Raw genomic sequence first — 144179 nt, forward strand, 5'->3', positions numbered from 1 at the left:
TCGCACAGCACCACGTAGGCGATTGAGGACATCCCTGTTGTACTTTAGTCATTCTTTGACCCTGTGGGGTGCGTACTCGTGGTGTGCCACACAGAGGGAGTCAAAAAAGCAGTCAGCATCACTTTGACATTGCTGCGCACTTGGCGGGCCTTCTTTGGTCTTCGTGACGTGGAATGCGTCCTCTGTGACGACTGGGATTTGGTTTCCAGGTAGTACCCGTACACCCAAGACTCGTCACTAGTGATTACGGCGTCGGTGAAGTCAGGGTAACTGTTTGTGGAATCCAGCATCTCCTGTGAGACTTCAACACGAAGCTGCTTTTTCTCCACCGTCAGCAGCTTCGGCTCGAATTTCGACGCAACTCTCTCCATGGCCAAATCTTCGGGGATAATGGAATGTGCAGAAATATTGCTAATGTCCACCTCTTCCGCAATTTCTCGGATAGTCACACAGCAGTCCCGCATCACCACAGCGTTCACTTCGGCAATTACCTGGTCATTTAGGCATGTTGATGGCCGACCGGAGCGTGACTCTCTCTTCATGGATGTGCGGCCGTCATTAAATCAGTTGCACCACTGCTTAATCTGTGTGCTGCTCATAGCATCATCACCGAAAGTCGTCTGAACATTTCGAATGGTTTCCACTTGGCTATCGCCAAGTTTCTGGCAAAATTTGAGGTAGTAGCTCTGCTCCTCTCGCTCCGCCATTTTCCTTGCAACAAAAAACCGACGAGAGCACTGCGCACTGCCTCACTCAAACGCTGCTTCCCAGCGACTGACGCTATCGGCAGGCGGGAAAAAATTCGTACATGCGCACGAGGGTTCAAGGTCAGCTTCTGTAAGCGCGCTTGTTTCATATCCGTCAGGTGTTTGCAAAAAAAAATAAACTCGGATACTTTTCTAACAGACCTCGTATCTGTCTCTCATATCTCGGTGGACATCTAAACCTCGCCGTAACGAGAAGGGAGGAGGATGGCAGTGAGCGAAGACGCCGTATTCACTAGACGCGCCTTTGTTCATTCCAAACCATCGAGCTGGCATGGCGGACGCCATGCCAGAAGAAGACGTTGTTCGAAGCGGACGCGTTCCTCGATGTTCTCCGCACAAAAGGTTCAATCGGCCTCTGGCCGAGGTACTGCTCAGGCTTTTGCTGGCAGTAATGACTACCGTATCGTTCTGCCCCGACTCCCAACCGGTAAGCTTGTGACCGACTCCGTTTTCCTTCATGCAGATCTTGCCGGACGCCCGTACAGGGCACAGGATTTCAGAGACTCGCTGCGAAACGTCATAGACCTCAAAGAAATTAGCTCCATCGGACAATTCCAGATGTCTCACATATGGATGGTGACTTGCAAATCTGCGCAATCAAAAGAAAAGCTCGTGTCGTGCGGCGATCTCTTGGTGAAGAGCCGCCGTTGCGTTGTTGTTGACCCGGAACCGAAGGAGGTGAAGCTTAAGCTTTTGTGGCTTCCCGAGCGCTTGGAAGATTGCTTCATCCGTGAGGCACTTCAGGCGTACGGGAAGGTGACATCTATCTCGGCGGAAAATTGGAAAGTTTCAGACATGGAGCAGATGAGAACTCTAAGCTGTGATGTCGTCCCGTCTCTTGCTGATGGAGTCGGGGTTAGTGATGTTCCGCATCAGCTGACTGTGTGCGGCGTTCAGAGCCTTGTTCTAATTCCGGGCAGACCACTTCTGTGTTTACGTTGCAACCGTGTTGGCCACATTCGTCGGCACTGTCGTACGCCGTGGTGTGACGACTGCCGGCGTTTCGGCCACACAACGGAGGAGTGCGTCGTGACGTATGCTGACAAGCTGCGGCATCGTGTGCGGCCCCCCGACGACGCCCTACAGGAGCACATCATGGACGCTACAGAAGTACTTGACGCGACTGGGGACTTGCCAGCCGCCGTTGTAGCTGAGCCTTCGAGTGTCAGTGCACCGGTTGTTCCCCAAAGTGCTGCCGCGGAGTGTAAAGAGCCGGCGGATGACCATGCAGCGCCACCTCGGTGTGAGGCGCCGGATTCTGCTGCTGGTGGAGAACCAGTGGCCGTCCTTGAGGCCACTACAGATACCACAGCGGACACTTCGCTTCCTCCTGTCAATGCTGGCCAGCAGCTTTCGGATAAGGGCCTTCTTCCAGCGGACGCTGAACCTGGTTCCGCAGACGAGCCGCTTCAGAAGCGCCGTGCGTCCTGCGCTTCCGAAACGAGTGGCGATGAGGACCCGGTGCGCAGCACTCATCGCCGTCGGCGTCGCGCGTCAAGGCCCAAGGAGCAGTGCCGACGTTCGCGGTCCAGGAGGCCTGGCGGTGGTTCTCAGGCGGCATCGCCGTCTACCGACAAGAGCAGGGAACTGTAGGCATAATTAGTTGCCAGAGGTAGGTGCAACTCCGCCGACTCTTCTGCAGCAGGCACCTTGATTTATCGCCGTCCAGGAGACGAAAATTGAAAGTGAGGAGGATACTGAGGTGGCCTTGCAGCCCTTTTTATCAGAATATAATGTTCTCGTAACGCATGCTGTGGGCTTGTCGGCGGGTTGCTGGTTGTTTCTGCGCAAGACACTCCCCTGTTCGGGCTTGACCTATAATGTCGATAATGAGGGCCGTTTGATATGCTGCGATTTTCTTCTCTATGGAAAGCCATGGCGACTAATGAATGTCTATGCATTTAATACTGTACCTCAGCGCATTACTTTTTTTGAATGCATTGCCAGCTTACTGGACTGTGACCGGCACGTTGTGCTAATGGGTGACTTTAATTGTGTGTGCGACCCAGCTGATCGTGCCGGTCCTGATACACCCAGGGATAGGAGCGGTGAATTTTTGTCTGTTGTTACGGAAGATGCAGGGCTCATTGATACCGGAAGTTCATGTCCTGGTTTCCGCTTATTCACACGCATTCAGGGCCATTCTCACGCTCGCCTAGATCGAATTTATGCATCTTTTTCACTTGTCTCCAGAGGATTGGTCTGTGAGACTGTACCAGTTTCGTTCTCTGATCACTGCGTGGTGGTTGCTCGCCTCGGAGGCAGTGTTTGTTCAAAATTTAGGCCGAAATGGGCGCTTTGGAAGCTGAACTCTTCAGTAATTAATGATGAAGAGTTTGTCATTCGTGTCCGCTCGCAACTGGAATCCTGTCTCTCGAGCAAGATGCCGTTGTTCGCCGCTTGGGAAATGTTTAAGCAAGACGTGCGTGCTACAGCTATAGAAATTGGTTCCGTGCGGTCCTTTCACAGGAAACATCAGGAGCAGACACACCGGAAAAATTTGTACAATCTGTATGAAATGGAATGCGAAGCACCTGGTTTATATACGGATGAATTAGCTAGTATCAAAAGTGAGTTACAACGATTTGATGCAGAACGTTACCGGGGTGCCCGTGCTCGACCTCGTACCAAGCGTGATCTGCAATGTGAGCACCCGACACGACAGGCTTTGCTTGATGAGCGCCGTCATGCGACTGCAAAGTTTATTTCGGGGATGATGTCCAATGGCACACTAGTGTCCAGTACAAATGAGGTGATGACCGTATTTGTAGATTATTACACAGACTTGTTTATTGCTTCACCTGATGTGCATAATTCGGAAATTTTGGCGTATTTCAGCACTTTAGTGAGCCCTTTATCAGAAGATGATTGTTCTGTTATTAGCGGCTCTTTCACGCAGGAAGAGGTGGAACATGCAATTGATCAGTTACCTGTCTCAAAAACGCCTGGTCCTGACGGCATTTCAAGCGAATTTTACAAGGCTTAATTTTAAATCTATTCTCACTCCTGTCCTGCTGCGGGTCTTCACAGTGGGGCTCGATATAGGAGCCCTTCCTCAGTCTTTTACAAAAAGCCACACAGTCCTAATTCCGAAAACTACTAATGAAGGAAAACTGCGCTCCGTAGATGGTTATCGGCCCATTACATTGGCAAATGTGGATTACAAAATTTTTGCTAAAGTCTTGTCAAATCGCCTGCAATTTGCAATGTCTGTACTCATTGGATCTCACCAGACTTGCGGTTTGAGAGGCCGCTCCATTCAAAGTAATGTTCACATTGCGCGGACAATACTTGAATATTCCTCCAGCTGTCATGAGCAGCTTGCCCTCCTTCAGATTGACCTTGCGAAAGCATTTGACCGCGTTCGCCATTCATTTCTGTTTTCACTTCTAGAGCGAGCAAACGTGGGTTCTACTGTACTTAAAGGGGTGCAACTTTGCTACAGCAACAGTTCAACACGATTGATCATTAATGGCCAGCTCTCGAACCCTGTGCCAATCCGCTCTTCTGTGAAGCAAGGCTGCACGATGTCTCCTCTGCTTTTTGCTCTTTACCTGGAACGGCTTTGTTTGAGTGTTTTGCGTAACAGTAATATCTATGGGTTCCCTATTTTGGGTAATGAAGTCAAATTGCTGGCATATGCTGACGACCTTGCATTTTTCTGCATTGACAAGCCCAGCATTGATGACGTGTTGTCCACAATACATCAATTCGGCATCGTTTCTGGTGCTCAAATGAATCGCTCCAAAAGTTCTGGCCTATGGTTTGGTTCATGGGGCACAACTCCACCTCTGTACGCTGGCATAGAATGGTCTTGTGTGCCTCCTAAATATCTTGGCGTTCCACTTCATGCCTACAAATCCAGTGCCCATTACTGGAGAGAGCGAGTTCCGGCTGTTGAGCGTTATGCTCAGACGTTTGTACCGCATCGCCTCTCAATTTTTGGTCGAGCCCAGGCTTGCAACACCTTTCTGGCAACAAGGATTTATTACGTACTCCAGGTCCTTCACTGCGCCAGACATTACATACAGCGTTTCCATCGTATATTTGCGACGTTTATTTGGTCCTCCAAATTTGAGCCCATGCGGCGTGATAACCTTTTCAGGCCTGTTTGTGCAGGAGGCCTGGGTCTAGAGCACCTGTATGTGAGACAGTTGGTTGCCCGTTTCTTCTTTTTTCGTGCTTGTTCCCTTCCGATTATTAGAGCATTCTTGCAGGTTAACTTCATGACTCTACTTCCGAACTTAGTAGTTTCTTCCAATTTTACTGAACGACCCCGTTTACTAGGCTTTATGCAGGAAGTTTATGCCTCCGTGCGTTTTTTGACAGTTCTGTTTTCAAATGAGTACTTATATTCTGTTTCGCGCAAAAATCTGTACAGGGATTTGATATCCATGCTCTTCCCGCCCCCACTGTATCGTTCCGTCTACGTTGGGCTCATGGGTCATGATGTTTTAAAGCGAGTGCGTAAAATGCCAATTTCTCCTTGCACCAAAACATTTATCTATAAATTACATGCTGAAACTCTACCTGTCAAGACGTGGCTCGATAGGAAAAACATTTTTGTGTCTTCTGTAAACTGTCGCTTGTGCAATGTGCCTGAAACAATTGAACATTGTTTTATAGACTGCAAAGACGCGATTTTGTTTTGGGATGTGTTCCAAAGGACGCTACAGAAAGATTTTCTCCTAAATTCCTACAGTGTGCGCTACCTTGTTGTTTCCCAACCTGACTCGAATCCTTATGATATGATTCTTCTGATTGGACTTCATAGTCTTTGGAAAACGCGCATGCAAGATCGCAACGTTGAACCTGTTGTTTCGCTCAGAATTCACTTTAGCCGAATGTTGCTGCAGGTAACGGACATTTACAAAAAATTAGACTTTGTACCGGATTGGTTTCCTCTCCTGATGCGCTGTATATCCTTACCGGCCTTTTAGTTATAATATGTTACTATTATGTTTCTGTCACGTAGCGCCTACCTAGGTGCTCTGTAAATAGTTGTTTTCGTGTGTGTATATACACACACACATATGTATTTATATGCTTTGTATACAAAACCATGTAAATAAATACCATGAAAGAAAAAGAAAGAGCTGGCATGGCGGAGTGATAGCATGCTCGTCTCGCACTCCGAAGACCGGGGTTCGATTCCCGAGCTCGACCAATTTCCTACTGAGTTTTATTTATTTTTATGGCCTGACTAGAAAAGTTAATTAGGCTAATTGGGTAATTAAGCAATTAACTAAGCTCAGTCCCACTTACCTGGAGCAGCACTATATGATCCCTTCAATTGGTTGCATGGTTACTAGCCAAAGTACAATTGGCCCCGTTTGAAATTGGCGCACTGTGACGTGACGACCGTTTCGACCAACTGAAAAGCGCGACATTTCTGTCGACAACTTCTGCTTACAACGATGAGAGATTAAAGCCTTTCGCCTTAAAAACTAAACGCTGATTTCTGAGGCTGGCGCATACTCTCCGCACACTTGCAAACTGCGATCACTGAGTTTTCTTTTTGACATCACGCGTTTGAATTTAGGGGCCCAAAAAAATGTTGTTTCTTAATAAATCAAACTGTTTAACCAATATAGACGTCTTTTGCTATTGCCGCCACCGGCTCCTAAGGTTACGTGTTTAAAGAAGTTGTTTAAATTCAAGTGCAGGCTTTATTTACTCATAGTTCACTTCATAAGGGAAGGAAATGAAACAAGCACGTCAATGATTACCAAGAACTGCTATGTTGTTTGGGCCGTTTCCCTTTAGGCACACATTTACACTGCAAAGCACCTTGAAAAAGTGAGAATGTACAACGAATGAACCATCAGTCGGGGACAGCTGCGTGAGGGCCCTCTCATGCTACACCTGTCAAGACAGGTGCCAATACTATCAGAATCGAGAGCCTAAAAGTGCTAGTGAGCAGAAATGATTAGGGAAACAAGGAACTGGTCACATCGCACATATGGTAGCCAAAAGTCATACAAACCAAGGAAAGCATAGGGGAATTTGTTTTTGTTTTTTTTTTCGCTTTTGGTGTAATACTGGTGGTTGCGATTAATACGGGACTTACGGAGGCCTTGTGTTCGGAAGCCACAGCCAGCCTGTGGTTGGATTTACGTGTACTTTCTGTAAAATTATTGAAATGTTTGCAGAGTTATTTTGTCACTGTGACCAACACGGAAAAAAAAAGGAAAAAATGCGGCATGACCCGTCATATGATGCGACAATTATAAAGCTGCTGGATTTTCCGTGGATGGTTACTTTGATGCTTTTACTCTTATCAATGCTTACTCTAAGCCGAGGCTTGACACACACGAGAGAATTGTTCTGCAGAGCGAAAATGGGCGGAAGCGGTTATATGAGTGGCGGGTGGAGCTTTTGGAGGGCGCAGAGGGGTAGGAAGGTGGATCGAGGGTGGCGATGAGTGGGTGGGCAGATCAAATACAACATCTAAACACAATCGGCCTGATCTCTTACCTACTAAGAATTAAATCGCTGGTAACTTTACTTCTACTGTGTGGACTTCATGATGCATAATTACCACACTTTCTTGCAATGCACATAACAAATAAATTAATATTGCATCATTATATTTCTTGGGTAATTGTGGTGTTCTCGTTGTAACAAGCACACACTATCACAATTCCAGCCTTCTTGCGATACATCAACACAGGTGCAGCAAAAATTGGAGCAGCATCAAGTGTAGTCATGGTATTTATGAGAAGCAATGGACAAAGAGTTGCGGATTAGCTCCTCCCGTGAAATTATCCTGCAACCAATAGCCAAATCAAATTGTCAAGTTCATGCATTCACCACTCACCAATAAAAATGGATTTACAGCTCAAAGGGCATCAGGCCTGATGATGTTTGACGTAAAATGATGTTATTTAGCCAATGTTGCTTTGTAAGCAGCAGCATTGCGTTTCTCGCCAGTCACTATCATTAGATGGCACAGTCATAAGACACGACTGTGAACACAGGAACATGAGTCGCCCTACAAACAGCGCCGCCTAGAGTGCGATGCGAGTGAAGTCAAGCGCATGGTTCCCGCGGCTACGATTGTTAGACAAGCTTATGCATTCCATGCTGGCGATTACGTGTCGCCTGCTCCACCTGCTGTTCCCGGCACACTGCGACCACTGATAGGAGCGGCGGGGGCATGAAGGGCTGCCTGAACACGTTGGCATGCATCGCGAGGGCATATGCTGTTTAGAGTAGAATGCCAGAATCTCGGACGGCCATTTTCGTGGATGACCGGAGCGAGATTTAAAAAATCAGGGCGCGTTGGATTTCCCGCCTGCTTACGTATATGCACAGCACAAAACAAAAGACAAAACGCACAACACTCATTTTTGATGACACGAGGCAACAAGCACAGCTGTAAGTGCGCCTCTTTATTTATCTCCTATGGTCACGTGCATAGACAGCGGCCATGCCGTGTTACGAAACGAAACGAAGCAACGAACGACGACACGGCGGGAGCGCGCGCTCAAAGAACAGCCGCAGAAGCGCGAGTGGGAAATGAAACCAGGGCGCCGCGTCATTCGGCATTAAAGTCCACACTGAGCACGGATGGACACGATACTTCAAAAAAGTATGTTCAGTACCGACATCCAATAGCCTGACAATGCAATGCAGGCAAGACACATTTCAGGAACTGATTTTGATACACATACTAGACACTCTATATTCGATACTTCGAAACATTGTTGAAATCAGTGTTGTGATCGGAAGGGAGCAGACATCTGTCACTGTAAACGCGCTTGAAAAAAATAAATAAAAACTAGTTTCGGACGAGCCCACAATCGCCTCACCAGCAACACGGATCGTATGGGCCCTGAGGTACCGAGGGACGTGTCCACCGGCTGAGTTCACAACCTCCGATACAGTTCGCTGGTTAGTCCTGGCAACTTCCCAAAACTGCTGCCCCGGGTTTCCGGATAGGAGGCGCGCCCTCTCCAAGGCTTGAGCTCCCCTTTCCCCGAGGGTTGAATCTTATTCGCGGTTCTATTTCATGTAAATCGTCATTAGTTTATTACGGATGTTTCATTTCGGTTAAAAAATTTTTTCGAGCTGCCGCGATTTTTGGCCGGCCGACACGATTTTCAGTATGGCGTCTCTCATGCGGACGAAACATACTACCTCTTGCGATGCATTTGCTTGCCACATTTTTGATTCGAGCGTGACGTCGGACGTTGAACTCGACGTGTACTGTGTTGGTCACTTTTTTGAGCTGCTCTGGAGGCACACCCTTAAAAAGACATCTAATGACTGTTTTTAGAAACTCAACTGACTTTCGATATTAGGCTAATATCCCTTTCTCATGACTTTCTGGTGGACTTTCCTTATGCATTCCTAGTGGCTTTCTGAAACAAATTTGCCAGCGTGGTTCTTGTGTGTTTTCTGTGTCCTTGTGTGAATGTTTTTTTTTTTTTGACGAGAGTTCTTGACTCTGTGATGTGGCACTGCCCGTTGCAAAAACCAACGCAAATATTGGAATCAGTAGTGCCTAGTAAGAGCCCAAATAAATAAAGTAAAGCAAAAGCAAAAAAAAACATAATTTCCCAGACGCCAGACGATTCGACCCGCTCACCTTCAACTCCCCAACTCACCGCGCCAACCATTACACAACGCCAACACTTTTCTTTCGTTATTGCAACGGAAACCAACCCCTTTTTTTCTTTATTGCAACGGAAACCATTCACGCCGAGCTAGCAAATGCTTTAAGAACGCACATACTATTCCACAATGCAGACGCACATTCACATGTCAGCGCACACTGCACTCCATCTGCACATCAAAACTGTGGGAAACATACACTTGCGTCAAGAGCCACCAACCATTCAGGCGGCCGGCCATGCGCCGCATAAACTCCCCGCACCAGGGCGCATTGTTCAGTGAACAGAGACGTAGATGAACGAGGTGGTTCTTGAGTCTAGTCAGCATTAACAGATCACACTTAATCCCGGAGTCTCTCAGGACAGCCAAGAACCTTGTAGTGTAAGGCGATATCTCAATGTCCCTCTAGATTGTCCGTTGAAGTATGTCCCGGAGTAACACTCCATAACGCCACCACGCAAAGCAACGATAGTTCGTCTCTGGTTGGCCGCACAGGCGGCAGTTCCTCGACCACGGCACAAAAGTCCCCTTGGCGCGAAGCGAGGACTTGACGGGTAGAGTCGAAGTATGGTGTTTAAGAAAAAAAAAAAGGTTTTTGCAACTGACTCAATATGCATTCGCTGAACTTGCTTCAATGCACAGGAATCCATAAAGCCAAGGTAGGCTTCCGATATACGAGCACAGAGAAGAGAGATTCAATTAGCACTTTTGTCATCTGCCTTCTTGACTGGTGGAATAAATATTGCAACGGGTAGCGAACAGTCAGGAAATCAAAGGTATCAGCAACCACCCACGGGAAACTCCACAGAGCTGCCTCACGGCCGTGACCAGTCGAATCAAACAGATAAGGCAGACGACAACTGAGTCGCCTTCTAAGCATAGCAGAAAGGGTTGGCTTGAAGCTTTGAAGAAGGAAAACTGTGAAACGAGCTGCTGTACAAACAAGTCAACAAGGTCAACTCCTCCAGACTCGAAAGACACGAATTGCCTCCACGCATAGGCTCCTATTGAGAGCGAAAAGCAAAGGTCGCGAAAAGTCTGTGCAGCGCTTGTAGCTTGTTCCTCGCACAGTGCATCTCTTGCAAAGCACAGACATGCTTTGCAACCAATATGTTGCAAACTTGTGCCCGAGCAAAACTCGAGAGCTCCCGACCCATTCACCCCTGCGTTTGGCGGCCCACACAGAGAATTTGTGACTCCCAGTAAAACCCATAAATCCGGTCCTGATAAAAGTAACCCCAAGATACTGCAGGGAATCAGAGTCACAGCTTCTGCCACTAAAACAATGAGTGCAGGTCGGCGATTATCGCCCGACGTTCGCACTCGATGCATGGCGGTGAAAAAATGCGCTCGCTGCCGCCTAATGGGCCCCAAAAAGATATTGACTTGTGGAACCTGGTGAGACTGGTAGAGCAACTAACGAAAGCTAATAGCAGCGCAGAAAGTCCGCTTTGCCGATTTCACTGCTAGCGCCTGCTGCCGCTATAGAGTTTCGCCTTCATCGAAATTCGACCGACTCGGCCGGGGTCTAACCCGCGTCTTTCGGGTCAGAAGCCGAGTACCGGGGCTCATCCCCTCGCTGGTGCAGCTGTGTTCCAAGGTGGGGTAAAGATTGAGTGTTTGGCTGCTTGCCGCCTTGACAGGATTGCTGGCCACAGCAACCGCAGGTGAATGCACTGCCGTCGTCGCCGCGCCGGCGCTACGGCAATACAACGGTGGGAGCACGGCAGGACCTCGATACCTCGACAATACGAACCAGTAGAACGTAGAATTGTACAAAAAAGATGTGATATAAGACAGCCGCTAACACGGCGAACGTACAAAGTAGGGGACTACTTGAAGCATCACAGACGAAAAAGCTTTCCAGTTCTGGCAGACACGGACGCGCGCGCGCACACACACGCACGCACGCACGCGCGCACACACACGCACGCACGCACGCGCGCACACACACACACAGACACACACAACACACACACACACACAGACACACACACAATTCTAGAGGCCCGCGTACTGTGCGATGTCAGTGCCCGTTAAAGATCCCCAGGTGATCAAAATTTGCGGAGCCCCCCACTACGGCGTCCCTCATAGCCCGAGTCGCTTTGGGACGTTAAACCCCCATAAACCAAACCAAGCACACGCACGCAGAGGCGCGCACGAATATTAGGCTGTTTTAGTTTCACGACTTCACGTCCGCAAACGTGAGAAGTCTACCTAGCCAACGCGCATCTCGTTTGGAACCTTTATAGTTACACGTACGCGACGCACGCCGCGCGTTGTTCCCTAGCGACGCCTACCAACAGATACAGACGCTGCTTTAGCCACTCTAATACAAGACGAGTCAGAACGAAGCCAGTCGGACGGTGTCAGCGCATCTTTAGGCACTATAATGCAGTGTTGTAGGCGTTACCAAAAAAAAAGTAACTGAATACGTTACTCGTTACGCTAAGAAAAAAAGAACGCGTTACCGCCCTACGTTACCTACAAAAAAAGGTAACACGTTACCGTTACCGATACCGAAAAACAGTATCGCACGTTACTTTGCCGTTACTCCATGGCCATAAATTTTAATCAGTGCGTCTTCGCTGTAACTTGTAGGGTCTGCTCGCGGGCAAGTCAAATCCCGCGCCGCTCACCGCGGGTAGTCTGGAACCCTTCTTCCCGAGTGGTGGGGCGGGGGGAGAGAGGCGAGGAGAAAGCCTTTATAAGGCGAGACCGGAGAGGCTCGCGGCCTCTTGCTCTTGGACCAGCCCTCCGGAAGGACCACCTGACCCAGCTGCCACGACGACGACCGGCCCCCCTGATGTGAGAATAAACCGTTTGTACGAAGTCCTGCCTCGAGTGACTGAAAAGGGTACGCAACCGTAGGCGTCAGTGAGTTGAGCTTACGATAATCAACACACAGCCTGACCGATCCATCTTTCTTCGGCGCTAGAACCACTGGGGACGCCCAGGGACTTTGTGAGGGTCTCACCGCACCGGTATCAATCATCTCGTCAAGGGCACAGTCGAGAAGCTGCCTCTTATGCGCACTTAACGGCCTCGGGTTACACCTGAAAGGGCGCGTATCACCCGTCTGAATCTCGTGCTGAAGCAGGTCGGTTCTGCCCGGTTTCTCCGTGAAGCAATCCGAAAACGGGAGTAAAGTTTCCGCGAGCCTTCGGCGCTGACTACTGGGTCCTGAGAAAGACGCAATAATCGCTTCTAACGGGCCACCGTCTCTCAGCATCTCGAGGGAGCTCACCTGCCTTTCTGTCGCACAGGTGTGGACAACCACCTTTTGTGCAGGACAGCCGGGCAAGGATGCGCTTTCGAAGGGAATGAGGGGGGCGAGCTGGCTGTAACGATAGCCATTCTCCCCCATGTCGAGCACAATGCCTTCGCTCGAGAGAAAATCCCTTCCCAGAATTACTGGTATCGACAAGCCAGGCAGATAGACGAAGCGATGTCTCCGCTTTCTGCCGTCAAAACGCATCGTAAGACGCACTGCTCCCTTTGCCCTTGCCGCCCCAGCTGCTAAGCTTAACGGGGTTTCGGCCGGTCTGACACGGATGTTACCTTTCCGGCAGGCCTCGTACACCTCGTCACCGACCAGTGACAGCGTTGAGCCCGTGTCTACGAGTGCAGAGTAGCATCGACCCGCTAACTGCACTAGCATAAAAGGGCTTGAGCGCGGAACGACTCCCTGAGTTCTACAGGCGAGCGGGACAAAGGCCTCCCCGTCGCCGGCGCGGGAGTTCTTTTCCTGACTAGCGCCTTGACAACCATGAAATTCTCCCGCTGACGGTGAAAGGCCGCTGCCACCAGACATCACCGCCAGCGCCTGGCGTTTCCCTGCATACGCCTAGCTTGGCATTCGCGTGCCACGTGGCCGGGCTGGTTGCAATTCCAGCAAAGCCGGTCATTCACCCGCCGCGTAGACGGAGGACCCCTCGTTCCACGAAGCGGTTGGGGACGGCTCTCCCCTTTCTCCGCGCATTCCTGACGCTCGCTCCGCGCGTGGCCTGTGAGACCCGCACGACGCCGCTGCTCGAATGCGTACGGGTCAAGCGCGCGAGGGACAACAGGGGGTTCCGCCTGATTTTCCACGGCCATTACCTCGGCGCGCCGAGCCCTCAACTCGCATTCTCGGCCTCCATCCCATGCGCATCCCGGTTCTAGTGATTCGGCCGGCCTGGGGGGCGGCCGGTAGCGCAGTTCGGCGAGTAAATCCGCCTGCACGGTCTTGGCCTCCTGCGCTAGGGCCTCGAGGTTTGTAAAACTGCGGCCCCGCAGATACGGCTTGAAGCGTGGATGGCACTGCCTGATCACACGCGCAACCTGATCTCGGTCGGTTGCCATCGGATCTGCCCTCTTGTACAGCTCCTGCATTGCGCGTACGTATTCGAGGAGGCTTTCCTCTGGGTGTTGGGTGCGCAACGCGAGCTCATCCAGCATCCGGCGCTCATAATCAGGCGGCAAGAACTCGGCGCGGAAACGATCTTTGAAGTCCGCCATCGACTGGAAAGTCGGCTGGCAGCGCCTCCATCGCGCCGCGCTCTCGACGAGTGCTACAGGCAGGACCTGCCCTAGCATTACGTCATCTGGGGCTCCCAGAGCCGTCTGGTAGTCCTCGAGTTGTTGTAGAAACTCGTGGACTGATTTCGCGTCCGTGTACCCGGAAAAGGAGGGGACCTCCATATTTATCCGCGGGCGCGATGCTGTCGCCGATGCTACCGATGCTGCGGCCTGGTTGGCGCCAGCCACCGAACCGAGCTGACGGGCTAATGCGGCAAACATCTCAGTCACCTGCCCTATTACGGCCGCCGCGTCGGCCGTCTCACTACCGGCTGCCCCGCCATCCAAAGCCGTGGCTGAAACATCCTTTCTGGGAGGCATAGTTCGCGCTAACTGTCCGGCCGCACCGGCTAACTGCTCATGGCAACAAGAACATTCACATACACAACAATCTATCTACAAACACGCGGAAATACACAACACAAAACGCCCGAAAACTACATAAATAACACAAAACCCCTAACAAATTTACAAGACTACAAAAGTCGCTACCCCGCGAACATTCCGCCTGACCCGCTCCTTAACCCTATCGGTCCGGCGTGGCCCTGAACAAAGAGGGCCTGCCACGAGTCTGGCTGCACGTCCCAAAATCGGCAGAGAAATCGTCCACAAGGTGTTAATTAAAGCCGCACGCTGGGCGCCATTATTTGTGGGCAATTCCTCTGCGCGGGGACGCACAGGCAGTCACTCGAGGCAGGACTTCGTACAAACGGTTTATTCTCACATCAGGGGGGCCGGTCGTCGTCGTGGCAGCTGGGTCAGGTGGTCCTTCCGGAGGGCTGGTCCAAGAGCAAGAGGCCGCGAGCCTCTCCGGTCTCGCCTTATAAAGGCTTTCTCCTCGCCTCTCTCTGCTTGCAACAGTCTAGGCAGGAAAAGGAGGGAGGCCGTCCTTAGTCCCAGTGCTGTGGGGCGTGCGTTGTTCCTTGTTCTGGCTAGGGCAGAAAGGGGGGGGGGGGGTATTACTATGACGGGAGAAAGTTGGAGCGACAGTGTTGTTCAGCAGAATATTTTTAGAAAGTTTAGTTTGAGGTAGCTCACTGCTGCCGGCACAGAAATTAACAATGGCCCATTTCCTTTTTTCCTCTACTTCCGTGCTACAGCCGATCGACTGCAATCCCTTTTTCTGTGCTGTACCATTGTACTCTTTCGACGGCTCTCTTGGGGCCATCTTGAAGTAAAGTGACGACATTCCTGAGTTTACACAGAAGAGGGAACTTCTTCCACAAAGAATGCGAGAGTGTCGCCTGGGAACGAGACCTTTTGGCTGGAAAACAAGCTTACCGAGAAACTGACTTACAGATTTCTGCAAATGGTCCATTGGTGGCTGGGAAAGCGTCCACTGATTAGAGAGTTGTGTGTGTGTGTGGTTTGGGGGTGAAGACAAGTGTGTGAATGCGTGATCGTGCTTTTTTTTTTAGTTGAGTGCGTCGTCAAGGGCAGGTGTTTTCTGGCATTCATGCGAGCCGCAACAAGGGTCGTCGAGAGCACCCGTAGGTTTCGTTTATTTTCAACATCAGTGTCGGCATTTTTTTTTTCTGAAAAAGAGGCGAAGGGGGACAATTGAAATAAAAAGTAACTAGTAGCGTGACACCTCACGTTACCGGAAAATGTTAACGCAAGTACGTTACGCGTTACAATTCCGAAAAGGTAACGAGTACGTTACTAAGTTACCGAAAAAAGTAACGCGTTACCGGTAACGCCGTTATTGGTAACGCGTTACCGACAACACTGATATACTTGCACAAAACGCTACTTCGTCAGGCTTAACAGCTGGAATATCGCCCTTCTATCTGAAAACAAAATATATTTGTCACTTGAAACTTTATGCGAGGGCAAGAATGGGCAAAATGAAGGCGAATACAACAGTTTAAAGGGCGATATCGCATCGAGGGATTAGAGACGAAGCTATTATCGCTGTGAAGCGGGCGGGCAGGGCGCCGCCATGTTGTCAGCGTCAGCGCTACGTACTATCGCGCTCGAAAGGGCTTGCAACCCGCGAGCGTGTGGCCGCAGGGTTTTCGGAAGCATGATGGGGCCGACAAGCGGCGCGCCTGAAAGCTAAGTGGAAAGGATTCTGCTGTTCCAGCAGCCAGGCGCATCCCCCGCGTCGTCTGCTCATCGAACTCTGAGCTGCTTAATACTCACAGGCGCCTTTGCGTGTAGCCTTGCGCAGGCGTTGTTTCATGCTGGGGCCGACGTCTTTATGCTAAGGCCGGGGCGTAAATATGAGCTGAAGCACCGAGTTTTGCAACTGCAATGTGCACTGATCCTCCAACGCGGGCAGAAATCGTCAAAACCGCTCCAGACGTACTGTGATTGAAGCGCGATTTGGGCCACGGTTTTATCGGGCATGACAGGTGAAGGCAAAATGAATGAAACAAAATCAATACGGCCAAGACCAGACGGCACAGAGGAGAAGCCTAAGTCGTGGAACAGCAAAATTATTTTCGTTTTGTTTTCAAGCACGTCGCTTGTCGGCTTCACCATGATTCCGGTGAGCGTTCCGGCCACGCTGCTTAAGGTTGCAAGTCATATTGAGCGCGATAGTACGCAAGCAGCGCAAAGACCGCAACGTGAAAATCCGAATCTCACGCACAGGGGCGATGGAAAGAAAGGTGAACAGAGCGGAGCCTAGGCGCACCGCTGTGCGCATTTCTTTTCGTCACACTTTTACTTCGGTCGAAGGAAAAACACGCGAGAGTCGCCCGTGAAACATCATAGGACGACACTAGAGTTTCCCTTACCACTCCGGTAAAAGCGCGATGAAAAGGAATTCGAACAGCAGAAGCTACAAGAGGGCCGTAACGCTGTCTGGGATTACACCCGGCGCCCCGTAGACCGCGAGCATAGCCCGATGGGAGACGCGGCCCTCACACGCATGGAGAAAAAAAAAACTGAAGAAGCGCCCGCGAGAACCTTGAAGCCTAGTCATAAAAAGTAAAAAGCATGTAAAAAGAAGACAGTCCCCCCCCCGCCCCCCTCGTGACCATATCACGTGATGGCGTGCTGTGATAATTATCAGCACCGCGCGCGCGCATGCGCGGACCAGCGCTTGTAAACAAACCATCTCTCGAAACGCTGAACGCGCTCAGGCGTGCGCCGCATTATGAAGTGCTGTGTGCCCGGGTGCAGGAGACGCACAGAAATCATTTCTTCGGAGGTTTCGTTCCACCGGTGAGTGAATATTTGTTCAATAGTGCCAGCGGTGACAGCATGCGCTGATAGAAAAGAGCCGAATGGGTTTTTTTTTTTTTTCAATATTGCCCGGCAGGTTTTTGAATGGCCCTGCAGCCAGAAAACGGTGGACTGGCGCTCTGCAACGTTCGGATAATTGGTTACCGACGAAATGGAGCGTTGTATGCTCCCTGCATTTTCGTGCAGAGGACTTCAAGGCTTCGACACGCGACCTTCGCCGGATGACAGAAAGTGCTGCGCCATCGCTGTCGCTTACTTCAGTAGGCCACATGCGTGTATACCATTATTAATTAACAACTGGGGTTTTTAGCTACTTTCTGACTGTCGGCATAACTGCATGACGGAATCTTTGCGTGCTAAGTCGCCCTAATATTTCAGTGAGAGTGAATGCTTCTACAACATGCGCGACTGCAATGCATTAGCACAATTTCATTGCACTGTGTACAGCACGTTCCGAACTATCGCGATACCACCTGACACCAGCCGGGACGAGTTCTGCCAACTACCGTTCGTGGCAATGCCATGACATATTGCGCACTACGAGCTGTCATTCCCATTTATAGCGCCCAGCTTAAAATCTATACAACACCATCTATCCGCTCTGTCAGTGCACGAATACGCTAGTTCCCAGACACTCTTGTTTGCAAAGGACATGGTGTCATATCGTTGCGAAACCAGTTTTATCTATCATAATCATTTTACTACACTGAGCATGAGCGAGCAGCGTACGTCTGCCTCCTCTGCATGTCGGCAACTGCACTGAATGACGCGTCAATGAAAGCCACCAAGCTCTCAAACGAACGCTCTTTCCTGTGGTGCTCTGTAAAACAATTCCTTTAGTTGCGTCGTTTCCGGAGAGCGTAGTCGCTTTTCGTTTATGTATAGCCGATGATTTCGAAGGCCAATGGGCTGATAAGGCGTCCGCGTCTATATGGGCTGCGACCCATAATCCTTCCGTTGCGGCTTAAGCCCCACTCTTGGTTTTCACCGCGAAAAGCGACGCTATCTCTTCAAACGGCCGACCTTTTGGCGGGCAAAGTCAGCCCGCTATAATTCGTTTCCTCGCATTTTTTTGTGTGTGCGTGCACGCTTGGGGACGAGGCGAGTTTTGAAACGGAACCCTCGCCTCCCAAAGCTGTCGGCAGCGTTCATGAGGTCAGCGACTGCGCCGGCCTGCGAGGATGGTTATTGCCTACGCAGTAGCAGTGGCGCGCTCCCCCACCCATTCTTTTGTTTTCAGGCGTTATCTGGCTCTGTTACTTGAATTTCCCTCCTCCCCCCCCACCCCCACGCCGCTTCTTGTTATCAGGTGTTCCCTGCTGAAAAAAGTTGTATGATGCAATAACATCATAGAGGCTTCATCACACAAAGATCTTATAATTTTACTGATATTCTATGACATCTGTAGGATGGCTGTATGATATTGCAGAAATGTGTGACATTTGTATGATAATTGCGTATTATTTGTATAATAACTGTATGATACCTATACGACAAACTGAGTTTATTGCATCATACAACTTTTTTTCAGCAGGGTTATCTTACTTCTTCGGCCCTGATACAGCTGTCGTTTAGACCTAGCCTATACGTTAGTCAAAGATTGTATTTAAGTATGATGGCAATAATTGTTTGTAGACCTCACATGTACTATCGGCCGGAAAATAAAATGGACCACCGCTCAGGGTAGCGGAGCGGCTGCGGGGCAGCACAGGGGCGCTGTTATCTCGCGCCGCTCGCTCGCAGTCATTGTGCCCCGAGCGATGACAAACTTCGCCCACGCGTGGAGGCATGTCGCGCTTGATAAATATCTAGTGTTGCGTTCAGTGCTCTGCTGTTGACGGTCCCGACGAAGGGGAGCGCGCATCGCCTATTCATCGAGCACATCGGGCTGTGGCAGATCAATTGGACAGCCGCAGTCCGTCAAACCGCGGCTTGGTGAAGAAACGAGTCGGGAGTTTTGTTTTTGGTTGTCCTTTTATATTGCCCTCATGTTAGATGTTACTGCTAATTCCCTGCATCCACCATAGCCGGATTTTAGGCAACGCGGTCCAAGACGCCGCATCAGCAGCCACCGTGACGGGCGCTTTTTCACGCCAGTGAGATAACAGACTGCGAACTTCTCTACGGGTGCTGCTTCTCTTTCGAAGCTGTCGTATTGGCACTGTCCTCGCAATAAGCTTGATATTCTGTTCAGCAAAACATCTGCAATTTTTTTTTTAATTGGGGTCGACAATACGTAGTCTTTCACGATAATTTCTTTACAATAGTTCAGTCCCGAACAGTTTCTTAGGAAGACGAATCACAAAAGTTATTGTCAGTGATGAAATTTATTTGCGAAAGCAGATTAAATGGTCTATGGGTCCAAACAACAGTTTGTGTACTGTTTCTGAGAAAAAAAATATCTCACTGGCATTCTTCAGAGTGACCTTAGTGAGACGAAAAGTTGCCGTCTGCCGCGATGACTTGACTTAGTCGTCTTGGTATAGAGTCATATAGTGCCGCCACTAGATCTGGACGTCGGCGCAGGGTTTCCCATTCCTCTTTGACGGCATGCCAGAGCTGCATGGTCAGCTTTGCCACCACAAAGGCGCCTTGAGGAAAGTTCCTTTTTCATGACTCCCCAGATGTTTTCGATGGGGTTGAGGTCAGCCCCGTTAGGCGGCCACGGGAGCTGACGCACGGCGCCGCGCTCAAGAAGGTCGCTTACAGCACGCGCCTTGTGTACGGGTCTGCGGTCGTGCTGGAACACGCAGCAGCCATCCGGGAACAGTCCGTCCAGGACGTAGGGAATCATGTGACCGCTAAGGATCTCGCAGTACCTCGGCCCGGTGAAAGAGCCCTCGATCCGCACGAGTGCGCCGAGGCCGAACCTACTGATGGCGCCCCAGACGCTGACTGAACACCGGCCACTGCTGAGCACGTTGTGGGTGTAGTCAGGGAGATACCTGTGCATAGGACAGCAAAGATGTTCCAACAAACATTAGCATATGTCGGCTCCCAAACTTAAATCAAGTAGCGCTAACATAACAAATCCAACACTCTGCTGAAGCTTCTGTTCCGCAGGAGAGAATAACCTACTTCGTATTCGATACTGAATCTACGCCAAATCGGACAAAAGGAAAAAACGAGGCTGCGCTATATTCTCAATACTACGATGTGTTGCAAAGCATATTTCATTAGCTGTAAGAATGGCAGGTCATACCTGCTGTTGAGCGGGCGCCACGCACGTTGCTGCTGGTCCCAGCGCGTGCAGAATGTGGACTCATCCGAGAAAATCACTTCCCGCAACTCCTCTGGAGACCACTGCTGGAAGGCTCTGGCGCAGCTGAGTCTCTCCTCTCTGGTTTCTTGTGAGTTGCGGCTTTTGAGCTGCAACGCAGTTCATTAGACCTGCTTCTCGCCACCTGGATCTAATGTTGTCGCAGGAGCAGCTCATCCCAAGTTCGTCACGAACCTCCCTGGCGTTCAAGAAGGGGTCTACAACTACTGCAGCAACGATTAACTGATCTTCAAGCGTAGTACTCCTTGGGCGTCCACTGTGTTCGTCCCTGCATGCTCTAATAATACGGCTCACCGCTGTTCTTGTCCTTCCGGTACGGCGACAGAATTCATGCTGAGGGACGCCTTCTATGCCCAGTCGCACGATCCGTCCTCAGATGGTGCGGCGTTGTCCTCTGGCCTTCCCCGGTTCACAAGTGATGGACCCCTGACTTCAGACGCGGCGGCGCTCTCTGGGACGCCTGCCGATCTTGCGGCGACTGCCGAGGACCAGGCTCAGCACCTGGGTCTCGGCTTTGACCCTTTACCTGATCCCAGCGACGCGCTGTTTATCCAGCAGCGACTCTCGCTGATGATTAACGACACATCGAACAATCTCGCGGCCCACACGCGGCCCGAGGTCGTCAACCTCGTGGCTGTTCTGGCAAAGTACTTCGCGGACTTCCGCGCCTTGGCTGCCGACGCCAGGGGTCGTGCGGAGGTCCTCCGTGACGGTATCCATCCGGTATCCAATGTGACGGTATCCATCCGGATGTCGATGCAGGCGCAGTCACTCTTCCTGAGGCCCTAGGGTTTAAAGATAACAATGGTCATGTAAATAAATCTGCACTGGAAGTCAGCAAAAAGCGATTGGAGGATTGGTGGCTGAAAAGCAGAGCTGTGGCATAGGGTTAGAATTGTAGGAAACCGTAGGTAAAGATGGTGGCCATTCTTAATGAGAATTGCCAACACAGTAAACAAAGAAAAAATAAAGAATAAAAGCTGAGCATGGTGTCAATTGTCACCACCCCGTTTCAAAGGGGGCGCCCCTATCCATCCATCCATCCGTCCATCCGTCCATCCGTCCATCCGTCCATCCGTCCATCCATCCGTCCATCCGTCCGTCCGTCCGTCCGTCCATGACATGTGGGCCGCCAGCCAACGGGAGAACGCGGTCATGCGCGAGCGGCTGGCGCGGGCCGAGGCCCGCCTCGAGCTGTCGCCCCGGGCTCCCGCTTATTTCTTCGCGGACGTCTTGCGCGGGCGGGCGCCTCCTTCTGCGCCACTGGACGCCGCGGAGGTGTAGTCGCCTGCGGCCGCAAACCAACATTCACGGCAAGTCCCAAACCACGTCGCCTTTCTGACCTCATCGGCGCAGTCGCAGGTCGCGCCAAGCGACCTCGTAACCTCCTTAAAAGAAAATATAAATCCGGAGGAAGCGGGCATCGGCCCGGTCGTTTTGCGGCCCACCGCGACGGGCGTAACTGTTTTTGCGCGGGATGGGGCGACAGTGGAAAACCTGCGCAGCGCGGTCCAGACCAACGAGGTCACTTGCGCGGTCATGACTGTGCGAGTGGCCGAGCGCCGCATGCCGCACGTTAGGATTTTTGGTGTACATCCTGACGTCGCGGACGGAGCCGTAATCGACCAGCTGAACGCGAAGAACCCGGGGCTGGACGTGGACCCGCGCGAGACGACGCGGCGATATACCTTTAGACAGCGCGACGGAGCCAAAACACGTTTTGTCAGTCGCTCCGCAGTTGGGTGGTCCTTCGCGCCGCGGCTGTAGGCAGTCGGCGCACACCGAGCGAGCTGTTTGAACGAAATGTGCTGGAAGCCACGTCGCTGTGACGTGCTCGGTTCGCGCGGGTGACGCGGCGGTGGCCTGCGCTGAGTGTCGCAGGGCGGGTCGCGAGGGTCCGCCGCATCCTGCGGGAGCGCTGTCTTGCCCCATTCTTATGGAACGGGTGGCGATCGAGACTGAGCTCTCGCACTGATTATGGCGCGCCTTGTTGTTGTTGTTGTTGTCCTCTAAATAATGGCGCGTACCCACTGCGGGGGATTGGCCAAGACACAGGCCAAACGCGATCTTTGGCGCTGAGCGGGCGGGGAGCCGCGCTTTTTCTTTTTCTTTCAAGTCGCGGCCGGCGTTGCGCCTCAGGGCGCCGCCGCTCAGGCCGCGATGCGATCGTACTTCTTATTCTTCACTGCGCCTGTCTTTTCGATGGCGGCGAAATTTTCCATCAACTCTTCATCTTCTTTTGGTCCTCGCGCTGCGCTTCTTCGGAGCGCCGGCGATCGTCTGTTCTTTGCGTTTCTCGTCTTTGTTTACCGCTTTCAAATCTGCCGCCAATTCTAGCTTTTTTCGGCTGCGGTTCCCCGGCCTGCTCGTTTTGACCGCTTGGGAGGTCTTGAGATCTTCTTTTAGTCACCGCGATAATACCGGACCGTCCGCTAGTCTTCGCCCAGGGTCCGTGCTTGATTCCGTCGCGTTCCCGCACGTTCCGGGCCGCGTATTCGCCAACTGCAGCCTGTACAGCCACAAGGCTTGAAACCACGGTGAATTGATCACGGTGACTGAAGATTGTCACAAAGGCTTACCTAAAAGGGATAATAAATCCTCTTAAATGGCGTTATATGCCACTAAGCATGACGATTTGCGACCTAAAAGGGAAAAAATGGAAAAAAATGAAATTAAAAAAACAATAAAATTACAGTACAGAGAGCGGAGTCGAACGGCCGACCTTCCATACGCAACACGTGCCTCTAATCGACTGCGCCATAGCGGCTTTTTTTTTTTTTTTTATTTATTGCCTGACTTCGGCAAGAACCACAGTACACAAATACACTTACAGAGCGCAATGAGCAATAATTAACAACACATCATATTAAAACTCCTTAAGCGTCACCAAAGGCTCGACTCTTTCGAGCCACTCGGGAGCTTCAGGAGCAAGTTTCTGAACTTCAATATACTTATGCATGCACTCCCGAAAATAGATCCGTGCAGGCCTTGCATCAGGATCGCAATGATATCCTGCCATTCTGGAGCGCCAAATACAATGGAGGCCCATTAGCATAATGAGGTCGAATGGTGTCCCATCCTCACTCTCCACAGGCAAGTACCGAATACCATGAGCGTCGAGCGGAAATTCCTTTTTTAAAGTCCGTTGCAAAATGTCCCAAAAGTATACCCCCTCCCAACAGTGCAAAAAAACGTGGTCTATTGTTTCTGGTTGTTTACAAATTAAACAATGTGATCCCCAAGGTAGAAATAACTGCTTCCTTTCCAAGAATTCCTTTACTGGTAGTGTTCCGGTATGTAATTTAAAGAAAAAAGTTTTTGCACTTGGCGGCACCTGCATCGCCTTCACACGCTTAAGTACGTCGCGTCCCTGGCCTCCATTGTATAAGGCCCTGTACATAGGTTGTGGAAGAACTACATCGCACAAATCTTTATACAACTTCTTCCTGCTAACAGAAGATAAATATTCATACGAAAATCGAACAGACAGGAATCGAACACTCACGACAACCTCTCTAAAGTAACCAAAAATACGTCCCGAGAACCTTTCGGTTGTGACAACAAAGTCCGGCAGTGCATTTCCGAGCCTTAATTGGCACACAGTGCGCAAAAACGGATCGCTTACATCGCGCACAAAACAAAATCTGCTTACAATCTGCCGCAGAAATAAGTGACCCAGACTCAGGCCGCCATTCTTCACCCGCCTAAACAAATTGGTCCGGCTACAGCGTTCCCAGTCCGCAGCCCACACAAAAACGGCAAAGATCCGGTGCAGTCTCTGTACGTGCATCCTTGCACAATGCAACACTTGCATCACGTACCACAGCCTAGACATAAAAAACAGATTGCACACTGTGGCCCTTGCGAAAATTGAAAGGTGTCGCCCTTTCCACCTTTCCACCTTTTCACGCGTGGCTTGCGTCTGTGCTTTCCAGTACGAATCGCTATCGCGATAACCATCCAGTGGAACGCCTAAGTACTTTACTGGGGTCGTCACCCAGGACACGTTTGCAAAATTGCCGGGCTTCGTTGGCCATTCTCCGTGCCAAAGCCCCAGGGACTTTGACCAATTCACTTTACTACCGGTGATCTTGGTGAATTCTTTTACGCATGCCACGGCCTCGGTTATACCTTCCCGGTTCACTGTGAACACCGCGACATCATCCGCATAAGCCAGCAGCTTAACTTCTGCTGCCTGTAGCTGGAATCCTCGAATTTTTTCACTTTCCATGATATTCAAACACAACGCTTCAATGTAAATGCAGAATAGAAGAGGGCTGAGGGGACAACCCTGGCGCACCGAACGCTGCAGGCTAATGGGGGCCCCCAAACTCTTATTTACAATTAATCTTGTCGTGCAGCTCCGGTACACCAAGGCCACTCCCTCACAAATAATGGACCCTAAATTCACATGGTCGAGTATGCAGAACAGGATATCGTGCGAAACACAATCGAATGCCTTCTCAAGATCTAGCTGAAGGATGGCTACAGAGCTATTTGTGTAATCACAACATTCCAGCACACACCTCGCTTTATGAATATTGGAAACAATAGAGCGTCCCTTGATCCCACACGTCTGGTGGGGACCGACTATATCCTGAATTACTGACTGTAGTCTACAGGCTAAAATCTTCATGAAAACTTTATAATCCACGTTTGTGAGGGCGATAGGACGATATGCTGTGACCTGCTTTAACTTTTCTGCGTCATCGGATTTAGGGATTAGCACTGTATGGGATTTACCATAAGACGGGGGCAATTCATTTTCTTTATAGGCTTCGTTAAAAACTGCTGTCAGTACTGGCACTAGTTCGCGTTTATATGCTTTGTAAAAAGCGGCGCTTAACCCATCAGGTCCAGGAGATTTTCCCAGGTTCAAATTTTCTATCGCTTGCTCGACCTCCGACGCAGTTATCGACAGCTGCAGCCTTTCTTTCTGTTCGTCATCTAATCGCGGCAAAGCGCCAAGAAACTTTTCCTTGAATGCGCTCACATCCACTTCTTGCTTTGCAAACAGCGCCTGATAATATTCAAGAAATGCCTGCTGGATATGCCCGCTTTCTCCAGATAACGCCCCGCCCCATTCAATCTGTTCAATGTGGTTTCGTTGAGCATGCGTTTTTTCCATTCCTAGCGCTCGTTTTGAAGGTGTCTCCCCATCAGCTATATCTTGCGCCCTAGCCCGCACCAGTGCGCCACGATAGCGTTCTGCTTCAAAGAGTTTAATCTTATTTTTTATTTTCCTAATGTCATCCATCCATTTGCCAGGCTCTTCGCTTTCTCTTTCGAGAAGTCTAGCTAGTAAAGATCTTAAATTGTCCTCCTCACGCTTCTCCTCTTGTCGTATGCAGCTTGACCTTTCGATTGCTGCTATTTTTATTTGTTGTTTGCAAAGTTCCCACTGCTGCCATACTTTCAGTTCCCCGCTCGGCTTTAATTTACTGATTTCTTCGTTTACTTTCCTGCTAAAGATGTCGTCTGTAATGAGCTTATTATTTAATTTCCACATTTCCCAAGAAAACTGATTTCCTCGTTTCTTTGTCCCTATCCCACACTTCACTAAACAATGATCCGAAAATGATACCGGTACTACATTGTAGCTATTGCATTTTGAAATAACGTTCGGTGACACATAAATGCGATCTAGCCGTGCATGGCTTGACCGTTGAAAATGAGTGAGTCTCACACAACGCTCGCCTTCTAAACATTCGGCCACATCATCGAGGTTGCACGTGTCTATAATTTCTGAGAGTACTTCAGTGCTTCTGTCCCTAAATGCCCTTGCACTGGTTTTGTCACAGCCCCTCAGGACGCAATTGAAGTCACCCATTACGATCAGGCATTTCTCGCAACTGAAGTGCTTTTGTACGCTTTGAAAAAACGCTGTCCTCTCATCCACCGCATTTGGGGCGTACACACAAATGATGCGCCAATAAGTTTTGTCGTACAGGAGGTCAACCAAAACAAATCGACCCGAAGGACACGCCGTATATGCCTGAACCTCAAGTCCCGGTACATTCTTTACAAAGATGACACAACCCGCAGACGTTCCTACAGCGTGGGCGACAACTGCAAAAAACCTAGACGTGAAACGTCTCACCATGCTCCCGGTCTCCTCTTCCCCGTCAATTTTCGTTTCCTGCACTGCCAGGACGTCAATGTCGTGCTCAGTTAAAAGGCGGTACACCTGGCTCTGCTTCTTCTTACTTGCCAGTCCCCTGACATTAAGTGTACCGACTTTCATGGGGAACGCAGGAGCCATTTTAAAGCAGAAGAAAGAGGCCGGGAACATGGTGCTTACCCTTCACGTCTAGCGCTTGGCTAGACGACATAGTTGACACCGGAGCCATCCGGTGCTGGTGCCAGGCCTGGCAGCGGGGGCGGCTTGTCAAGGGCTCTCCTCTCCGTCGACACAGTTGATCGTGTCCGGATGGACGACCGCCATAGCGGCGATGTCAAGCTGTCGTTCTGAATGAATATTTATAACCAGCCTTAATGTGGCTGCTACCTGCCGGTGGGCGGCGCTGTCATCGCTGGCTGTACCGGCTGCATTTGGCGAACACGCGGACCGCCTGGGCGGTAGGTAATGCGCCGAACGAATGTTCAACCTGAGAGTACTTGTGTGCGGGTTCGGCGCGCAGGTACCACACACGACATCGCGATGCAAATCATTGCAGGAAGAGAGGCCAGGAGCTTTTCTAATTTTATGTTTCGTTTTCTTTTGTTGCCTTCTATTGGTAGTTTTACAACAAAATTTTTCCAGTGTGCCTCTGACTGTCTACCTTTTATCTTTTTCTTTTTCGTCCCATACCTGTTATTTTCGTTTCCTTTCTAACCGTTTCTTGAACTTTATTGTTTCAACACTTCATCTGGCCTCTCTTCTTTGCGGTTTGCAGACACCGCCGCACATCCAAACAGGTTGACCTGTTTTCCGCGCACTGTATTTGAGTCGTGGTGTTTGGTTGTCGGCTCATATCGTGTTTGACGCATGTAATGCGGCAAGGACATTATCATGAAGGTTTTATTTTCACCCAATCAAACCTTTCTAACCACCATCTTCGTGTCCGCCCCTTCGGCAGGCGCGCGCTGTGGCTTGTGTGTGTGAATGAGTGTGTTTGGTTCTTTTTCTTTTGTGTGTTTTCTTTTTTCTCTTTTTATTTTATTTTTATACAGAAACATGTTTATTGTACATACCCTTTTTCAGTACATACTCAAGCATTACCTTCTTTATTTATTCTTTTATCTCTTTAATACATGTTTACTTTTTATTACTAATTTCCCCTTTTCTACCATTTTTTATATGTATATATAACGGTCCCTTACTGTTCTTTTTTCCATCGTTTGTTTGTAAATATAAATTTTCTTTTTCTAGTAACTTAAGGAAAGGGATCTCATTCACACTTTTTATATTACTGCTCTGCTTCTGTTTCTGCTTTCTTTTTCGTTTCAGATCTGCTTCGTCCTCCTGCCCTTCCCTGTTCCTTCTCCCAACCACCAGATTAATCACATCATGCACTTTTTTACACTTCTCTTTCTGTGTTTATCTTTCTTATTTTTAGGCACCCTCGTACTATAATAAAATGTGCCATTCATCAATAAATCAGCTCATGCAGAACAGCAATGCAGGAACCCCGACCGCCCGTAAGAAGCTGCCAACACGTCATATCCGTCAACCGCCAATTTTATTCAATGTAGTTCATCAATTTGCGCAGGACTCTGACTTACTTGCGTTCGAAGAATCGCGCAGAAGCAAAGGACATATTAAGGGATTGCGTGTGTGTAGACCTTTTAGTAACATCCAAATATAAACCCTATATATCGCCGCTAAAGCTAGCTGCAGTGCTTGGAGGTCCTGATGCCTCCATAGGGAAGTCTGTGGCTGGGATGCAGTAGGTCCCCGTTGAATCTGGAATTGCAACAGGCGCCACCTGCATCTGGTATTGCAACTGGTTCCAGTCTTAACTGGTTTAAGACTGGAAATGTGTTCCTTAAACCAGTTAGAAATTTTAACCCGGGTATTGGTCTATGTGTAGTCATATTCTCTTTATACAGACGTCTAGACTGCGTGGACTGGGCGTACTTACACCGTCCACAATGAAATATCTCGTAAATGTCCAGCTGGATGTCTGCAAAACGTACTATACCTCGGTCTGGATTCTAATTTTGGTGTTGCAGGTACGTAGGTTTTGATAAACAGTACTAAAATATGTGGTTTACTGGGGTAGGTAACAAAAGCGGCATTGAAGCGTAAGGTAAGCATTTGCCTCTGGCGTTTGGTGAAATTAGCACACGCTTGAGCAGTCGTGGCGTTCTTCTTGAATGTCCTTTTTTTTTATTCAGTTATGCCAAGGCTCCTGCAATCGTACGAGGCTATGCCCACCGGCCGCCAGAATGTTCGACTGGGTCGACCGGCGACCACAGCTTCGCACGAAAGCGGGAGCCATAGAGCGCCCGTCAGCCGCTGCCAACACGGCATATCCTTCAACCACCAATTGTGCACAACGTAGTTCATCAATTTGTGCAAGATTGTGACTTATTTACTTGAGAAGGATGGCGCAGAAGCAAAGGACATATTAAGGGATTGCGTGTGTGTAGACCTTTTAGTAACGTCTAAATATAAACGCTATATATCGCCGCTGAAGCCGTTGCACAGATTTAGAACTTGATATTGGTTCTTGAGACAGGAAATGGCGCATGAACGGTGGCGGTGCCTGGGAGTGGCGCCAAATTAGTGTGTACACTCTAACCAAATGATGGCTTACCTTGCTCACACTCCTAGGCCAGCTCGAGACGAGCTGAAACAAGCCAATCCAAAAATCCAAAATGGCTGTACACATGGAGGAAGGAAAACTAAGGAGAGGCCCTTCGTATTCCCAATGCATTGGCAAGATTGTGGCGGAAGTGACGTCAAAATTTAGGCTTAAAAAGTCTGGCCACTAGCAACGTTGTTGTTGTTGCTAAGAAAACTCGGGCCACTAGCAACGGCGTACGGCGTCGTTAGCGTCGTTGTTGCTAGGGGCCCGAGTGTTTCTCGGTGGCGGTGGACGGGCTTTCGGCACGGTGTGTTCGGCCTTGCGTGTTAAAGTCTACATGCCTGGCGTCGTGACGATACGCACGCATCTAGGATTGCTTTTAAATGCGGCAAATAACCGCTCATCTGATATTTTGTTCGTCAAACGTGGTGTCGTTACGCGGAGCGATCGATGCATTGAAATGAATCTCTCGAAAAGGTGGCACTCCGGAACCGCGCTTCGACACGCGAAGAAGCGTTGATTGTTTTGATCAGCGAACTTTCGCACCTCACCAAACAGCACAGAAACATGAAGCCGCTCTCGGCGATGCTGAGCTGCGTTTCGAAGGCTACACGGCGGGTGTACGGTAGCCCGAGGAGGATGGTGAGCTGAGCTATAAGCGGCGCGCAATGTCGTCTTTCTTCGCCTGGCGTCGGAAAAGGTTCACCGCACCTGTGCGCCGTTCTGTGTCTAGGTGTGTGTTTGCGGGGAGGGAGGTGTAGGAGTGTAGCGGCGAGCGGCGCGGTTTTTTTTATACCTTTCTTTTACGGAGCGCTTGCGAGCCGCGCGCGAAACCCGCCCCGTAGCTCGGTGGAGAAGGAAGATAGTGAGGAAAGCCGAGCCAACTTCCGGTTGCGGGCGGCTTCACAAAATGTGACGTCAGGGCCTCTCCTCAGTTCTTTCCTTCCTCCATGGCTGTACACGTTCCGGTGCGGCGGCCGCTAGCTCCATTCAAGCTTCGTACATACTGGTAACTACCTGCTCCCGCGCTGCTTTCCCGCATGACTTTCTGAGTACTTACGGAATGTGCTTATTCACTCCTGTATTTCGACGAGTCTGTTGAGGTATACATAGCTTGCACCGACGTCACATCCGGTGGCCGTTGGTTGCGAGTCGGCCATGCTGCCGAACCACCGCCAGACCGCCTCTAGCTTTCCGCTGCCTATGTTAGCTCGCAACGTGTCGATTCTCGTCCATCATTAGATTCGGTATGGTTTTGTGTGCCACCCTTGGCTGCTACGATCGTAGCGACTGCTCCAGGTGAAAGAAGAAGCCATTTAACACGAACTTCATCTGCATTCGTAAGATAATCGTAGGCATGCAAGTGCGAGCGCTCCATGACTGAGTACGAATCTGCGCGAGCTGCGGCTGGCTCGCATTGAGCGCGACGATGTGGAACCCGTCAACCCAAATTTACTTGTGCGCGGACTGCACTTTGTGACAAGTAAGAGGCTTGTGTCGTCGACTAAATGTTTACGAAAACGTGGGAAGCAATGGCTACACTCTTGAATGTTGCTGTTTTGATTGACGCCATCGAATTTGTCTGAACACAAACCCAGACTGGGTCCCGTGTCGCTGCATCTTAGCTACAGCACTAGGCAAGCCCGCTCAGATCGCCACGACCGTAGCGAGCAATGACGGCAGAGAAAGCGGCGTGCCGAGGCCAAGCTTCTCGTCTCGTTGCTTGCGCATCGCAGACAGGCTTCTCACCCACCTGCTGTAGAAATCATTGTGTGCCTCCATTGATTCGAAGGCTTTCATTTCTTCCAACTTCCCAAAGCTGGCAAGAGTACACGACATCCCCCGTGGGCCACTTCAAGGAACACATCAACGCCCGTCTTCGCGTCGACTCCCGGTTGCAGCGTGTGCGGATCTGTATCATCGCAAATTTTCACTTTGTCTGCGTAGCGTACGCGCGCCGATCGAATAAATTCAGACTAGTAGCCTGCACTGAATGGTTCATTCCTCTGTGGAGTAGGCATCGCGCCTGAAAGATAAGAAAATAATCCAAAATGTCCGAGGAGTGGCCAGGCATCGCAGGGCGGACGGGCGGGGACGGCCGATCCGTGGGAGATCCGTGGGAGATCCGTGGGAGATCCGCCGACGTCCAACGGCTCTCGCACGGACCTCCGACGGAGGTACAAATATAGTTATTTAGACTGCCGACAGATATCCATCTCGGATATCCGCCGGCGGATCTTTTGAGGATATTTGCAGGTAATGCATTCTTCACCATTATGAGGCAAGCCAGAACTACAACCACCAATCAGTGTACCTCGCAGGGCCACTGGGCTTATTAAAAGCCCGCAGAGTGTCTGAAATCGGACATACACCTTGCTGTATGTAATATGCATGAATCTGTAAAGCAATCGACCAAAATGACAAAGCATATCAAAGTCTGGATGATTTTATTATGACATAAATGCCGTCTTCAGTCTTCATGAGGAATTCATCAAGCTGGCCATACATTTAGTTAACGCAGCAGGAAGGATACTGTACAGACCATGATGAATTTGTAGCCAAGCCGGGGACGTCTTCTGCAGAAAACAGTAAACACTAAGTTCAGAATATGTCATTAAAGCAAGCGAATTTGACAGACACCATTCAGTTCTATGCAGTAACTCCACCGTGCCAAGTAAATTAGTCATCTGTAGCTCCGAAAGCATGTTTACATCTTGAACAACTAGTAAGTTGTAACAACAGAGGTGAGAATATTTCTTGCAATACAAAATATTTTGCTTTTCCAAAAAAACTGCAAAAACAAATGCCCCACTGCAGAGCTTTGTACCAGTTCATGAAAATGCGTTTACATTGCAAGACACCACAGCTACTCCCACAGGCAGTCACTTCCACACTGATGGTCAAAAAAATTCAAGTGTAAGAGTAGGGATCCTTACCACACCGTTGCAAGCTAGCTAATGACTTAGGTTGGGCACAAGGTACACTCATAGAGAAAAGTTTGCTGGATGTAGATTTTCTGAAAATATTTACTTTTGCATTGCCTCGCCAGGCAGTCAGCTGAAATTTGTTCAATACAATTGAGTATCCATGTCCTCTCATGATTCTAGGCTTTTGATTAAATTGCTCTGGCTAACAGCACAGAGAAATTATTTTACAAAGAACTCTCATCCCACAAATTTTTATCCATTACTGTACAAGAACACTGCAATATAGCTAGATACCCTCCGCTGCACAGAGCAAACAGAAGGAAACTATCCATTATCTGACAGGGTGAAACTTGCACTGTAGTTCAAACTTACCTGAAGGTTCCTGCTGTACGCTGCAGGTACTATATAGCTGCTAGCTTAGGTCAGTCACATCCACACTGTATAGGCAAGAAAATAAAGTATGAGAGAGCAACTTATACAGCACATTGTCAACGATGCAGCAAGACACAATCTCTGTCGAAACTACAATGCCCACAGGGTTCACTGATGAATCACGCATCAGGGCACTGACAGCATATTTGATGATCCACAGCTGCACAGAAGTAAGGAAGAGAGGTCTGGTCACAATCCAGGAACATGTAGCTCTAGGATTGCCATACATGGTCCTGCTATCTGGCTCAGCATTGAGCCCTGTGGGCATAACATGTTTGGCAAAGTTATACCAAAGCACTGCAAGAGCTCATTGATTGGGAAGTGAAAAATGTGTGACTGAAGCTCGCAAACTTAACACAACAGTTAAGCTGTCCTAAACAATGCTACTGCACAGTGCAAAGTATTGTGTAGTGGATGGTTGGAGACTTCCATTTGGCAAGCCTAATGAACAAATTTATAAGCTGTGGAAGTATGAACAACTTTTATATGACATTTTCAACCTACCTGTGCTTTCCATGGCTTGTAGGCACCAATACACTCGGTAGCCGGGCCACATCCACACTGCAAAGGCAACAGAAAAATAAGAAAAACTCAGTCGCGAAGCACTGAAAAACTAACACCGCTCTGGCACTATGCTTTTCCTGCGCTCTGTTTTATCGCAGTTATGAACATACGCGCAATTGCCTTAAGATTCACACCATGTAACTGCACACCGTCTCAACTTTTTTTCACAAACACGAGAAACGTTTGCGGCAGCTAATGCATAGTGCATGTAACTTCCACTCCGTGGCAAACAAGTTGCGCAACAGAGTACAACTGCGTTAATGCGCTTCACTCATCCCACAGCAACATCCTGAAAGTAATTTTCAAGCACAGTTACTTACCTCGCAAGTGGCCGCTTCTTTCACACCATGGCCGCTTCTTTCATCCAAAGCAACAAAGCATGTCTCGGCAAGGGGTAAGGTGCAATACGACGCCGGAGCTTTTTCACGAGAGCTTCAGAGGCAAACGAAGGTCTTTTCGAGCGCGTAGGTGACACATCACATTTGTAGCACAGCCAAGCAACCACAGAGCGAACAAACCGCACATTGCAGCAAAAGTAAAGGTCGAAAGGAGCACCACGCGACGAAAACCAACGAGACCATCGCACCACAAACATTGGCTTGGATTGGATTGACTTTTAGGCTTACCGCTCTGCCGCGGCCCCTAGTAGGAGTTTATTCGGGTTTGTTTTCATGGCAGGCAGCATGCATGGCTACATGCCTCGGTTACCTTGAAGGATTGCTGCAGGATAAAAGGGCGTTAATTATGAGCACTGGCGCCAGAAAGCCAAGCAATTAGTTTAATTCTGGTTCTTTTACATCAACACCATAGTTGAGTGATCTTAATCAATCTGAATATTAAACTATAGTTGGTGGTAGAAATGTGATTGTGTGAATTTTCTCATTTCCAAAATAGAATTTCTTTTAAAATGTTCGTCTGAGGGTAAACAAAATATATATGCCAGGTAAGCTCACATCCCAAGAGGGATGTTTACGGATACTCCTCGGACATCCGCCGGCGGATGTCCGCCAGCCATCCGATAACGAACGTCCCTCGGACATACACAGAATCTCCGATGCGTATATCCGAATATGGATATACGTAGGCATGCCCTACGGACATCCCAGCCTGGCACTGGAGATTCGGACCTTACTCGGGCCTCCCACGGATATCCGTGGTTCACTGGGATATGTATAAAGGCTATAGATAGTTGAGGTAGCATGGTGCATAGTGGTGAGCGGTGCGACTGATTAGCAGCCGCTTACGGCGCTCACTCGAGAAGCAGAAGCGTAAATAATTTTGTGCAAATTGCTGTTCATTAAAGAAAACATCAGTATTGACAATGGATCGACAAAAATGATAAATCTAAGTGTCAGTTGTATGGCAGTATCAGTGACAGCCACCCTAAAAAAATCAAGATTAAAAAATGCAGCGTGCTGCATAAAGGTGCAGTACTGTCAAGGGAAGTGTGGTGTACATAAGCAAATGCTATATCAATAACTATGTGTATATACTGTATTGTGTGTTTTTATCGTGAAGACTTTCAAAAATTTTCCCGCCTCAACCGCTAGCTCGCTTGCAATGAAACTGCACACAGAGCTTGCGCAATATGGTAACTTTAAACAAAACTTCGTGCTGGGCTAGTTGGTGGGACATAGTTAAAACTTCGTTCAGCGCAAAAGACGAACACAAAGAAAGGAAACGACAAACCCAGAGTGCTACTAACAACTGATTTATTGATATATGCAAGAAACACATTTATATCTTCACACGCATGCGCACAATCCGGCGGCTCCGGGCTACTTTAACAGTTTCAGATGGCTAACACTTATCTAAGCTCACATTATGTCACTGAAGAAAGCGCGGGAACCAGATAAGGTAGATAACTCTGAAAATGACAATGACAAAAGGAAAATAAATGGATGGGATCCCAGACAACACTGAAATGTCCTGAGGACATACTGAGGATGTTTTTCTGAGGACATTCTTTATCCTCAGGACGTCCTCAAATGATCCTCAAAATGTACTGAAAAGGTCCGCGTGTCCGGCCTCAGGACATCCTCAGAACAGCCTCAGAAGGTTATTATATGATGTTTTGAGTACATTCTGAGGAGGTTATAGCTGGTCAAGCTGCATTGAAAAAATGCGAAAAATTCATGAAAATCATTTATTTGCTGAGCTCTTCAGTTGCTTCACTGCTGTTTGCCGCCATCCCCGTGCGCTGTGCCGGTCTTTTTTACGTCTCTTCTGAGCTGCTGTCTTCTGTGCTGCCTAAAGAAATATAAATGGAAAGTCAGCAGTTGATTATGTGCAATTCAGTTCAAGCATTCAAGCACGGAAGCAAAAAGTTCTTAATGCTACTAGTACAATAATGTGCTGCAAATATGACTTGTAATATTTGAACACACAAGTTACAACTTACAGTGCAACAGTGCCCTTCAGCATGAGCAACTGCCATAAAAGTTAATCACTGCAACATGTATCCCTGCTTCTACACCTAAACGACGGTACTGTTCTCCCGACATTTCGGAAAGGTCACTCGACTTTTTCGGAGTTTAGAGAGCTCGGAGAGAGTTCGGAGTTTAGAGTCGGAGAGCTTAGCTAAACCACTAAGCTCTCGCCGATGAAGGAAGTGAAGAAAAACACCTGTGGCTGCGGAGCACTTTCAAAAGCGACGTGGCAGCGGCATGCGACGACCCAGATTCTACTGCCACATTTCAAGCTTACGTCGAAAGAAATGAACGGCGGCGCAACAAGAAGAACACAACAAGAGAGGGGACACCACATGCGCACCACATGCGCACTTTCCCCTCTCTTGTTGTGTTCTTCTTGTTGCGCCGCCGTTCATTTCATCATGCACCAACTCGCCCCTCAGGCCATTCTTCTTACGTCGAAAGTCGCTACGCCCTCGTCATCGCGTTCGTGATCCGCTTCAGAACCAACCTAGCCATCAACCTGAGAAAAATGGTCTTGACTGCAATCAGCGCTTGCATCTACAAAATCAATACTGCCCCAGGTTCAATGCCTTCGCTTCTGAAACGAGGCCTCGACACGTCCTGTCTGGCAAAGAATGTTTGCTTACACATAGAATTCACACTCAAACTGGTTGCACTGTTGTGGCAATTGATCAGGATCAGCTTCGGCACACGCAGCGAGCACAGGCTAGCGTCAACGCTTCGTTCAATGCGGCAACATTGCCGCGCATGACTATCGGCACATATCGTGAAAATATACAAAGGCATCACTCACTTTTTCTTTGCGTGTATCCATGATTTGCGCACAACAACGCGCACGTGCGAGTCACTTGCGTCTTGCGTGAGTCGATGTTGTGGATGCAGGCTTAGGCTTGGCTTGAATTCAAACTGGCCGTTCACAATAATGATGATGATGACTTTGCGGTCGGCGTGTGATTTTATGAGGCACGGAACGATTGATTCTATGAAAAACAATTTTTTATTGCGAAAATGCAAACTATTTATCGAAATTTGTCTACAAGCAATACACAGATGGGCCCCAAGCACACCAGAATTCAAGCCTGTGGCTCGGGCTCTTTCGCCAAAGGAAAAGCTAGCGGCATGGCTAGCGGCACTGTTTACATCATGGAGGGCTGGAAACGATTAGCAGAAATGTTAAGCACGATAACATCATCGCATAAAAGAACGGCATTCGTAACTGCGAGACACCAGAACCCAACGATTTTCACAGGGCATCAACCAGCAGCGATGCGGGTTGTACGACGTTGCATTACCCGTGCCCGAATCGGAGCAGCCCAAACTTTTTTCTGTGTCGTTTGCACTTCGTGCGCAGCAAGAACGTCTTTACATTAAAAAGCCTGCATGAATGCGCAGCATTCTGAATGCGGTTACTCTTGTTTCCGCGCGCAGAAATTTGCGGACGAGGCTTGCTGTCGTTAACCAAACAAACCTTTTCTATATGAGGTTGTCAAAGGGAGAGAAATTGTTCAGACTAAAGACTAGCGCCGCGCAGTAATGCATCTGGAAAACTAGGACAGCATAGAGCTATATATTAGAATTCAAATTACATGCATTATTTTGCTGGTGATTTTCATGCATGCGTGTTCGCAGATATGTCCTCGAGAGGACATTTTGAGGACCACGAACCCACCCGTATGACCTGAGGACATCGTTCTGAGGACGTTTCCAGGACAATCCATCCTAGGACATTATGAGGACATATTGAGGATGTTTTAGAAGCCTTGAGGACATTTGTACCATTTGAGGACGTCCTCAGGATGTTTGGTGTTGTCTGGGATATGACCGAAACATTTCGAGAATCGACAGACGAAAAAGAAACGGGCCAGGATGTTACATGACATTATATGACGTCGTCCAGAACATACGCTCAGCCGAGTACAAACTTCTGGAAGGGTCGCTGATGCACTGGCTAGACTATTTATGAATATGAAAAGCCTCCAAAATAACTCTTGATTTTGTGCTTTTACTTCTGCCTAAAAGCCGCCGCGGTGGCTGAGTGGTTATGGTGCTCGGCTGCTGGCCCGAAAGACGCGGGTTCGATCCCGGCCGCGGCGGCTAGAATTTCTTTGGAGGAGAAATTCTAGAGGCCCGTGTACTGTGCGATGTCAGTGCACGTTAAAGAACCCCAGGTGGTCGAAATTTCCGGAGCCCTTCACTACGGCGTCTCTCATAGCCTTAGTCGCTTTGGGACGTTAAACCCCATAAACCAAACCAAACCAAACCAACTTCTGCCTAAAACTTTGATTCTTTGAACCGTGGCGCGCAGCTGCACCCCATTACCTGCGAAACTAGATTCGCAAGCTTATCTTGATTTATCAAATTTTGAGCATGCTCCCTTAAACGGTCATTGATGCAACGCCCTGTCTGCCCAATATAGCACTTTCCACAGGACAGGAGGATCTTGTAAACAACTCCTAAAGCACATTTGACAAAGGCTTCTTCATGTTGCTTTTTGCAACCGCGCTCACCATCACCGCAGATGCGGGGGCACAGCTTCGCCAACTTATTTGGCGTGGAGAATACAAGAGGCACTTAGTGCCTGCTGGCCACTTTTTTGAGATTATGTGACACCTTATGAATATAAGGCATCACCTCAGGTTTGGGCTTTGCGCGTTCAGTTGCAGCCACGTTTCGTCGAGGGCAAAACTTCTTCAGGAGGGTTTCGGCTACTGCCGTAAGGACCGAGCAAGGGAAGCCTGCGGCCAAAAGCCTGCGCACCTGATGGTCGAAACTGCCGTGCATCTCGTGTGGACACGATTTCCGAAGCGTGGATTCAAGGCAGAGCATTGCTACTCCTCTCTTAATGGTCTTAGAGTGAGACGAATCATAGGGCAAGAGTTCCTTTTTCGCGCGTGGGAAATACGCCCAACAGGTGTGTCCCGCACCAAACCTCAACCTCAGGTCTAAAAAGCGTATCTCACCGTTCTGGGGAAGTTCATGTCTAAAGGTCAGACCTTTACCGTGCTTGTTAAAAGCTCTTAAGACATCACCAATGGAATCCTCAATGGTTGAGTTAAAAGGGGCTTTTAAAAAGATTAAAAATCATCGACATATCTAAAAACCTTTAAAATCGGGCCTCCGATAAAAGCGTGCTGCAAAAGGCGATCAACATAAGCTAAAAAAATATCACATAAAATAGGAGCCACACAGGACCCTATGCAAATTTCGTTGCGCAGCAGAAACGGCTGTTTGTCAAAAAGGATAAAAGTGGTTTGGTTTGGTTTATGGGGTTTAACGTCCCCCCCCAAAAAGGATAAAAATAACACTCAAATAAAATTCTAAAAGCTTTAAAAAATCGTCAAGAGACACACCTGCTGAGGACCGAAAAGAAAGTTCCCCGGACTATTCAATAGATTCCTTCACGGCGACCAGCAGTTCCCAGTCAAAAAAAAAATGGAACCAATAAGAAATTTCCAATTGGAACCAACTGTAGCCATTTGGACTTCCCAATTGTGTTTTTAGCCCTCCACCAATTGGAGCCAGTAGGTGAGACCCATTACACACAATGTGTCCAATGGGACATACCAACTGGATTCAATGTGTCTGACCCACTGCATACGTTGGGTCCAGTGGGACACACCAATTGGACCCAATGGGTCGGACCAACAGTATACAATGGGTCCAGTGGGACATACCAATTGGACCCAATGGGTCAGACCCACAGTGTACAATGGGTCTAGTGGGACACACCAGCTGGATTTAGTGGGTCGAACCCACAGTATGCAGTGGTAAGTGGGACACACAGTTGGACCCAATAGGGCAGACATGAGTGCAATTGCACTGAATTAGCTTCAGTGAGAGAATTTAACTGGTGAGACACTGTGATCAATAGGTCTGACCGATTCAGTTTAACTGGTCTGTCCTACTAACCAATTTGTGTCCAGTGAGCCTGACTAGCAGAATACAGTAGGTTCTGGAATGGAGGGTGTACTGTTTACATTTGCATTCAATATAAACACAAGAAAACAGTCTGAAACAATCTATTCATGGCAGCATACAAATATACAAAAGCAGTGGGGGTGGAGTGGGTTAGGGAACAAACGCGAGTTAATGACATCCTAGTTGAAATCAAGAGGAAGAAATGGGATTGGACAGGGCATGTATGCGAAGGCAAGATAACCGGTGGTCCTTAAGGGTAACGGAGTGGATTCCAAGAGAAGGCAAACATAGCAGGGGGCGGCAGAAAGTTAGGTGGGCGGATGAGATTAAGAAGTTTGCGGAGATACGGTGGCTACAATTGGCAAAGGACAGGGTTAATTGAAGAGACATGGGAGATGCCTCTGCCAAGCAGTGGGCGTAGTCAGGCTGCTGCTCATGATGAGTGCGAAGCAATCTTCATGGCAGAAAAAAAAAGCCGTGATGCCTTCACTGCTCTCCTCTATGTTCCTGCCTGCAAAATGAAACCAAAACAAGATTACGGTAAGAAAAAGCAAAAAAATTAATTAAAGCACCAGTTTCACTTGGCACAAAAGCGAGACTACCAAACCTGACCAATACTCATAATAGAAAATTACAGACTTAATTATAAGCCTTCTACTTACAGTCACCCTCCAGGTGGGCAGACTGTTGTGATACTCATGAAAAGCATGCTAGCACCATTAATGACAAAACTGGACGTCTAGGTACAAAGCCACGCAAAGTACAACATGAATTATACGCACTTGTTGGCCACCTTCTCAATGTTGGCAAGTTTCTCAACGACATAATGGTTCATCTGCTTCGTAGCCAGGAAAAGCATATGTGCCGGTATTCCCTGTTTGGCCAGGTGCTCCCTGTAGCATTCTGTTTCCATAAAGAGAAACTGCACATTATGAACAATACAAGCAACAGGAGACTCAAGAGTTTGGCAATGCAAGTATGCTGCCTTGCTTCTACAGCGCTGTATGTAAACTTCCAAACTGTCATAGTAGAATGCACTGTACATTTTTGAAGAAGCAGTTTGATTGCATATTGGCCATACACTTGTGCTTATCCTTTGTACATAACCTCACATTGATGAATGCACTGTACATTTTTGAAGAAGCAGTTTGATTGCATATTGGCCATACACTTGTGCTTATCCTTTGTACATAACCTCACAATGATATTTCCAACAAATACAAGCACTTATTCTATCCAATTCTTTCAACCACCTTTTCAATTGTAGGGGTGTGCGAAAAGTGGTTTTTTGATTCGAAGCGAATTCGAAGCGAATAGCAGTTTTCTTCGAATAATTTCGAAGCGAATAGCTCGAATAGTACTTCTGGCACTAAAAAAGGCTGAATGACAGTAGGCATTTCCAAAACCATTTATTTTCTTAACACACGGTGCCATTACATACTGCACTGAGGCTTTATTTAAAACCGTGCTTCAAAATTTTAAGAGAGCACCTAAAGTGAGTTAAGAACAATTTTTACCGGTTTGGTAATAAAAAGTTGTAACACATAAAAATACTGCCTGCTTTCTAATAAGGAACTACAGATAAAATACAAAAAATGACAGTATAACAGAACGGTGCCAGTAGTACAACCAATAACTGAAACCATAGGAGTAACTGCACTACACTGCAGCAAGAGCACTGAGAACAATAATGAATTCTGCACTACCGGTGACCAGTGGTCGAACGGGTCGAATGTCCAACACTGAGCTAGGCAATCACGTTCGGTGCACCGACTTGCCACTTGCGTTGCTTGCGTTTCTATAGTTTAGGATCCTCACTTCTTGGCTTGGATTGCGCCTTCTTTTCGGTTACGCCGATGGGACTGCTGCGTCCAAAGATGCTAAAATGGAACATAAGCTGACCGGACCTCCTAGCAGCACTGGCAGCATCGCACCATCGCGTATCCACAGCTCCCACAGCACCGATAGGTTGGCCGTACTGTCGGGGACAGAGCGTTCAGGACGCGCCGCCCATGGCTCAAATGCATCGCCATGCACCTTGCGGCCGGAGATTGGCGCGTCTATTTCGCTATCCGAGGGGTGCTCGCATGGAAACGTCGGCTCTGCTCTGTCTCCCTCGGGTTTAGTGCGGAAAACTGGCGCTCTTCCCGGCCTATGCCGTCACTCTGACAAGGCCTGTCGCACGATGCATTTTATTTTTTTTGCATTTCACTAGCAGCTCGCGGCTGCTGTTTGCCGGAGCGTTGCTTCGCTTATCAAGCTGAAGGATCAGAACATCCTGTTTATCTTGGCTGCGTGTTTATCTTCGTATCTATCAGATAATCTTTTCCGCATCTCTATTGGGAAAAAAAGAGGGGGGGGGGATGAACGCGGCCAAGCGATGCCCGCGTTCGAATACTTGCGGCGTCCGAGCTCATCGATAGCGTCACCGCCAGCCAGAATATATAAAGGGTTCGCTGACAATAAACTGAGGTTTCTTGTTTTGAAGCTTAGACGACTGTCGGCTGTGTTCTTCCTTCATTGCGTCTGCCTCGACCCGGTGGCAGCGACGCGGCTTATGGCAGCCTTAGTGCGGAGGTTCGAAAACGGCCAGAACGCAGGATCTTTCGCAAGAGCGCGTCGCCCTCACATTTCTTTCGTTTGTCGCTGGGTTCGGAACCCGGCCTGATCGTGATTTGCGTATTGACTGACCCCCGAGCGTTGAAAGCGCGATAAAAAAAAGCCATCTATGTGGCAACACTCGTAACCGAAACCACATAAAGCAAGCGGGCAAGCGTCCCAGTAACACTATTCGCGCGAGACGAATACTTCGAAATTTCGAATACCGAGAACTCGGTGCGAAGCGAATATCGAATACTGTGCTATTCGATCGAATATTGGAAATTATCGAATATTCGCACACCCCTAAATTTAAGTGCAGTAACAATGCTGGCCTCATTTTGCATTTTGAAATATCGAATCTGGCCAACTGAAAAATCTGCTTCAGCACTTGTGCTTCAATTTCTGCCACAATAAGCAGAAAAACACAAGCTTTGAGGAAGGCAATGTTCAAAGGATTCTCACGTACCGCTCATAACAAGCGCAAGCAGTGCAGCAAGAAAGAGAACAGATTAAAACTGCCCTAGACAGCTGTAAGTACTCACCGTGCATTACTGTCACTTTTAGTAGCGTTTACAGGCACTTCCTCTCACAGTCCGGGTACTTAGGGCTATGTTTGCCTGTGAAAATGACATATTGCAGAGTGTGTATATATATATATATAAAAAAAACAGGAAAGGGCTTCTTAAAAGCATCATCTTTCCAATAGTCAAATAGTGACATTGCTACCTTGAAGGGAACGACCCCTCAGTGCTGCTGTGCCCCAAATTGCCACCAGGAGCTCCTATACAAACATGCTGTCTTTCTCCAACTGTTTGATTCTAATCCAAGTGTTTTTAGTGATGAGGATCCCCTCCCCGATGTCAACCTGCAGATATAAAACAGCAGATTTGTATGCATTCTATGCACATCATTAATTATACTCTATCATCCAAAGTGCTTGAAAAGGAGTATTTATGTTAACTTTTGCAGTCTTAAATGCAAAATAAATTTGCAAAACAAATTATGCCAGTTATTTTCAAAAATGAACGAAGATGTCAGTAGTTTGCAATTGCTTTGCAGAAGTAAATGAAAAGTGCATTATTTCAGCACACACAACACCACCTCCAAGCAATGAGATACAGCTATTCATGCCTATTTTCCAAGTCGACAACTGCATTAAACTTTGCCCAGCTATTATTATTCATTAATCCATTATTTAAGGCTTTTGAGAAAGCATCCAGGTATACCATGTCATCTTGAGTTTCAAACAGAGGAGAGTCCTCTGTATTGTAGATGGCAGCAGTCTCTGTAGCTGGAGTGGCGACTGCTGCTGATACTGCTGAGGTCTTCCTCTCAGGAGCTGGAGTTAGATTTTTCAGGGCTGGGATATTATAGAAAAGTATTGAAACAAGCACAGGGATACACATTAGTCACTATAGTGCACACATATGAATATATCACATGCATGAAGTAGCAAATGTAAGCTTTCACAGTGAAACAGCTCTGATGTCACACTGCCAGTGACTTAATATCGTGCACTATCAAGCCACACCCTTGTGTCTTCATATGCCCACTTCCTATCTTCAATAAATACTGCTTGTCATCGACAACCAGCCGCACACAAGGTTTAAAATATCTATAGATATTTCTGCTGCCCAGTATACACATCAGTGGTGGCCACTGCTTTTCAGCTTCATTATACGAATCCAGGGAGTAAAACTTGAGCATTATTTGTTGACCTCACATTCAGACAGAAATCAGACGAGACTGTGCAGTTTTTTTTTCGGACATGTTTTCACTGCAGGAACAACTGACTAAGAGTATCGCTTTGTCTTCAAAATTTTATTCGCTTTTTATAAAAACTCTAGGAAGGGCAGCTTGCACAAAGATACTAATCACTAAGTCGGGCATCAGTTACTTTTGTGCCATATATTACGATTTCATTGCATACATTACAGTCTCCACATCGAAAATAGGTTTTTTTAGGAAAGGAAGTGACACAGTAACTGTCTCACTTATGCAGATGGACACCCGCACCACGCTGTAAGGCAAGGGATATAAAGGAGGAAGTGAAAACGAAAGAGATGCCACAGGGGAGGTCTCCGGAATGATTTCGATCACCTGGGGATCTTCAATGTGCACTGACATCGCACAGCACATGGGCACCTTCTGTGTTTCTCCATCTAAACGCGGCCGCTGCGGTCGGGTTCGAACCTCGGCACTCCAGTTCAGCAGACGAGCGCCTTAACCGCTGAGCCACCACATGCACCATTTCCAAATTTGTGCCAGATATGTCTGCCTTTGTTTTTACACTCGTAAAGCATTCAGTACCACAGCTGCAGTGCCAAACCCCATGGAATAGCTTCGTCTGTGTGGGTAACACTTGTTGCAATCATGTTACCAAAGCATCCCAACAGTAACTCTTTTGTAGCCACTCATTTCTAAAATGTATTGGAATGAAGTTACATCTAGACAACAAGAACCAATGAAACTAATTAGTACTAAAAAATCAAGACAACCTACCAAGCTCATCTATTCTCGAAATCACTTTCTCCTGAAGTCGCTCATTGAGGCATCTCAGCTTTTGAACTTCTGCATCTTTCTCTTCAAGCTGCTGTTTCAGGCTTTCAATTTTCATTAATGCATCCGAGAGTGCCCTCTGCTGACTTGTTTCTGAATGTGTTTCGTTAAGTTTTTTTTTCAATAGCCTGCAAAACACTGTCTTTGCTGGTGTGTTTCCTCTTCTTAGGTTGCTATAAATGGACAAAACAGAAAAAGGTTACTCAGTCTCACCGACCAGAATATGAGTCCAATGGTTTCTGTAAAAAAAAGGAGGATGCATATCACCTCACGTTCTTCTTCACTCGCACTGGAATCCACAATTCGCATGAAACGGACACGCTGTTTTTTACTTTTTTCTCCACATCTGCTTCAGAGTCTGAAATGTTTTCACAGGGGCAAAAATAAATTGCAGGCAAAAATATTTACGGCTCTTAGATACTGCAACATGTAAAAATGCACAAAGTCTCATTTGGATTGTGGGACTGAATGGCCTCCCGGACATCTGGTGTTCTCTAGCTCCACTGACACTACAAAATACAGCACCAGATAGATGCACTTGCTAGTAGTACAGTTATTGGAGAAAGAGCACACATGCATTACTTGCTTCGCATACTAAAACGAAATTACCGTATTTTCTGGTGTAGAAGACACGGCTTTTCTTCAACAATCTTGCTGGTGCGCCCCATACAAGGGTGCGTCTTATACGCAAATTTTTCGGGGTTTTTTTGCGAATTCAGAAATTACTCACGTTCATGCTGAAGCTTTTTTCACTGAAAAAATATCGCTGCCAATAACGCGGTTGTAACACGGTCAATACTTCAATACGAGGGGCCGCCGTGCGCAACTTCTATTTAGGTGAACTTTATCATGAAACAGCGGGGATAACGACTTCTGGAATCACAAACTGGTGGCCATTTCGGAGGCTCCAAGCAAACGTAATGTGAAATGCCAAAAGATGGCGACAATTGTGCTTCTCGCCATTATCAAGACAAGCCGACAACTGTGTTTCCTCTGAGTACGTAGTGCGAAGAGAATGTTTCAGCCACGTCGCCTCCAGAAATGGGCGAACCTTTTTATAGCGCATCTGAAGATGAAGACTTTGAAGGTTTTAAGTAGAAATAAAATGTTGTTGCGGACAAAGTTTCTTCTCTGCAGTCTTTTATTGTGTACTTTTTCATGCATATGTGCACCCAATCCTGTTACGGCCTCAAAGAGAGGCCAACAGTATGTAATAAATAAAATAAAAAATAAATATGGGAGAGCTCTTTCGTTTTTCTTTCTTTTTTGCTAAAGCCTGGGTGGGTATGGCGTGAGTGTTGCCTTTTTCTATCACTTAGCGTTGCTTAAGAATTTCTCACAGGTACGGTGCATTCGCGATGGTCGCACCAGCGTGTTTAATTAAGCCTCACTAGCCTAACTGGGGTGCGTCTTATGTACCAACTTTTTCAGTGACAGCCTGCATATATGGCGGGTGCGTCTTATACAAGTGTGCATCTTATGCACCGGAAAATACGGTATGCATCGCATTGTTAACGACACAAAATTCCTCTAATATTCACTTCTGAAGGGGTGAACCTTGATTTGGACATGCTTAGTAAACTATAAAAATTTCAGTTAAGAACCGATTCTTAAAAGTGTACCCGCGGTTCGTCTCACAACTCTATATACTCAATGAATTCAACTTTTGACCAAGGTTTAACCTTTTTTCTTAATTCATCAAGTGCATCTAGGCCTAGGAGGCTCGGGATGAAATTGTGGATACAAGGATTCCTTCCTCAGTATGGCCCATTTTTCTTGTATTACCTTAGCAAGCAGAAAAAAAATGAAGTTATTTGACCCAATTTTCACTGCATATGTGGTTATCAAACAGACAGGCAAATACGGCTTATGCACGCAACAAAAGCAGCTCCATGACATCTTAATTTTACAATTAAGGCCTGTTATTGCCCTCGCGGTCGGCCGCCTGTGTTTTCATACAGTTCTAGGGCAAAAGTTCTGCATTGTCTCGGTAGCTAGCAGATTGGTATAACAGTGGATGGGGGCTTCAACTGTTTTCATTGACCTGCTTTGCCTGACAGAAATTTTTTTTTTAGTGAACACAAATCCCACAAACTTTTATCCATGACCGCACGTGCAGCATAGCTTTTCACGCAGCTTAATCAGTTGCCAAACACAGACAGATGTCGACACCGTTGAGTTTTGTGGCGACGTGTGCACAATGTTTGAATTATCAACGTATTCACTCATTCACACTACGCTATCTGAGACTCTAGCTGGTCGATCGTGCGACCACTGCACATTGAAATATAGATAGTTGCAACGCTAAAACTTTAAACGCCCACCGTAAATGCTTCTCTCGGCTGAACTGCTTACTTATTCGTGCTGAAATTGTCGCAGAGATTGTGCACTACTGTCCTGGTTTTTCAATACCAAGTTTGAATGATGTACTTTCCTGATTTGATCAGAATTATAACCGTCTGTAGCATTGGCGGCAGATAAGCAACTTTCGCATAGTGCGCGTTTAACGTTGAAACAGTCACTGTTTATATTTGTTTCTCTGCGGAGATGCAGTTGAAACCCCCCATGTGGATGACAAAAGTGATAGTTCGAACTTACCTCCCAGCAACAGTACTCTTGCACGATAATCGTAGCTCCCGTCATATTCAATCCATTTCACAGGATAGTAGGCTGGCCTGAAGTCACCATCATCACTGGCCTTATATCCCCTGATATAGTCAATGGGGACTATAGCGCAACGCTTATCATCTTCATAGCGTACGTACGCGTGCGTACCCATGGTTCTGCCGGCCTAAACGATGGGCACGAGACTGCACTAACATTTTTCGACAAAGCGACCGCCATGGCTGGCCCCTGTTACGGTGGCGGTGGCGATGTGGATAATTCCAAATCGAAGCGCCAAACCGGCCAAACTTGCTAAAGTGTTGTTGCTACACAAATTTGAATTAAACCATGGCTTTATTTTTATTCCACGTAAAAAATTTAGCTTCTAAAATTTGCACTTAGTATGTTTTTGAATGGCTAGTTTGGTTGGTTTGTTTATGGGATTTAATGTCCCAAAGCAACCCAGGCTATGAGAGACGCCGTAGTCAAGGCCAGCCGTAGCCGTACCTGTGGCTTGCGGCATGTTTGCGGTAATTTTCTGGAAGATACACGCGTTGTTCCTATAAAGAAAGTTCGGAAGTGCAATGGAGTGCCCAAAAAAGAGGCAGAAGCGAGGACAATATAAAAAGTATTTAAATCCCGATGAAACCTTCAAGCTGCCGAAACTGATGCGCTCCTGGTACAACCGCGAACTTGCAAACAAACAAGGCGTGAGTATTGAATGCATACCACATGTGTCTATCATGTGTGCTTGTGACCGCCGCGCTTCTGCCCACTGATCCTTTAAACGTTGTTACAGGAATCTTCTACAGTGGACAGCGGCGGTACTGCAAGAAACAAGCCTGTCAGTTCACAAGCTGCTTCAGGCAGGTCTTCGACGCTGTGCGGCTCATATCATAACGTTGCAAATGTCGACCTTCATGACTCTAGGTCGCAATCACCACAAGGATTCATCAGTATAAATGAGGGAGAAAACATCCAACCATGCTCCTCCAGTGGCAGGGAACACTCCGCGGTTGGAGCAGCGCGCAGTCCGGAGGATGAGCAGAATAAAGCTGTGAGAACACCATATATATATTCTTTACGCGCCATGCATGAAGTGGCATCGGTCTGAAAAAAAAAAGTAATAATAATGAGCTCTTTCTTCGTTGGCGTTGCATAATTCTCCTCGCAGCGCCGCCCCTCCTCCTCCGCTCTAAGGGTGTGTTCCTCGTATTTCCTCGTTTTCGGTTGTTTACTGGATGTTTCTATTGCACTGATCGGTGCACCTTGTTTGAATTATTCGTACCAGAGGAAAATAAAATTGTGTACAGTTGACCTACTGCTTGCCACTGTCCTAGAAGGAATGAATCCAGCTCTCAAAAAGTCTACAGAGAGAATAATGATGCTGCATCTAGTTAGTTTCATTCCCGCTGCCTTTGCTCAAAGCATAAATTAATTTCTTGCCTTTGCCCTCGAATGCAAAATACAACACTTATCCGGCAGTTCCTGAACATGGTAACGTTTTCGCGGTATGAGTGCAAGTTCAATGCGGGAACCCCAAGTCGCCGCTACGAATAATTCAAACAAGGTGCACAGATCAGTGCAATAGAAACATCCGGTAAACAATGGAAAATGGAAAAATACGACGAACACACTCTTAGAGCGGAAGAGGAGGGATGGCGCTGCGAGGAAGGTTATGCAATGCCATCGAGAAAAGAGCCTAATAATGCGTATCTTGCCAAATTTTTTTAAAGGCACTTTTTGATGTTTTTATTTGTTTTTTATTTTTTCCCCCACCTGTATGCAAAATGTGAGAATGAGAATCCTTGTCTACAGCAATTGAGCGTGTGCTTGAAGCGAAAGTTTAATGCAGCTGCTTTGCTATATCGGTGGCAGGGTGCTTGTGCCTGCATGGTTTATGTGCATGTCGATCTGGCTGCACTCAAGCTGAAGTATTATCTCTAAAATTGAGATTTCGCTGCCCTTCATCAGCACAGCACCGCTCGAGCATTTGAGACATAGTAGACCTCTGTGGTATTTCTTTTAGCTTGCGCCTGTTTAAATGTTATTGTTTTGTTAGCACTGGTTGCTATTGCCAAGATGGATGTGAAGGTCCAAGGTCCATCAACCTGCCATTCTTGTGTATCATACAGTTTGCACAGGTGTCATCGGCCGCCATGTTTCAGACTACGTTATATAACCTACATGTCACAACCCGCTCTGGTCTAGACTGTGAAAGCTAGAATTAGCGCTGAGAGGTGGTGCTCGTAATGTCCGTGAGTGCACCACATATAAACTTGTATTGCTGGAAGAGTGCATCCTGAATATTGATAGTGAATTCCTTATGTATGCAGAAACGTCATGCCACCAGTGAGAGCACAAGCCAATATGCAACTGGTGCATTTGTCTCTCTCTTCAAGGACATGCTGTCGTTAGTGCTAACTGTGGCAGCAGGTGATATGCTGTTAATGGTTCTGAGGTATGCACTTAGGGCAAAGTTAACATATAGTGCTCCGCTGCGCCTCATTGATATGATAAATGGTTTTTTAACCACCCTGTCCTTCCCCAGTCGAAGCACACGATGAGCAAGCTTTTGCAAAGCACTGGGACAAGTATGAGCTTCCATTATTATTGCCCACACTGCACAGTATATGTTGGCGAGGCAGTAGCAGACATTCCCCTGGAATGCTCTGTATGTGGTCATTCTTGTGGGTCATCTGCCATGGCAGATGCACCCTTTTTTGTGCTATTAGACCTTCCCTCACAGTTGTGCAAGGTGTTACAAAATCGCAGCTTTCTCGACCTGACACAGCCACTGCAGTCAAATGGCACGTTGTGTGATATTTACGATGGTATCATGTACCAGAACTTTGTTGCTAAGCTACAAGTCAAGCTGGGCACAGAATCAGCTTCACATTGAATGCAGATGGGAGCCCTGTATTCAAGTCGAGTGGTACATCAATTTGGCCTATTCAACTTATCATTAACGAGCTGCCACCGACAGAAAGAATGAAAAATTTGGTATTGGCAGGTCTCTGGTTTGGAAGAGACAAACCGCATATGGGCATCTTTCAGGGTGCCTTTGTGGAGGTTTTGAACAAATTATCACAGGAAGGATTTGAACTTGAACATAAAGGCAAAAAACAAAACTTCAAGGCCTTCTGCATTTGTTGTGCAGTTCATTCTGTGGCCAGGGCCCCCATGCAGGGTTTGACACAGTTTAATGGATACTACGGCTGTAATTGGTGCCTGCATAGAGGGGAGAGGGTTGGGAGGTCAACAAAGTACCCTGTAGAAGAAGTAGACACTGCTGAAAGGAGCGAGGAGCAGATGGTTTCAGACATGGAGAGGGCAGTTGTAGAGGAGAGACCTATTAATGGCGTAAAATCTTTCTCCACACTCATCAACTTGCAGCAGTTCAATATAGTGTGGAGCTTCGTTCCTGACTATATGCACTGTGTGCTGTTGGGAGTGGGGCACCAGTTTCTGAACATGTGGCTTTAGTCAGCAGGCTCTCCATTCTACTTAGGTCGCTGTCAGGCTGCAGTAGATGAATTGATGAGCATCGCACCTCCCAGAGATGTCAAGCGCACACCAAGGTCCACAAAAGAGAGGCGATGGTGGAAGGCAAAGGAATTCGAGAACTGGGTGCTCTTCTATAGTGTGCCTGTGCTGGATGGCATTTTGGACAGGAAGTACCTGCAGCACTGGGCATATCTGGTGGAGGCTTTGCATATCCTGCTGGAGCACAAGATGTCATTTCCTGCTCATGCAGAGAGTCTCCTCCTGGACTTCCATGGCCGCACTCAAATCCTTTATAGAAAAGCAAGTATGACTTATAATGTGCACCAGCTTCTCCACATTGGCAAGAGTGTACGGCATTGGGGTCCATTATGGGCTCACTCTGCATATCCCTTCGAGGCAGGGAATGGCATCTTGAAGGAGGTTGTCAAGGCTGCCAATGGTATTCCTCATCAGCTGTGTCGTGTGCTGCAGATTGAGGGAGTAGTTGATACATGCATGAAATTTTCTACCCATGAAGGTGCTATTCAGTACTGTGCTTCACTAGATGCAGTACAAACCAATAAAAGTGTGTTCATCTCTGAGGGGTTGCGCTTCTTTGGCCGAGGAAGGCCTTACGTGCCCTCTGCCAGCAGTAGCACCTTAACTGAAGAGCTACAGGTAAAAAACAGTGTTGAATATGCTCACTTATGTCAAAATGGTCGCATATTCACTGGCGAAAGCTATGCCAGAAACAAAACGACAAATAACTCCGTGGTGCAGTTGCTGAATGGCACTTTTGCTGTTATTGTAAGCATCATTAGCTGTGGTCCCACGTATGCTCTTGTGCGCCCAATAAAATGCAGTGCCGTGAAGTATGGCACTGTTGAGTTGAACCACCTGTTCAAAGTTCTTTCATTCACAAGGGACCTAAAACTTGTGCCATTTTCTTTAGTGAGCAACATTTGTGTATTTATGGATGTAGGAAGTGTGTTTCTTTCTCCTATACCTAGCTTTTACAGTTGATTGCTTATTGCTGGTTTGGTTTGATTTTTGTGGTTTAATGTCCCAAAGCGACTCAGTCTATGAGGGAAGCCGTATTGAAGGGCTTTGGACAATTTCAACTACCTGGAGTTGTTTAACGTGCACTAACATCACACAGCACATTGGTGCCTAGCGTTTCGCCTCCTTAATTATTGAGCTACTTTGGCAGGGGCTTATTGCTGGAATTTAACATCCTGCAACTGAGCGATGATAGAGGCCTTAGTGTAGGCTTCTAGATTTCAAATAATTTTTCATTTGGGAATTTTATTTTGTTGTAGCATTGTACAGATTGCGGGCTATGTGTCCCCACTGCAGTCAAAAAATGACCTGAAATGTCATGCTCAAGAAGAAAATGCTTTAGGCACCATGCTGCCCTGTAGGATCTAGTGTCTGTATAATGGAACAGTGTACCATAAGACAATTACAATATCGGTGGTAGTAAAATGGGCAACGAAAAGGTGGAATTTGAGGCATGCAATGAAAGACCAAGGGTTCTGCAGAACCCATTGTGAGAACCGCTAAGATTAATACAGTTCCATTGTACAAGAGTTGAAATCAGGCTGAAATGTGATCCATTTAGCAGAGCATCACAGTTTATTCTGTATTGTGTAACATGTTGCACACTGATTAGGTTAGGTGTAATTGTGAAGTGTCTTATATTTTAACTGATAGATATTTACATGCTGAAACCTATTCTCTGAGCTGTAAGGTACAAGTGTTTTGGAATAATTTTCAAACACTTTGCATTTTTTAATTTGAACTGGTATCGCAACACAAACGCAGTTTTGTGTTTCATCTCCACTGAAATGGTGCCACTGCTGCTAGTGTTTGAGTCCATGACTTCGTGTTGAACAGCCATATACTGTGGCCATTGAGGCACTGCTGCAGATGTGAGAGTTTGCAACCCAACACAGTGTTGCTAGTGTACTGTGACGGCATATGGTAGTAATATTGTCCCAAAGCAATGCTGGGTTTGATATATGCTATGACTAATGACTGCCTCATATTACTTCAGAGCAAGGGCTCTGTAATGTGCACAAATAGCAATCCTAGCAGACTCACAAGAAATACACATTGCGTTTTTCAGATATGTGTTGTCGCATTGTAAGCTCTGTCGAATGATTCCTACCAACTTTCTGTCCTCTCAGGCATATTTTTTCATCATTTAAAGTGAGTGTGCTTGTTAAGTACTGCAGTGGGATGCCTCAGGGACTACACTACTGCAGGAAGGAAAAGCATGTTACATAACTTCTGGAAAATATTTTTGATTACTTTCACACACAGGTTGTCATTGGACTCTAGGAACTGTTGGCTTTCATCTCAGTGAGACTGAGTTGCATAATTTGAACTGAAATGCACATGAACTTTTTGGTACTCGGCCTCTATGTGATTGGATGTCCATGTACTAGATTAATATTCAGTAGGCACATATCAAAGTTCGTATTACGACTTGCAGGTATATTTTTCATTGGGGTAGAATTCTTATGCCAGTAAGGAAGCATTATTGCGATTGTATTCGAATGTTTGTGTTCTAAGTGCATATCTCAGACCATTTTGACCTTCATGCCTTTCATCAGAATGTGTGGTTTGCTTGTAGCCTTCCTCTGTGTGCAGTGCACTTCACCTATACTTTGCCCTCCTTATGAAGTAAATAGCCAGAGACAGATTTATGAGGCATGTCCAGAAATTAAACATACAAAGGCCAAATACCATAACCGAAGTGAAACCTAATTGCTAGTGCACCTGATTTGCATTTGGCCGAACTATGAGTTTGACACATAATGTCCTGAGTTGCCTATGTGCCACAAAAGCCAGCACAATACATTTGGCTGAACTATGTAGATCGACAGTCATTTTTTTTTTCATGAACTTCTGTTTTGACGAGAATTCACGGCACCACTTTGCCACATTCTCCTGGCTCGTTCAAACAACCACACAAACTTCTGTGAATGTCCACTGGTGGTTTGCCCCTTGTGTGCAGAAAGCATATCATGGATTGCAACTCATATTTTTAAGGATCAATGCAGGCATTCTGAATTCTTGCTACTTGACCAGACACTGGCAAACCACTGAAAACTGGCGGGCAGTAGAAATCGTGTGGTCCAAGGTGTAGGGGCAGTGCTGGCACCCCTCAGCTGTTTTTGTAACTTGGTGGCTAGCACGCAGGGTATTGTCACTTTCCAGACACTCCTCGTATAGTCTTATAAAGCTCACTGCAGTGGCAATGGAGGCTGTCCACCCAATGGCATCTGCTGCTTGGTGATATTCCAGTTCATCCCACTACACTGAGACACCTGGCAGCCACATAAAATTTCACACTAGGGGGTTTCATGATGGCATTGGTTGGTAGGCCTTTTTTTGAAAGGCATTTGCAGCTTTGTTGTCGAGTTGTGCTTGGCTCTAGCAACTCTTACAGCATATGTGTGTAAAGGGAGGCAAGGGGGTAGTACGTCTGCCATGAGTCTTGAAACATTTACAAAAAGAATGGGGGCCATTGCAGCTCTCTCATGGCAATCTCACTTTAGGAGGGGGCTTGCCTTCCCCCTTCCCCCTGCCCCATTGCCTTAATTTGTCCCTGATGTCTTCATGAAAACGGTAGACATAGTGTTGATAAATCCAGCTGTAATTTTCATTATTTCAATGTGGGCAATTTTTGGGGTGCTGTATGTTTTTTATCTTGATGCTGTATGTATGTTTTGCATCTCTGAAAGTCTTGAGTAGTGTTTTTGTTTCATAATTTTTTATGCTTTGTCGTGATGTTTTTTGCTTTGTCATTTTTCTGTTTTGTGAAAATGTATGAATATGTGAAACTGAGCTGCATGACCTTTGTGGACACCATTTTTCAGTTTTTCTTTAAAGGGACTATGCAATAAATTAATTGCGATTGCGTAAAGCAGACGAGAGATAGGCATTCCACCACTCGTCACCCCAGCGCAAGAATTTTTGAGCTAGCATCACTAACAGTGAAATTATAGACAATTAAAAATCGCACTCCTCCTCTCCCCCCCTTAACTCGTACCTGCAGAGCATCAAGAAAAAAATAAAGAAAACAGCTCTGGGACTGGGCCCCGCCCATGAATACGTCATTCGCTGACGTTCGGTTTGCAACTTCAGGTTGTCGCACCCAGAACCCCAGCAGCAGCATTGGCAGCATCTCTCCGACCTCGATCTCTTTCTTCGCCTTACTGGATCGCGGTGCATGTCAGATTTCTTTTCTTGTCACTGCGACAAAGGCACTGCAAGTGGTTCCCGAACTCCCGACAGAATGAGGCGGCAGGGGTAAATTGAAAACATGTGTGAAGGCAATGCCCTGACTTGCGCTTGCCTGAGGGGGTCATGCGGCAGCTCAAGCAGATGATTTTCACAGCTGTTTGAAGCATGCCCGTGACGTCGTGGCTGCTGTGGCTCCAGCGAATGACGTGTGGTGGCCTGCAGACGTCACGAGTCTAGTGACGTCTATTTTCGCGATTTTAGCTTCAAAGTCGGTCACTATGAAGACACCAATTAGCCCGCGAATTTTAAAAAGCGAACTTTTTAAAAATTTATAATAAAATGCCGGCTCAGTTTCGAAGCCTCATACTTGGTGTGAATGATTCTTAGCATCATTTCTAAGTATTGAAAACATTTACAAGTGAATTTTAATTCATTGCATAGTCCCTTTAATGTGCAAGTATGTCCATCATTTTTGTAAATGCAGTTCTGTCTTACGGAGCCAAGCATGATTAAATAAATTCATGCTTTGGTCACATACATGGTTTGTGAAAACTGGAAAATAAACAAATGTATAATCCTTCTAGAGTACTTACTGTGATTGTGCTTTATAGTTTATTTTAAAGATTGCATGAACATTTAGCTGATATAAGAGGTAAATCAAAATCATGTTGGTAACATACAGTTCGAAGACAGGACGAAAGAACAGATACAACACAAGCACGTCTGTGCGGTTACCAACATGATCTCGAACAAGCAAGCCCAATTCCCCAATCTTATAAATCAAATCCTGTAACTGATGTGCCTTGCATCACCAACAAGTACACTTATTCTGGAAAAAAAATTCATTGTTGCTTCATGTGATATGGGGCTTAAGTACTAAAATCAGATATCAATTTTAGGAAAATGAATTTTGATGTAACATCCATTTGAAATATTTAGCCTTTTTAACCTCAGAGGAACTGCAAATGGCCAACTGTCTCGAATTCATTCAAGACTGTTTGCTTCAAAAAATTTGCTGAAGGAAAAAAATGCTGTACTAGCAAAATTGACAAAAAAACAAAGGAAATTGAATGATAAATTTGAAAATGAAATGGCTTGCACTGCTGGGTGTGCAGTTGGAATGTGGCAAATAAATTAGCAATGACTAATAAACACTGTCTAAATGCAATGATAATTCTAACTGGAACCAATTGGGACATCCAAGTAAAGTGAAATGAGCATTCCAATTGGGTTGTCCACTTGGACCGCCTAATTGGGATTTGAATTCCAATTGTAACCAATTGGACCACTGCTGTGTCCATTTGGGATGACCATTTGGAAAGGGCATTCCAATTGGAACCACTTGGACTGACCATTTGGCCTGGCCAGTTGGAATGAGATTTCCAATTGGAACCCATTGAGATCAATTGGAACCAATTGGAATCCCAATGGGTCAACTGAGAATGCATATACGGCCCGGTGGTCAGTCTGGAGGAACCCTGACACATCTTGCGACTTTTTTGTTAGGAAGGGGTCGTCAACCTTAATCATTTTAATGTTTCAGTCATATATGTTTCGGTCATATCCCATCCATATCTTTTCCTTTTGTCATTTTCATGTTCAGAGTTATTTACCTTATCTGGTTCCCATGCTTTCTTCAGTGACATAATGTGAGCTTAGATAAGTGTGAGCCATCTAAAACTGTTAAAGTTGCCTGGAGCCGCCCGATTGTGCGCATGCGTGTGAAGACTGTAAATGTGTTTCTTGCATTTATCAATAAATCAGTTGTTAGTAGCGCTCCGTGTGTGTCGTTTCCTTTCTTTGTGTTCGTCTTTTGCACTGAGCCAAGTGGTAACTTGTATCGTAGCAAGTTTTACAATGGTACTTACTTAGTTGAGCCGTGCATGATGCGAAAACGTAATCGTCTGCGTAGAGAGCGTTGAATCAAAACCTGCAAACGCCGTTTTTTCGCTGAAGGGCGGCAGTGGCGCCATCTGTTTTCTGCAGTGAAAAGTGTCACAGGCGCCGAGGCAAGTGTTGCATGAAGTGCGGGCCCTTTGAAATATGCCGTTCCGGCATTTGCGTCTGTTTCAACTGAAGTGCTTCCAGCATTTTCGGCTAACTGAGCGTAAAAAAATATCTGAACAACTGGTTTAACGAGGCTCTACCTTTCACAGGATATTATTTGCAACGCTCGCCTCGGCACCTTGTCATGACGCTTTCCACTGCAGAAAACAGAAGGTGCCACTGCTGCCCTTCAGCGAAAAAACGGCGTTTGCAGGTTTTGATTCAACGATCTCTACGCAGGCGATTACATTTTCTTATCATGCACGGCCCAACTAAGTAAGTACCATTGTAAAACTTGCTACGATACAAAAGTTACCATATTGTGCAAGCTCTATGTGCAGTTTCACCACAAACGAACAAACGGTTGAGGCGGGAAAATTTTTGAAAGTCTTCACGATAAAAATGCACAGTACTGTATACAATAACTACGTATTCAGCTAGCAATAAATTAAAGCGTTTCAGTTGTAATTAAAATATATCAGTATGTGGTATGAGTATGCACAGACGTAAATTAGTTAGGACAGACGAAAAAGAAATGAAAATAATGTGTCCCTATACACATGCAGAGAGAGCCAACCAGAAGTTCCAGCCTATGACTCGTGCAGAAGAATCCAGTGCACAAGCATAACAAGCAGGACGTAACATGCTGCAGTGCTGTAGCTTAATGTACAGACACCAAGACGAAGTTCACCGCCTGACTCGGCTAACCTTTGGCATGTTTGCGTCTTGCATCTTTTATGGCATGGAATGTGTGCCATGCCATTTTCTAGTTACTTGATTTTTTTTAGATAACAATTGGGGGAATGGGACCAAGATAGGTTGAGTGTCAGGCGGAGAGACAAAAAAAATTTGCAGAACAGTTGTGGCCATTGTCGGCACACAACAGCAATAATCTGAGGTCATTAATTCAGTTTTCTGCGATCTGTGTAATCTAAAATAAGCATGTGTATAACTAGCTCCTAAGACAAATAACCAAGATAATGCACAGTGTGTGTATAAGAAACCACAAGTGCTTTTCTCTGTGGCATTATATTGTACCTACCACAGTGTCGGGCAATTTACTGAATGATAAATTGCAAGCAGTTCCTGTACTGTTGCATGTGTCGGCAAGCGTTAAGGAACCCCACATAGCGCAATATCATCTGCCGGCCACTAATGTGTTTTTCATAGCTCATGTGTTGCTTTGAAGCTTGAAACTCAACACTTTACAACTTCCAGAAGGAAACATTGCTAACACGGCTACTATTAATAACACATTGTCATAATTTTAGAACGCTTGTATTCCACACTCTTACACTTTAACCAAGTCCCATCTTATGTGAACTGATTTACACGTGTCATTTTTCTTAGTCTTAGAGAGGCGTCTTTTTTGCGAGCTCGAAGCCATGTATTGGATTTAAAAAATTTGAGGAATGAATGAATGAATAAAACACTCTTCTTAATTTTTACAGAGCCATGCACCTGAGCTAGCCTGTTTTCCTGGCCATAGATTCCAGACATTACTATTTTTCCGAAGACCACAACAGTGTGCAACAGTTATTACCATGGGTTAGTAAGCCTAAAACCATGCATGCCTCAACATTTGCTTAAGTTTCATAACTTTAATTTTGCACTAACAACAACTGTTCATGGACTGTTTCCAGCAGACAGGCAGTCATTAATTATTGATTTCTATGATTTCTTGAGTGGCTGTGTGGCCATATGCTTGTCAGAAGGGAAGAAACTAGCCAAAACAAGGGGTTCGCTGTCTCCTTTTGTAAGCTGCTGGAGTTCATGAGTACCGGGAAAACTCTTTAACCATGATAAACTGAGAACACCTGGTCATAATGATGCTCAGACAAACAAGTGTCACAATACTTCCAGAAAGGAAACTTGCATTTCGTAAAAGAAGAAATGACGCAGGAGCAAACGCAATCAGTGCAGTACATGTGCAATCGGAGTATAATTATAAATAAGCAGATACGTAAATACTTATATCTATAAAAAATGTATACTGCTACAAAAGTTCAAAAGAGGGCACCTAAGCAGTAGGCAGCAATACAAAATCAAATGTTTAAATCATCTACTAATACGATTCATCATGAATATAAACAGTGAATTTATGCGTATTTTTTACAGGAGCACAGTGTTTCGACTTTGTTTCTGTGCTTTTGTTGACAAATGAGATCTACTATCGAGATGGAAAAAAACGTGAACAACGCAGCGCCTACACTCTGTGCTGTTCGAATTTCTTTTTGTTGCACTTTTACCTGAGTGGTAAGAAAAAGACGTCAGAGTCATCCTCCTGTAAGAAAAGAACAGTAGCGCAACCAAGACGAACACAAGAGAGGACCACACAGGACTAGCGCTAGTCCTGTGTGGTCCTCTCTTGTGTTCGTCTTGGTTGCGCTACTGTTATTTTCTTACAACATGCACCATCTGGCCCAACAAAAAGTTCTTCTAGAGTCATCCTAGAATGTGTTACAGACAACCCTAGCATCTTTTTGCTTTGAACGAAGTAAAAGCGAACAGCACCTGGGCTCCAACCTGTTTGCGTTTCTTTCCATTGCCCCTGTAGCAATGTAGCTATGTGTGGCAGAATAATTTAAGAAATTTAAGACTGCAGCCTAATGAACAGAAAAATAGCCTGCTGGTGTGGCATCCTTTTAACCAGATTCTTACATACATTCGATAAGTGGGCATAGTACATGATTTCTTGTCTGAAGGTGGAATATAGTTCCGTTATGTAATTTAGACATTCTTCAGAGGTTGCAGCAGTTGACTTGTATGGTTCTCAGGAATACCATTCTCCTTGAGTAGTGTGAAAAATTGGTGTTGCACATAGAGAGAGCTACCGTATGCTTCAAGGAGTGTCGTCTCACAGGTGCACTCTGTAGTCCTCAGGTGAAGAAAGCTCTTCACAAGAGTGCCAGCAACATGGTACACAACATTTCCGTATACAATGCAGGGGGATCTCATGAAGACACATGCACATCGCATGAATTGGAGCCTTGCTGCCTGCTGTGGCTTGTGATTGATGTGTTGCTTGGTGACAACAATGCGGAAACACTCTCCCATTTGGTAAGCAATGCATATGTTGTTAGTTCACTGTTTCGTTGACAAAGTTTGAAAAGTTTCCCAATCCAGATATCTTTTTGAGAGCGGCCATGGATTGGTACACATTAGATGTCTCATTCTAGCCATCTTTCTGATGCAATATTGCAAAAAAGGTTTGCAAAGGGCCTTGCTGCAATTGATGGTTGAAAAGATGAGTGAATTAAAAGTCTTGTTCTTGATCATTCCACAGCACGAGCAAGGCTTTCATTCCAATCTGCCAACGTTTGATGGAGTGCAGTTGCTTGTCCTGAGGGCAACCAAAACGCTATTGGGCAATCTTATTTGTGTATTTGTGCATTTGTGCACGTCTTAAGGATGACATGGTGTTCCGAGCCCTCAGTTATTGTGTACCCCGACTTGTTCTGCTTTTTTGGGGCTGAACTGTCCATGCTGTCAAAAGCTTATCCACCTTTCCGCGAACTCTGCTGCCAATTTGGCATCGACAGGAAGCTCCTGGATGGCGATGAGTGAGGAGTGACACAGACATGGATTCACTGAACACTTGCATGGCATACTCAACTCTCATGTACACAAAGGGCATCCTGAAGATGTGTTGTTCTTTTAGTTTGCCAATCTTCTTTTGAAATGTTGCCCCGCCGCGGTGGCCCAGTGGTTACGGCGCTCGGCTGCTGACCTGAAAGACGCGGGTTCGATCCTGGCTGCAGCAGATGAATTTCGATGGAGGCGAAAGTCTAGAGGCCCGTGTACTGTGCAATGTCAGTGCACGCTGAATAACCCCAGGTGGTTGAAATTTCCAGAGCCCGTCACTATGGCGTCCCTCATAGCTTGAGTTGCTTTGGGACGTTAAACCCCAATAAACCAATCTTTTGAGGGGGCGTGGAACCGGCGAGATGGCGGTGACACTCACAAGTTTTCTACTTCTCACGCAGGTGTTTTCGGCGAACATTTCGGCGGCGGTCCTTCCTGAAGGATTTCTGTTCGACGACGTAGGCCCGGAATTGGTCGACAGTGGTTCTTCGTGTACGACTGCGTTGAGAACTTCGAATTGCAACAGTGCCTAGCCAGTGACGAATTTGAACATGTGTTGATTCCGAGCTGGCAACATTGCCAAGTGGGCATCAACGCTGCCAAGTGTCGGCTACAAAAGCATCGGATCAGCACTGTAACGATGGGGCGTGGAACCGGCGAGATGGTGGTGACACTCACAAGTTTTCTACTGCTCATGCAGGTTGGTCTTTTTCACCCTTTGAAACCATCGAGCTACATTTTGCCGGTTCCAACCCAAATGCTTTATCTTACTTTTTCCCGTAAGCCATGTGGTTTTGTGTTGTCAAATCGTCTTTATGTTAAGAGGCATTTTTCAGTTTTTCGTAGCCCAGCGTTTTATCTGCTGATATTGTTGCTTTGTGGCGGGGATATTGAGAGTAACCCTGGCCCAGCAACAGCTGAAGAAATTCAAGAGCTGCTGAATGGTCAAACCACAATTCTTTCCAAGTTATCGCAGCTTACCAGGGATGTGACTGACGCAAAAGCCCGGCTTGTTGCATTGGAAACTAAGCTAGGAAAAATTGACGCAATTGAAATAGCCCTAGCCAATGTTGAAGATCAGCAACGAAAAGATCATGAAGTTCTGAGAAGCGTGATTGCAAAAATAGACGACTTGGAAAATCGTGGCAGGCGTAATAATTTGATTTTTTACAGCTTAACTGATTCTGATGCCAGTGAGACGGCAGCCAAGTCTGAGGAGCTCATAAGTCAGTGCACTGAAAAGCTGGAATTGTCTTCCTTGTCTATTGAATGGGCTCATAGGCTGGGTAAATTCTCCGAAGGAAAAAATCGGCCTATCAATGTGCGCTTCAATTCCTCTAAATACCGCCAGGCTGTGCTCGCAAAGGCATTCAAGCTCAAGGGATCCAGTGTTGCTATATCTGAAGACTTTTCCCGTACTCTCCGTGATAAGAGAAAGAAATTATGGGATTATGCCAAACAAAATGGCGAAAAAGGCACGAAAGCAGTTCTGAAATATGATACGCTTCATTTGGGTAGTAGCTGTTTCCAATGGGACAGTGAAGCCGGCACCGTACGGGAACAATGACCAACTACTGTTCATTCTGCGATGTGCCCAGTCAGCATTTTGTCAATCAATTGCCGCAATATAAAAAATAAAGTTGATGACTTTCACTTTCTTCTTCGTACCGTCCAACCGGCCTTTGTTTTGGGAACAGAATCGTAGCTCGATCTGACTATCTCAAGCGTTGAAATATTTCCTGACACGTACGAGTGTTTTCGTCGTGACCGTTGTGCACGTGGCAGAGGAGTGTTTATTCTGGCCCATAAAAGTGTCCCATGCGCTCAAATGGAATTCTCTGATAGTGAAACCAAATTGATTGTGTGCAAAGTAAGACTGCCGAACGGGAAAGCAATGGTTCTTGGGTCATTTTATAGGCCTCCTGGTCCTTCTGTAAAGCCGCTAGTTGGCTTATCTAATTTTCTTGAAACTATTAACAATGAATGCCTTGTTTTAGGGGGGGACTTTAACCTTCCGGACATTGACTGGTCAGCTGACGAACCAATAGATATAGCTCGAGGGAATCTATACTCACCTTTTTTTGACATTTTAGATTCGAACATCTTTTGTCTGTATGTGCATGAGCCATCACAAACGGATGGAACTGGTCACGTACTCGACCTCTCGCTGTGTAACGTGCCTGATGTTGTATGCAATGTGCAAGTGTTGCCTGGTTTGAGCGACCACAATATTATTGTAGCAGATTTATTAGTTCACTATGTGAAGGTTGCAAAACCACCTAGGCGAAAGATTTATGTCTACAGTAGGGCCAACTACGAGGCGATTAGCGATGCTTTTCATTCATTTTTTCCAACTTTTGATGAACTCGGGGATAACTTAAATATAGAACAGCTATGGAATACTTTCAAACAGAAACTGTTTGAATTACATGAAGCTTTTATTCCATCAAGCATTATATCAAGTAGGAGAGCTAGAGATAAACCCTGGTTTAACATGGAGTTACGTGCCCTTGTTCGCAGACAGCAACAAATGTATCGAAGATACAAGTCGTCTAATTAGCCAGAGTGTTTGGCCTTGCTGAAAACAATAAAAAATGAATTCAGACAGAAGTCTCACATCGCTAAGGACTTGTATTTTTCGAATCTAGGAGAAAAACTTGTCAGAGATGCCAAAGAATTTTGGAGATATGTGAAGCGTAATGGTAAGGATGACAGCTCAGTACCTGCTCTGGAAAATGATGAGATAATCATCCATGATGATGAGTCTAAAGTTGAAATGTTTAGCCGTTATTTTTCATCTGTGTTTTTGCCACCTAGTTCACATTGTCTGTTTTGCATTACCTCTTGAAATAGATTGCATGCCGGAAGTTAATTTTTGTGTTGACGGTGTGCATAAATTATTGAAGGATTTGAACCAGGCTAAGGCTTGTGGCCCTGATGACATTCCTGCCGCAATTTTAAGGAATTGTGCGGATACATTATGTCTGTATTTCACCCGGCTGTTCCAGAACTTCCTTAATGAAACCGACTTGCCTGCTGACTGGAAGGTAGCGCATGTCGTGCCCATACACAAGAGTGGTACGCGAAACTCCATTCAGAACAACATACCCGTTTCTTTAAACAGCATAACCTGTAAAATTATGGAGCATGTAATATATAGTTGCGTTATGGCCCATCTCACCAAACACAGTCTCCTATGCACTAGTCAACATGGTTTCAGGCGTGGATTTTCCTGCAGTACGCAGTTGGTAGAGTTTGCTCATGATTTAGCATCGGCGATTGATAAGCAACAAGTTGTGGACTGCGTTTTCTTGGATTTCCGTAAAGCATTTGATGTTGTCGCGCACAGTGTTCTTCTCTCAAATTGAAAGCGTATAATTTGGATTGTAAAGTAATTGCGTGGATTGCAGAATACTATCTGTCGTTACGAAAACAGGCTGTTGTTCTGAACGGTATTTCTTCGCAGTATGCACCAGTTACGTCGGGAGTTCCCCAAGGCTCAGTATTGGGACCACTTTTGTTTTTGCTGTATATTAATGATATTTCAATTGGCATACAGTCTTCATTCAGGATGTTTGCCGATGATTGTGCTGTTTACAGAGTAGTAAATTCCACTTCTGATTCGCAAATCCTCCAAACTGATTTAGATACTGTAGCAGACTGGTGTGTACGCTGGGACATGGCCTTAAATATAAACAAAACTGTTCACGTCATCTTCACAAGAAAACGTGCTAATCATCCGTATAGGTATAGAATTCATGATTTTACTCTAAACATAAGCAAGTCATTTAAATATCTAGGTGTCTTTTTTACATCGGACTTATGATGGAATAAGCACATTAATTATATTGCGAATAAGGCAGCATCACGTTTGGGTTTCCTACGGCGGAATTTTAGCCATTTACCAAGTAACTTAAAAACACAGCTGTATTTCAGTCATGTACGCTCTATACTTGAATATGGATGTGTTTGCTGGGACCCACACACATCTGAGTGTGTAGGCAAATTAGAGAAAATTCAGAATAAGGCTGTTAGATTTGTTCTCGGTAATTATAACCGGCAAGTTAGTATGACAGAAAGCAAACAAAAACTTAACCGGCAAGAGTTGCAGGACCGTAGTAGGTACATCAAACTGAAATTTTTCCATGAGATTTATTATTCCAAAACTGGCATAAACCACGAACAATATATCCAGGCACCTCATTATATCTCAAAGTGACTGGACCACTGTTTTAAGGTCAGGGAATTTTCTTGCAAGGGTGACGTCTTGCGTTGTTCTTTTTTTGTTAGAACTGTTCGGGACTGGAACAGTTTGCCATCAAACATTGTATGTATCTCATGTAATGATGCATTTTTCCATGCACTGCAATAATTGTTTTATACCTATAATGAAGTATGTACCCCCCCCTGCTGTAATGCCCTGCAGGGTGATGCAGGTAACTAACAAATAAATAAAATAAATGTTCAGTTGGTGTGTTCTGATCTGGCTCATGGATAGAATAGATGAGCACTTTTCACAGGCTGACAGTGTTTGCCTCTTGATCACAGATGACGGCTTCCACCAAATGACCGTTTGTTTAAAGCTGCTTAAATGCAACAAGCTTGCACATTGCAAAGCCTGATGGTGCTTTGCTGGAACTCCTGAACTTTTTTGATTGAAAGGAAGGCTTCAAGTTCATTTTGTTGTTTAATTATTTCATGTTATACTTGCACATACAATTTAAAATTTTAATCATATTTTAAGGCGATAGCCTTTAATGCCTCATCGTTGTAAGCAGGAGTTGTCGACAGAAATGTCATGCTTTTCAAATGGTCGAAACGGTCGTGACTTCACAGTGCGCGAATTTCAAACGGGGCCAATTGTACTTTGGCTAGTAACCATGCAACCAATTAAAGGGATCGTATAGTGATGCTCCAAGAAAGTGGGACTGAGTTTAGTTAATTGCTTAATTACCCAATTAGCCTAATTAACCCTTCTAGTCTGGCCAGATAAAGAAATAAAACCGAGTAGCAAATTGGTCAAGTTTGGGAATCGAACCCCGGTCTTCGGAGTGCGAGACTAGCATGCTAACCATTCCACCATGCCAGCTCGATGTTTTGGAATGAACAAAGGCGCATATAGTGAATACAGTGTCTTCATTCACTCCCATCTTCCTCCCTTCCCATTACGGCGAGGTTTAGGTGTCCACCCAGATATGCGAGACAGGTACATTTCCTTTCCGCAAAAGCCAATTTACCGACGAGCAAGGCATAGAACCGAATGGGCGATGGCATCCTATGGACTCCCTGGCAGCGCTGCAAGACGCTGTCGCATTTCACTTTTAGAGGTGAAGCCTAACATCTTAGCAATGCGTCAGTGACACAAGTAGCAACACCGCGCTTAAGGCTTTCGCCTCACTGCACTTTAGATCAACAAACTGCCCCCCTGAATTTTTTTAAATTATGTACCAGTCAAATGCTGTTATGCATACAAAAGTTTAATTGAAATGGTCAGCGCTTGCGAACAAACAAAATATTTTACCTGTGTACTTTCAGCTGCAGTATGCAACTAACCTGATGCATGTTTCTGGGTATATGCCAGTCTACCTAAGTATATATTCATAAACCAGGGGTTAAGGAATCATCATCACCCTGACTGTGCCCAATGTAGGGCAAAGGCCTCTCCCAGTTCTTGTAAATATTGAGGGACAGCCTTCTGCTCCACACTTCCACTCCACGGATGCAACGTTCCCGCTCGCTAACTGCGGAGGTGTTTGTGCTCGAGGGAACCAAGGGGAGGATGACAAAGCGTGAACACTCATATGCTATTTATTACACTTGTAAATAATACACAGAGCAGGCCAGCTAGCTACGGTACATCAACGATGCATTCCGCGTAAATAGAAGGCTACGTAAGAAGGGCTTTGGACTTACTGGCTGGGGCATTGGCGCGACTTCGGACTTACCGTCTGGGGCACTGGCGCGACTTTGGGGGTATCGGCGGCGAAGATTTGTGTGCGCCAACAAAGGCGGCCGGGTTTTTCCGTGCGCGCCGCATTGATAGGGCAAAGCTATCCCCAAGCATTTGCTGGGGAAGGTGACGAGAGCGCATTTGCTGCACTAGTTTTGCTGCCTGGAACCGTAAGTCCAGCGTCAGAGCTCAACAGATCTCCGTGTGCCTGCTGCGGAAGGTGACAAGAGTGTGCGGCTGCTACCGCTCGTGACGCTGGCCGGATACCGAAAAGACTCTCACCAGCTCCGTCGAGTTCCACGTAGCCTTCGAGGTGGCGCTTCCGTTGCTGCTTCCACTCCCCTCATGTGGAAGATTTCCTCCTTGCCCAGCTGGCACTGTCCTCCTTCCTTAAATGTTGGCCTAGGGTTGAACTCATCCATGGAGGCCATCGATGTGTCCATGAGCGCTGCAGTAACGACTGCAGGACCGCTCATACAGGTGGGTTGCCAGCGTCATTTGATGAGCAGCAAGGTCACCTGGTACCCCTCCTTGTCCAACGGGTGTTGTTCATGCAGACCCACCTTTGTTGGAAGGCTGGGGGATTGCCTCCCCTCTCGTAGTCACCGCAAACTGCTTGCCCGAGACTCCGCAGCTTACGATGACTCACAGCCGCAGGGCAGCAGGTAGGGATGCAGACAAAGGACAGCAGGTCAGGGCAGCTTCTCTTGAACTCTGCATATGGCTCCCACGATCTCCAAAAGTTTGAATCAAAGGCCATGGAGACCACACAAACTGACCATTTGGTAAAATGTGGAGCAGTGCGAGTGCCAAACAATTTTATCCGGCGCCGCCCAAATGCTTGGCTTATTTGAACGTAGCTGGCTCTCTTCGGTCGAAGCGCATCCGCAGTTCACTTTCCGACATGGTGATGCTAAGCTCACTTGAACTGCATTAGTGTCTCTAGTTCTGCAAAATTATCAATTCGATCCGCAGCCAAAAATAAAATACCTTTTGAACAAAGTCAGCTTTCTGTAGTTGAATGAGGTTTCTTGGCTCTAGTGAGGTTGATATAAAACAAGCAAACAGATTTGTGCATGCCTGCACTGCAGTACAACTGTGTATTCTCGAAAGCAACAGGCAGCTCCCAAAGAGCCTTTGGCCTACTCGCTTTGACACCTGCCGGTGCCAGTAAAGGGCCAATGACAATAGCTACGAGGAGATACGTTTCTCCCATGGTGAGCCTACTCGCTCGCTGTCCTGCCCGCAACTTCCGAGCGAAAGACACCCACCGCTTCCCGCAGTGTCGGAGCACCCCACTGCTTTTCCTGCAATTCTGATTGCAATACAAGCCAGCAGGATATGGGACCCGGCTCCCAGAGCCAAATATACAGAATGGAGAATATTTACATTTATGTACAAGAAAAAACGGGCCACCCTTAAAAAGGCTTCCACAATCACTCGCTTCTGGCTTGCTGTTCTCAGTGGACAGCTCGGTCTCTATGTGCAGACCTTGTACGTTCACCTTCCAAATGTATATTGGCAAAGTGCTCATCCAAAGCGTAACATGCACGGCAATTTCCTCATGCTGCTATTCCACTCATCTCGCTGTGAAGAAAGCGTATTAGCCTTGCTAGTAACTCCGAATTTCGGTCAGGCCTAACACAGTCCTGGTGGGCATTGCATGAAATAACCTCCCTCGTCCCAAGAGCTTGCCACACATTGAGGAAATATTGGGGTACAGCCTTCCGCCCCGCACTTCCACTCCACAGTGCGGAGCGCAGATGCAGACGCAGATGCAGCATTGACGCTCGCTAGCTGCAGAGGCGTTCGTGCTCGAGAGAACCACGGGAGGTACGACAGAGTGCGAACCCTCATATGCTATTTATTACACTTGTAAGTAATACACAGAGCCAGCTAGCTAGCTTCCAGAACATAAACGAGGCATTCCTCAGAAATAGAAGGCTACGTAAGAAGGGCTTCCGACTTACTGGCTGGGGCAGGGGCACGACTTGGAGGGTATCGGCGGTGAACGTTTCTACGTGCTGACAGAGGCGGCGGGGTTTTCTTGTGCGCATCGCATTCTTGGGGCAAAGCCATCCCCAAGCATTTGCTGGGGAAGTTGATGCGAGCACGTGTTTGCTGTGCTAGTTTTGCTGCCTGGAACCAGAAGTCCAGCATCTAGGCGCAACCGATCTCCATGCGCCTGTGGCAGAAAGTGAGGAGGGCATGTGGCTGCATCCGCTTGTGAAGCTGGTTGGATCTTGTAAAGGCTCTCATTGACTCCCCGGAGTTCCATAGCCTTCGAGGTGGCGCTCCCGTCGCTGCTTCCGCTTCCCCCATCAGGGAGATTTCCTCCTTTCCCAGCCGGTGCTGTCCTGATGCACGATGATAAAGATGGTCGGTCACTTCGAAACGAAGTGGGGGAAACAGGTTTCAATAGTCTCTACAATTAAGCTTTCCTTTGCCAGCTGTGGCCACGTATCTCTGCAAAGTTCTTAATCTCATGCGCCCACCTAAATTTCTGCCGCTCCCTGCTACACTTGCCTTTTCTTTGAATCCACCGTCACCATTAAGGACCAGTGATTATTTTGCCTTCACATTACATATGCTGACCAAGCCCATATCTTCCTCTGTAAAGGAATATCTCACTGTGAAGTACAAAAGTATGGCATATGCGTGTTCGTGCTTCATTCCGGCCTGACTGTACACACAAGGAGTGATCGACTGGATTAAAAAGTTTGTGCGTGTCTGAGAACACGAGAATGTTGCTGGTGAGCAAGGCTCAGACAGTCAGTTACTTTTGTTGTGACCTGAATAAGTTACTTGAAAATGCTTTACAACTGGCTACAAAGCTAGCTTGCTCAACCCCTTTATGCTTTGCATTCATAACATTCTAGAATTCAAGCATTTGTCAAAAATGTCATCAGATTGCAAGCAGTTGTAGACGGAGAGGTCAGGGTGCAGTGCTGTCCCCTCTGGAGAAATGGGGGGGGGGGTAACCGCCTCCCTTTGCCACCACTGAGCTGGGGTCCCTGATGCTTTGTGGGCTGCTACAAAAGCTACTGGATGAATCCAATTTCTTGATGCATTGAAACTGCCATATCAGGGGCTGTGGCACCCCATATGAGATTTCCTTTCAATCCCGCAATCCATGAAGCCAGTTACTATATCTTTTGATTCATCAATTTGCAATTTCTTTTCAAGGCAATTTCAATGAATAAAAGACAGCATTCTTTCTTTTGCAGGGCCAATCTTTTGTTATTGATTCTACTGCATCCATAGCACCTGGCATGAAACCTGGTGTCACTGGGATGTCTGCCAGCCAGTGCTTCAGTGCCTTTACATGCAGCAAGTGAAGCATTTCTCTAAAGGAAGCAGTAAGCTTTTGGGTTTTGAAAGAAGCAATTGAGAGCAAATTGTTTCATTTGTTTTTATCATTGCTTTTTATATTTTGGAAAAGGAGAGGCTTGATCTAAGCTTTAACCAATTCGAAAAGGTTTTGTAACAAATGCGATTCAAGCTTGTTTAGAGCCTCCTGCTGTGTCGCTCACCTTTTCTCAAGCCTAATCAGACCCAATGCTTTGCTGTATTTGCTGCTTCAAGAATGCATTTTCTGAGTCCACTTTTTGGTGCAGGGGTTGTGCGCAGATGTGCGTTTCCTTCCTCTAATTTGGTGTTTCCATCATGTGTCACCGCTGTTCGTTCCACGCTGGCCACACTGGGGCCAGCTTGAGCTCAAATATATATGAAAGAAGACAGAGAAATAAATGTCTTCTTGACAGCCTCGTAAAAAAACCTAGATGCCACGAAAATTACTATTAGAGTGCAACCAGAGGGCTAATAACTGGCCACCATGTAGTGCCATGCCATTTTTTGTTTGAAGTGATGAATATACTGTTGCTCAGACAGAAATGCCCATTCATAGGCAAATTTTATCGTGTAGTGGTCAGAGGATTTTACTATCAGGGGACCACAAATTCACTACCGCAGAAATTCAACGTGGCAAGAAAGCATTCCAACAAAGAACGTGCAAAATTTCATGAAACATTGAAAGAAAGCAACTGCCTTTACAAAGTAATGGTTTCTGTGTTATTATTAGAGTTTTCTGAGGGATTTTGCTGCGCTAGATAAGCCACATTTACACAAATTTGACTGTGGCTAATTGAATTTTCTTGTTTGTCCTGTTCAGCTGTTGCACCATCGTTTACATGCACCACATCAAGCCTGGTGGTGCCATGCCCAGCGCAGGCCGTGGTGGGGCAAGCTGCACCCCCCTTCTGCTGGGCTGCTTTTATGATCAGCAGCTGGGAGGTGGTGTATTCAGAGCAGGTGGCAGGGAGGGGTGTCTTTCCACAATTCAACTGGCTATGCTTCACCTTTTTCTGTTCACTGCTGAGCTCTAGCTGCTTGCCTTTCTAGACCTACCCCCGTCTGGCAGATTTATGCGATACCTATTCTGTCCTGGTGCTATTCTCTTGTGCAACAGACCAGAAAATTGAGACAAGTCGCATTCATGTCAATGCGGCTGTGATGCAACTGGCATCACCAGTGCTCTATATATGTTGTAGTATCAGCAAATTAAAAACTTTGTGAAAAAGGTGAATTTTCTGAACAAGCCTAGAGCCATATGTTTTGTTCTGACAATACACAGCTTAAGTATTTACATGCCTGTGCCTGAAAAATGCAAATATTTTCACGAAAAAAAAAAATTTGGTAGCAGTGGCAGTTACTTAATGGCCACTGCCACCACTAACACTGCAGGGGACCACCATGGCATGAGAAGCTTGCAGTAGTCGTAAAATAGTCTGGTAGAGCGCAATTTTTTTCACGAGTTTCCTGTGACTGTCGTGCCCAACCGGTGGCCTAATAGCATATTTTGAGAAGCAGACAACGAGCCATTAACAAAACATCCGTGAGGCATGATGCTCGCATGAGGGTCACTCAAAGTCACAGGATTTGAAGACACAGGCTACCTTCCAAAGCTGTGCACCAAGGAAAACCTAGTGCCAGTCTGGGCCATAACTTGTACCCATCGGAAGAACAGGATGGATACGGGGGCCACGGGAGTGTTGAAACGATGGTTTAGTAGTCAGAGTATCTACCTCGCATTCAGGAGGCACTGGCTTTGTTGCCAGTGCCTCCAGGGCACCTACCGATTTTGTAATGTTCACAAGGTTCCTGCGTCATGGTGCTTGTTTCTTCATGGGTGGAATGCTTGGGAAAAGTGTCTTGGGCCAACCCACGCTTGGTGGTAAAATTTTATAATTTTATCTTTTTCCATGGAGTGGATGCACGAGCTTGATTACGTCAGGCCTAATTAGTTTTGAAAGGTGAGAAGTCTTTTGTTGGGCAAGTTGTCATTCCATTGTGTGGGTTCAAACAGTGGACACAGATCAGGACGGACAGTGAGCAAGACTGCACTGTGTTCGTGTTCCTCACTGTCCGTTCTAGTCTGTGTGTGCTATTTGAACCTACACCATTCTAAAAGATATTCAAGAGTTACCACTACTGATCGTCTTTCTGCACATCTATAGGTACTAAATACAAGAAAATTGGATGCACTGCGGATGCAGATATAAATTTTTGTCTCTCTGAATTTATATCACAGGGCAAGTTCACTCTGCAGTTTGATATACACTTGTTTGGTGGACTTGTTTGGATGTGCTTGTACAATAGAACCTTAAAGTCACCGTGTGTCGCTTTTCAACCAACTTTTTATGTATTGTGAAAAGTGCAGGAAAAGCAAGGACAAGTAGTTGCTTCTGAATGGCTGCTCAAAAAAAGCGTCGCCAGATGTAACGCTTAAGCAGCGCCTGCAGTGCCTGCGGCGAATTTGCATTGTCTGCAAATGGTGATGGCACCACTGCAAGAGGGCGTGGACTCTGCATGGCTTTGTATGCAGGGAGCTGTGTCCCTCAGCTTGTGAGGCGGAGCTCCATTGCCCATTTATTCACTTATTCGAGGTACCTACAACAGCCCCGAAGGTGTAATTGCAGGAGGGAGGGATGTAATATATAAACAAGATACAGAAAGAATCCGACAAAGCAAAACAAAACAGAAAAGAAAATGTTTTACGACACTTGTGGTATATATTTGCCGCGACGGCTCAGTGGTTATGACACTTGGCTGCTGACCCAAAAGACGCGGGTTTGATCTTAGTCGTGGTGGTCGAATTTTGATGGAGGCGAAATTCTAGAGTCCCGTGTACTTTGAGATGACAGTGCATATACAAGAACCCTAGCTGGTCAAAATTTCCTGAGCCCTTCACTATGTCGTTTCTGATAGGCTGAGTCGCTTTGGATGTTAAACCCCTATAAACCATAACTGTGTGGCATATATAGGTTAAGTGTATTAATCAAACTGAGAACATAAATGTCATTAAAAAATTGTCAACAAACTTTCACTATATATGCATTTCTATACACAACTGAAATGCACAGTCAACATGGACCATAGTAAATATCAGCAGTTTGTTTCATAGATATTTCAAAAAAGCCCATACATCCACTTTATGTCACAGATGGAAATGTTTTGTCTGTCTCATCTAGAGGTTATCGTGTTTTCTTGAGATTGTTTTCCTCATCTGAGTCATGTTGGCCGAGATGTAATGATAACATGTGCAGTTATCAGTTTTACTACAAATAGTGGTGTTGAGCAACACACTCTCATTACAGGAGCTCCTGCAGCTGCTTTGCTGTTCAGGTGTTTATAGCATCCTTGAACTAACAGAAAACATCAAATAACTCTGTCCATTTGTACTCGGTTTAAAACGAATGCATGGCTTCAAGGTTAACTTTGGTAGCTTGGCTAATGAATAGTTTGCCACTGGGACCTGTTTGGAAGCCATTCTGAGGTGGTACATAAGTGTATGTGAAGGTTTTCAGTTTAAAAGTGCTGACTGTGGAGTTTGGCATGCAGTGGTAGTCTTTTTGAGGTCTTTATGTCTCTGAAAGGTGGTAGCTTTATTTGCACCTCAAGTACAAAACTTTGCCCCAGTGCTGGTCCTGAAAGTACCTTCATAGTTGCAGACTACCTAATGGCCTGTAAGAATATTTGTTAGAATACTACACCTTATTAGTTACCCATGAGAAAATAAGCTACTAGATTTTCTGTCAACATTTTCTCTGTAGATGCCTGGAAAACACCTTTAATCATGAAGGGACCCTTGGTGTAAACTGGACTTATAGCTTTTATTTTTATTTTGTGTACTGTGGGATTGCAGAAGCCCTGACACCCAAGGAGAGTGCTAAAATGTTAATGATTTGTTTTATGGTTTATGGGGGTTTAATGCACCAATGTGACTCGGGCTATTAGGGCCACCATATTGGAGGGCTGTGGATAATTTCGACTGCCTGAGGCCGAATTACAGAACGATCAAATCAAAAAGCTGTCACAACCGGATCCATTCTCAGTAAAAATAACAATGGGTCCAATTGGGTACACGATCTGGTTTCAACTGGAACCAGTTGCACCTAATTGGTCAGCCGATTGGGCTCATAAATCCGATTAGGTAGTCCATTCGGTCTTGCGAGTGGCAGTTGGGCATTCCAATAGATTCTGCATTTCCAGTTGGATTACCCAACTGGTTCTTGAGGATCCAATTCATTTCGGCACTCCCAGTTGGATCGCCAAATTGGAACCGTTTGAATTTTATTGGAGCTCCCAGTTGGAACCCAGAAAACCAATGGGAAGCTCCAGTTGGTTGGAACTGGCTGATGCAGTTGGAGAATAAAAATGCAAGTCACTGATTTCCTTCACTGAGATCTGTAAAACAACACTAATCTAATTAGGTTCTTGTAAAAGAGATTATAGCAGCTTCATCTTCTGAATTGTTTGCATCATTTCCACTGTCACGAGCATTCTTAAATAACTGCTTAATTGCCAACTGCCACTGGCCCTAGCAATAGTGTCTCACGATTGGGGTATAATAAGGGACTGCAAAAGTGTGTTCTGTGGATGTATGTTTAGAACTTAAGTTGGTATAGTGTTTGCCTAGTGTTGCTGTGTGCTTGTTGGTCCCGCTTGATTTTCATAAAAGCGTGTTATTATAATTTCAGTTCCCTTCTAGAAATGTTGGCACAAGTATCAAAGCAAAGACGCGGGTTCGATCCCGGCCGCGGTGGCTAGAATTTCTTTGGAGGAGAAATTCTAGAGGCCCGTGTACTGTGCGATGTGAGTGCATGTTAAAGAACCCCAGGTGGTCGAAATTTCCGGAGCCCTCCACTACGGCGTCTCTCATAGCCTTAGTCGCTTTGGGACGTTAAACCCCACAAACCAAACCAAACCAATTATCAAAGCAGTCATAGAAGAAAAGCAAATTGGTTCCAAATGAAATTACTATATGTATTTTTTTTGCTGGCCAGTTCAAACCATTTGAGTCGAATAGGTGTGCCATTGAGTTCAGTTGGTGGACCATTTGGCCCGATTGGCTGATCAAATATTTCTTACTGGAAGCATCATGCAGTTGGGCTCAATTGATCGAAGCCCAATGGATGGCGAAAACAGAGTTTTTGACCTATTGGTTTCAACTGAAAGTTTTCCTATTAGACCCATTGTCTTTTGTTTACTGGGTTAGCCCTACTCCTATTGGTCTATATGTCTACCAGTCCATGCCGACCAATAAGAGCGGGGCTTTGCAACCGTTTAGTGATTGTCTTGAGATTGTGATTGTTCTGTAACTTGGCTCCTGGTGTTCTTTAACATATACTGGCATTGCACACGGGTGTCTAGCATTTCGCTTCCATCGAAATGTGACCACTGCAGCCGAGATCGAACCCACATCTTTTAGGCCAGCATCTGAGCACCATAACCACTGAGCCAGTGTGGTAGCCATTAAGATGATCATTATTCAATGTTTCACACTCTCTTGCGGAAATTCTCATGTTGGGCTCTTGTGCCAACACAAACGAGGTAGGAAGCATAATGGCTGCTGCCTTGGTGATTGGTTGGCTCTGCAGCTTGCATTCTATTCCTTTACATTTAGTAGATAGAAGCAAACAGCAGTGCCCCTGAGTTTCATTCCTTTTTTTGTGGAGGAAACCAAAAGTGAAATGCAACATGAGAATTGAATGAGAAAAACACAAACAATGTTAGGAGTGCCATTCCTTGCTGTTCCTTCAAGCTCTCTTGTAAAGGTGAGTTGTGCAGTGGAAGCGACAGTTAATGAGAAGGTATGAAAAGAAATACAGCGGACTAGTGGGAGGGAAGGAAAATGGAAGGGGCAAAGAATTAGGAAGATAGGGAGAAAATGCTTCTCAGCTCTACTCGTACCCAAAGGATTAGCAGCAAGAATTAGGGCATTTTGTTGTCTTCACAGCTCCTCTGTCTTATGTCTGTACACTGAAGGTTGGGATGATGAAATCACTGAAAGCATGAATGGCTGTGGCATGGCTTGTAGGATGCTCCAGCAGGACAGCCCTGGCATGCAAGCTTCCGCTGTGTGTGTGCGCAAGGCACAGTACTGACTGCTAGAAATGTCGCCTTATTGGCGAGTGAAATAGTTCTGATCTTTTTGCCTGCTTTGGTTTTTTACTTTAATAGTAGAATATAGCCTTTGTTTGCATGTGCTTATCGCTGTAGGATTTTTTGCACTGGTCTTTTCAATGCCTGAGCAGCCTTCAGGATCACAATTATTGGCATTGTAAAAATTTTGCAGGGCCCTTTACAGTTGTACACCTAAAGACTTGATTCTATGTGATATGACACAGTACCCCTGCACGGCAGACTTAGTAACCCATCCACTTGTGTTTCTTAGCATTAGTGACTGTTGTTCTCAAGGAACAGGCTTTTGCTTGTAAGCTAACCATTAGCAGCACTGGAAATACATTATACTGAAGTACAAATGACTCAGTGTTTCTTTTTTTTCTTTTGGTGCATTATTTGTGAGAGAAACACAAACGAGAAGCTTCATTTTTCTGTAAAGCTGCTCTGTCTGCCAGTGACAGTGCCCACAGTGTGTCCGTCCATCCTGTTGCTGCCCCTAATTACATGGAAATATGACCACTCTTTCTTTGCAACTGCTAAAGCCCGAGGGAGTGCTTCTGTCAAACAAGCGGGTATAAGCTAAAGTGTAGTTTATGGATTTGCTGCCTTGAAGGGTGCCTTTGTTTGTCCATGTTTCAAGCTTCACGTATGGCCTGTTCTGTGGGAAATTCAGGAAAGCATCATGCGTGTGGAGATTAATGTTCCAAAATGGTAAGAATGAATTACAACTATTACATGAGGAGCCTGTCAGGTGACACCTGGTGTCTAATAACATCAACAGTTGTGTGGTGTTAAGTTAGCCCTACACATGACTGACTGGGCTTCAGGTGTAAACAAAGCTGGTATTAAGCAGGCAGATAGTTGCCTTGTGTGGTAACGAAGCTCTAGGCACACTTACAAGATGCATTCTATAACCTGTACTTTATTTCTGAAGCTGGAAGTAGTTTTAATAAGGCGGCTATCCAGAGCTCTGATCTAAGCTTGCTGTGTAGCTCCCATCTCTGACACACACATGAAGGAAGCAGCATGGTTCTTCTGTTTGCTGAGATCACTTGCATCATGGGACAGGGTGGTGAGTGATAGTTGCCTTGTGTGGTAACGAAGTTCAAGGCACACTTACAAGATGGATTCTATAACCTGTACTCTATTTCTGAAGCTGGAAGTAGTTTTAATAAGGCGGCTATCCAGAGCTCTGAGGTAAGCATGCTGTGCAGCTCCCATTGTCTGACACACACATGAAGGAAGCAGCATGGTTCTTCTGTTTGCTGAGATCACTTGCATCATGGGACAGGGTGGTGAGTGATAGTTGCCTTGTGTGGTAACGAAGTTCAAGGCACACTTACAAGATGGATTCTATAACCTGTACTCTATTTCTGAAGCTGGAAGTAGTTTTAATAAGGCGGCTATCCAGAGCTCTGAGGTAAGCATGCTGTGTAGCTCCCATTGTCTGACACACACATGAAGGAAGCAGCATGCTTCTTCTGTTTGCTGAGATCACTTGCATCATGGGACAGCGTGGTGAGTGAGTAGGGCATGCTGTGTGTCTCCTTGCAGGCAGGTGAATACCTGAGAATGAAGGTGATCCATGTTCTGGTTGACCCCGAGACGATGAAAGCGGATGTGTGGAAAGTAAAGGTGGATATTACCGGTGGTGAGTGGCTTCATCGAATTGGGCTAGTTTGGTTCGCATAGGAGGTATTCACGTGACGTCACGGGCGCCATTTTGTGCTACGGCGTGTAGTTTCCGCAATGCAGGCTGGAGCAGGTGGTGATAAACCGACCAGATAGCAGCCTTTTGCCATGCTCCACGCACCACAATATGGCAGCCACTGCAACATTGGCGCATACTCCCTATAACATACCAATTCAATTGCATATGTGTTTCCCAGCCTTTGTCGCAGGCTGAATCTGCCTCGTGCCCCCACCACCATTCTTATCACTATGCTTGAGACAATAATGAAATGCAATTTTTGTGTGTCGCATCACTTCAGTGCGTGACAAAGGGCAAAAAATGCAGAAAACATCAGATTCAATATCGTCAGATTATGCCAGCCTTGGGGTGGCCTCGCTTTAACAAGGCATCGAAAATGGCATATTCACAGACAAGATTCTGCAGCATCGCACTGCGTCTTCTTCCTTCTTGTTTTGTTATTTTTGCTGCCTTCTGAACATAAGGTCGTGTGCCAGTTCTTAGCAGGCATGAAGTACTATCAGGTAGAAAAGTCTCCAGGACACATCAGCCACAATAAAAGGGTGTGACTGCATTACAGGCCAATCAGTAAAGACCACACTTGCGGAGATGAAAGTTGGACTTGCCTGCCCCCACGTCCAGTAGTCAAAACGGGTAGCCAGTGGCACACGCTGCACTTTTGAACTCTGATGGCACACACCTAGAATCAGTGATCCTATAGAGATTTGTGTGATCAGAGAAATTAAGTGAGGCATCGATAGGCATGAGAAACTTAGAAAAGGCCAAATTGTAGTTACCCCAAAAAATGCAGAAGAGAAACAGAAAAGCGATAGTGGCTTGTGTCTTTTATTGGCTTCTCTTTGCTGCAACTTGAAGTTGATGGCTTTCAGGTTTAAGATGAATCAACAGCCCTGCTGCCAATATTCTGAATGTATAATAGTCACATGTATAAGCGTACACATGTAGCATTCTCACTGAGCCATGTTATGAAGTGTGTGCACTTGCACTGTTGTACTGTGCTTACTTTTCTCAGACTCTTTTTAAAAAAAGTCCTGGTTAAAACATGGTGTTATTGCATTTCTCGGTGTGGTCAACAGATAAAAAATTTTCTGTTTTGATTGGTCATCAGGTACCTGACTGCTAGTTAATGTCCTCTTTTTTATCTCATTTTTTTGTGTGGAGGTCATTGGCTTTTGTCATTGTGGCAAAAACCTGAAAAGAAATGCAGGCCACAAAGTGGGGCGCATGTGCGGGAGCGCATTGCACATGGTAATGTGGTTCTGGCAGCTGCCGACTTGTTCACGAGATGCAGCCCAACACAGTCCCTGCGACTTCTGGAGAACGCTGGTATCTGCAGCTCCTCGAAATGGACTTGCGACTGTATCTAGAATGGCATCTTAATTCCAGATATGCATATAGTTTCCACGTCTCACTTATGAATGCTTGCACTTTTGCATTATTAATGTAGTTACTCGTTTGTAAGCCGACCTGTTTTTACAAAATCATATTTTTCCAAACCCGTGGGTTAACCAATACGTGGATAATGGCCAGGACGAGGCGTAAACCACTACTGCAGAAAGTCGCGCTCTGTCCCCAACCGTTTTGCGGTAAGGTTTTTACGTGCTTCTTGTTTTTCAAGAAAGCCAAGAAAAAGATTTTCAAAAAAGGCTCATATGAGGATAAGAATGGAGCCTCACTGTGATATTGTAGTATCAACCGCACACTTTGGAGGCAGCATCGTAAAAGCAATACTTCTCTCAGTTGCTCAGCTGTGCAGCAACTGTTGCCTTTGCTGGTGGTCGTATAGCCTAATCTAATAGCAATAATACTGCTCATACAAATGAAAATTGTCAACGAGCCGCCAACATATGGTGCATGTGCCAATGGAAACGGAGAGGTGGTAATTCATAGTACTTACACCAGAGAGCATTCACAGAAGTATTTGATTACCGTGTTTACTTCTTTCATAAGTAATGGAATGATGAAATTGGTGTGTAATGTTCTGACACTAGATAGTTGGGGGCTGAGTAACACAAACTTTCAAAAGTGCTATTGGGACAGTCATCTTGATGCCTGGATAATAATCTGTAAGCATGTATGGAATGAAAGGAGAAAGATCAAGTATATGATTCTTAACTTATTAACTTAACGGAGGTTACCCGAAAGAATGCGGCACCTGCAGTAGTCAAGTTCAGGGCTCCAAGCCCTAATATTTTTTTTGGGGGTGAGGGGGGGGAACGGTATAGAGATCCTGAATTACCAGTTCTTTGCAGTGTTTCTTATGACTGTATTTTTTTTCATGGGCTCTTTTCTGTTTGCTTCTATGTAATGCAGGCTACATCAGCCAGCTCCCCAGCATCGTTGACAAGCCCATGGAGAGTGGCAGCGGTGATAGTGCCAGGCGAGTATGCTGCCATCAGCTACACCATCCCTGTGAATCCACTTTGAGCCAGTCAGCAAGGCACAACCTGTGCAAGCGCACATGAAGATGGCTCTAGTGGCCTGGTCAGCACAATTCATCGCAGTCAGCAGCAATGATGTGCTCCTCTGTGGTGGAGCAAACTGAAGATCTGGATTGTGTGAGCAAGAGTCCCTGCACATTTGTCGGCTTTCGGTGCTAGTTCCTGTGTGTTGTTGTTTGGCTGTACTGAAGTGCATATCAGCTCTGTGGTGCGCTGTAGTGGAGAAAGCTGGAATAATTTTTATTACTTGGGCTTCTTTAACATGGGTTGGCAATATACGATGCAAGTGTATGATTTGGTATGTGGTGCTTAACTTCCCACAGCTGTAGGTGGGCTATCACAGATGCCACACTAGAGGGCTTTAGAATGATTGCAATTGTCTAGGGCTCTTAAACAAGCACCGTCAGTGTGCAGCACATGGGGAATAAATTCTTCATTCGGTCTCCATTGAATTGTGGCCACCACAACCAGGAATCACACCAACTGCACAGATCATAAGGACAATGCCTTGACCAGCTGGGCTACTGCAGTGGGTTTCTGCGTGTTGGGCAACGTCATATAGCAGCACATGATGAGTGCAGCCGCTTTAGTCTGCAGCATGGCTTGCTTAGATTCAACCATCGAAGGTGCCCACTGTGTAATGATTGCCGCAGGCTTTTCACCAAGCAATGCAGTGCCTTCTTTGACACTATGTCTGTGTTGTTTATGTGGCCCAATGGTGTAATTGTATGGTAGCAATCGCTGATTGGCTGAAGTGTAGATTGATAGCATTGGCGTGCTTTACAGGGAGGAACGATGCTGATGGCCTGTGGGTAATCGGTGTGTAATTGAGCCTGACCAAGTACAACTTATTATGTATGCATGCTCTCATTGTGGCGAGTGCCGTTTTTCAGAAGACACCTGTGTTCGCTTGGTAGCATGCACTACATGCAAGGCATGTGACACTGGTTAGGATTTCTCCTTGTCTGCTACCTGAGGAAGTGATGCTGTTAGGCACTGAGGGGGTGCTTGAGCATGAAAGTATTCCGATGCATATAGTGGCATTGGTTGTTGACTGTTGTGAATTCATTGTTGTTCAACACCGTAAAACTAAATGTTTTGATAGAGTTGCCTGTCTGGTTGGGTTTGATAACTTGTGGTAAACTGTGACACATCTCCAACCGAAACTTTTTTATTTCAAAATGCTGACGTTTTGGCGCCAGCTTGGCTCCTTCTTCTGGCTATGGCCTTGTGTCATTAAGTACATGGCAGGCAGAAAATAAGTACTGCGGTGTTGTGATGGGTGTGGGAGGGGGCGAGGACATTTTGACACAGGCTCTGCTATGGTCTACGGCTGTAACAGTGCCAGTCAGTGTGGGGATAGCTGCCAGTGTATTTTCTTTTTCTGTGAGCTGCAGAGCAAAAGTCAGCACTTCCACAGAAGGATAGGTTGCCCTTTGTGCGGTTGATATTGTTTTGGGTAGTTTGAATATGCGTAGGTTCGAATAAGAGCCTTTTTCGTTTAATTGTTTTGGTTCCGAGAGCTATGGTTTCTTGAAAGTTTATTCTAGGGTCGGTATATTCGGAATGTCCGGCTATTGGGCTGCATTCTTTTGCAAAGTTGCATACTTCGGTTTTGTGTTGTCGAATTCTTTATTTAGTTTTTTTTTTGCCTACATAACTTGTGTCGCAGTCAGCGCAAAGAATCTTGTAAGCAGTGCTCGAGCTCTCTCCATGGCCAGTCTTTCGGAGCAGGTGGGGAAACCGCCACCATGTTCGTAGGCATGTGCGCTACTCGGAGGCCACCTTTTTCAGGATACCGGTGATAGTTTCGCTGGAACCTTCAGACATAAGGAAGAGTGGCATATTTTGTGGTGGGGTTAATTGGTATTGGTTGATTTCTTGGCACATGTTGGGTTTTTGGAGGTGAATGGTTATCTGAATAAAATTTTTGGGTACCCGTTTATGGTGAGGTTCTTGAATGACAGGTTTTTGTTTTTTGGGTACTGTACTGCATTGTGTTTCAACTATTCGTAATCATGTCTTCACAAATGATGTCTTGTAGATTATTGAATAATTTGAAGTGAAGTGCAGATATAGGCCTGAATGGGTTGGTTTGCAATAGACGAAGAACTAAAGGGAGCTGTGTTTTTGGGTTACGAGGACATCCAAAACTGAACGGAAGTTTCCTTTTTTCCACTTTTAGTGTGAACTGAATAATCGCTGCAATGGAATTTAAATGAGGGAGGAAATTTTGAATTTGGGATCTCTTGATGATTGAGAAACAGTCCTCGACATGCCTAAGGAAAGCATTTGGTTGTGGCTGGAGTGATCTGAGAGCTTGTTCCTCAATGTGTTCCATAACAAGATTTGCCATAGCAACACAGGTGAAGGCTTCCATTGGTGTTTCTTTGACCTGCCTGTAGAATTCTCCTGCAGACGAGAAATATGTGTGCTGGTTGTTGCCAAGCTAGATTTGTCTGCAGAGTTCACCCTCACAGTTTCGTTTTCCTTGCGAAGTTTAGAGCAATCTACCATATGTGTCTAGGTAGCCAAAAACCCTGATCTTAGATTTGCTTCAGGACTAGCATGCATTACTTTGCTTATGTTCCTTCTAGTGCTGTTTCCTCAGTGGTTGTGTTGTCTGTAATCTCTCCCAGAAAGGTTATTTCCAAAAACCTTCACTCACTCAGTTTTCAGCTTCTTTCAGATGCTGAATCACTATTACAAGTTAGGTATTGTATGTAATTTAGTCACTCTCTGCACAAATAGACTTTTGTACTTGACATGGCAGCAATGCAGGGCATGCCTAAGGAAGTGTGGGATTGGGAATCATGTTCTTAGTTGGCTTTAGTACAAGCCATTGTCAGATGTATTTTTTTATGAATTCAGAGGCTGGTCATAAACTGCTCCACCGACTGGCTTGGAAACTCGGAAAGCTTGCTTTCAAGGAACTTGTGGAGTTGGCAGCAATGGGAGATGCTTTCGACCCCTGAGGAGCTGAGTGTCATTTTGTTGCATGCATTGTAGTTTTACCTTGATCTCCTTTTCTGTGCTGGGTACTTCATGTGGAGCTGGCACCATAAGAGCTGTTCCTTTACTTGTAGTGAGCAGTTTTCCCTAGAAATATTCCCGTGCATTCAGCCAGATCAGAAAAGTTATCAAAGAATCTTTATGTGAGCTGACCTCTATTGTGGTGAATGCACCTAGAGTCTATTACTGTAGCCTTTTGGCTGTGTTAAATTATTTGCATATGTCAGTGGGCAAAACTGGCTTCAGTGGCAAGAGCGAATTCAAGACGCCAGCTACATGATGTTTGTCATTTGAGCATTGTAGTTGGTACAATGCACTGATTGACATTTTGATTACTATTTAGACTGCCAACGTGATACAGACACAAGGAAACAGAATGCGGAGGGAAACTACATTTTGCGGAAAGGGCAATACATTGCATGTTGCTAATTGTGAATGTGTTTGTTTTATTTCAGGCTGTTTTTGCCAGTTGCCATGTTTATTCATTAAACATAATATTTTAGTAAGTTGCTATTGAGCTTGAAGTTCATGTTATGGCCCATTCATTTCGAGCTGTCCATTTACGTAGTGGAGACTCTCCAGAAAGAATCATTGCTAATACTGCTGCTGAGAATCCCTGAGTAGGCCAATTCACTGTGTCGAGCAGCTGATGCTTCAACGACCTTTCCCACACCTGCTTGCAAAATGCCTAAATTCGCCAGATCTGCCGTTCCCACGAAGGATGTGCGATATGTAGTTTTGTCAATGAACGGGTTCTTCGCCAAACTGTTGCTGCTGTTGGGTGACATTGAACAAAATCCCGGCCCTGAATTGGCTATTATCCTTCAAAGTTTGCAAAAGGGTCAGGCAAGAATTCTTAGTAGGCTAAGTAACATAATGGAAAGACAAAGCAAGCTTTAAAATATAAATGGGTGATTTCAGGGTAAGGTTAGAGTCACTAGAATCAAGGATAGCCGTTCTCAAAATCAACGAATGCGAGACTGCTAGTATAAAAAGCAGTACGCAAATATGTTCGGGAAAAGTCGATATGACAGCCAAAAAAGTAGATCACTCAGAAAATAACAGCAGAAGGATGAATTTAATTTTCTATGGCTTCGAAGGCAAGGAGCCACACGAAATCTGGCAAAGTTCCGAAAACTTTGTTAGGAACCGTTGCCAGGATAGTGACCATAGGGCAGATTCAGCGGGCTCATGGGATAGGCAAACACACTCTTGAGTGTAAACGACCATTCATTGCAAACTTTGCATCATACAAGGAGATCGAACTGGTCCTCATCAACGTCAATTACCTAGGAGGCTCTGATTATGTAATCTCACGGGACTACTCGGTGTGTCAGAGAAATTTGTCAGAAGCTCTGGGCTGTTGGTAAGCCAAGAAAACTTAGCGGTAAGGACAAGGTGTCCCTGGCATATGACTAATTATAAATGGAGAGGCTTTCAGATTGGATGAGGATACCCAGTCTGTAAACAAGCTAAGTAAGGAATGAACAGCCTTAAGTAATAGGTAGTCCCAAAATTCTGAATGTTCTCTTAATAAACTGCCAAAGCATTAAGAACAAAATCGGTCAGTTTTATGGTTTGGTACAGATGCTCAACGCAGAAAATGTTTTTGCTACAGAATCATGGCTGGACGACTCACTGAGCGACAGTGAATTGTTTTCTTCCGGTTATCAGATCTGTAGAAAAGACAGGAACTGTAGAGGCCGCGGATTATTTATCTTAGTTACGAAAATCTTGCAGTGTACTCCAATTGATGTGCAAAGCAGCAATCACGAGTCAGTTTGCTGCAGGCTCCTCACTTCTGATAAAGGAACAACAGCGTTGGCGCTCGACCACAAGTTATCACAACACTAGATGATATGCTGGCTTCACTTCCTGTTAATCGCATTGTGTTAGCAGGAGACGAACTCTCCAAACTTAAACTGGGACGAGAGCATGCTCTCAGACGGAACCTGTTCAGCATTTTTTGATATGGTTTGCAAATATGGGTTTGATCAATATGCTGTGAATGGCTCACGTGGAAATAACATCCTCTACCTATTCTTCTGCAGGGACCCGAGTGTTTTCACTATGTTTGTGTGTCATCTGGTAGTTGTGACCATAAGATTGTAACTGCAATGCTTACTCCACCACAAATATTTCCTGCTGCTCATGAAACTCGCAAAGTGTATGAATACCGCAGGGCAAATTTTAATGAAATCAGCTTGCGTATGGGAGCAGAGTTTCAGGCTTTCTCACAACATTTATCTGAGAGTGCAGACTTTCTATGGAACTTTTTCTTTTAAAAGCATGCTGTCATCACTGATTGAAAAACATGTACCTTTCAAATACATTTCAGATAAACCAAAAGTAGACAAACCCTGGATGACTTATGAACTTAAAAGGAAGATAAAACAAAGGACTCGTGCGTTCCAAAAGTATAAAAAGAATCGTTCAAACAAACTTGAGCGCTGTCGACAAGAGCTACATACAGATTATATTGAAGCTATCACTACCGCCAAAAATATGTACTTTTCCGGACTCGCTGAATCTATTAAGACAAATGCAAAAGCAATTTGGAGCTATCTAAGGAAGACTCAAAAGGAGAGGACGGGTATTCTGAGTTTTCTTCACAATGAAATCCAGTAATCAGCATGGTTTCCATAAAGGGGTTAGCTACACCACTCAGCTGATTGAACTATTTCATGAGCTTGCAGATACTTCTGCAAAAAGAATGCATACTGATGCAGTCTTCCTTGATTATACAAAGCCTTTGACTTCGTATAACATCATCTGTTAATACATAAAATGAGTACTCTTAACTTGGATACATAAGTCATCAAGGTTAAGACTACCTGAACGACTGAACACAAAGCGTAGTTATTGGATGCAAGAATTCTAGTTTTGCTCAAGTCACCTCGGGAGTGCTGCAAGGCTCTGTGCTGGACTGCTACTCTTTTTAATTTACATCAATGATATCGCCTCAAACATTTCCTCACAAATCAGAGTTTTTAGAGACGAATACATTGTTTGCAAACGTGATTTAGATGCACTTCAGCAAGACCTAACCAATATGGCCTCCTTGTGCCAAGATTGGGAACTTAGCCTGACTACAAAAAAATGTTCCCAGGTAACATGTACTAAATCTAAAATCAACCCACCTACAAATTGGGCAATTCCATACTCACAAAGGTAAATGAAGTTAAGTGCTTATATGTTATTTTAACAGCAGATCTGTCTTTTTTAAGCCATATTGAAACGACTGTCAAAAAAGCTGGGAAAATGCTTAGTCCGCTTACACGAACCCTTAGGACTGCCCCTCAGATTCTTAAAATTACAGCATATAAGTCACTCGTAAGGCCGCAATTACAGTATGCATTCAGATTATGGGATCCCCACCAGCGGTACCTGATTGACAAAAAAGAAGCCATACAAAACCACGCTGCCAGATCTACATCAAGGCAGTACTCCGGACATTTAAGCATTACAGAAATGAAGAAACACATTAGACTAAAACCGCTACACATAAGATGCCAGAAGCACTGCCTGAAACTACTGCTTACAATATACACTGACTCGACTGGCATTGACGAGCTTACATACCTCAAACCTCCCCGTTATGTTTCAAACAGAAGATACCACAGTTCCAAAATACGCGAAATGACCTGTAAAACGAACTACATGAAATATTCTATTTTTCCCCATAGTATTTCTGAATGGAATAAGTTGCCGGTGGAAGTTGTGGCTGCTCCCCAAGATGCATTTTTAAGTCTAATCAGTGATTTGTAATTGCACTGTTCTTTTAAACTGTTGTCTATACTCTTTGTCCTGAAGTGCATGCATGTTTTTGTTTGTGTGTGTTTTTTTTTCTTTCTGTTCTACTGATCTTGATGCATTGCTCCTTTGTCATCCCTCCCTTTTGGTGTGATTATATTCGCGCACTCGTCACTTGATGCAGTGCCCACTACCCTGCTATAATGCTTCGGTGTTGCAGGGTATACTGTAAATGAATAAATAAATAGTTTGACACAGCAGTGAATCTACTCTGAAATAAGTTTTTCAAAATTATTGTTACATGCCAGCTACAGAGGTGGCAGATTCGGGGTCATTAATGGTATAACCACTTGAACAGAGGAAGAGAGCGTGTGGCAAAGTTGTGTCAGATGCTATATTTTCATTGCTTTTAGCTTTGCTGGCAGGTGTGCCACAATTGTAGCAACCTGGCTGAAATTTGAAAACTCATTTGAAATGATCCAGTGTTCGTTCGAACTGCAGTACTTTTTCCCAGCAAAGCAGCAGCCATCGTACAGCTTGGAAACGTAAATGGGAACCATTGGGTTGAATGCAGGATATATAAATGCACCAATGGAGCCTGTTCACCGCAATCAGGCCGCGAGGAGCGTCAGGAGTCCTCGTCTTGCAGCCTATCAGAGCCACAGCTGTAACCCGACGTGTGCCACGCGGTGGGCCACAAAGGGACTCTGCACTGCACTGAAGCCAGGTTAACTCAATTTCCCGGTAGAGTAGAATAATCAACTTAAGCGACAACGGGTGGTCAAAAAATTTCCAATACACAAGTAAGTACGCAAAGCAAATGAAATTAAGCCAGAATACAAGGAAATAAATGAAACTCGAAGTGGTTGTGTCATGCCTTCCTCTATTCTCTTGGCTCACGTAATGAAATGAAAATGAATTGCATTTTCTGAGCTTGAGCACAGGAATACATAAGTCTGCTTGGCTTCGTGCCATCATAGTTTAGTGGCGACAAGATATCTTTTCACAACACATTATCAGCTGCTCTCTGAGACACGGTAGATGTTGAAGATGTTTCGTTTAGAACTTGAAAGCGCAGGTATGGAAAACTCTGGATGCAAGGGTACAAATGGAAGTGCTCACAGGCGGACACAGAATTGAAACGGAACACTGACATCAAGCAAGTCATTTTCTGAAGAGTGAGGACAGGTCACATGTATTACATGCACATGCACCTCCCACTATGCGTGCTAGAAACCACAGGTTTCAATGTTTGTAGCTTCCGTTTTGTGTGCTGCATGTCCTTCTGAAGTGTCTTGTACTATGCGAGACTAGAAAACTACATTTCCTTGAGAGGTACGCATACCAAATTTTAGCGTACACCACCACACATGATCATCGTCTGGTTTAGACCATGTGGTATCCTTTTTATTTGCTGTAATTTCTTTATATATAGTTTATGCTATCACCGTTAACCACTTGTACACATCTGGTCTCAGTACATCATCAGCGACATCAAGAAAAGTGCATGCCGAACTCTTACATGTGCCCAGAACTTCAGCAACTTCGCGGAACTACGAGGTGTCCAGTGAAGCCTTTATTAATGGGTAGCTTTAGCAATCATTTAATGTCAGAAACTTTTAATGCAATAGCATTTAGCTTGTCATCTCATAAAATAGTCCTGGCTTCTCTGTCACGAAATTCCTTGATTGGTCAGGTGTCACCTGCTGTTGTGTTCTCATTCCAACCTGCCCATGACATTTCACTGGCACATCATGCCAGGCGGCAAAATAATGATTGGCCCAGAGAGGACATGTGAGCTTGCGATGCCATCACAACCTGGCCACCATGGCACATAGCGACCTACGTACCAGGCTGTGAGCAGACTGCCCCCATGGTACACTGAAGTGAGGTTAGTTCAAATCAATTCAATGAAATTTTGAAATTCTCACCGTGACACGTTGCATGAGCCTTACAGGTTCTCGGGAAGAGCAACCTGAGTATCTCCAGCCCCACAGGTTGATCTGTTCGAAGCAGTCAACTGCCGTGCAGTGGCGCATCGAATAAAGGCTGCACCACTGTGCCAGTTGTGGTGAGAACTCCCTACGTTCTATGAATGCGACTGAGATGGTTGTGATGTCACCTGAACAGTAGACTGATTATAAGGCGCCGCCATATTTTAAAATCTCAGGACACCCAATATTTTGGAAGTGGGCCCACCCCAGAAAAGGAATTAAAAGCCAGCTCCGGGTTTTTTAACGCGAAAGCATTTCTAGGCTATGTCAGTGGGGTCGTGTCACCAAAGCATGTCCGCAAAACGTGTCCGCAGCAGTCGTGGCATTCTCAGAAGAGGTAGCATCAAACGAATAGTTGTAATTAAGAGAGGATGATGTGAGGATGCTGTGCAAAAAATGTGAGTAGGATGATTGGTTTATTAACTAAGGCCAAAAATGAAGGAAAAACGTCGAAAAAGCAGTGATGTCGATAAAGTGAGCGGATGGGAAAACAGCCGTGGACGGCAAGAGTGAAAGTAAAGTTTGGAATGAATTGAAATGTATTTGATGAGTGATAAAGAGTCGAATGAAAAGTTTAATTGACTTAGATTAATTAGCAAAAACTATTGGAAGGTTGGATAGGCTGGATGGGGATATAGTAAGTGTTCGGGAAAGCAACCATGGTGCCATATTTGAAAAACCAAAATAACTGATTGAGATAAAAGTATAATCAATCAGAGTAAATAATTGATTTTGAATTAAAGCATAAGGTAATTACGCTAATTCAGTAGCTATACTAATAAAGAAAAAGTATGATAAAGAAAAGCGATGAGTGCCGAGGACGTGTCAATCCTTTTGCATTCTCCCAATGCGAGTCGCCGCTGTGATCTCTAATTTTTTGAAAACATGAATACAAATTGTTTAAAATTTAGTCTAGATATCCTGCAGTATATTAGAACGTATTATTTTCATGTTTTCTCCGCAACTGTCCACACACGCTTCGCTCCGGCGAAAAAACTTAAAACACCAAATACGAGGCCGCGGCGGCTGAATTTTCTTGGAGGAGAAATTCGAGGCCCGTGTACTGTGCGATGTCAGTGCGCGTTAAAGAACCCCATGGTGGTCGAAATTTCCGGAGCCCTCCACTACGGCGTCTCTCATAGCCTTAGTCGATTTGGGACGTTAAACCCCATAAAACCAAAACCAAACCAAGTACGAGTATTTGAAAAGAGCAAAAATGAAGAAATCGAAACGTAGACTGGGTTTCGGCTAAATGATGACATCACGAGGGAGCATACTGTGACGTCACGGATACTGTTGCAAAATCATCGTGTGCGTGTTGATTGCCCGAATTAGCGACTAAGTGAGAGTTTGACTCAATGTTTGTCGCTGAATATTCGTCTCGAATGATGAAAACCCAGCTTGAAATTCTGAGCTGGAAACGCCAAGATAATATCGGCAGCTATGCGTCTAGCGACGTCACACACGCAAGGCTGCCTGCGACATCTCCCCGATTGAGGCCACAAAATGCGGAAATTTAATAATTTGTTCGCCTCGCTCATTAATTCGACACAGAAGACCAGAAAAATGCGGAGAAAGTACCGTAACTGTTTCAATAAATTCATAGGAGGCAGGAAGACGCTGTAGCTGCCCTTTAAATCAGTTTACGGGAGTTGGTTTACTATAATCGAATACGACTATACAATGCAACGCACTCAAAAATTCAAGGTGATGAGTGCCATAAGTTTAGAGTTTTGGCTGCAAAAACACAATAACGTTAGACACTTACTGTATAAAGCATAGTAGGAATTCTATATGCTATGGGATTTTGTTCAAGAATGTGGTTAAGAAGATCGCCGAGTGTTTTGGCCCTTTGGCCCATTTTAAAAATCGAAGTACATAACAGGGCATGCTCCCAAAACATGGTTGCATAAATCGTGGTAAAAGTTTATTGAATACATGAATAGAAATCATGTTTAAAATTACAAGCGTATTAATTACAAAAGTATATTAGAAACGTATCGTTTTTTATGTGTATCCGTGACGAATGGAATTTCCACAATTGGAACGAACCCAAATGTCCCTTTGATTCACAAAGATTTGTCCTAGGCAAGCACTCATGTACAAGTCCACTAGAAAGGTGCAGCTAGGAGAAGCTACACTCTGCATTCTTTGTGATCCATATGGATGCGACATCACTTCCTCTAGGCTTGCCCTTTCTTTCGGCTCGTTCCACAGCAGCCTAGAAATGAGATCCTTAGCTTCATTGGAGACATGAGCAGGGAACTGGAGGTCCAGACGTCGGATCCTGTCATAGGTAGTTCTTGCGGAGATCGATTCAAAAGGAGGTTTTCCGACTAGGAACCCATAGATCACAACACTTAGAGCGCAGAGATCCACTTTTTCGTCATAGACGCTGTTCTCAAGCATTTCGAGCGGCAAGGAATCCATGGTACCGCACAGAGTTTCACGCCTTGAAGACGGAGCATGGACGGACCAGCCAAAGTCTGCTGACTTGAGCACACCGTTGTAACCTACCAGCATATTCTCTGGATTATGTCACGGTGCATGACTTTCTCGGTGTGGAAGGACTGGAGTGCCTTCCAAACTTGGTGGTCGCGAATTTTTTGCTGTCAAACATTTTTCCTTTCGTGAGCTCCTTGTATAGATCTCCTTTGGGTGTGCAACCTAGAATAAGGTAAACCGTGGAAGTAACCATACAGTCTCAGGATATGATGATGTCTGAGGTATAGCTGAATTTCGATCTCACCTCGAAGCTGGTGCTCAACGTTGTTGCTCTTCAACTGGGACTTGAACATAACCTTCAGTGCAATGATGTATTTGCTATTCTCTCATGCCAGGTATACGTTTCCGAATGTTCCTTTGGGTAAGGGTCGTCCAATCTCGAATTCGTCGAGGCTCTATTCCAAGATCGTTTTTTTTTTGTTGGAGTCGGGATCTGTGCTTGCCGTCCTCTGTATGGCGTCAGCAGCCCTTGCATTCTGTGGCTGGTTTTCCTTGTCGGCCATAGCAAAGCAAGGAACTGGACTCAGGGAAATTAATACATGTCGGTGAAAGACTTCAAGCACAAGCGACTACTGACGCCTGATGACAGTAAGCTAAAAGCGCATTGCACTGCACTCATCACACCTGGCCTGCTGGCACCAGTTGTGGATGGTGGTGTACGGGTAGGCCAGGCAGCCGTCGCTCACCCGGTGGTCTGGGAGCACCCCGGACCGCAGCATGAGGAACAGCAGCAGCAGGTGGCCGAACACCAGGCCCGCCACGTCGTGCCACACTGCCACCAGCACTGAGATGGCCATCTGCATGCCCCGGGCTTCCGCCAGAAGCAGGTACAAGATGCGCAGCTTCTCGAGATGAGTCAGGATGCACATACCCGTCGTCTCCTCGTCCTCACCAGAACGGTCAAGCAGCGGCCCAGAATGTTCAGCAGTGCCACGTCTGGGAGCGCGCGATGAAAAAAGCGTCACGAGTCGCGTGGAAAAAAGGCTCGGGCTTCGGGTTGCTGTTGTTGGGCCGGCGTTATTGCGACCGGGGTGGAAGTAACGAAAATCCAAGCCAAATCTTTATTGCGACCCGGTCGCAGGGTTGCCAGATCGGTCCGACCTCAGGTCGCCAAATTGACCTGCGTAGTAGCCCCAACGTAGCCAAAAGCGAAATTTTTGCGTAGCCAAAAGTAGCCAAAAATATTTGTTTTGTGACATTTCTTAGGCATACTAAATAAATTTTTGGCAAAAATATTTATATATTAGATTTTTTCCCGCACATGATGTCTGAGGTGGTCCACACCACTGATCAACGTTCAACAGAGACTAGAAGGTTTTCCTAGTGTCGCGACCGGGCCGGCGCAGCTGAAATAACTTGCAATGCTCAAGGCAGATGGCGCTGCCGCCCGCTGGCGTGCGGGCGGGCGCAAGAAGCCCCTATGGGTAGTGCTCGCTGGTTCAGTCGGTTGATCGTGTGTGAGTTGCTATCACTGCTTTGACAAGGCGTTCAAGTGTTAAAGACGGTGCAAACACTGGCATGGGTTCTCTTCTCATTTAGATTCGACACGGACTAGCTGTAACACCGACAGTGTGCCGCGGCAGGAGCAAATGCAAGCGTCACGTCGGGCCTCACCTACTGCGCCGTAAAGAAGCGTAAAAACGCATTTTGTACATGATACCGAAATGAGAAAAGGAAGCGGCACAAATTGCAGTGTAGAACGTCTTTATTACACAAGGTTCCATGACAACAATGTACTAATGCCTTTTTTTGTGCGAAGCGCCCTGTGCGAGGCTACTGACAGCGCCTCATTTTCAGCAACTTTTTCTTTTCTCGCTGCGCGCCGCGCTCTTTGTTTACCGACTTTACAAGGAAATGCATCCTAGTCAAGGCGTAAAACTTGACCACTTCTGTCGTAATTCGACGTCCATGCTCCGCGCAGCCCACACCTTGACGCTCACGTCCCTGAAGAAAATGCAGAAAGCTGACCATGCTATCTGCGTGTAGCTCATTGCGGCTGAAAAACACCGTAAATGCGTCCTCAAGCTTAGCTATGAGCTGTTCAATTGGCCTTGATGGATAAACTAAGACTCCATGGTCAAAATTTCGAGTAAGTGAGGCATTGTTGTTTGACTCGGCTTGCAAAGACGAAGTGCTGAAACAAGTTGCACATTCGGGGCAAGGAAATCTTTTAAGGATTTTTCTTACAACATAGCCAGCTACATAAAAAATTAGTCTGCTGTCACTTTTTTTTGTCTACACAGCCCTGATGATCGCTCAGGCTGCTGTGCTCCTCGAGCAGCTCTGCAGCAGAAGCCAAGTTTCCGCCATCCAGTAAATTATCGACAAGTTCAGTTATTCGTTCATTTTTTCTTTGGGAACATCAGATGGTTGCAAGAGGGCAGTCACGACTTCTGCAGGTACGTTTGCTCCTTTTGGAGGCTTTGCGAGGCTGTAGAAAGAAAGGTTGTTGATAATTATCAAAAACTGCCCCAGAGTTGGATGATGATTGCAACCGAAGCACTGGCGCATAATCCCAAATACATTCTCCATCCTGTCTTGGCTTAGGTTTGCAGTCAACAAGTACTTGTATTGCAGCGACGTGGTAAGGCATTTTACAAGCGACAGTGTGCTTTGCAGCGTTACACGCAGCCCAAGGGCAGTTCCTGCACTTAAAAAGCCGCCACCATAATGTGCAGCATGTTCCTCCCATTCCTTGAGAAAAACAATGAACTCATTCAAAAACTGTGCACTTCTTGAATCAGCACGAAGGCCTTTTGATGGGATTCTAGATGACAAATCGTTCAAACCGTTCAAACAAACCGTTCTGTCGGTTCGACGTTTCTGACGTTGTCCCTTTGCAAATGGTCCCGGTAAAAGAAAATACCCTTTAGTACTTCCTGACTGAACAGCTGAAATGCAAGGTTTACACGCATTTTTTCGAATGCGTTTGGATGCACATGTGATTGCGTGATGTGTGGCATCACCTTCAATGTCACAAATCGCCCGCGCGCACTTGCCAACTGGCTCGGCGAACGGCGCGGCTTGCATAGCGCGCCAAGAGCACGCAAGATGTCGTTTCAGCTTCATCGTTTACAGACTCTTCCTCCATGGTCATACTCTCAGCTCACAGACAATCGCCCCTCTGCTTCGACGCCGATATCAGCCGCCCATCTTCCTTCAGGGTGCATAATATACACCGATGCATCACACACAGCAGTGCAGGGAGTTATTGCAGTTTACAGTCCCTCACATCCTCATCTCAACTCCCGCGCTACATATAGCACGGATACTTGCTCCCCCCTGGCCTTGGAGCTTCAGGCGATACACAATGCCATTGCTTCCCTTCCACTCGTACCTACTTTCGATATTGTACACATTTACACCGACTCCCTTGCCGCCCTTAAGCAGCTTAAGGCTGTCCGGCGCACATTCCAAGTTACACAATCCATTCACCAACTTTGCACAAAATACCCCTGTCCTGTGCGTATACACAGGATTCGCGGGCATGCCCAGGATCCGCATAATATTCATGTGGATGCAATGACACACCTTGACACATCCGATATCCCGCCACCTTCCCCTCTTCCCTCAGATCCGTTCCTGTCCCATGTTTCCGAGAAACAGTCCTTGCGTCAGCGAACACGCGCTCTAATTCCTCCGTGTTCGTACCCTCTCCCCCGGAGTCTCACTCGGGAGGAGGAGGTATCTGTGCGCCGGATTCGGGCAGGAGCGACTCTGACTCCTTCTGTGCGTCATCGGTGGCGTGACAAACGTTACGAAGTGACAGACAAGTGTCCCCATTGTGGTGCTGCGCCCGACCAGTGTGATGAACAACACTTGCTGTGGACTTGTCCGGCTACAGCTTCCGTGAGACGACGTTTACTAAGAAAGGTTGGCCTGCGATGGGACGTTGCAGACGACTATACCAAGTGGACTCTAGATAATCGCTATATCACGAACTTTTGCCGCTTTTTAAGCGAGGCTTGTTTGCACTCCTTTTTATAACTCTCTTTCCTTTTTCATTATGCCTGATGGCAAACAGCTCGAATAAATAAAAAAAAAAAGCCGCACGCCTGGCAGCTGCAGCGCCACCTACGCTGTGCATCCAAACCGGTTTCACAGGGGCCCCTTGAAACGGCGGCCGTTCACGACACTAGGGGTGCGTTCCAATTCTCTAGACGTCCGACAAGACGTCTAGTGTGACGTCTAGGAAGCCGTCTACATGTCTACATATTGGAACGTGTCTACTTCACGCGCCACCTTGCGGCAGATAAACTGAACTAACATTTGGGAATAGTTGCACTCCTATGTTCTTAAAAATTCTTAATAAAACAAGTTAAAAACGCGCTGCTAGTAGTTTGCTAGTACTTATTTTATTTTATTTTTTCTGCAATAATAGTGCGTTCATCGCTACCGCTTCAGCAGACGATCTCACCTGCATAGCAGACGATCTCACCCGCACGATTTCCTCTCGCTCGATTCACAAATATAATCGTAGGTCCACAAAGACGGCTTTATTTGCCACCAGTTACTATAAAAATCAACTTAACGGAATGACTGACACTTGAAAGATGGTGCGTCTCCGGGCTCCAGTGCCCGCCAAGAGCACGGCTCACTCAGCTCTGACCAACGTTAATGGAACTAAACTAAGTTGCCAAACTCTCCGCCTTCTCCACGCGACTGAAGCGGCCCGCAAATTTTAGCGCGAGGGGGCGCTGCCGTCGAAACAGGCTCCCGCTGGCCGCCGCTAGCAGACGCCGCAGGCCCGGCCGCCCAGCGTCGTAGCGTGCAGCCTTCGGGAATGTTGAGTGACTGGCGTCCCAAATATCGCACTTACCGATGTTTTTCGTAAAGACACCAAACAGTTACGAACCCTGTGCGGCGAGTATGCCACAAATCTTTGCTGCAGCAACTCGAGTGATAGATCATCGCTGCCTAGCCAATGCCACCGTGGGCCGAAATTGCGGGCGGTCATGATTTTTGAAAGGAGCGTGGTTATAAGAGTTTCTTCACCAAAGTAGCATATTAGACATCTACTTTAAAGGTGAAGATCAGATCATCGCAAGGCTCATCGTAAGTTCACTTACCAGCTTATCTAAACGCGAATGTCTGCCTGCTACTGTGCGCGCATGTCTCGCAACGCGATTGCTGCTGTGATCGTTGTCTTTGGGCTACGTGCGCTTGCATGCAGAGTTTCAAGTGCTGTATCTGCCATGCCGACGTGCTGTGTGCCGGGCTGCACGAGCGGTTACAGAAACAATAAGACTGCGAGGCATTTTTTCGCGGCTCCTCGTGACGCGGATCTCCGTGCGGCATGGGATCGAGCCATTCCCCGTGTTGACAGAAAACTCTCCGACAAATCACATGTGTGCGACCATCATTTTCACGAAGAAGACATGCTAAAGACGTACACCCATGTTATTAATGGGAAAGAAGCAAAAATCGAGAGGAGTAAGTGGAGCCTCGTCGAGGGATGCGTGCGCGAAATGTGTTGAGAATAAAATGTAAAAGTATCTCTGTGTTTGTGTCCAGCTGTAGTGCACTGCGTGAATGATCGAAAAATATTGTTGGAACGGTTGCGCACGCTATAGGAACAATACAGGGAGAGCGATAAACTCTGAAATTTCTTGTCTGGAGTTGGCGTCAGGCATCCTCGCTGTTGCAGGGAAAGAGAAACTGACGACTCAGGAACCCGAGGAAGTTCACTGCCTTCGCAGCTCGGGTTGTGAGCAGCGGCGGAGTCATTCACGAAGTGAACGCTGTGCGTAAAATCTGCTTATTTCGGAAAACTGCACCACAGAAATGAAATCGTAGGTACTTGTGGTCTGCTTTCGAGTGCCATAAATGCGGGACTTCGCGCTCTGAAGGTATTGCTAATTTATGTTTAAAACACACTGCACCAGTGCCTGCCAGACATTCGCGTTTAGATAAGCTGGTAAGTGAACTTACGATGAGCCTTGCGATGATCTGATCTCCACCTTTAAAGTAGGTGTCTAATATGCTACTTTGGTGAATAAGCTCTTATAACCACGCTCCTTTCAAAACGGAAATGAAGATCGCACGCACGTGATTTGTGCGAGAGTTTTCTGTCAACACGGGGAATGGCTCGATCCAATGCCGCACGGAGATCCGCGTCACGAGGAGCCGCGAAAAAATGCCTCGCAGTCTTGTTGTTTCTGTAACCGCTCGTGCAGCCCGGCACACAGCACGTCGGCATGGCAGCTACAGCACCTGAAACTCTGCATTCAAGCGCACGTAGCCCAAAGACAACGATCACAGCAGCAATCGCGTCGCGAAAGCACTCTACGACATGCGTGCACAGTACTAGGAGTACAGCAACTGGCCGGACCGGCTGAAGCCTGGTACGACTGCAGCGCCACTCAAAGCAGCCAGTGGTGGCGGCGCCGCGAAACCGCTCTCGGTTTGGCAACTGAGTTTAGTTCCATGAACGTTGGCTCTGACTGCACCAACTGCTCCGCCATCTTTAGACAGGAAGTTAGCCTGCATCGATGTGGACTTCGGCGAAGCAGTCTTCTTGGACGGGTTCGTGAAAATCGGAACGAGTCTCAAAATGGCGGCTGTCCGGCAAGACGTCTAGTATTGGAACGCACCCTAGGAAAACCTTCTAGCCTCTGTACTAGAACAAACTCAGTTCCACAGCTCTGCCCGGAGAGCTGTCCCAAGTGGCGGTCGCGCGAACTAGTGGCGCTGCGATCGAGTCTTGCTCCCTCGTCTCCGCTCGGTGCGGCTCGCTGGCCCTGTTGCGCCCTTTTAGAGCGCAGCTCTTTGGCGTCCGTTCCTGGGTTTCGCGTCGTCGTCGGCGTTGTCGTCGGCCTCGTAACCAGCTCCGCCCCCCTTTCATCCCCCCAGCGCTAGCAGCGACCGACTGATACCGCTGGATGCGGCTGACGCCGCTAGAGAGTCAAGATAACGTGACTGCATAGAACACAGTCGCCGCCATGCAGAAAGAGGAGGAAAGGGTCCCCCCCCCCTGTTCTTGTGTGGCGGATAGGGTGCTCTTCAGTTGCCGACGCGCCGGTTATTTCACGTAGGCCCCGGCACGTCGACGAATACCTGACCACCTTCCCACGGCTAGACCTGGTTCTTAGCGCTGCGGAAGCGAGGGTATCATATTGTTTGTGTCGGCATCGGCGGCGTTGTCCCTGAAACCAACTCCGCAGCTGGGGTTGACTCACTATCGGCGTCAGTGGCATCAGTCAGTCACTGCTATCTCTTCCCTCCTCCCTTTATCGTGTTGTCCGCTTGCTGCGCGCGCTTCTGCCCCCATCGTTTGCCGCTGGTGGTGGTGAAAAACTTTAATCAAAGAGAGCTTGAGGGTTAAAAAAAAATAACCCTGCTGCATGGTCGGTATCCTTAGTCCGGGACACCGCATGACGAGGCCCCGTCTCGCGCCCGCTTGACCAGAGCCCTTTGGGTCTCCAGTGTGGAGCAGTTGAGGAGGGCAGTCTCCCATGCCTCTCGGGTGGGGGTGGGGGTGGGGGAGGGGGGAAGGTGAGGATTCTGAGTACATGCCCACACCATGTGAAAGATATCGCAGATCTCTCCACAGTGCGGGCAGCGCCCATCTGTGTTCGGATCGAAGAGTTTTGCTATTGCAGGACAGAGAAGGGTTCCTGTCTGCAGGCGCCGCAGAGTTCGATCCTCCGCCTTACTCAGCCCCTTGGCAGGTGCCGGGTAGAGACGGTGGCTGTCGCAATAATAAATTAGGATTTCGCGGAACCGCATAAGTGGTTTATGAGCTTCTGAGCCATGAGAGCTAGGATGAGGAGCCCGGTGTGTGAGCGCTCGGGCGGCCGCATCAGCGGCCTCATTGCCTCGTAGACCCTGGTGGCCAGGAGCCCAGATCACTTTTGTGCGAGTTGGATCGGCGAGAGCGCGTCTTAGAATTTGCGAGGCAAGAGGTGATATTTCGCCTGCAAGATAATGTTCACAGGCCCGGCGAGAGTCTGTGATAACCGTTTTCGATTTTGGATCGGCGGCAGCGAGAGCTATTGCGACTTCCTCCGCTCGTGTTGAATTTGGGGCCCCCTCCCCCCTCTTCCTGCGAAAAATAAAAAAAAAATTCTGTGATAGCGCATACATGTGTTGCTCGATTTCTTTGCCTCAATCTATCGAAAAGGTGAAACAGCTTATTTGCTGCGCTCAAATTTCGCTTTAGGAAGTAACGTAATCGTCGGTAATTTTTTTAAAGAGAGAGCTCGCGACAGCCGTTTTGTGTCGTCTGCTTCTCGGTTAATTTTAAGGCGAAAGCCTTTAATAGAGAGCTTTAGTAAAGCGTTAGCGCGATAGCGGACCTAAGGGAAATTACGTTAGCGTGCCGCAAGCAACTTATCCCCACAGACAGTTTTAGTATAGCGTTCTGAAAACGTTAAACGCCACCTGCTTAACATGGATGCGAACGGTCCTTCTAAAATGGTCGACACTGCCGCTACCTTGCCAAAATATAATATTTCCGAGTTTTTTAAACGATTTATTACTGTAGTGCTTATTTTCGTCTGCAAAATGACCCCGAAATTTAAATAAAACGAAAAAACAAACGTAAAGCAGTGGCGTTATCTAGTCAAGGCTATGTTAACTACAAGCCGTTCGAGCAAGAATATTTGTCATCACTTGACGTGTAATGTCAAAAAAACTATTTGAAGTTTAATATAAACTCTCTTTGCATAATTTAAGTCCATAAAACATCACGAAAAACCTCCAAATCTATTTTTGTCTCGTTCCAGACGTTTTTGCTAGGTATCTGCTGCGTTTCGGGCCGTTGCAGACGGTAGCAGTGCAGCTGGAGGTGCTATTAGGCTTGCGCGCTCCAGAATCGAGAGCGTATCTTAAAAACTGGGCTGAATTGCAGCATAAACTTTATCGTCGAAGCAAGGTAAGTCATAGCGAAAAGCAAAAACACCAGTAGTTGCCGGTAAACATGCCGACCGGAATCGCAGGAGCTGCTGAATCGGCTGAAGCGGGCGGCTGTCGCTTGATAGGACGCCGCCATGTTTCCACGCTAAGGGCGCAAATGCCGCAACGCTAAATTCTGAAAATTGCGTGCGTACGCTGACGCTATTTCCCCGTTAGCGTTCTGCGCATGCGCACTCTGGACCCGCTATTCCGCTATGCACGCAATTACGCAAAGCCCGCTATACTAAAACTCTCTATTGTCTCATACTGTCGTTCGCAGCCGTGTCGGCAGATGTGTCCTCGTTTTGGCGTCACTAAAAAAAAACTGTCGAGGCTGAGAATCGAACCGGGGCCTTTGGCATTTGAGGTCACTTACTCATTTGGCATTTAAACTAGCCATTAACTCATGACTAGTTAGTCATGATTGGTTAATGACTAACTATCCAGTCATGACTGGTCAGTCATTAATCACTCATGGCCTGTTAGTCATGATTGACTAATTATTCATTAACTAGTCATGACTGGTTAGTCATTAGTCATAACTGATTAGTGATGACTAACCATGACTAATGACGCATTGGTCATGACTGGTTAGTCATTAAGCAGTAGACTAGTTATGACTGGTTATAACAAGCCATGATTGATTAATTACGAACTAGTCATGTTCAGTTAATGACTGGCTACTCATGACAAACCAGTCATGACTAGTCATGACTAACCGGTCAACTACTAATGGCTGGTTAATGACTAACTTGTCATGACTGCTTAATAACTAACCAGTCATGACAATTAGTAATTGGTCATGGTTAGTCATGATTAATCTGTCATGACTAACCATGACTAATGGCTAACCAGTCATGACTAACCATGACTAATGGCTAACCAGTCATGACTAGCCATGACTGGTTAATTACTAACTAGTCATGACTAACCATTAATGACTATTTGGGTCATGACTTGACCCATGACTTACTAGTCATGATTGGTTATTGACTAACTAGTCATGATTGCTTATTGACTAACTAGTCATGTCTGGTTAATGACTAGCTAGTAGTCATGACTAACCAGCGATGACAAACCAGTCATGACTAGTTAACGACTGGTTACTCATGACTGTTTTGTCATGACCAACGTTACTAGAACCAAGTTCTAGTAATGTTGGTCATGACTAGCTAGTCGTTAGCCCGACATGACTAGTTCGTCATTAACCAATCATGACTAGTTGGTCATGACTAGCTAGTCATTAGCCAGACATGACTATTTCGTCATTAACCAATCATGACTAGTTGGTCATGGCTAGTTAGTCAATAACCAATCATGACTAGAAAGTCATGGGTCAAGTCATGACCCAATTAGTCATGACTAGTTAGTCATTAAGCAGTCGCGACTTGTTGCCATTAGTCATGGTTAGTAATGACTAACCATGACTAATGACTGATTAGTTATGACTGGTTAGTCATTAAGCAATCATGACTAGTTAGTCATTAACCTGTCATGACTAGCTATGACTGGTTAGTCATGACTACTCATGACTGGTTTGTCATCGCTGGTTAGTCATGACTAGCTAGTCATTAACCAGACATGACTAGTTAGTCAATAAGCGATCATGACTAGTTAGTCATAACCAATCATGACTAGTAAGTCATGGGTCAAGTCATGACCTAAATAGTCATTAATGGTTAGTCATGACTAGTTAGTAATTAACCAGTCATGGCTAGTCATGACTGGTTAGCCATTAGTCATGGTTAGTCATGACGGTTTAATCATGACTAACCATGAAAAATTAGTAATTGTCATGACTGGTTAGTTATTAAACAGTGATGACAAGTTAGTCATTTACCAGCCATTAGTAGTTGACTGGTTATTCATGACTAGTCATGACTGGTTTGTCATGACTAGCCAGTCATTAACCGGACATAACTAGTTCGTAATTATTCAATCATGACTAGTTATTCATGGGTCATGACTAATTAGTCTCGACCCAATTTGTCATGGCTAGCCAAACCAAGTCGCCCCATAGCCGCCTCGTGTGTGCCAACGGCCGTGCGGCCAAAGTTGCGTGGAAAGGCTTTCGCCTCGCGCACTTTAGATCATCAAAGTGGCCCCTGAATTTTGTTTTAGTATTTTGTGACATCGGGCCTCTTCATGTCGACCTGCTTTTGCACCGGGATGCAATAGCGGGTATCCCAACGATGACTCCACGGAGTCATTTCAGCGTTTTTGCAATTTTTTCACAATATTAACAGCCTAATTTCGCATCACACAAACGTTTTCTCCAAGATAACACGCAGCTTCAAAGCAAAAGCTGCTGTAATGGAAGTATTATTCTACTGCAGCCATGTAGAGCGCGAATGCAGCTCGCCAAAACTTCATATGTGCCGGCCGCTCCACGCTTCCGCGCTGCGTGTAGCAGACGACGCGCTCGGCAGGGAGCAAGACTCGACTGCAGCGCCGTTAGTTCTCGTGACCGCCGCTTGGGACACTCTCCTCCGCTGGGCGGTATGGGGAGCTGCGAAACTGAGTAGGTTCTAGTAACGTTGCCACTGATGATCTCCACTACAGAGGCTAGAAGGTTTTCCTAGTGTCGCGACCGGGCCGGCGCAGCTGAAATAACTTGCTATGCTCAAGGCAGATGGCGTTGCCGCCCGCTGGCGTGCGGGCGGGCGCAAGAAGCCCCTATGGGTAGTGCTCGCTGGTTCAGTCGGTTGATCATGTGTGGGTTGCTATCACTGCTTTGACAAGGCGTTAAAGTGTTAAAGACGGTGCAAACACTGGCATAGGTCCTCTTCTCATTTAGATTCGACACGGACTAGCTGTAACACGGACAGTGTGCCGCGGCAGGAACAAATGCAAGCGTCACGTCGGGCCTCACCTACTGCGCCGTAAAGAAGCGTAAAAACGCATTTTGTACATGATACCGAAATGAGAAAAGGAAGCGGCACAAATTGCAGGGTGGAACGTCTTTATTACACAAGGTTCCATGAAAACAATGTACTAATGCCTTTTTTTGTGCGAAGTGCCCTGCGCGAGGCTACTGACAGCGCCTCATTTTCAGCAACTTTTTATTTTCTCGCTGCGCGCTGCGCTCTTTGTTTACCGACTTTACAAGGAAATGCATCCTAGTCAAGGCGTAAAACTTGACCACTTCTGTCGTAATTCGACGTCCATGCTCCGCGCAGCCCACACCTTGAAGCTCACGTCCCTGAAGAAAATGCAGAAAGCTGACCATGCTATCTGCGTGTAGCTCATTGCGGCTGAAAAAGACCGTAAATGCGTCCTCAAGCTTAGCTATGAGCTGTTCAATTGGCCTTGATGGATAAACTAAGCCTCCATGGTCAAAATTTCGAGTAAGTGAGGCATTGTTGTTTGACTCGGCTTGCAAAGGCGAAGTGCTGAAACAAGTTGCACATTCGGGGCAAGGAAATCTTTTAAGGATTTTTCTTACAACATACCCAGCTACATAAAAAATTAGTCTGCTGTCACTTTTTTTTGTCTACACAGCCCTGATGATCGCTCAGGCTGCTGTGCTCCTCGAGCAGCTCTGCAGCAGAAGCCAAGTTTCCGCCATCCAGTAAATTATCGACAAGTTCAGTTATTCGTTCATTTTTTTCTTTGGGAACATCAGATGGTTGCAAGAGGGCAGTCACGACTTCTGCAGGTACGTTTGCTCCTTTTGGAGGCTTTGCGAGGGTGTAGAAAGAAAGGTTGTTGATAATTATCAAAAACTGCCCCACAGTTGGATGATCATTGCAACCGAAGCACTGGCGCACAATCCCAAGTACATTCTCCATCCTGTCTTGGCTTAGGTTTGCAGTCAACAAGTCGACAGAAATGTCACGCTTCTCAATTGGTCGAAACGGTCGTGACGTCACAGTGCGCACATTTCAAACGGGGCAATTGTACTTTGGCTAGTAACCATGCAACCAATTGAAGGGATCGTATAGTGATGCTCCAAGTAAGTGGGACTGAGTTACGTTAATTGCTTAATTTACCCACAATTAGCCTAATTAACATTTCTAATCAGGCCACATTAATAAATAAAACCGAGTAGGAAATTGGTCAAGTTCGGGAATCGAACCCCGGTCGCCGGAGTGCGAGACGAGCATCATACCACTCCGCCATGCCTGCTTTTTTTTTTTTTTTTTTTTCTTTATTGCCTGGCTTTGACACAAAAAACTGGACAACACAAACAATCAACAAAAGACAATAACTATGTACACACGACTTGTGGTCAGCCAGCATAAATCTGGCTTCGTCCAATTAAAACTCACGCAACGTACAGAGCGGCTCTATACTTGAGAGCCACTCCGGAGGCTCCGCAGCGGCTTTCTGAATGGCCAGAAACATCTCCATACTTTCGCGAAAGTAAATTCTGGCAGGTCTTGCGTCACTGTCACAATGCCAGCCTGCCATTCTGGAGCGCCATATACAGTGGAGGCCTGTCAGCATTATTAAATCGAAAGGCACCCCATCCTCATTTTCAACACATAAGAACCGGATGCCATACGGGTCTAGTGGAAATTCTTTCTTTAATGTTCGCTGCAATACATCCCAAAAATAAACCCCTTCCCAACAGTGTAAAAATACATGGTCTATTGTTTCCGGCTTTCTGCAAATTAAACAGTGAGATCCCCAGGGTAAAAACAATTCCTTTCCCTCTAAAAATTTTTTAACGGGTAAGGTCCCGGTGTGCAACTTAAAAAAGAAGGTTTTTGTTCCAGGCGGCACCTGCATTTTTTTAACTCTCTTTAAAACATCCTTGCCTGGGCCTCCACTGTACAAGGCCCTGTACAAGGGCTCGGGGAAAACTACATCGCACAAAGCACGGTACAGTTTCTTTCGTTTCACACTGGACAGAAAGTCATTGGAAAATCGCGCGGAAAGAAACCTTACACTGGCTACGACTTCCCGGTAAAAACCGGTGACCCTACTATACACCTCAGCAGTTCCGACTATGTACTCTGGAAGTAGATGCCGCAGCCTAACTTGGCATACGGTACGCAAAAAAGGGTCTCTTGTGTCCCTAAAAAACAAAAAACGATTGACCAGCTGTCGCAAAAACAAATGGCCCAATCCCAACCCGCCGTGTTGTACCCGTCGGAACAGGTTGGTCCGGCTGCAGCACTCCGCCATGCCTGCTCGTTGGTTTGGAATGAACAAAGGCGCATCTAGTGAATACGGTGTCTTCGTTCACTCCCATCTTCCTCCCTTCCCGTTACGGCGAGGTTCAGGTGTCCACCCAGGTAAGCGAGATAGATACATTTCCTCTCCTCAAAAACCAACTTACCGACGAGCAAGGCGTAGAGCCGAACGGGCGCTGCGTTCTGTGGACTCCCTGGCAGCGTTGCAAGACGCAGTCGCGTTCCACTCTTAGAGGCGAAGCTTGACATCTTAACCACACATCAGTGACACAAGCAGCTACACCATGCTTAAGGCTTTCGCCTTACCGCACTTTAGGTGAACAAAGTGCCCCCCTGAATTTTTGCAAATGGATGGTTTCACACGAGTCCTATCCAGGATCGGCCTTTGCCAGTATATTTCCAGTATTGGGCCGATTACCGTAGCCGCTAGGGTTTCCCTTAGAGGCCGCCGCAGTTACTCAGTGGTAATGGTACTCAGCTGCTGACCAGAGGCACGCGGGTTCGACCAAAGCCGCGGCGATTTAATTTTGGTGGCGGCGAAATTCCAGAGAACCGCGTATCGTACGATGTTAGTGCATGTTAAAAATTGCCAGGTGATCGAAATTTCCGGAGCCCTTCACTACGGCAGCCCTATAGCCTGAGTGGCTTTGGGACATTAAATCTCTGAATCCATAAACATTTCCCCGAGAGGTGCAGATACCAGTTTTCCGCGCACACAACCTCAGGTGATCATCCGGTTTAGATCATGTGTAATCCTTTTTTACGTGATGTAATTTGTTTTAATTTAGAACATCTTACCATCGTTAACCCCTTGTCCATCCACACAGAGTGCTTCATCAATGTCATGATTTTGTATCTCAGAAATGTGCTTGACTGACTGTGACGTGTACCCAGAGATTCTGTAACTTTGCGCAACTAAGAGATGCCTAGTGAAGTTGCTGGGAATGCAACAGAATACCACGGGTAAGGTTTAAAAATTTTTCGCCTTCGACGCTCTTAATGCGGCAGCATTTAGGCTGCATTTAGGAGATTTTCAAATTGGTCGAGAGAGGTCATGTGACCTTGTGACGTCATCAAAACCTGGCCACTATGGCACGCAGCACCCTATCTACTCGTTTGTTAGTTACTGCCGCCTGTGGTACGCGGCTGTGAAATTAATTCAAATAAATTCGATGCAATTGGCTAATGTTCATGTGGCCTGTGCATAAGCCGTGGCCTGTGCATAAGCATAAACCTGGGTCTCTCAAGCCCCGCCGGTGGCGGCGTTTGAAGCACTCGCCTGCCGGGCAGTGGCGCATCGCTGAACCGCTGCACCAATGCGCAAGCACTGGTATGAGGTCTCTCTGCGTTCCATGAATGCGATTGAGAGGGTCGTGACGTCATTAACACCATAGACACCATATAGGGCACAGCCAAACTTGAAGATTCCAGGACCTCTAAAATTTTGCAAGTCGGCCAACCCCCAAACAATAGATTAAAGGCCAACTACGCATTTTTTTAGTTGATAATCACAGCCCATACCATAAAGTGCCCTCACTTCGCTGGAGAAAACCGTTTTCCAAAATACCAAATAGGAGTATTTAAAAAGAGCGGGAACCAGGAAACCGCAACCGAAACTGGGTTTCCACCAAACGATGACTGGCGACTCTAGGTGAGAGCTTGCATCACTAATTGACTAAAATGTCGAAAAAGCAGCTGCAAATTCTGTTCAGCCAAACTTGAAAATACCAGGACCTCTAAAATTTTGTAAGCCGGCCAACCCTAGAAAACAGATTAAAGGCCAACTCCGTTCTTTTTTTTTGAGTTGATAATCACAGCCCATGCCATAGAGTGCCCTCACTTCGCTGGAGAAAACCGTTTTCCAAAATACCAAGTCGGAGTATTTAAAGAGAGCGGAAACCAGGAAACCGCAACCGAAACTGGGTTTCCACCAAACGTTGACTGGCGACTCTAGGTGAGAGCTTGCGTAATTAATTGACTGAAATGACGAAAAAGCAGCTCGAAATTCTGTTCAGCAAACGCAGAGCGAATGCGACGGCCACTGCATCCACTGATGTCACACACGCAAGGTTGCCCGCAAAATCTCTCCCATTGAGGACACGGAGCAGGAAATTTGGAACTTTGTTTCCCCCTCCCCCCTTCGAAATTCGGCACAAAGGACTGGAAAAGTGAGGTGAACGGACCGTTAATGTTTCAGTAAAATCAAAGGAGGTAGAAAAAAAACCGCTTCTGTTGCCCTTCAAATCTGTTTAGTACGGGATTAAGGAGGATTAGGGGCTCGGAGTTGTTAATCCGATATGAAAACCCTGTGCAAACTACTCAAACTTTCTAGGTGTTGACTCATGCATGCCATATAAGTTCGGAGTTTTTGTGGAAAAATCCCAAGAACATTAGGCACTTATTGTATAGAGCAGAGCAAAAACCTAAATACTACCGCAATTTCATTTTTAAGAATGGGGTTGATAAGGTCCCCAAGGTTTTTGCCGTTTGAACCATTTAAATTTTCAAAATGTATAGAGTACATCCCCGTAAACTTTGTTGCATAAAGCATGCTTAATGTTGCAGCACGTTTCAAAAAAAATTCTATACGCTTTACGTGTCGCACTGCTTAGAGATGACAGATAATATTGTGCATGTATCCTTATGCAGACCCACAGAGTCCTCATGCCATTGTATGTGAATGCTGTTGATTTGGGGGCAAGCCCATTCAAAACGCTGTTAAACGACTCCAGATCGTATGCCTTTACTCTTGGTGACAGCTGCTGAATGTCCTTTAGAAGCAGTGGTGTTGTTGCAATGGCCTCCACTTTCTTTGTGTGAAGAAGAACCCGGGTGAAGCACACACAACGTTTTGCGCTGTTAGGGAACCGAACAAGTAGTAGTAGTAGAAAACTTTTATTTAGATCTTTTAAGAGATTCGCGGATTCGAAGCCTCCGTCGTCTTTCGTGGCGCCGGCGACTTGAGGCTTCTCTTCAGCAAGGTTGGGCCCCTAGTCCAGGGCTCCACTGAGTCGCGCTGCATCAGTAGCGTGCCGCACTAAGGCCCTTTGGGCCGCGAGCTCGCTGCTGGTGAGCCGGCTCTCCCATTGCTCCGCACTCGGGAATTCGTGTTGGTGGAATGCTTTATTTCGTTCGCACTCCCATGTGATGTGGTATAGTGTGGGTGTGTCGCCGCACCAGGGGCAGTTTGCTCTGTATTGTGTTGGTGACATCTTGTTATAGATGTAAAAGTTGGGGAAGGAGTTTGTTTGTAGCCTACGCCAGCCGACTGCTTCCTCCCTCGTGAGGGCTTTGTGTGGTGGTGGGTACTTGAATCTAGTCCCTCTGTATAGTTGTAATGTCTCTGTGTATCCCCCCTCGCATGCTAGTAGCTGAAGCTCCAGAACATCTGACATGCCTGCTCGGTATGTAAGCCCTCGAGCTAGGCTGTCTGCTGTTTCGTTCCCCGCTACGCCTGCGTGGCCTGGGACCCAGATTATGTGTTGTATGGGTGTCTTCTCAGCAGAGGCTGCTGCCTCACTGATTATCCTGAGGGCCATGCCGCTAATTCTGCCCTTCGTATAGTTTTTACACGTGTCTTTCGAGTCTGTTAAGATGTTTAGGGATCGGCCTTTCCTATAGCCTTCTGCTACTGCCAGCGCGACGGCAATTTCCTCGGCCTCCGTTATGCCCACGACCTCCACTGAGGCGCATGTGGCCATGTCTCCTGTGCTATTAACTACCACCGTAGCGGCTAAGCGCTTCCCTGCATGTACGTACATGGAGGCGTCCGTATAGACTGTGTTCTCTGATCGGCCTAGCCTCCTTTCTATCTGCTCGGCCCTTGCTTTTCGTCTGTCCTCGTGTAGGTTAGGATCCATGTTTTTAGGCAGGGGTCCTACATTAAAGGTCTTTCTAAGGTCGTCCGGTAAAATTCTCCATCACGTACTGCTAACTATATTGGAATAGCATGGGGTAGTGGTGTCTTTATTTTCTTTGACTGCTTTCGGTTAGGCACACAAGATCTCTTCTGGTATACTAGTTATGCTCTAGGAGCCCACCGAAGTCCTGAGAAAGCTGTGTAGAGGAGTGAACTGTACTTACCAGCACTGAGCCATGCAGAACTGCTGAAAGGTCAAGGCCCATGTAGAAAGCTTGGATAGAGTTGGTTGTGCCCTTCGATGATGTTGTTGACGTGGTTCACAAGACTGTGTCATGCTGCCTCAAGCAGCTCCACAAGCGCGAGCACAGCAGCACAAGTGGCTCATAACGACAGCAGCCTCCATCTGCGCTGCTATAGTACAGCGCTAAGCTGTCAATCAAAAGGGGGCCGACGACGCAGTACGTCCGCGTACTCTGGCTGTGAGCGCGGCGCACAGGGAGGCACGAAGTAGCGAGCAGTGCTCTCGCGCAGGGGAAAGTGCTGTACAAGCGAACAAGTTGTTGTCCGCTCATAAGCTTAGTCCGAGGCGCTCGATTAGGTTAGGCACCGGCGGGTCGTCTCTTTCTTCCGCCGTGGACCGCCGTTTCAAAATAAATATTGTAACCGCAGCGCGGAGAGTCGCGAGGGTTGCGGACAAGGCCGTTCGATGCATTGGGGCAAAAACGATTGTGATTCCTTGAAGTTAGCCATTGCACGGTACAGCGGGAGGCGTCGAGGAGGTTTCCCATGGTCGCAAAGGGCCGAGACCTTTTTGTCACGAAATACGAAGGAATAGTTAACGGCGCTCGCAATTAGAGCTAGTGGCTTGAAAGTAAAGCCTACTCTGCACGAAACCGCCCCCCGGCGCGTTTCCGGAGGTACGGGGTCAACTAAGCCAGGCTCTGGTGAGCCTTAGGCCCAGCCTGCTTGCATACCTTCTAATGTGCACTAAGAATGGATTTAATTGGACGAGAGCACGAATAGTATGTACGGCTCCACGCAGCTCTTACTGCCAGTATACCTTAGCTACGCTTGCGGAAGAAGAACGCCGCCTGGCTCTCGTAGCCTTCGAAGGGCTCGGAGTATTTCCCTTAGAAACACTGCGGAAACGTGGTTCCCTTTCAGAGCTCGGTTTGTAAGCAGTCGGCTCTCGAAGACTGTGCGTCAATGGCGCCGGGTGGTTGGTTCTGCCTGCTCTGGAATGCTCCCTCACGGCTTGTGCAGTCTCCTTCCAGGGCCGGTTTATGGTTCTCGTTTGGTGCTGGACGCTGCAGACTACGAGGTCTGTTAGAAAAAGTATCCGACTTTATGTTTTTTTGCGAACACCTGATGGATATGAAACAAGCGCTCTTGCATCAGCTGACCTTGAACCTTCGTGCGCATGCACGAATTTTTTCCCGCCTGCCGATAGCGTCACTCGCTGTGACGCAGCGTTTGAGTGAGGCAGTGCGCAGTGCTCTCGTCGGTTATTATTGCAAGGAAAATGGCCCAGCGACAGGAGCAGCGCTACTGCATCAAATTTTGCCAGAAACTGGGCGACAGCCAAGTGGAAACCATTCTGAATATTCAGACAGCTTTAAGTGACGATGCTATGAGCAGCACAGATTAAGCAGTGGTACAAATGGTTTAAAGACGGCCGCACATCGGTGGAGAGCGAGCCACGCTCCGATCGCTCATCAACATGCCGAAATGACCAGGTCATTGCCGAAGTGAACGCTGTGTTGATGCGGGGCCGTCGTGTTACTATCCGATAAATTGCGGAAGAGGTGAACATCAATATTTCTGCACATTCCATTATCACCGAAGATTTGGCCATGGAGAGAGTTGCGGCAAAATTCATGCCAAAACTGCTCACGGTGGAGCAAAAGCAGCTTCATGTTGAAGTCTCGCAGGACATGCTGGATTCCACAAACAGTGACCCCGACTTCATCAACACCATAATCACTGGTGACGAGTCTTGGGTGCACGGATACGACCCGGAAACCAAATCCCAGTCGTCACAGTGGAAGCATTCCACGTCACTAAGGCTAAAGAAGGCCCGTCAAGTGCGCAGAAATGTGATAGTGATGCTGACTGCTTTTTTTGACTCCCTCTGTGAGGCACACTACGAGTACGCACCCCACAGGGTCAAACAATCACCAAGGAGTACTATAGGGATGTCTTCCGTCGCCTACGTGATGCTGTGCGGTACAAGAGACTCCTGTAGTTCAACAGACTCCTTACTCTCCTGATATGGCCCCCTGCGACTTCGGGCTGTTTCCCAAAATCAAGCAGCCATTGAAAGGAGCGCGATTTCAGATAACAGAGGACATAATTATGGCTGCCACGACAGCTGAGCTAAACTGAATTCCGAAAGGGGCCTTTTCGGAATACTTCCATCAATGGCAGCACCGCTGGGAGAAGTGTGGGGAGTCCCAAGGAGACTACTTTGAAGGTGATTAGGTCTCCAAGGCTCCAGGTATGCCAGTTTTTTTTCTTCGGCCAAAGGTCGGATACTTTTCTAACAGACCTCGTATTTCCTAGCTACCCCTGCCCTTCCCGGACTGGGCGTCTTTGATTGCCAGCGAGGACTGTGTGTGGCCAGACTCTTGCCTGCACTGCGTTCAGGAGCCAAAGTGGCTTTCACGTTGCTTCATCCTCTAGAGCTGGGCACCTCCGAGTTAAGCCTTGGACTTCGCGTTGCACGCTTGGTGCTGGGTTTACCTGCGCTCTCGCTGGCTGCCCATGTGCTTCTAGAAGAGGCCTCCGATGGCTGTTTTGAAGCCGTGTTCCTCCTCATTTGAAGCAGCCTTCGGCCTTTCCCTCAGGTTGCAGGAAAGGGGCACAATTTTATGCCACTATAGTGGTTCACTTGAACGCTCAGGTTTTCATACAGCTTTTTTTCGCGTCACTTTCATCGGGCTTAGCTTCTCGGAGATGGATTCCCAGTTACCTCCTGCACCTTTCTGGCATCAGCCATCGATGGGGTGCGATCCAAAAAGGATGATCGGAGTCACAGGAAGAGAAACACCAGCAGCACCAGGTGGCACCTTTTCAGCCGGGACGAGGACTCCCAAACAATAAAAGCTGTGTTAGAAATACATTTCGGATAAATTGTATTATTGCATATTGATATGGTGTGATTCTGTCATCACAGTTAAAACAAAAATGAATGCTTTATGAATATTCAAGTAATAAAAATTTACCTTCCTACAAGATGTTAGAACTGCAAATTTTGCCCGCTTAGTTCATCTCCGACATTTTACAGATCTACTATATTCTATAAGGCTTATAAGAGTCCACAAGTTAGCTTTACAGTATTAGACATATTGTCACCGACAAACGCAGCAGAAAAGCGGGAAGCACAGCGTTTCCTAGGACGAAGCCCGCCGAACCGCCGAGCTCATGCAGAGCTGGCGGTCGTTGGGCGTGCGCCACACGTTCGCTTTGCTGATAGGAGGGCGCAGGTTCTGCTGCTGCTCGACGGGGCGCACGTAACGGTGGGATGTTCGAGGTCCGGCAACTGGGCGAAACTTTTGCGGCATGGGAGCAGGTCGGCGCAGGGCATCGCTGTAGGACATGACGTGTGGCTCCGGTAGTGGTGCTGGTGGTGGCTGCACCACGCGCTGGATTTCGTCACGGATGACGTCCCCTGTAGAAGGTATGCTTGCCGACGGAGCATCCATGCGGAGGTGTCGCAGTTCTTCGCGGACAATGCTCCGTACAATCTCTCGCAGCGCCTCATCCCCGGGGCCTGGCAAGGGCGCGAAGTATTGAGTGGCCGCTACATTTGCCTGACGGCCGTATTGGGCGCTCCGTTCCAGCAACGAACGCTCCATGGAGGTAGCTTCCTTGGCGAAGGCGGCGACGGTTAGCGGAGGGTCGCGCATGAGGCCAGCAAACAGCTGCTCCTTCACCCCACGCATAAGGTGCCGCACCTTTGTAGCTTCTGGCATGGTAGGGTCGGCCAAATTGAAGAGGCGTGTCATGTCCTCTATAAACATGGCCACGCTCTCGTTGGACTGCTGTGACCTGGAGCGAAGGGCAATTTCAGCGTTCTCCTTCCGTTGGCTCGAGCTGAATGTGGCGAGCAACTCACGGCGAAAAGCTGCCCAGTTGGGAAAGGACGCCTCGTGGTTCTCAAACCACGTTTTCGCCGAGTCGAGCAGTGCGAAATATACATTCAGCAGCTTCCGCTCGTCGTCCCACTGATTAAATGCGGCCACACGGTCAAAATTGGCCAACCAGTCTTCTACATCCTCAAACCGGTCGCCGTGGAAGGATGGTGGCGACCGAGGTGCGAGAAGGACGCACGGCGGGGCACTGCCGGAGGACTGACCTGTCTGGCTGCCAGTGGTGGACGTCATCGCTCTGACAGGCCTTGTTAGTGGCTCGAACTCGGGTTGCAGGCCTCGCAGGCGACGGCTCGTTTTGTGGACGGGTGTGGCGTCCGCGGGTCGGGGAGAAGCGTCACGGCTGTCGTCGAGGTCAGCGTACATGGGATGGTACCAAATGTCACCGACAAACGCAGCAGAAAAGCGGGAAGCACAGCGTTTCCTAGGACGAAGCCCGCCGAACCGCCGAGCTCATGCAGAACGAAGACGACGCGCGGCCACGCGCCTGGAGCCAAGGTTCGGCCACCAGGTGGCGCCGGCAGAGTGCCAGCAGTGTGGCAATATATATTTCATTTGTTCAACGAGGGAAAGTATCACTGACCGGCTGACGCAAAGGTGTGGTCATGAACCATTATTGCCATAATAAAAGGAGCGACATCCCAAAGAAAACGAGGCATACTCATAAATCCCGACATCGATGAGGCAGAAAGGTTACGTGACGTCACATAACCGGGAGAGATGTCGCCACACAAACGAGTGCCAACTGAAACTTATGTAATCAAACTGGAAGTGTTGCGACGCGTGCACAACTGGCAGGCCATATTTTATTTATTTATTTATTTATTCATTTATTTAATTCATACCGCAGACCTTGTTCATTTCCAAGCAGGGTGGTAAAAAGAATAATACAATAAACAATGGATCAGTCAGCGGAGAAAGGAAACAATGAATCCTTCGAGTCTGTTACAGCTCAGGCAAAAAATGAAAACTTGCATACATCCGTTCGTGCAAAACTGGTTAGTGAATTCCGATGATGGTGTCGAGTAAGCCTGGAGGTTTAACGAGACAGATAGCATGAAAAGTTTATTGCTAAATTTCCATTAAAAAGCATAGAAACGCAATCGAAGATTTTTCCTTCGCTGCTCAAGAGCTCAATGCATTATAAGTCATTATTTGTGAGTGAGAATCATAGCTAGAGAATTTTGAGTGGTTAACTCGCACAGCTTTCCTTTGTTACCTTTCAAGACATTTTATATTTTGTTTCGTAACGCAGGCATACGCAGGAACACTCACTGGCACCAATTTTCGCCCGCACAAACACATTTAAAAATAGTTACTTCCCTAGAACTGTATCCGAATGGAATGCATTACCTTCTCATATTTTTCTGTCCAGCAATTTTGTAGCAGAGTTGGAACGTCATCTCTTTATTTCATGAGTTTTGTTTGTTTTGTGTTGCGATGCGATGCCTGTCTATATGTTCAATTCTGATTGATTGTCTCACTTATTATTTTTTTCTCTATGCATATGCTTGTCATTTTTTGTATTGAAAAGTGTTTGAATGTGCCCCTCCTGCTAGGACCATGCATGGTCCGCAGTATTTCAAATAAAAAAATAAAAAAAAACGGGTCCCAAGCAACGCATGCTTATTCATGTTTAGGTCTAATCAGTGAATAATAAGCGAGCAATTTTACGTTAGAGGAACAGCTTTTAAGTCTATGTTGCAAAAATATAATTTATGCAAGGCCAAATAACAAATATCATCAATGTGTAAATTCCATGATAAATTGTTACCAATTGTGAGACCTTATATTTGGTTTCTTCCTGCAAAGGCGACGAACCTAACATGCGAGTGAAGGATAATGGAGCTTTTTGAGGACAGCGGCGAAGAAAGACAGTCTTTTCAGTTTAAAGGGAAGCTGAAACGGTTTTTGCCAGCAAGAACATGCCAGCAATAGCAGCGTTTAAATCGATTTTATCCTGTGTTGAAGTGATTTCACGAAAAAGTACACAATCGTCCGCAAACAACCTGATTTGCTCAGTGGAATTAATTGCAGCAGTAATATCACTTATATAATGTAAAAAAGCAAAGGACACTTCCTTGAGGGACTCCTTAGTTGACCGGAAGACAGCGAGATTGTTGCTCATTAATTGCTATGAACTGGCGGCAGTTTGTAAGATAGTTTGTTTTCCATGCGATCAGAATTTCTGGAAGCACAAGGAGTCTAAGTTTTAATATTAGCTTCTCATGTGGAACCGGATCAAAAGCTTTGCTGAAATCAAGAAACACAACGTCAATTTGACCATTTTTATCAAGACATGAGTCGAGTGAATGTATTACTCTGAATAGTTGCGTTACCATTGAAAAACCCTTTCCGAAATCCGTGTTGAACATTAGACATTATGGAGTGTTAATCCATAAATTCGTTGATCTGATTGGCAACAATATGTTCAATTAGTTTTCAACATGAGGATATAAGTGATATTGGACGGTAGTTTTCTAACAACGAACGGTCGCCCTTCTTGAACACGGGCACAACTCTGGTTATCTTCCAGTCATCCGGTATTTTTCCTGCAAGTAGTGAAGCACGAAAGATAATTACAAAGAACTTAGGAATACATTCAGCATATCGTTTCAAATAAATGTTTGCAAGGTTGTCAGGACCAGATGAAGATTTAGTTTTTAAGTTTAATAACATCAAAACTATACTAGGGTACGAAATAAAATTGGCTTCAGATGGGTGAAACATTTTGTCCTTGGAGGAAGAAATGCTAGAATTAGAAAACGCACTATGAAAATATTCGTTGAAATGACCCGCAATATACCTTCCGAGAGATACCACATAATTTTGCTCGGTGAGGCGTTCCTGGAAATAGGACTGTGGGCTCCCTAATTGCCGCACTAGTGCGGAGCTGGACGCGTTCGAAATTTATCTCTTTATTTATCATTTAATTTATTTTTTTCCCTTTTGCATAAAAAAATGTGCAAAAGAAGACGTGAACAGCTTTCTCTCTCTCCGTACTTATTTCATTTCCCACTTGTGCTCGATTCACAAGATGACCCCCTCGATGAAGCCAGACATTAAGCACTAGGTTCGTAGCTGCATGCTGCATAATCAAACCTGTCTAGCTTCGTAGGTAACGTTTCCAGGTCATCATATAAAGATATTTTTTCAAAAAAAATTTGCCGATGATTACGTTAGTTCCTAATGCGAAATTTTTGCGCGGCTCATCAGCTGTTTCAGCTTTTCGATAGATTGAGGCAAATAATTCGAGCAAGAGATGTGTGCACAATTACAGACAACTTGTTATTTTTCACACGCTCCTTCTTCAAGAAACACTCCACTAACAGTTATTGATTGTCATGAAGGAAGCTTTGTGGACGGAGAACATGATGAATATATGCACGACTTGCTGCTCCAATGCCTGGTTCTCAAAGATGAGGTCTGAGCAAGTATTTCGCGAGGTTGTCACAGCTATGGGAGCCATTAGGAGCAAGAGGAAGGGGACGTTCTCCCGCATATGTGGTGATAAATTCCCTCTTGTCTTTAAATCTACATTAAAGTCCCCTCCCACCCAGCCACCCTGGCAGGTGGCAGTGTTTCTGGAACAATGTTGTCAATGCCAAAGCATGCAGCGCACATCTGTCACTACAGCCACGTAGCTCAAAGCACGATTGAGGTGTCCACTGTTCCAAGAGGGCAGTTATGCGCCTTCCCTCTGGTTCAAGTGTCCATCGAGATGTGTGAGACAGATTCTGCTCATTTCCTTTCCTCAAAAAGCACTTTACATATTTTAACCTCTGCTTTCCAAGCTCCCGCTCTATTGGTTTCGCAGCTGTGGGAGACAGATACTGCGCATTTCCTTTCCTCCAAAAATACCGTATACACTTTGGAAATTCTCAAGTGAGATTGGCGAAAGCCTTGTGATCAACACACTACCGCTTCCCCGAACCGCTTGGCGTGCAATCACTAGCCCGTTTCGCAGCCATGCGTCTCACTCACTTGACTGCAACGAGATGTCTGGCGAAGGAGCGGCGGTGTAGCGGCCACCGCCAACGCGCGCGCGCTCGTTCTACCGCTACTGTGTGACGTTACGGTTGCTATGCACAGCTGCCAAGAGGAGGAGGAGGCTGCGCTTTTACTTTCTTCTTTCCAAGCTCACGCTTTATTGCTTTCGCAGCTTGTAAGGTGTCCACTGGTGGTTACAAGGGACAGCGGAGGACAACGACGACGGCGACGCCGTGAAACGCAGAAACAGGCGCCAAAGAGCTGCGCTCTAAAAAAGTTTATTGTTCTATAATTGCACGCAGCATGTGAAAGACGCAGTCGAAAGCAAGCAGACAGAGGCAATCAAATGCCATGAGGCAAAGCATGCTGCGATGTTGTAACACAAACAGTGCCACACAAGATGTGTTACACCTTATAGAAGAGACGTTGTAATTGACTACAGACACAGCGACCATGTTGTATACGTTGAGCATGTTGTGGACTGCTGGCTCTTAACAAACATCGAAGCAAACATAAAACCACTGCTGAAAGCATGTCCTGCTAACACTCCGATGCTAGAAGTAAAAATTTTGGTGCCTTCCTCTGCGTTGTGTACAAAATGTGTATTGTGTACGTGCAGAACACGTAAGAAGGCACAACACCAAGGGACGATATGTCTTCACAATCACCAAAGCGTGTGTCGAAGCACACACGCAGCAAGTTGGCCGACGGTAGGCGAAAAGCGCTTGGGACACCGCCTGCCTCATGAAAAACTGCAGAACCAGAGAAAACTAATCTCTATTGCAATGCATACTCACCCTCGGCCCCAGTTCAATCCGGCGTTCCGCAAGGGTCGGTTCTAGGTCCTCTCTTATTCCTGATTTATATAAATGACTTACCTTCTCATGTTTCTTCCAAAATTTGTCTTTTTGCAGACGACTGTGTGTTATACCGTAAACTAACTGATGCTTCAGATGCTTTATTAATTCAGAATGACCTCAATAATATTGTAGCGTGCAACGCCAAAAAGAACACCCGCGCAGAGACGAAAAACCTGCGGCGGACCCCTAGTGGTTCGAGCGCGCGCGAGAGAGCCAACTAACTTCTTCCTCTTCTAGCGCATGCGCTACTTCTGTCTCTTCTTCGAATGCATGTATCACTGCCCCCCTCTTCTGCAGCATCGACACGATGCGGCTGGGAGTGAAAAGTCAGCGAAAGGGTAGAACACAGCTGCAGTGGACCGCAGTTCAGTCAGGTAGCCGGTCGGTGGTAAGGTTTCATGCGAACAACGTGTACGACTTCAGTTCGGTGCGACCGGCGCGATGAACAAGCTGTCGGGGCGGGAGCAACTGCATAAGTCACATCACTGATGCGGCGCACTACTTCGTAAGGGCCGAAGTATCGGCGCAGCAGCTTTTCAGAGAGCCCGCGGCGACGAACAGGTATCCAAATCCACACAAGGTCGCCGGGAGCATAACTGACGAAACGGCGTCCACAGTTGTACTTAGAGGCGTCAGCCTCCTGTTGACGGTGGATGCGCAGGCGGGCCAGTTGACGCGCTTCCTCAGCACGCTGAACGAAGGTATCTACGTCGATGTCAGCGTCAGAGTCGCAAGAAGGGTCGACGGGCAACATAGCATCCAACGGAGTGGTCACCTGGCGACCGAAGACAAGCTGAAAGGGGGTCAGTCGGGTTGTTTCCTGCAGGGCGGTGTTGTACGCAAACGTTACGTACGGCAGAATGGCGTCCCAAGTTCGATGCTCGACGTCAACGTACATTGATAGCATGTCGGCTAGTGTGCGGTTGAGTCGCTCTACCAACCCGTTTGTCTGCGGGTGATACGCCGTAGCACGTCGGTGGCTCGTGTGCGTCAGAGTCATCACGGACTGGGTTAAGCGGGCCGTGAAAGCAGTTCCCCGGTCAGTAATAACAACGGCGGGTGCTCCATGACGCAAGACAATGTTGTGGACGAAGAACTGCGCCACTTCAGCAGCAGTGCCCTTGGCAAGAGACGTGGTCTCAGCGTACCGTGTGAGGTAGTCAGTCGCAACGACTATCCAACGCTTTCCAGACGAAGACTTCGGAAATGGGCCAAGGAGGTCCATGCCCACTTGATGGAAAGGGGTCTTCGGTGGATCGACGGGGTGAAGAAATCCGGCCGGTTTCAATGGAGGAGTCTTCCGACGTTGGCATTCACGGCATGTTTTGACGTAGGCCCGCACCGATGGGAGTAACCTGGGCCAATAATACTTTTGTCTAATCCGCGCGAGTGTACGGCTGACTCCAAGGTGGCCGGCGGATGGTGCATCATGACAGGCACTCAAGATCTCAGACCGCAGCTGTGATGGTACGACGAGTAGGAACACTTCTTCGCTGTTGGCAAAGTTGCGCTTGTAGAGAACACCAGACCGTAAAGTGAAGGTGTGAAGCCCTCGAAGAAAAACACGCGGAATGGGAGCTTCACTGCCTTCGAGGTAATCGATGAGCGGCGCCAACTCCGTGTCCGCCCTCTGAAGCTGCGCCATTTGGGTGGTACTAACAGAGCCCAGGAAAGGAAAATCATCGGTGGTTTCTTCGGTATTGATTGGGATAGGTGCGCGCGACAGACAATCCGCATCCTGATGCTTGCGGCCAGACTTGTAAACTACTGTTAAGTCGTATTCTTGCAAGCGTAAGCTCCATCTAGCCAAGCGTCCTGAGGGGTCTTTGAGGCTCGCCAGCCAGCATAAGGAGTGGTGGTCGCTTACCACACGGAAGGGTCGTCCGTAGAGGTACGGTCGGAACTTGCAGATGGCCCATATCACTGCAAGACATTCTTTCTCCGTTGTAGAATAATTGGTCTCGGAGCGCGTAAGTGTCCGACTAGCATAACTGATGACCCGTTCTGCACCGTCTTGCCACTGGATCAGTACTGCACCAAGGCCAACATTGCTGGCGTCAGTGTGGATGTCCGTGGCAGCATGCTCGTCGAAATGGCCGAGTATCGGAGTGCTTTGCAGACGGCTGCGAAGCTCCACAAATGCAGCCTCTTCGTCGGTCCCCCACAGAAAGGGCGTGTCGTCACGGGTCAGTGCGTTCAGCGGTTCCGCGATTTTCGAGAAATCTTGAATAAAGCGCCTATAATAGGAGCACAGGCCTAAAAACCGGCGAACGGCCTTCTTGTCAGTTGGGCGTGGAAAACCTGAGACGGCAGCAGTCTTGTCAGGGTCCGGGCGAACACCTTGTGCGCTGACAACGTGACCAAGAAAGCGAAGTTCCTCAAAGCCAAAATGGCATTTCTCGGCTTTGATGGTGAGTTGCGCGGATTTGAGCGCTTGTAGCACAATGCGCAACCGCTCCAAGTGTTGGTCAAAGGTGGGCGAAAATATAACGACATCGTCCAGGTACACCAGGCAGGACTGCCATTTCAAGGCGGAGAGGACAGTGTCCATCATGCGTTGGAAAGTTGCCGGTGCTGAGCACAGACCAAATGGGAGCACTTTAAACTCATAGAGGCCGTCAGGCGTCACGAAAGCCGTCTTCTCCCGGTCTCTCTCGTCCACTTCGATTTGCCAGTACCCGCTTTTAAGATCCAATGACGAGAAGTATCTGGCGTTCCGCAATCGGTCGAGCGCGTCATCTATCCTGGGCAGCGGGTAAACGTCCTTTTTGGTCACGCTGTTAAGTTTCCTGTAGTCCACGCAGAAACGCAGAGTATTGTCCTTCTTTTTGACAAGAACCACAGGCGATGCCCACGGACTGGTGGACGGCTGAATGACATCGTCTGCAAGCATCTCGGCAACCTGATTCTGAATGGCTTCTCTCTCCACCGGGGAAACACGATATGGGCGCTGGCAGACGGGTCGCGTAGTCTCGTCAGTGATGATACGATGCTTGGCGAGTGGAGTTCGGCCGACCTTCGAGCACGTAGCGAAACAGTCCGCAAATTCTGCCAAGAGGGCCGACAGAAGATCCCTTTGAACCGACGGCAAGGCAGGATTTATTCTGACTGACTGAAGAACGTGATGTGGGCCAGCATACTCCGGAGAGGGTCCTCCCACGGTGCACAAACCTGGAACCTCAGCAACGTCGTGGAGGAAGGCAATAGCCATGCCTTTGGCCAGGTGCTGATATTCGTTGGCAAAGTTAGTCAGGAGGACGTGGGTGCGGCCGTCACGTAGTTGGACGAGACCTCTTGCAACGGCAAGTCCCCGCTTAAGCAGCAGTGGACTATGGCTGTCCGCTAGGCCCTCGTAGTCATGAAAGAGGTCGTTCCGCACGAGCACCAGAACACTGCACCGCGGCGGCACCGTGACGTCGTTCTCGACAATAAGCAGAGCGTTGCTGCAGGGATCGCGGGAGTCAAAGCGCGCCACGGCCTGTTTGGTCGAGAACGTGACACGTGCCTCCTGAAAGTCAATCACAGCGCCGTTCGACTGCAGGAAGTCGATCCCCAGAATCAAGTCTCTGGAACACTCGGGGAGTACGACAAATTCACCAACGTACGTAAAACCACTAATCCCAACTCTAGCCGTGCACTTGCCCACAGGGGAAATTAGGTGGCCACCAGCGGTGCGAATGGGGGTCCCCGTCCACGGTGTCAGAACCTTCTTAAGTTCTCCAGCGAAGGCACGGCTCATAACAGAGTAATCAGCACCGGTATCGAGCAGCGCGGTAATGTCAGTGCCATCAATTGTCACACGCAAATCGGATGCAGCGTATCTGATACTGTCGCTGCCTCTCTCTGTCCGGGTATCGTCGGCTCGAGGGTTCCGCGATGGAGGATCTTGACACGTCCCGACGTCAGCGGCCTTGCCTCCAGAGGTCGCTGGTGTTAGTTTTCCCGACGCGGACTCGGCGAGCGACGGCCAGCAGAGCTACTCTGGCGGCCAGGGCTGGAAGAGCGATAACGGAGAGGCGAAGGGGAACGGGACTCGCGCCTTCCAGAGTAGGCAGGGTTCTGGCGTGCCCAGAGATGCTGCGCAATCTCATGCGGTCGTTCGCCGTTCTGAGGGCAGGGTGCGTCGGGATGGAAACCGCGAAGGCCCACTTGGCGGTACGGACAGGCGCGGTAGAGGTGACCAGGCTCCCCACAGTGGTAGCAGAGAGGCCTGCGGTCCGGTGTACGCCACAAATCCGACTTGCGAGGGCGTGGCCCAGCTGTAGCAGATGCGGTTGCAGAATACGTGGCGATGTTACTCACGGAGGTCGACGGGGTCACACCGTAGCCAGGCACGCTTGCGTGACATGTGCCGATGTTGCTCACGCCAGGCGTTGGGGTAATGGGACCGTAGCCTGTCGTGCGACGTACAACAGATGCGTACGTGGGTCGGTCATCGAACCGGGATGGCGCTTCGGGGACAGGAGGTGCCTGCGCAGCCTGTCGCACCTCGTCCCTGACAACTTCGGACAGCGCTGCCAGCGGCGCAGGTGCAACCTGAGGCAAATGGATCCGTTGCAGTTCCTCCCGGACAACGGAGCGAATTAGTTCACGCAAGGTGTCTGCACTGCCGCCGAGACACGACGAAAAGCCTTCGGGCACCATGCAGTTGATGTCCCGGTTGTACTGGCGGGCCCGTTGTTGCAGCGTCGTCTCCATCGTGGTCGCCTCGGTTAGAAATTCCGCCACCGTGCGGGGTGGGCTGCGCACGAGGCCCGCGAACAGCTCCTGCTTAACCCCACGCATGAGATGGCGCAGCTTCTTCTCCTCTGTCATGTTGGGGTCGGCGCGCTTGAAAAGACGGGTCATGTCTTCGGTGTACATGCGCACGCTTTCGTTCGTGCGCTGATTTCGGGAGTGCAGCGCAGCTTCGGCCTTCTCCCGGCGGTCAGCGTTGGGGAACGTAGCCAGGAGACTCCGGCAAAACGTCTCCCAGGTGGGAAGTGTAGCCTCGTGGTTTTCAAACCACGTCCGAGCAGACTCTTCCAGGGCAAAGTAGACGTTATTCAGCTTGCGCTCGTCGCACCAGCCGTTGTAGCGTGCGAACCGCTCGAACGTCTCCAGCCAGTCCTCAGCGTCTTCGAACACGTCACCGTGAAAAGATGGCGGTGTTCGCGGTGGGTGGCAAAGGATCGGCGCCAGGGGCCTGGTGTCAGCGGCCATGGCAGTTGGACTCGACGGTAGAGGCTGGATCGGCGGCTGGGTCCTGGTGTCAGTGGCCATGTCAGTTGGACTCGGCGGTCGAGGCTGCGTCGTCCTTGTTGGCGGGGGAAGGGGCCCAAATTCAGGCGACTCTCCGCGGAGACGGCGGCTGGGTCGCTGGTGAACCGGTGTGAGGTCCGTAGTGACGCTGTACGGAGTTTGCAGGTCGGGAAGCGTACCCAGCACAGCTCCACCAAACTGTAGCGTGCAAGGCCAAAAAGAACACCCGCGCAGAGACGAAAAACCTGCGGCGGACCCCTAGTGGTTCGAGCGCGCGCGAGAGAGCCAACTAACTTCTTCCTCTTCTAGCGCATGCGCTACTTCTGTCTCTTCTTCGAATGCATGTGTCAATATTGTGGAATGGTGTAATACATGCTGCATGGAATTAAATATTAACAAATGCAAATCAATGAGGGTATCTCGCACTAACCACATAAGTCCCACTTATATGCTTAATAACGTCTCATTAGAATCGGTGACATCATACCGGTATCTGGGAGTTCTCATTACCAATAATCTATCTTGGAAATCGCATGTCAATTATATCACTTCTAAAGCCAGTAGCACCCTTGGATATATACGCCGTAATTTCCGCCTTGCACCATCACCATTAAAATTACTATTGTACACAACTTACATTCGTCCACAACTTGAATACGCGTCATCTGTCTGGGATCCCGGTCACGTAACACTCATACATTCTCTTGAGGCAATACAAAATCGCTCAGCCCGGTTTATCTTAAACAACTACCAAAGGACCGCTAGTGTTACTAATATGAAAACCTACTTACAACTACCACTTTTATCGACACGAAGAAAGCTATCTCGCCTGTCTCTCTTTCATAAAATATACCATCATAACACAACCTTGCGCTATCTTTGGGTTCAACCACCGTCATACATTTCAACTCGCCGTGACCACAGCAAAAAGGTACATATTCCACACTCAAATACGCTTGCATATTCATACTCGTTTATTCCTCGGACAAGCAATGACTGGAATAACCTACCAGCATCACTAACAAGTATATCTGAAATTGAGAACTTTAAATCAGCATTACACAGTTTCTTTTCATAGCTAGTGCTCACATCATCATCATGGCGTTCATAGATGGTGTTCATATTCCCAATACGACTGTTTGTTTATTAGGAACTGCATTCCTTGTTTATTATTTGTTTTCCTTGCCATATTTTTCTGTATTTATTAACACCGTTACTGATGTCGTAGTTTACTTGTATGCTTACTTTCGTTTCTGTACTGGTTTTACAGAGATTGTGTATATTTTTTACTAATAACTTTTTTGTGTAAATTGTGTATTCCTCTGCATCCGCCCCTCCCCTCTATAATGTACATTTGTACCCTGAGGGTATAATAAATAAATAAATAAATAAATAAATAAATAAATAAATAAATAAATAAATAAATGGAAAACCAAAAATATGGTCCTGTTTAAAGAAGAAAACCACTGCTGGTTACAACGGACAACGGCGACGCCGCGAAACGCAGAAACGGACGCCTAAGAGCTGCGCTCTAGAACATGTGCCGAGTGCGAGAGCTAATATTTTAAGGGTGAAATACCTTCGGCGGCTCATTATACAAGTTTATAAACTTAAGGTGATGACGCAGAAGGAAGTTGAATGAATGCGGATTGGATAGATTATGGGGGTTTAAGGAGGGGAGGAGGGAGGACGAGGTAGAAGTGGAAAGGCAGGGAGAATAATTACATAATTTCATCTGGTAGATTCCTCTGCTAGAATGTGAATTCACAACTTTTCTTTCTCAGTATTTTTGTATTGTACAAATTCTAGCTCTGTGTCCCAAATTTTAGATTTAATTATACTCCATTCCCTGTACATGAGTGCGTTTGTATCCGCTATGCACCCTGGCCAATCCCCCGCCGTGGGTATGTGCCATTCAGCCCGAGGACATCATCATCATCATCAACCGGAAGAATAATAGGTTTGCTACCCTATACGGGGGGAAAGGAGTGAGGGGATAAAAGAAAGAGAAAGGAGAGTAGCAGAAAACTGAAGTCACCCTAAAAAGTCAGTGTTCGTTGAAGTCACAGCCTATCATGCAGGCCAGAAGTTCTCAAGAAGCGGAGCAGTGCGTTGGAGGCCTTCACCGCCGATGATCGCTGCGGCCATTGGCCGAGAATCTTCATTTCCGTCAGTGGGCGTGGATCTAGGCGCTCCAGCGCACGGCTGAGAGACTGCCTTTCGGCGCTGTAGGCATGGCAGTCACAAAGAACGTGGGCTATAGATGGGTGTTCAACTTACCAAAGCGACTCAGGATATGAGGGACGCCGTAGTGAAGGGCTCCGGAAATTTCGACCACCTGGGCTTCTTTAACGTGCACTGACGTCGCACAGTGCACTGACGTCTGCAATTTCGCCTGCATCGAAATTCGACCACCACGGCTGGGATCGAGCCCGCGTATTTTGGTGCCAGCCGCCAAGCGCCATAAGCACTGAGCCGCCGCGGCGGCGGTTTGAAGACTAGAAACACTGAGAGCACTACAAACGACTTTTTTTGTAGTTAGCAGAGGTAATCAGCTTGGTTCACATACGTCGAGGTTTCGTAAATAGAACAGCAGCGTGAAATGCGCGATAACAACTAGCTATAATGCCGCCTCCTGTACGCTGGAAGTTGGTAGGTCGTACACATTATGTTTTATTCAATAATTCCATCGCACGCGTCGTCTTGCGTTGTCAGAGTGCAGTGGCATAGGAAGCATCAGGATGAGGGTCCTTTTGCCACCCCCGGGTTTGTCCCAGACATTGAGTGTCCTCATCGTCATTATCAACCCAAGTACTCTCACTGCAGCGGAAAGGACTCTCCCATATCTGTCTCCAACTAACTTTATCATACGCCCACCCTATTCCCGCGAACTTCCTAGTGCCATCTGGCCACTGTAGAGTTACTTTCCAAAACGTCCCTTTCGACGACACCTGATGGGAGGAAACGCCCGATGCGGTACTCAGTTGGGTTGCGACAGTGGGCGGCAGCAGAAGTGAGGGCGCTGGAAGCTGCGCTGTCGGCAGCTGCAAAAGTCTTGGCGATGCTTTTGCTCTTTGCCGAAAAAGAGAACGCGACAAAAAATAAATAAAACGTCCAGCTTGAGCATCAGACGGCACAGTAAAGAGGCAACGTAAATGCGTTACATGAACCCAGCGGGCTTAAATAAAACCAAAAATAAATCGGATATTTGTTTTGAACGATACAATTGCCGGACGTGTATTTAAACAAGTAATTAAAATTACGCAGCTGCGTACCTTACACCAGCGACAAATGGCGGCCGCTGCAGCCACCGATCGCCGATGGCAAACAACGGCCAGCCAGATTATTCGCCCACCACGGCGTTTTACATTTAGCTCGAGGGGAAAAAGGACCGGAGAGGATAATTTGGCGTGCACTCACTCGCTACACGACTGGTGGACGCAGGCTGCTTTACTGAAAAAGCAATACGCAATGAAAGAACGGTATTGCTTGGTGCCTGTGAAAGCGGTAAACAAACTTATCTGCCGTTATCTAAACACTGTACGGACGATAATCACAGTTTTATATTTTGCACGCCTTTTATGCAGGCGCTGCAGGTACCAGGAGAGACTGTCCTAAGGCATTCCTTTTTAAAAGGAATCTGTAAAACTTCTTGCTGTTTCTTGTGTCTTGAAAGCGTTGACAGACTTTTAAGACGACATTTTCAGAGGTTCACCTGACTAAAGCGCATGTTCGCACACGAACACCTGGGAACTGGACATCTTGGATTCGCATTATATCCTCTGGCCAAGCCCAATTCTTCCTCTGCATTTCTACTCGGATACCCATAACATGCGCTTGTTCCCAGTCCCACTCGTCCCCTTCCTGTCTCTTAGCGTTACACCTATCATTTTCCTTTCCATACCTTTGCAAGCTGAACCCTTTTCGTTAGCCTCTACATTTTAAGGCGAGAGCCTGTAATGCCTCATACTGTCGTTAGCAGACGCGTCGGCAGCCGTGTCGGCAGATTTGTCCGCCTTTCGGCGTCACTGCTTAAAAGGAAACTACGCCGAGGGTGGGAATCGAACCAGGCCTTTGGCATTTGAAGCGGAGACGCTACCACTCCGCCACAAAGGCTCAAGGTTCGAGCATGAATAAAGGCGCATCTAGAGAATGCATGGGTTTCATAAATAAAGTAAAAGGAATAAAGTCAAGAAAAGGAAAAAAACAAAATAAAGACATGCTAGGAAAATAAAAATAAAAAACAATAAAATCAGAAAAGGAGCACAAATAAAAATAAAACACAATAAAAACAAGAAAAGGAGCAAAAATAAAGAAAAACAACATATGAAAAATAAAAAAGTAAATAACAACAAACAGTGCGCCAGGAAACGCTTTCGTCTTGCAGCACTTTAGAGATCCAAAGTGCCCCTGAATTTTTTTTCGCCAGAGGTGAGTACCGGTAAGATACAGCTGTTATATACATCACTCTTGAATGAATACTCTTAGCTTCCATTCATCCTTTTAGAGAAGCTCCAAAATGCGCTCGGTCCCAGTCTCATTATTTTACTTATTCCAATCTCATGATGCGGATCTGCGGCCACTGACTGTCCTAAGTACACGTATTTCCTTACCACTTCAGCACCTCGCTACCAATTGTGAGCTGCAGTTCCCTTCTGAGACTGTTGTATATTACACCGTTCCAACGGTTTTCTACTGGGTTCAGAATTTACGCCGGCATCGTGCTCAGCTCTCCTGGGGGGAAATGCTTGAAAAGGGGTCTTTGGTCACATCACCATTGCTCGATTGAAAATCTATCGGCCAGGAACCATAACCTGCCTTGTGCGGTAAAACCCATCAGAGCCCTGCTTTGTTTCATTCCATACAAAAGAAATTGAATGGATACGCACAAATATCAAGATAGTTTTTGCATTAGGAGCGCGAGTGCACTTTTATCGCACAAGGAAGACGACAACAAAAGCTAAAAGTCTAATAAAAGCAAACCCTCCAGTTGACTCGATGTCGTCACCACACTCGTGAGTTTGAACCGGGGTAGAGGGGGGAACGTTAGGTCGGAATTTTCCGGCAATGAAAGGGTCTCCCTCCGCCGAAGAGAGGTCGACGGAGTCCCAAAGGGACCTCCTATCGACCTGTAGACAAAATGAAATCCTCGTGCCATTGTGCTCCATGTGCCCTCTTATACTCAGTACTACACTGTACCGCCTTTTCTGCACTCGGACAACCGTTAGCGGCGCTGCAAGTTTGCAGCGAGAAGACGACCGAACAGCGGTACGGCTCGCCCCGCCCCAGTGCGCGGCCTCTGAGTATCTCGCATGCGTGCAGGAGCCTCCGAGTTCTCTGCGCATGCGCTCTGGTACACGATGGTAGCACCGCCAACATTCCACACATGGGCTCGACAGCCGATCATCCACAGCTCTTAATCATAGTTAGACCTCGTTACACAGAAGCTGTCAACCATAAAGTAAGACACATCGAAGGAATCGTTATTCCGAGCGAATCGTAGCCTCCGGTGCTAACATGATACTTAATTTAAAATACAACGGCTGTAACGAAGCGACTTCAGCGCTCCATGAGCTCCGCTATGGGGAAGTCTAACTGCGTCCGACCAAAGACCCTAAGAGCAAGAGACCCTAACTTATTCACCCCCTTGCACTGCCGCTCGACGCGTAAGCACCGAAGATTCTAACGCAGAGGCTAAGCGCAACCTCCCGAAGTGGCGTACTTTTTCGTACTTGGCGCCAAAAGTAGCAGACGACGGTATTTATTTCTGTCAGTTTTTTTCCTTCCTTGTCATTTCAAGCACTGAGACTCCGTAGTTACGTAACCGGGCTCCGCCTTGATGTACACGTCAGCCATACGTCACAGTTTGAGCAAAAAGGGGAATGGTCGAGAATAGGGTCCCAGCGTAAAGTATAGACTGCTGTGGTGTATAGGGCGAAATACAAGGCAAGTAAGAAAGCACAAGTGAGCACTGCATTTTAAACGGCCGACCTAACTGCGTGGCCATCGCAACACGTTTAGCATTCAGTGACCCTGTAATGGGAACACGCAGTTGTGCTTGCAGCATTCAAGACAGGGTGATGCACTGTGTGTGTCACTGGAGGGCGGCGTGAATAAACGTCTCCCTTGCGGACTTTGAAGCCTGTTTTCTTCCAGCGAGTCTCTCTGCCGCGCTCCTCCCAGTGTAGGTTGCGTGCGCTGCAGCGTTGCCCCACAGTATATATGTGGTGACGGCTGGTGGGGGCATCGGCTCTCGCAAAGCTCGAACCCACGCTGGTTAATGGCCTGTACCCACCGCAGTAACCCCACAACCGACCGAGTGAAACCATGCGCCAGCGCTCCTGCTCGCCCACGCAACAGGGACAAGTGCAGTTCGAAGCTCCAGCGTTGATTTTCTGTGTTTACACGTCATCAGTATCGATATCTGTGGCTGTGCTGTAATAGTGCGGTGGCTCGCAGTATGTCCCGCAGAAGTAAATGAAATTGGTCGAGCCGGGCGATCCGCCATGAGCCCAGTTTGGCTGGCATTTGTAGGTCGACTGCTGTATAAGTGACTAACGCTTGATCTGGGTTCCCCGATTTTTCATTTTCCCCGTGTTTTGTAATATCGCGGCCCCCCACGTTCGTAGTTCGTCGCTGGCAAGAAGTGTCTCCTTCGGAGAGTTCGAGTAGTTCTCTTGACAAAACCATCTCAGCCCTCCTATCTGTACGAGGATTCCTGCGTTACAGAGCAAAGGGCAGGCATGCAGATGAACTGTTTGCAGCAATGCTCGCTGCAATATTGAACACTGCCTCATCGTTTCGCGGAAAACATCGCTTGGAAAGATCGCATGCGAAGTTCTTGTATTCACCGGAGGCATTAGCCCCCGTAATATACGAGGGGCCGGAAAAGGAAACCCATCGCAGTGGATACAACGGCCTCGCTGAAAATGGAAAGCTAATAAACCCAACACTGAGTAGTATGTCTTTTAGTACGACGTCGTGCAGCGTTTCAATAGTGCCGTTTACCCGCTGCTCGTCTATGCGCCCTGTGTCTTGTTGCCTCGCGTGGCTGCCCGAATGTCCGCGTTCAACAGATGGTGTCACAAATCGGCGGCGGTAACATTTCTTTCGTAAACTTGTCTGTATCGTCTCAGTTCTTCATGAACTTTATTTTCCCGGCTGGCTCTACCGGACGATGTTCATGAATGTGCAAATGATGCGTCCGCACCCGGATTCCTGCCGAGTGCGAACGATGCCGGTCGAAGCGCTTGGGAAATGAGAATGACTTTTGTCCAGTCATATTGAAGTGAGGAATGCAGCCTGGACCGCTACTTGAAACGGAGATGTCCTATTCCGCACTTGTTCACTGCAACGATGATTTTCGGGGCTCGCTTCCGACAAGCAATGAAAAATATGCGACAACTCGCATTATCAGCAGATATTGCCGAAGCCACCTAAACTTGCAGGGCCTTTGAAGAACTCGAAGCTCTGCTCAATCGCGCTCTAAAGTACAGGTGCCCGGAAACGTTTGGAAACTCGAAAATTGCCACAAAGCCCAATTGCTGCGCACAGTAAGCATGCAGCAGTGCCGTGAACTGTGTTTTGCAGTCCTCAGCGCGATTTGCGCAATGCACCCCTGAGTGTCTGGCTGCGCTTCTAGCCAGTTGGGAAAATGACGTTTTTCGTGACTTCGGCGTTCCGAAAACTTTTGTCGGCACCTGCACGCGGCTGTTGTGTCCACCTGCAAAAAACCGCCTTTGCATATTTTGTGCAATGCTAAACCAGCCGCAATTTATTACTCTGATCCCGAGCCGATCCGGAGCCCGAGCCTTTCTGCCACGCGGCTCGAGTCACTTCGTCTTCCTCGCAGGCTCCCACCGTCCAGAGATAGCGCTGCTACAGGAATACGCGAGCTGCTGCTTAACTCTTCTGGTCAAGACGACGTGACGACCGTTCAGCGCATCCCGGCTCACCTTGCGGAGCTACGCATCACGCACCGGATGCTGGGGCAAGCCCGGCCCTTAGCGAAAAGAGGATGTGCTAAAAATGCATTTCAAACGTATTGTATTAATTTCATATTTATTTCGCATTTTTTTGTCCCTATGCTTAAACTGCAATACGAATGCTTTCTAAGTATACTAGGAATAATATTTTAAACGTTCTTAAAAATACGTGAAAAGTACATTTTTGCCCGCTTAGCATATTTATAATGCATTAAAAATATAATAAAAATATACATTAGAAATATACTAAAAATATACATTTAATACATTAAAAATGTGTTTACTCCAGGGCAGAGTTTCGTGAGACGTACCCGCCGTCTGCTATCCCAGTGTTGCCATACTGTAGTGTTGCCAGACTTGCGCGACTCCCAGTGTTGCCAGGCTATAAGGTTGCCAGATTGTGAACTAAAACCCAGTGTGGCTAGACTATTTGTTCCCTCTCCCTTTTACATTCTCCTCCGCCTACAACTACGCTGTCGCGCCGGAACAGCCCAGCTCGTAAGAGCAGCCTTGCCCGGAGTGGCCGCCGCCTGTTCGCCAAGCGAAAGAGCACGTCCGCGGCGGTTACGAAATCGATTTTTTAGTGACTTGTCGAGCAGACGGGTACCACAGACGAAATCTGCCGATGCGTGGCCCCAGTGATCGTATTTAGACGAGAGAAACGCGTGATTTTGTTGAAATAAGCGTGCTATGCTCAAATTCACTTGTCGAGCAGACGGGTACGACAGACGAAATCTGCCGATGCGTGGCCCCAGTGAGCGTATTAAGACGAGAGAAACGCGTGATATTGTTGAAATAAGCGTGCTATGCTCAAATTCACTTGTCGAGCAGACGGGTACGACAGACGAAATCTGCCGATGCGTGGCCCCAGTGAGCGTATTAAGACGAGAGAAACGCGTGATATTGTTGAAATAAGCGTGCTATGCTCAAATTCACTTGTCGAGCAGACGGGTACGACAGACGAAATCTGCCGATGCGTGGCCCCAGTGAGCGTATTAAGACGAGAGAAACGCGTGATATTGTTGAAATAAGCGTGCTATGCTCAAATTCACTTGTCGAGCAGACGGGTACGACAGACGAAATCTGCCGATGCGTGGCCCCAGTGAGCGTATTAAGACGAGAGAAACGCGTGATATTGTTGAAATAAGCGTGCTAAGCTCAAATTCACTTGTCGAGCAGACGGGTACGACAGACGAAATCTGCCGATGCGTGGCCCCAGTGAGCGTATTAAGACGAGAGAAACGCGTGATATTGTTGAAATAAGCGTGCTATGCTCAAATTCACTTGTCGAGCAGACGGGTACGACAGACGAAATCTGCCGCTGCGTGGCCCCAGTGAGCGTATTAAGACGAGAGAAACGCGTGATTTTGTTGAAATAAGCGTGCTAAGCTCAAATTCACTTGTCGAGCAGACGGGTACGACAGACGAAATCTGCCGATGCGTGGCCCCAGTGAGCGTATTAAGACGAGAGAAACGCGTGATTTTGTTGAAATAAGCGTGCTAAGCTCAAATTCACTTGTCGAGCAGACGGGTACGACAGACGAAATCTGCCGATGCGTGGCCCCAGTGATCGTATTTAGACGAGAGAAACGCGTGATTTTGTTGAAATAAGCGTGCTAAGCTCAAATTCACTTGTCGAGCAGACGGGTACGACAGACGAAATCTGCCGCTGCGTGGCCCCAGTGAGCGTATTAAGACGAGAGAAACGCGTGATTTTGTTGAAATAAGCGTGCTAAGCTCAAATTCACTTGTCGAGCAGACGGGTACGACAGACGAAATCTGCCGATGCGTGGCCCCAGTGAGCGTATTAAGACGAGAGAAACGCGTGATTTTGTTGAAATAAGCGTGCTAAGCCCAAATTCACTTGTCGAGCAGACGGGTACGACAGACGAAATCTGCCGATGCGTGGCCCCAGTGAGCGTATTAAGACGAGAGAAACGCGTGATTTTGTTGAAATAAGCGTGCTAAGCCCAAATTCACTTGTCGAGCAGACGGGTACGACAGACGAAATCTGCCGATGCGTGGCCCCAGTGAGCGTATTAAGACGAGAGAAACGCGTGATTTTGTTGAAATAAGCGTGCTAAGCCCAAATTCACTTGTCGAGCAGACGGGTACGACAGACGAAATCTGCCGATGCGTGGCCCCAGTGATCGTATTTAGACGAGAGAAACGCGTGATTTTGTTGAAATAAGCGTGCTAAGCTCAAATTCACTTGTCGAGCAGACGGGTACGACAGACGAAATCTGCCGATGCGTGGCCCCAGTGATCGTATTTAGACGAGAGAAACGCGTGATTTTGTTGAAATAAGCGTGCTAAGCTCAAATTCACTTGTCGAGCAGACGGGTACGACAGACGAAATCTGCCGATGCGTGGCCCCAGTGATCGTATTTAGACGAGAGAAACGCGTGATTTTGTTGAAATAAGCGTGCTAAGCTCAAATTCACTTGTCGAGCAGACGGGTACGACAGACGAAATCTGCCGATGCGTGGCCCCAGTGATCGTATTTAGACGAGAGAAACGCGTGATTTTGTTGAAATAAGCGTGCTAAGCTCAAATTCACTTGTCGAGCAGACGGGTACGACAGACGAAATCTGCCGATGCGTGGCCCCAGTGATCGTATTTAGACGAGAGAAACGCGTGATTTTGTTGAAATAAGCGTGCTAAGCTCAAATTCACTTGTCGAGCAGACGGGTACGACAGACGAAATCTGCCGATGCGTGGACCCAGTGATCGTATTTAGACGAGAGAAACGCGTGATTTTCTTGAAATAAGCGTGCTAAGCTCAAATTCACTTGTCGAGCAGACAGGTACGACAGACGAAATCTGCCGATGCGTGGCCCCAGTGATCGTATTTAGACGAGAGAAACGCGTGATTTTGTTGAAATAAGCGTGCTAAGCTCAAATTCACTTTGTCGAGCAGACGGGTACGACAGACGAAATCTGCCGATGCGTGGCCCCAGTGATCGTATTTAGACGAGAGAAACGCGTGATTTTGTTGAAATAAGCGTGCTAAGCTCAAATTCACTTGTCGAGCAGACGGGTACGACAGACGAAATCTGCCGATGCGTGGCCCCAGTGATCGTATTTAGACGAGAGAAACGCGTGATTTTGTTGAAATAAGCGTGCTAAGCTCAAATTCACTTGTCGAGCAGACGGGTACGACAGACGAAATCTGCCGATGCGTGGCCCCAGTGATCGTATTTAGACGAGAGAAACGCGTGATTTTGGCGAAATAAGCGTGTTAACTTGAAGCATTGGTCATACTCATTCTGGTCACGGCACCAGTTAACTTGAAACTCTGATCCTCCTGGTCACGGCGCCAGTTAAGTTTCTCCTCTGGATCGTCGTCGGAATGGCCAGCTCGTCTATGCATGTGGTTAGCAGTTCGAAGAGCACTTCGCGCCAGTGGCGGTCCCAGAGATTGGTTTTAGAGGGGGCGGAGGAACTTCCGTATAAAAAAAAAAAAATAGACAATTTTTTTTATCTACATTTTATTTGTACAACTTTTGCGCGTTTTTTTTTTGAAAATTAAATGATGAACGATATAAATGTTATACCATAACTCTTGCCTTAAATGTTAACGGCTACGTGAGAAATATTCATTTCGATGCCAGGGAGAAACAGGTCGTCGGATGAGACATCCCGCCACGGTGGGTCTAGCAAGGTCAATGCACCTGTCCGGGCATTTCACGAGTGCGATTGGCGGCCCTCATTACTCAGTTCGGGGAAGGAGCTTTGTTCCGCCCTTGGTCACCTCCGACAAGGCGGCTGGGCGGTGCGTCTTGTGAAGCCAACCGAAGGGACGATCCCCACGCTGGCGTCGCTGCGTCTCATGGTGGGATAGGTGGTAGCGGTTTATTTTAAAGAAAAAATAAAAAAAGGCGAAGGAAAAGAATGTTGCCGGCCGCGTCAATTGCCATCTAGTATCGTAAGCACGCGAGCTGCAGCCGGCGGAGGTGGAAGGGAAAATATAGCGAGGAGAAGGACAGGGAAGAGCTTTGTATGCTATTTATAAAATACAAAAAGTAATCAAGTTCGCGCCGCTCGCGCGCAAATGTCCGGGCTCTGTCCGAAAGCAAGAGCGCGCGAGCGGCCACTGTGCACAATCGTTTACAGAAAACGACAAATTGTACGTATACCGTCCTGTCTCTAACTAATCTCGCGCGTGGCACACTGCACGAGCGGCCGGAGTGGGGCGCCCGGCCTCGTAGAGTCCGAGGTAGCACCTAAGGAGCGTGCATGCCACGCGTGCACTACCCAGCGAAGAGCAAGCGGGAAGTCAAGCCCGCCTGCTCGCCCACGGTGGGATAAAGACATGAATGAGTGGCTCCACGTCGCCCCGACGAGGTTGCTGGCCACCGCAACCGCATGTGAATGGCACCGCCGTCGTCGCCGCGCCGCGGCGCCAAGGCAAGACAACAGCGGGGCATGGCAGGGCCCCGATGCCTCGACAATAACTACGAATTTTAGAATTGTGTGGAATAAAACTGCCGCTAACACGTTGAACGTACAAGGTAGGGGACTACTGGACACATCACAGACGAAAAAGGTTTGCTGATTTACGTCAAAAATCACATCTCGCCCTGTGAGAGCCCGAAAACGTACGTTCGGGAAGATATGCAAAGGCTTTTGGGGAAGGGGGGGGGAGCGCCCCCTCCGCCCTTCGGACCGCCACTGCTTCGCGCCTTCGTCCACTCGTCCGGCGACACGTTGCCGGTTGGGGCAGCAACTCCAAACTTTTTGAGAAGCAAAACCAGTTTATTAAAGACGGAAACAAAAATAAAGGCAACAGGAGAAAAAGGCGGTTAAAAAACAGGCGGTTTGAAAAAAGGCGGTTTGAAAAAGGGCTGTAGAAAAGCGGCCGAGATTGGGACTGGGCGCGCTCCTCTTCTGTTTGCAGCTGGTTTTAATACCGTCGATAATTGGGCGGAGCTTTATTAAATCTGCTCTCGCGCAATTTCAATCAATACTGCTGGAGTGGCACTGTAGGTACAAGTGGGCGGCGGCCAGTGCTCGCCAAAACCCGACTCTAGAGGCGCTAGAGGCGCCTTGGTCCCCGTTTCCCGCGGCCTTGGAGAGCGTCCGAAGCGCGCGACGCGCTGTCACCATTCCTAACCCCTCTAGACTTCCGATGGACACGGTAGTTACCGTCGAGAGGGGGAAGGAACCTACTGGCGCCGTAGGCGTCGAGCTTACAGGTACCAACGACGCGTGCTCAGATTCACGCAACATTGACACTTTTAATTGGGGTAAGCAGTGTTAACTGATAACAACGAAATTGTAGGCTGTGCTTGGTGAGCTTGAAAAAAGTGCGAAATTCGGGCGTCGTCAGAAGCAGCCTTGCAGAAATAATTACTTCATGTGTGCGCTTCCTATTATTGCCCAGTCACTTCGTAGTGGCTAGATATTTTTTTCTTCTGGCAGTTAAGAATGCTCTGCAGCTCGTGCTGCGTTGAAAGCCGCATTCAGAACAGTAATTGTAGGAATGAAAACATCTTCGACCGAAGTCCGTCTTGATGGGTTTTTGAGATAGTTGAGAGGAAACTGACGCCAACCAATATTTTTACTTTTTTGCCCACCGTTTCGGGACCAACTTGGTCCCTTCTTCAGGGGTGACTACAGTGTGCCAGCAGCAGCGGGGTGCTGCCTTCGCTCTGCCTTTGTTAGCCCGTGGCGCAATGCACTAAGGCACGACGAGGGAAGCGTTCCTGGAGTCCTATTCGTCGCCGCCTTTGTGAACCGGATGTGCCATGACTCCACATGTCGCCTCTTGAACGGTTTTTTTTTTTCGCGCAGATTTTAAAGCTTTATTAAAACGAAATACAAATGAGTTGTAAGTTTCATAAAAAAGTTAGTACAGTAGGAGGTCCCAAAGTGAAAACTGTCTGGGGAACCTCCCATCAGGAATACATAAGAAAAGTGCACAAGTTTGGCAGGGGAGATGGAACAAAAGTATACAATTAAGTTAAAACCTATTAGTGTAATTTGCGCCAATGAATAAGTTATACAATAGTTAGCGGGAATAATTTAACAAAAATGACATAAAACAGCAAAGCATAAGAGCAAGAGAAAGAACACAAAAAGACATCGGATAGCAATGGGCATTGAATAAATGCAGATATAAAATATAGGCGGAGGAAAAAAAAAGAGGTTCCAGATGAGTAACAATATGACCGTTTGCTGTCAGAGTGGGGAACAGAAAATAAGATTAAGGCAAACTTAAGCATGGCATGAAGCTGAATGGGTTGATGAGAGATGTTTTTTTAGTAAAGTGTAGAAAGCGGACTGCGAACGTGCGGATTTGATTGCTAGTGGTAATGAATTCCAGGTTTTGATGGCGGAGAAAAAAGCAGTTTGTTTTCCATAATTTGTACTCACTTTTGGTAGAAGCATATTGTTTTGTTCAGATAATCTAGTGTTATTGCTATTAGCAAGGAAAGATGCGGAAAAACAGAGAAGTTGATTTCAACAAAATCACGCGTTTCTCTCGTCTTAATACGCTCACTGGGGCCACGCATCGGCAGATTTCGTCTGTCGTACCCGTCTGCTCGACAAGTGAATTTGAGCTTAGCACGCTTATTTCAACAAAATCACGCGTTTCTCTCGTCTAAATACGATCACTGGGGCCACGCATCGGCAGATTTCGTCTGTCGTACCCGTCTGCTCGACAAGTGAATTTGAGCTTAGCACGCTTATTTCAACAAAATCACGCGTTTCTCTCGTCTTAATACGCTCACTGGGGCCACGCATCGGCAGATTTCGTCTGTCGTACCCGTCTGCTCGACAAGTGAATTTGGGCTTAGCACGCTTATTTCAACAAAATCACGCGTTTCTCTCGTCTAAATACGATCACTGGGGCCACGTATCGGCAGATTTCGTCTGTCGTACCCGTCTGCTCGACAAGTGAATTTGAGCTTAGCACGCTTATTTCAACAAAATCACGCGTTTCTCTCGTCTTAATACGCTCACTCGGGCCACGCAGCGGCAGATTTCGTCTGTCGTACCCGTCTGCTCGACAAGTGAATTTGAGCATAGCACGCTTATTTCAACAATATCACGCGTTTCTCTCGTCTTAATACGCTCACTGGGGCCACGCATCGGCAGATTTCGTCTGTCGTACCCGTCTGCTCGACAAGTGAATTTGAGCTTAGCACGCTTATTTCAACAAAATCACGCGTTTCTCTCGTCTAAATACGATCACTGGGGCCACGCATCGGCAGATTTCGTCTGTGGTACCCGTCTGCTCGACAAGTCACTAAAAAAGCGATTTCGTAACCGCCGCGGACGTGCTCTTTCGCTTGGCGAACAGGCGGCGGCCACTCCGGGCAAGGCTGCTCTTACGAGCTGGGCTGTTCCGGCGCGACAGCGTAGTTGTAGGCGGAGGAGAATGTAAAAGGGAGAGGCAACAAATAGTCTAGCCACACTGGGTTTTAGTTCACAATCTGGCAACCTTATAGCCTGGCAACACTGGGAGTCGCGCAAGTCTGGCAACACTACAGTATGGCAACACTGGGATAGCAGACGGCGGGTACGTCTCACGAAACTCTGCCACCCAGAAGTACCCAAGGCGCTTTTGCTGGTATAATGCTATCACGTTCTCACACGGAAATGTTCGAATGACATTGATTGGAATGGCATTCGAGAATAGGAATGACATTCGGACTCGATGGACTGCCGCGGTGCTCTACGACACTTTCGAAACGCATTCGAAAGCCTCAGCTCGTTTTCAGTGTACAGCGACGACGACGACGGCGGTCACACTAGTCCGACAACGGCAGTATATATCACGCTGAACAACAGCATGTAATTATAGTGAAATATCTAGTTTACTATAATATGATTCTAGAGGGACACGTTTTTCAGGCCGACACCGACGAATCCGGTCGGCGGACGGTCAGCCTTGTCGGCGGCTGAGCGAGAGCACGGTGATGAGGCGGCGGTGTGTGCATGCTCGCGCTTCTAAATGAGCGAAACGAACGGCTATATTTCACGTGTGCATACCTGAACACTCACCAGCGATAAGCGCTTGCCAAATCAGTTTCAATCGACGACGGCTGTGTTCCCTTCCGCGACGACTAGGCCCAGCGAGTTCGCAGGGTTGGATCTGTGATTTCGGCGGTTGTGAAGAGCGAATCACAAGCTTTAGCGAATGCAAATGGTCACCAGGTGTAGTTTTGGCAACAGTGACCTGAAATCAACTATTGCTTACATCGCAGGGCACGCGTACGATGAACGGGAATCGCCGGTGTGACCCAGACTGCCGAGCCGTGCTTTACGGCCAGCAGCAGTCGTCGCCGTCACTAGCTTGTGGATAACAAGTTAGGCCGTTTCAGTTAAAGCGAACAGTCGCCATACATACTTCTGGATAAAGTAGTTTAAAAAAAAGTACTGGTCACGTCGGAGAAAGCCGGGACAAGAAGCGAGAAGCGCCAGTCCTGCGCGATGCCAACAACCCGGCTTTCTCAGGCGTGCGATCGCATCATCGCTTCCCACACATTGTAGCACTGCGTAAACAATCACGAATACAACCAGTAAAACAGAAAACAGATTGTTTATTAGAACCAAAGCGCAGATTGCGTTTTATGTTATGTAAACAAGCGATGTAAACAACAGTATGAGTGCAGTCGTCCTCATCGGCGCACTCCCGGGGAAATTTCATGCTGACGCGGTTAATATTCATTGGCGTAATATTATCTTCAAGCACTCCCTTAGACAGAACACATGTAGCATCGTTAGATGACATTCGGCTGGAAGGCATTCGAAGCGCCCGTGTAGCAGGGGTATAAGTGGTGATCACCTTCCTGCTAGAAGTTACCATGAACGAAAGGATGACAAGAAAGGGAAAGTTTTCACTCTTCGCTGAAACGTCATTTCGAGCCCTAGATTGTTCTACGGTAGCTTGAAGTGTAATGCAAATATGTTTACGCGGACAATTCATTTGTTAGAATTTAAATATACTTCAGACGGATTAATTGCGTATTTACGAAAGTACACTTTATATAGATGGCCAGCACCAAAATGCGATGTCCCGAAACTCGATTTTGAGCATTAGATTGTTCAACGACAGCTTGTAGTGCGCTGCAAATATGCTAATGCGGACTGCCAATTTGCTAGAATTTCAGTGTTCTTTGGACGAATTAATTACGTATTTACGGAAGTACACTTCAAATACATTGACGACACGCAAATGCCATTTCCCGAAACACGATTTCGAGCACTCGACTGTTCATGGCAGCTAGAAGTGTGCAAAGACGCTTAAAAGGACTGCCCGTTTGTTAGGATTGAAATATATTTCGGATGAATTAATTTCATATTTACGAAAGTTCACTTTTAATACATTGACAAGATGCTAAAACTGCATACATATACGTTTACAAGGGCTGCCCGTTTTCTAGAATTGAAGTATACTTTCGATGAATTAATTTCATATTTCCGAAAATACACTTTTAATACACTGACAAGATGCTAAAACTGCATGCATATTTTTTCATGTATTTGAAAAGTGCTCGAAGTATGCTTTAAGTGAGGTATTTTTGGCACATCTTAAAAATATATTTCGAATACCAAGCATGAAATTTCAGAAACGTATTTCCTACATATTTTTAGTGCATTCATGAATACAAAATATGTTTAAAATACATTTTAAATAGACCTCCGTATATTCCAAACGTATTAGTTTTTGCTAAGGGGGAGTGCTGAGGACCAAGTCAGGGCTGGTGGCTGTGTGACACGGGGTAGCGGGCCTCCTTTTCGGAGACCTGTCGGTGCTGCTCGTTCTTCTGCAGTCCGGGGTGCTACTAGACCACCGGGCGAGCGAAGGCTGCCTGGCCCACCCGTACACCACCCTCCACATCTGGCACCAGCAGGCGAGTAAGCAGAGAAGAAAATTGCTGATGGGCAACGTGCTGGTAAAGGCGACCCTCATAGATGCAATCGATCCTGGCCGTCCCCTGCGAGTGTGTTACCCGCCACCAAGGATACACAGCGCCACCAACATATATTTCATACGTGGTCTCGATCATTGGGGGCCTGAGGTCGCCACCTACTGCCTCCTGCTAGGCACCTCCGCCCTCCTCTTCAACAGCTATCCACGGGTCAAGGAAAAGCTGAAGCCCTTCCCGTCTGCTTCTTCCTGAGCACTGACGTGCGGCGCCTTTACCGGGGAATCTGGCGCATCGAGAATGGCAACCATCAGGAAGGGGTGGAGAGCGTGCCTCAGGTGGAGCAGCAGGTCAGTATTGAACTGCTGCCGCTTCTGGACGCTGTGTGGGACCTCAACGTGCGAATGCTGCTCCACTGCCAGTCCCAGCTGGTCCTGCGCTGCCTTGATAACCTCCAAATGGCCCCCGCGCACGAGCACAAGACCGTGCGTATGGACGTGCTCCTGTCCAACTGTCAAGTCACCGGCGTCCTTGAGCTGATCTGGAGGCACAGTCACTTGTCCAGCCTGGAGCAGCTACTGGGATGCATTATAGCGCCGGCCAGAAAATTGAAAATGCGGGAAAACCGTGAGCAGCTGGTGCTGCTTCTGCACGTGCTCTCGTCTGCCGCGGACGAAGAGTGGATGGTCGGTCTCATCTCCGATCAGGCTGAGCCCACCTGGATGCGCCACAGTGTGCTGTACTTCCTCCAGTGCGGACATCACCACGCTGCCCTGCAGCAGGCCGGCTGCTTCCAGAAGTTAATTCGGGAGGGCAGAATGCTGCGGTCATTCCTTCCCGAGGTGCGGCAGGACGTATCCGCCACGTTAAAGCTTGTGCCGAGCATCGTGCGGTTAATGCCACTGCCAGCAGCGCAGCTGAATGCGGCGGCACGCAGGCGAAACCCGTCAGAGGAACCAGTGATAGTGCTCAATCGTGTGCCTCGCAAGGCCACCACGCCCCGCCTGGCTGCTGTGAGGGCCACCTCGGATGCTGCGGAGGCCTCAATGCCACCCGCTGTGTCATCTCCTCCCGACAGGGTGGCTGAGGGTGAATCGCGTGCCTCAGTGTCTAAACCGGCAGTCAGCCACTACAGCTCACAAATTCGGCTAGAAGAGAGTGGAGTATCGATCCTGTGCTCGCCTCCCGTAATCCTGTGGGAGGGCTATCCACGCCGGACAAACCCTGCGGCGCATGCATTAACAAGCGAAGTGGCCTCCATCCTGAAGCGGCGACCCGTGGACCTCCCACCTATTGTTTCCACGCCAGATGTTCATCAAAGGGGTTCCGTGGAAGAACATGCCGGCACCTGCCCGGAGCCAACAGAAATCAGTGAGGTCATCCAGCCAGCACCATATCCATCAGTTGGGAGGCTCAGACTTGCCATGTCAGTTTCGAAGTGTTCCCAAGCTAGCCCTGACATTCACAACACTGGCGAGAGCGTAGGAGGCTCCTCCATGCTGCCTTCGCCTGAGGAAGAGGCAAGTGGCGAAGATGAGGCAAACGATTCAAGGGAGACAGAAGTGTCTCATGACCGATCCAGCCAGTTCATGACACCCACGAACAGCGACTGGTCAGGCACTGATCTTCAGGACAGCACTCCGGGAACGGTTCGCTTTCCACAGCCGACACCAATGACACCTGGTCCCAGTTTGCAGAACGGTCCTAGTTTGCAGCCTGCTCCCAGTGTGCAGCCCAAACTTGCGGACCAGGATTTAGGTGGGAACAAAGCTCCGGGACCTGTACCTGGTCAGACATCTTCCCCCGAGTTCAAGGCGGTGCTGCCAGGGTTCCTGATTGAAGAGGCTGCCAGGCGCTTGCACTCGCCCACTGCAGCCAATTCCGCTGTTGCCGGGCCTGCTCAGCGAGAATCCAAGGAGTCACTATTCCAGGGACGCCTGCAGCTGCAGCGTCAAGCCTTGCTGAGACTGTGGAGACGTCGGATGAAGAGGACCAGGACGGAACACCACTTATGAACAGCTATGAGGCCACGGTTCCTGGAAGCAAGAGTTGGCCACATTTTCCGCCACATGGAGCAGATTTGAGCATAGGCCTTGTGGTGAGGGCACCTAAGGAAGAGAAGGCAGCACCAAGCTCGGCAGCTGCTTCACACATTGACGCTCAGCGATTAAGCAGTGCACAGGTCGGCAGTGCTCAGTTTCCGATGCCTGCTCAAGCGGAAGAGCCCATTGCTCTCTGTGATTGTGACGGTGACCGAGCTGGTAGAAGGCCTACCAAGCATGGCCGGTTGTCAGGCGTCGACAATCTCCCTACGCGTGCCAACATTCGTAACCAGTGAAGAGCAATACGCTGCCGAGGAAGTAGGCGGAGGTGTTTTTGAGCAGCACGCAATCGTCAGTGTTTCCGAGGACTCAGAGAGTGAAAAGAAGAGGAGAAGAACGGTATTCCTGAGTGAAAATTAATGCGTTTTGAATTTATGACGGGATATTTATATTGCATTTTAAAAATTTTTTCCATCATGACTGCTCTAAACCTACGCACGAAAGAGGTTCCTGAAATTTCTTGCTTAGTATTCGAAATATATCCTTAAGATTTGCTAAAAATATGTACCGCACCTAAAGGATGTTTCGAGGACGTTTCAAATACGTGACAAAACATGTGTGCAATTTTAACATATTGCGAATGCATTAAATTGTACATTCGTAAATATGATATTAATCCGTACAAATTATACATCAATTCTAAGAAATGGGTTGT

The 144179-nt window shown here is 47.1% G+C and overlaps 1 protein-coding gene, 2 long non-coding RNA genes and 2 pseudogenes across 4 annotated transcripts; 3 read left to right on the forward strand and 2 right to left on the reverse strand.

Moving 5' to 3' along the window:
* Positions 1-1067: 1067 nt before the first annotated feature.
* On the forward strand, positions 1068-2360 carry LOC149357184 (uncharacterized). Its single transcript, XM_089576527.1, has one exon. It carries the CDS (start codon positions 1092-1094, stop codon positions 2358-2360), a length of 1269 nt encoding a protein of 422 aa, XP_089432653.1. The 5' UTR covers positions 1068-1091.
* Positions 2361-17065: 14705 nt separating this feature from the next.
* On the forward strand, positions 17066-81156 carry LOC149357185 (uncharacterized). 2 transcript variants are annotated; one of them, XR_016291792.1, is made up of 7 exons: positions 17066-17120; positions 58452-58548; positions 59948-60060; positions 60987-61285; positions 69763-69894; positions 77555-77651; positions 80025-81156. It is a non-coding gene; the product is annotated as an uncharacterized LOC149357185 (long non-coding RNA). The 2 variants fall into 2 exon arrangements; XR_016291791.1 differs by lacking the exons at positions 17066-17120; positions 58452-58548; positions 59948-60060; positions 60987-61285; positions 69763-69894 and having other exon boundaries at positions 77102-77651.
* LOC149357186 (uncharacterized) lies at positions 39300-41604 on the reverse strand. The gene is made up of 3 exons (XR_016289886.1): positions 41157-41604; positions 40233-40353; positions 39300-39961 (listed from the first exon to the last, which is right to left on the reverse strand). It is a non-coding gene; the product is annotated as an uncharacterized LOC149357186 (long non-coding RNA).
* LOC149357187 (uncharacterized) lies at positions 49297-52635 on the forward strand (annotated as a pseudogene).
* A 9657-nt stretch (positions 81157-90813) lies between the features above and the next one.
* Positions 90814-91919, reverse strand: LOC149357188 (aurora kinase A-B pseudogene; annotated as a pseudogene).
* Positions 91920-144179: the final 52260 nt, after the last annotated feature.

The sequence above is a fragment of the Amblyomma mixtum genome, chromosome 3 (genome assembly GCF_055824585.1).
Source record: "Amblyomma mixtum isolate Tamu chromosome 3, ASM5582458v1, whole genome shotgun sequence".
NCBI classification, from domain to species: Eukaryota; Metazoa; Arthropoda; class Arachnida; order Ixodida; family Ixodidae; genus Amblyomma; species Amblyomma mixtum.

Bases quoted from the DNA above. Each gene is read 5' to 3' on its own strand.
- LOC149357184 (XM_089576527.1), top strand. From the start codon at position 1,092: ATGTTCTCCGCACAAAAGGTTCAATCGGCCTCTGGCCGAGGTACTGCT.